The sequence below is a fragment of the Lethenteron reissneri genome, chromosome 33 (assembly GCF_015708825.2).
Source record: "Lethenteron reissneri isolate LAM-NWPU_2019-01 chromosome 33, ASM1570882v1, whole genome shotgun sequence".
NCBI classification, from domain to species: Eukaryota; Metazoa; Chordata; class Hyperoartia; order Petromyzontiformes; family Petromyzontidae; genus Lethenteron; species Lethenteron reissneri.
This window is the reverse complement of record NC_083811.1, coordinates 7,825,700-7,969,878: the sequence shown is the minus strand read 5'-3', so window position 1 is coordinate 7,969,878 and position 144,179 is coordinate 7,825,700. Positions and strand designations below refer to the sequence as shown.

The window sequence follows — 144,179 nt, the reverse complement described above, 5'->3', positions numbered from 1 at the left end:
GCTATCCAGGCTGCGTTTGTCCAAAGAACCTTGTGAGGAATCGCAATGGCACCTGTGTCCTACCTCGTTTTTGCCCGTGCCAGCACAACGGCATTACATATGCACCTGGGGATTCGATCCAAGTTGATTGCAACAATTGGTAAGATTATTCATGGCTTTGACAGTGGGACTAAAAGCCACGAGATGGTTTGCATGCTTGACATTCTTGGCAAAATGAGCTGTATTAAGGACAAATTCACCTCGGGTTTTAAAGTTGTTGAATGAGCATTTTGCCTTTGTTAGGTGTTGTGAATACCTCCCCCAATAGTGACCAAGTTTGGTTGCATAGTCTACAACAGGATAATTCTTTAGATTTGTAGTGGTGCACGCCTTATTTAAATGCACCAGTTTTTCCTTGGTGCACTTGGAAATTCCAACCCTTTTTAACCTTTACTCATAAACCCACAATGAATCTTGGAAAATGCCTGCCTAAATGGGCACCTGGCTATTGTGTAGATGCTAAGCCTGTTTTGTAATCTAATGGATGAATTCACTGAGGTTATTAACTCTGGCCGAGGGTAGATAATGGCAACTATCCTGTAGAATTCTTCAGTTCCCAAATACTAAACCTCCAATGAACAATGCAGGCTTCTCCCTTTCGACTTGGTTGGGCATTTGTGAGTAAATAATTGTTCATACTACATAATGCCTTGTGCCATTTGCATTTCAGCAACTGTTCCAATGGTTTCTGGAACTGCACCAAGAACTATTGTGCAGCTGTCTGCAAGACATTTGGAAATGGCCATTACACCACATTTGATGGAAAGAGTTTCTTGTTTAATGGATACTCCTGTGAATACGTAGTGGCGCAGGTATGTAACTTTAGTCTCCATTTATGATGAGACCCACACATCTTTTTATATTTATTTAACATGTTCACATCAACTTTTGTTTCTTAGGACTACTGTGGCACCAGTCCACAAAATGGAACGTTCCAGATCACCATGAAGAACGTACTATGTCGCAGTACCTTATCCACTTGCTCCAAATCCATAAGATTCTTCCTGCAGGCAAGACCTGTGCACTCGTAATTCAAATCGCATTAAAGTTGCCTAATTCTTGCTTCTGAAATTTATAATGTGGTTTTCTATTCCCAGGACCAAGAAATAAAATTGGCAGATGGGACCTATTCATTCTCTCCCAGGTCCAGTACCAGGAGTATTAGCAGCACACACAGATTTAGGGTGTATTCTGTTGGGCTGTACCTAATTGTCGATGCTTCAAATGGAATAAAACTAGTATGGGACCGCAAGACAACCCTGTTCATTAAGGTCACTCCAGACAGGAAGGTGAGCCATAAATATTTCTGTAATTACCAACTCTTTTCTCCATTTCTGTATATGCCTCTATTTTAGGAAGATGGTCTTCACGATGCCCTTTATCTTGCAATTGAGACATGCACTCATTCGTAACTTGGGCATACAAATACAGTAGTTACACATGCACCTCAGGCTTGTACGTCCGTACAAAAAGCTTAGTTTCTGTGCACATTGTGTCCAAAAATGTGCTAACATACACTGTCAAATGCTTGTCATGGGTCTGCTGGGATTTTTTTCACTGTAGTCTAATGCGACGACATTGATCTCCTCTTAGGATGAGCTGTGTGGCCTTTGTGGAAAGTACAACGGAGATGTGTCTGACGACTTCACCATGCGGGACCACTCGGTGTCAGCTAATGCGCTTCAGTTTGGGAACAGCTGGAAGGCTGACGAGACGTGCTCGAATATGGTCGAGGAAGTCCCTCCTTGTGTGCTGAACTTTAACCGTAAGGCGTCTGCTGAACAGCAGTGTAGCCTCCTCAGCAGTGGGGTATTTGCATCGTGCCACGGAGAGGTATGCTTTACTTACTGATTGCAGCGTGGTTGCTCGACTTGTGCAATTTCTGAGTTGAGGGTGAAGTCCATTATACCTAATACCAATTTATTCTTTGCAACATTGGTTGTATTCCTCTGCAGCCTTTGTCCCCAAAAATGCAATTGTGTGTGCCTAAAGTTGACTTGAAATTTTGCTAGTATAAACTACAGATGACCTTTTACACAAGCGCCTTGCAAAGTGAAATGTTTACCTCGTGTTAATGTCTGGCTTTCATGCCACCCTTGTGGTGGTGGGGAAGGTGGACTACATGCCATACTACGAGGCCTGTGTACGTGACTCGTGTGCATGCGACACTGGCTTGGAGTGCGAGCTCTTCTGCACGGTAGTGGCTGCCTATGCAGAGGCATGCAATGAGGTTGGCCTGTGCATCTATTGGAGGACCCCAGACTTGTGCCGTGAGTGCCTGAAAAATACACGCACGACCTAGAATCTCCATTTTGTCACTCAAATGTGCCTCTATGTGGTGCGTTTTTCCTGCTTGGACAAAGCTGCTAGACAACAAGCCAGAGTCCATAGACTGATCTTTCATAAATATTTGGGTTGACCCTGTATTCTAATGGCGAACCTCCCATGGATATTCAAGGGGTTGGCCACAAACCATGGCCAATGTCTACAATTCACCTTTGGCAAGCCTCCAGTAACTTCATGCAGGTTTACTGGAATACCTGAAACTGTGCACGGTCTTGGTGTATGCTCCCCAACACCCTTGGCTCATGCACTTCTGGGAAAGTGAAGTAACTTCTGACCTAACAATGCTGTTTTGAAACGCATTTCGCGTTAAAAGATTCATATGGGGTAGTCCAAATTTTTTAGAAATGGTTTACCCAACTTTAAGTCTATTCAGCTCCAACATGACACCCCGAATTTCTTCCCTTTGGTTTTTTTTTGCCAGCTATTTTCTGTGACTTCTATAATGACCCCAACACATGCACCTGGCACTACCATCCATGTGGGACTGTCAACACCAAAACTTGTGGCGATCCAGAAGGCATCAACCTGGGTGACTTCCCAAGGCTTGAAGGTACATGCACAGGCTTTTCAATTGACCGAACCAGTTTTGTTTGGTACCTCATCCAGGTCTAGACATTGCACCTCCATTATATGAAATAGATTCGACTTGAACATTCTTGATTTAATTATGCATTTAATATTTTAGCATGGTCTTGACTTTACCACCCACTTGCTGGCTTCAGGCCCGGACTAGTCCCTGGTCCAGAATAGCAAGTTGGTGTACAACCTTGGGTAAAAATCGGTTGCCTCCAATATGTTTGCATGGGAAAGGAAGTGTTTTTAAGCCGCATACTACAGATGTGATTGCCTCGTTCAAAACTGTCCTGTAACTTTCACACGACTACCACTGCTAAAATAAATACATGAAGTAGCACTCGTTTACGCGAGTGCTTGCCACAATACCTTTCTGATCTCGAGCATAAACAATCACGCCACCTCGGTCATCGGTTACTGCTTATAAACAGCGACTTTTGGCTAACTGCGTATCGTGAGTTTTCGGATACGTCAACAGCCGTCTAGGATTTCTTGATTGCGATTTTATTAGGAAGCTGTTAGCGCTCTACACTTATAGATAATGGGCAGGGAAAATGCTTTTTGGTTCTACCCCCCTCGTTTTTAATGGACGGCTGCGTGCAGTGCAAACTACAGTATTATGTAAAATTCGGTTTTGGCCATGGTATTGCAACTTGATGCTCTCGGCTGGTCTCTGCAGTTAATGGGCTAGTAGATTTTAATTACAAATAGTGCTAATGAAGAGCTTATTTTGCATCTGGTAATATGGTACATTTCACCAACGTATACAACCTTGATCAAATAACGTTGTCTTGCATTACAGGCTGCTACCCTAAATGTTCAAATGCTACATACCTGGATGAACGCACCTTGCACTGCGTGTCAAGGGAGAACTGCAGCTGTGAGCTAAATGACACGATAGTCCTTCCTGGTGATACTTTCGTGAGCAGGGACACGTGCCAGATATGGTAAGCATCCCTTCTTACCATGCTGTGTACAGTGCAACTCGACCTGAAGATAAGTCTGACCGCTTGTCATTTACATCTCTGATCTATATACTGCTGCATGACTTCCCAACAATGACCTCAAAGCTCTCGTGCCACACGTTTATTCCTTTGCGCCACCTGTCTTGACCTCATTCCCTCTTCCATTGGAACTGCCAGTCTTGTCCATCTACTTTCAGCACTGCTAGCGATGTCCTCCCAAAGATGCATTTCCTTTACTGACCAGTGCCTCCCAAACTGGTATCTTGCAACTGCTTTGCTCATTTATTTACAATAACTTTAACAATTTAATTTATTTCAGCAACTGTACCATGGGACAGCTTCACTGTGCTACAGCCGATGGTGAGTATATATTAGTGATAACGTTTATTAACAATGTGGTTTCCAGGGTATACAATCATTAAACTGCACGATGTAGTGATGGCAATACATTTGTACGACAAATGATCACGTGATTACAAATGCACATCGTTAAAAGCAACTCTTAATTACAACACCCTAACGTTACTTGATCATTTCGATTTTTAATTGTGAAGTTATAATACCATGGATTGTCCTGCATGTAGTCTGCTGTGTCTACAATGGGCACCAATACAAGCCAGGTGACATCGTCTATACCAACACCGATCTCGATTCGCTGTGCAACGTCACGGGCATATGTACCGACGCCGGCGTGATTGGCAGTTACACCAGGTGTCCGTCCACGACTCCCACCATCACAGGTAACAATTTAACTTCTGACATGGCCGTTCATTGCCCTAAAACCAGCCCAATGAGAAGATCCTTGATCACAGCTGCCTTGAACAGGAATATGTAATGAACTAATTTGAGGTTTTTAAATGTGTGGTGCTTTTACGTAACGTATAGCATCGAAAATTCGGTGTACTTGACAATGAAAATACATTGGCTATTCAAGTGGAGTTCAAAAATACTTGTCCCATGTGCAAGGTAGCTATGAACACATGCAGAACGTGTGGACTGGCCCAAATAATCCGGTGCTTTGCTCCATTTGAACAAGTGCAACGCCACACTTAACACGGTTGGCTATGTACATTGCGAGATGTTCTTTATACAATAGTTGTGATGGAATGCATTTTAATGCCATAATACATGTCAACTTAAATGGTGGTTATTTTCAGCGGTTCTGGTTTTTATCCAGGCACATTTCGTATCCTAAAAGTTTACCTTCAAGCATATGGTTTTCTTTCATATGCACGTAGCTGGGTATTTCCTTTTGGGTTTTGAAAATCATGCTTTGTATAAAATTAGCCTTGATGCAGTGCAAAGGGCCAAACATATCTGGCCAGTTGATGCAAATTTTATAAAATGACCCAAGCTGGCACTTAACCTGGCTTTCCTCCTGTCCTATGTTCAACGACAGCAACGTCCCCATCATCGACTGCGTTCACCACAGGGAGTGGGTGCTATTCCCTTGTCCCTCCACGGCAGGTAACTGGGATGGCTTAAATTAATGGGATTGCTCTTTATAAAACCATGCTTCTCTCTGCAGTTGCATTAAACACGTTCCTTCGGAGTGGGCAGGTAGGAACTTGGTTGGGCAGCACATTCGTTCACGACAGACGAATAATCCCTGGTGGGCAGTGTGGAACCTGTTCCTGCCTGTATACAAGAGAACTTTACTTCAGGTAGCCAGCCCCCTTAACTATCGGCCCCTCCGCTGCCCCCCCCCCTTTCCTTAAGCCCCTCCTCTGATCCTCCTCCCTCCATAGCCGGCAGTAGGTCTCCACCAATCAAAGCTGTTTATATTATATATATTTATGCACGACAGTCGGACAGACAAAAAATCCGTGGTGGGCAGTGTGGCACATTGTTCCTACCTGTATTAGCTGTGCGACGTCACGGGCTTTACCGAAAGAACCAAGAAGATGTATTAGGACACTTTAATGGTAGGTGCACTTTATACGGTAGATGCTTACTTTAATGGATGAACACTTAATTTCCCCACCCAGTTTATTTCCTGACTCCTTTAAAAGCCAGTTGGCCTCGATTATCAGTCTTGCACATCTGTACTGCCATTTGTATTATTTGCATGCAAATGTAAGCTGCCTTAAAATGATTGTAGCACTGCCATACAAAATAGACATGCTACTAGGTACGTGGCATGCGGGACCCATTTCTACAATATTTCCCGATGAGATACTATAGTATTAAAAACACTAACTTTCATCCATTCACGTGCCTTAGTCTGTGGCAGTGGGTTTTGAGCCTGACATTCAAAATGCACCATGCTTCTAACATTCAACTTGTACAATGCATACTTTAAAGCATCTTTTTGGAATGGTTCCCCCTCCCCACAACATGGCCTTTCATTACATAACCCTTTTTAATGCTGGTCCTAATTTATACATCACATATCCTTTCACCAGCATATGGAGACTTGGAAAGTGAGCAACTGTAAGAATGCCACTTGTATCGACAACAACGTCACCTACACTATGAAGACTTGCAGCGAGTCCACAAAGCCCAACTGTGTCTTTGTACGCAGTGTTTCTGACAGCGATGGTTGCTGCACATGGCAGTGCCAATGTGAGTATATGCTGCTTTATGCACACTGCTCTATTAGGTTGAACACCACCAGCAACCTGTTAGCTAGGTCTCCTGTTTTTGTTCAATCTGGCACGTCTTTGTCAACTGCAAAACTGCTTCCTGTTGCATCTTTTTTAGATGTAGTTACATTTCTAGAACCCCCACCTAAAATTACTTTAGTTTTTGGCCTTCTTATACATTTGCCAAATATGCATGCGATGACTCCCCCACACCCTGCTACTTTAACCTGTACCTTATTTATACTGAAGGTTAAGGAAAAGTGTGCTAACATTCCTCCAGCGTTGCACCTGTTTATAAGCGCTATAATCTAACATGACCAATGCTGTTGCGTAGCTGCCTTTTTCCAAAGTACATCTCTTTTCCACCGCCAAGTGAGGCAATCTTTTCACCACGCATGATAGTCCACAATGAGCATTTGTGCTAGTGGATCCATTCCAAATGGTAAAGAACCATGCTGACATGTAGTCTATTTGACATGACGTTTCTTTTTAATGGGCTTTTTTTCTGTCTGGAATTGCAAAAAGGCAAATGCCAGGGATGGGGAGACCCCCATTACATCACATTTGATGGTGTTCGGTACACCTTCCTGGAGGACTGCACTTACATCCTGGTGGAGGAGAGGGTTAAGCAACATAACCTTACAATCCTTCTCGACAACTATCAATTCAACCGTGGAAACCCAGCCTCTTTTGTCAGGGGCCTCGTTGTCAACTACAATGGGAACGCTGTCAACATGAGCATCCCAGCCACTCTGGGGAGAAGGCAGAACATCATCACGGTACAATTTCTTCTGATTACCAATTGACACTTGCATTTACTTTGACAACCAAGTGTGGGAGCATGAGGAATTGTGACCAAGGTCTGACCTGTTGACTTGCTTGCAAACAGCTTCATTTGGCGCTACACTAATACGCACCTGGCTCTAGAATTAACACTTGTACGAAGTCCATATGTAAAATTTAACGTATCCTTGTTTAATTGTATGTACAGTTGACGCTGCTAATAGCTGTTTGCTATAATGATTACGCAATTGCTCTGAAGGTATACTACAACAACGTACTTGTGACGCCACCCTTGTCATCGAATGGAATTGACATTACCTCCAGTGGAATTCTGGTGAAGGTGACCATCCCTGCCATAGATGCAACCATCTCATTCACTGGAGATATGTTCTCAATCTACTTGCCGTATGATTTATTCAAAAACAACACCCAAGGGCAATGTGGTAAGTTGTCATGCCAAGCCATGGATCTCCTAAATCTGTTACACACTTGCGGCCTTTAAGTGCCGTTTTCCACTGTCGATTGGTTTTTAATCTGCATCCAAAGTAGATGACAATGTAAACTTGCGCCCATCCTTAACTTGGTTTTAGATAATAGAATGCCAAACTTGAACAGGTGAAATAACATGCGTCATTAAATTTCTACAACCAGTTATTTACATTTACAGAAAGTATATGTAAAATAATGCTTTATATGGGTGCCTTAAAGCTCTGACTGATGCCTTCGCCTCCTTTTAATCAATTCAACTAATACTAGTAATATAAGTACATAACCATCCAGTCACTACAGACATTAACAATGCGTGTCCTGTTGTCAGCCGCAAATTAAGGAGGAGAATAGCATTATGCATGCACAATGTTTATGCCTTTTACATCCAGGCATTTGCAACAACATCCCCAACGATGATTGTGCCTGGCGGAATGGCACCGCAGAGCCTACATCGTGCTGCCCTAGCACTGCTTCGAGCTGGGTCATACCTGATGTTACCAAGCCTCACTGCCCCTCGATGTTCAACTCCAGCAAGAACCAGAGCTGCACACCCTCGACTACGCCGCCTCCGTGCAACATGAACATGTCGGTGTGCGGCGCCATCAACAGCACGTAATGGATCCAAGTCGTCTGAATTGCACTGCATGTCCTATATAGTTATGCTTTTCAATGACTTGTGCATATCTCCGCCCCCCCCCCCCCCCCCCCCACACACACAATTTGTCCATGAAATGTACCTTTTCCCAAACTTGCTTATTTTCCACTACGTCCATTTTGAAGTCTTCTCCAGAACCAAATCGTGGGTAACACGACGCTTGCAGCCCTCCTACAATTTAGCTGCATAATATTCAGATTAGTTGTAATGATGCATGTACACTTGTTTTCTTTACACAGCATGTGCTAAAAAATCAATTGTTACCAGTGGAACTTCTGAGGGGCCATTAATTATTCAAGCCATTGTTCACGCAACTCCTAATTAGGTCTTCCCAAACCTCTGCGCGCTATCCCTTGTACAAGCTTGCATTGGAATTGCTTTTTAGGAAATGGATTTTCAAGGCTGTTTTCACCTCCCTGTTTCTCTCTGCAGCATGTTTTCAAATTGTTCGAAGGTGGTGAGCCTGCAAGAGTTCCTGTTCACGTGCGAGTATGATCTGTGCCTAGTGAATTCCTCACAGGCTGGTTGTGCCAGTATTCAAGCAGCAGCAGAAAAGTGTGCCCAACTGGGCTACAACGTTGACTGGCGCAATGCCACCAATGGAACTTGTGGTAATATTCATTATTTCGATCATGAGTAGTAATTGATCATTAATCTTGAATGCAAAATATTGTCGGCTCAGTTTTAACATAATGCTAGTGTGCCATCTGCCTCTGGCCCAGCAATGTTTTAATATTTGTTTTGCAAAAGCATTGTTAATTGTATATTATGAACACCTTTTTAATACACCCTTTTTGCTTCACATTTGTGATCCTCTTGGTTTTTAGGCTACAACTGCACTAACGGACAGTATATGCCACAAGGTCCGAAAATTGTGAAGTCGTGCTCCAACGGGTAATTTATCCCCCCTCCCCCAAACTTGGAACACAAACCTTTCCAAATACCTGTCCTCATTACATTTTCGGTTTTCTGATTCTGCAGCAGTGTCGTTTCTACCATACAACATGAAGAAGGCTGCTATTGTCCTGAAGGAAACATACGTTGCAATGGTTCGTGCATTCCTGAAATCAGTAAGTGCATCCTTTTCATAGCAGAACTTTATGCTGCGCATTTATATCACCCAAGGGTTGATTTGTGTTCTTCAAGGTCTTGTTGGTTATGAACTTTGTAAACAAACCTCTTCCTTATCCAACTTGTTTTCACGGGGGGGGGTGGGCTATAAAATAATGTACATGCTATGGTCGGAGTTTTGCCGTGATGAACGCAACAAAACTGCCTTTGCACCTGGAAGTATTGTGGTGACGTTGGGGAAACATGATGTATTGTGCCTCTGTCAACCATAGGTACAACCACAATGCCTTCAACTTCATTGGCATCCACTGCCTCATCTACAGAGACGTCACCACCTACGTCTACCGTGACCCCACTGCCTACAACCGCTGCCACGTCTACAGTGACCCCACTGCCTACATCCACTGCCACATCTACTATGACTCCACCGCCTACATCCGCTGCCACGTCCACCGTGACCCCACCGCCTACATCCACTGCCACGTCCACCGTGACCCCACCGCCTACAACCGCTGCCACGTCCACCGTGACCCCACCGCCTACAACCGCTGCCACGTCCACCGTGACCCCACCGCCTACAACCGCTGCCACGTCCACTGTGACCCCACCGCCTACAACCGCTGCCACGTCTACAGTGACCCCACCGCCTACATCCACTGCCACGTCCACCGTGACCCCACCGCCTACAACCGCTGCCACGTCCACTGTGACCCCACCGCCTACAACCGCTGCCACGTCTACAGTGACCCCACCGCCTACATCCACTGCCACGTCCACCGTGACCCCACCGCCTACAACCGCTGCCACGTCTACAGTGACCCCACCGCCTACATCCACTGCCACGTCCACCGTGACCCCACCGCCTACAACCGCTGCCACGTCTACAGTGACCCCACCGCCTACATCCACTGCCACGTCCACCGTGACCCCACCGCCTACATCCACTGCCACGTCCACCGTGACCCCACCGCCTACAACCGCTGCCACGTCCACCGTGACCCCACCGCCTACATCCACTGCCACGTCCACCGTGACCCCACCGCCTACAACCGCTGCCACGTCTACAGTGACCCCACCGCCTACATCCACTGCCACGTCCACCGTGACCCCACCGCCTACAACCGCTGCCACGTCCACCGTGACCCCACCGCCTACATCTACTACCACGTCTACAGTGACCCCACCGCCTACAACTGCTGCCACGTCCACAGTGACCCCACCGCCTACATCCACTGCCACGTCTACAGTGACCCCACCGCCTACAACTGCTGCCACGTCCACAGTGACCCCACCACCTACATCCACTGCCACGTCTACAGTGACCCCACCGCCTACAACCGCTGCCACGTCCACTGTGACCCCACCGCCTACATCCACTGCCACGTCTACAGTGATCCCACCGCCTACATCCACTGCCACGTCCACCGTGACCCCACCGCCTACATCCACTGCCACGTCTACAGTGACCCCACCGCCTACAACCGCTGCCACGTCCACTGTGACCCCACCGCCTACGTCTACGCAGACCTCGCCACCTACGTCCACAGGCACGTCTACCATGGCAATGCTGCCACCTATGGCCACTCCCATAAACGAACACGAATGCTTTGCCAGGTTCTCCTTTTATCAATTGTGCTTGAATCTCCTTACGACATTAGCCTTCCGCCGCAAAGTTTTTGAAAGGGGTGGAGGGAACCCCTTGCAATGCTGTGATTAATTTTAATTGATCACCCCCTTGGCTTGGTTACTACATGCATAATTTATTCGCCAGGAATGTTACTTTATGAAATGTTTTAATATATTCCCTTGACTTTGTTTTCAACTAGTTGAATAGTGAGATGTAAGATGGCACCTTTAAGTACTAAATGTGTTTTTTACTTAACCAAGAGCCCAGTGAAAGGCACAACCCGTCTTGAAGGGGGATACAGAGTTTCCACACCAAAGCCCAAACTCTCCTGTTGGGTTCTGGAAGGAGGAGCAGATTGGACTCTGCCCCACTCGCATAAGGACTGAGCCAGAAATGTAGGCTTTTTATGGAGAAAGGGAAGCTGAGGAGAACTAAAGTGAATGGGTGGTAGGGAATTCTGTATTTTAAGTTCTATCCTGTGCATAAAACTTTGGCAATATTAGCTCGTTTACTCCTAACCTTGTTACTAAAAGGTGGCTGCCGTCTTTTTTTTCAGTTCCACGTTTGGATATCTGTGTGGCTGGAGGACGGGCCTATGCGGTAATTATGTCATTTTTATTTAACTCCTCCGTCCAACCTATTTGTAAAGCTTTTGTACATATGGTCTGCGTCTGTAATGGGCGTGATGAAAACCTAGTTCTGGTAAAAGCTGAACCAATCTCAAAAGCTTTAGCTTTTGTAAAGTTGTTTTTGAACGTGCCCTTTACAAAAGCCATTGACTTTACCCAAAACTTGAAGTTCAAACGGCACCAAAGATCCATAGCATCCTGGCCAGGGCCACCTGGTGTGGACACTAATGCTAACAAAGACATTTGTATTAGAAATTTGGTGTGCTTATGTACTGCAATTTTTTTATTCATTCAACCCTTTAAATTTGTTTCCATCCAGTACACTTTCAAAAATGATTTTCCAAGATGCATGGCCTAAGAAGTGTGTGTGCAATGGTGGGCAGGAAGACAGTCTCGCATCCTACTTATCCATTTACTTCAATGTTACTATCTTTGCTCCCCACATTTCAAAACCCACGAACCAGCATTGTGAAGTTGCATAACTCCCTCAAACCACATGGTGTGAGGGGGAGGCTCTTCCAGTAGTGCATTCACAAAGACTGCATGTTGTAAATCTAGAATGATACCTCCCCTGGATCCAAGCTAATAGACTGATCTTCCAGCTACAGGATGTTATATTCTAGAAGCTATAAATTGGTGTCAACACACTTTTTAAATCCTTTATATTAAGTTCACTTGCTTGTGTGATTGCGTGCTTGCTTGCTTAGGACCGTGCAAATCTTTCAGTCGTTTTTTAACCCACTTCCCGTGATCCAATCGCGCTGACATTTTGCACACAGACTCGTTGTGCTTGACAATGTTCGTGAATTTTTTTCCAAAATTTTACACTTTAGGGAATTTTTTAAAAATATTTAATTACCAATTGCTTAATTGTGCCAGACAATCATCTGACCCATAGGTGGCAGCCATCTCAAGCCAGAGGACGAGAGGACTCTAGCCGCCACGCATATAAAGGATTTATAGTGAAAAACTTTGTTTTTACGGGTTAATTTTTATATGGTGTTCTTTTTAGATTGGTGCCAATTGGACCAAGCCAGGTGACAACTGCACACTCTTCACGTGCAAGAGTACTTTGGGGCAAGCTTCTGTTGTCGAGACGAGGATCAGTTGTAGTGCAGCCTTTAATATCAACTCGTGTCAACCTGTAAGTAATATTTTATTCATATGGACGCTGCCTTTTTTCAGCAATGCATTCGTAAGTTTTTATTCGTATGCTCACGAAGCATGGAATGTTACATTGCAAATATGGACGATTAAAAATACCCAATGTTTCTGAACCTTTTTTTAGTCATGCATCTAATGGCGTTAGACCTTTTTAATCTTGCACTGGAAGGCAGTGTTTTGTAAAATGCACTGGCTTGGTGATGGGTAATGCTGTTACATTAGCAGTTATACACAAGCACATCTCTAATCAATACCGTCTATAAAAGTGTGTATAACTGACCATGTTGATCAATTACCCTTTCAAGCACAGGTAGACATGCAGGTCATGCCTGAGACGGAGGCTTGTTAATCCTTAAATGATGGCTCCTGGCTGCAACTAACTTGATGCACTTTAAACTGGTGTTCATGTTTTTCAGGGAACCGTGACGACGGATGAATATGGCTGCTGTTCAAGTTGTTGTAAGATATTCTCCTTTTTTGCTTTTCACTTGCACAGTATGCAGAACACTTTACCAACAATGTACTGAATTTATCTTTCTGACTTTTGTTCAGCTCTCCAAAATTCGTCTTGTCTGCCGTTTGAAGAAACCACTGTGAAATATGTGCCTGATTGTCAACCAAAAAACTTCTCTAGATCTTCCTGTGAGGGAACCTGTCAAACAACAACGATGTGAGTGATCAAAGGATTGGTTGGTTTACATTTCTTGGTTCATTTTAGCACGTGGCTTCTGGACAAATGCTATACAATTAAGTAAGCAAACTCTTTTCAGGTGTATCACTGACTTTCAAAAATGTGGGCAACAACACTCCATCACAAAAATGGTCCTCATTTTGGTACAACAGACAAAAAAGAACGCTTTGGAACTAGCACAACGCATCTGTTTCAGTAGGGGGGGACCTTTCAGTGCTTCAGAACCATACGTAGGTAGAATCAAATGCTGATGTCCAAATCGATGGGGGGGTACTTATAATTTAGAGGGTGGAAGAGGTAAACACCCTTTTTGGGGGGCGGGGGGCACTTTTTAAAATTCTTAATGATAAGTGTCGTGCTAAAAATAAACATGCCATTTTTTAAACGCAAAATCAGATCTTTCTGGAATACGAGACTATTACCAATCTGACCTTTACAAAAAAGTGTGAACCCATTCTCCACAGCCCTAAAATTTGTTCCAGTAAATTCTTTTCTTTTGGGGCCCAGCTAAACATGGCAAGCTAAAGCTTCCCCTATTTGTGCAATCAGCTCCTTTTTCCACAACCCAGCGGTAAATTCTGCATTCCTATAGTGGCGCAGGCATTTTTAGGATTACTGCCGACTTATCAAACATGGTCATTGACCCCTGGGCAACTTGCTCAATCTTTGATTAATCAATAAAAAATGTAATTTATAAACTAAGCAATTCCTGATGCTTTTATACTGGAAACACCGGTAGAATCATGTTTAAAGTTGCGAGGGCCCAATCACCAACTTTGTACACGATCCAATAACGCAATCTTATTTCAACAAGTGCAATATTTTGTCATGTCAAACAATTTAAACTTGTAAATAATAACGAATTTCATTTTTTATCTTAACAGAGTTGACATTCCATCTGGAGAACTGCAGGCCTCCTGCAGCTGCTGCCGTCCATTGATCACCGAACATGTGAAATTGGTTTTGAATTGCATTACAGAATCCAAAATTTACACGTACGTCAACATCATTGCTTGTCAATGCATGGACTGTTTTGAAATGTGGCAATAAAGGTTGTATACTGCAAATAACCCTTGCCTGTGTATTTGACGTTATACATTCAATAAATGCTGGAAATGGCTACCTAAAATGCTGTACGGACTAATAGCAACTCCTAGAACCCGGAAGCCTCGGGCTCTTCCCCCTCCACTGCTTGTGTTACCCTCGCGCGGCTTGGCTCTGCCCTAGCCGCGCCTCCCTTCTCGAACCCACCAGAGGGTTGCTGGGGCCTCTCCACGATGTCTACCGTGACCCTTGCCCAAGTTCCTCCGCCCTGCCGGCACACCCGTGCATGTGTGGCCAAGTGTCCACCGACTGCTGTACAGAAGTCGGTGCTGTCATTACACATGGAGAGATCTTAACTTGTACACGGTCAAATAATATATGGATCCTTTAACAAGTGTGCAACTTCTGTTGCACAAGGATGTACACCTGCCCCGACTCCCAGCTAGACCAAGGTAATAGAACGATGATGCAGGTGAGTTGAACGTGGTTGCAGATTCTCACCAAGGTTGAATTGGAGAGGAAGGTGCTACATGCTTGCCAATCCTGAGGGTAGTGTTTAGCTATGGCCTCCGACCTAAAAATGAAACAAAGGCCCAAACCTTTCAAAAAAAGGGGGGTTGGAAGCGGAATTTAAAATAAACCTGAGCACAAGTTAAACGACCAATACCTTGCTTGCCTTTTTGTCCTTTGCATCGCAGTCCTATCAAGGTAACCAGATTCAACGTACAAAGTGAAGATGAATACGGGTAACATGAGTTTGTAAACATGAGGTACCATGACATTATTCCCGAGGGTTTCTGGGCAATTGCACAATGCATATAACAAACAAGATCATTCAATCTTGACTTGAAGCTTTCGGGACTGCAGGAATTAATATTCTTGGATTTTTCGGTAGAGGCGCGTAGATGGGTTCAAAGAAAACAAAAGTAACAACTACGACATTTCAATCGTAACACAAGCAATCGTTTTCTCCCTGACGTTTGCTTGTGATGGAAACATTCGGTTTCTTAACCTGTCTACGTGACCTTTACCGACCAAAAGAATATAAGATCGTGAAAGGTAGAACTCGCGTGGTGTTAATCTTATTCTAACCTGACTCTTAATATCTAGTGCTTACGCTCCATACTTCTGCTCCATGAAAGTAGTCTGCCAAAGCTCAAGTCTCGGACACTGGCCATGACGGCTGCTAACGTTGCAAAGTCAGACTTGCAGGTCTTCTGACAAGCAGAGCAATGTGCGTAGGTTGCAACAACAAAACACCCACACAGGTTGCAGACAGGTTTAGCAGGACTGCAGAGGTCTCAAGACTTGCAGGTCTCGTCACAATCCGAGTAAGGTTGTACAGATCTCCTGGGCTTACACAGGTTGCAGAGGTGGAAAGGTTGTAAAGCTGAATTGCGTTGGGGGTAGTGTTGTATATGTTGGGTATGAAAATTTGTTATGTTGTATGCGTGCGTGGGTGAAATTATTATGTTGTATGTGTGGGTTATGAATATTCAGTGGAAATAATAATAATTAATGAAATTTGGCCAAATGTGTAATTATCCGGAAATATGTTAATTATGTAATTACGCACATTTTAATTATGCCAATTCGAGAGGTAATCGTATTAATTATGCGAGTGGGTGTAATTATGATAACGCAAGTCGTTATGATAACCAGACCCCGGTTCACCCCGTTATCGCTTTAACATTTACTGAGTATGTATTAGTGTGTTTATTAAGGTCACCAAGTTCAAATCTCAACGCAGAAGCAGATCTTATGCATAGATTTCAGGAAAGAATCACACAACCACTTCTGTATTGATCAATTTATTACTAATTCAACCTTAACTATGATATAGTATGCGAACTCTCAATCCCGGAACGTCAATACGGCATCAATACAGTATCATCAACGATTGTCTGATTTCACTTTGACAACTGCACATGGATCCCGCATAACGCGATGGTTGTTAGTGAGAGAGAGAGTCGTTAAAACATGCAAATACTATGCTAAGAAAACCTTAACGTTAATGAATGATTATACTCAATATTGTTCACGCAGTACCGCACTCCTTATTGATCATACGCAACCCTTATCACGTTGTTAACACCTTGGGTCACGGGACAGTTGAATATTCTGTAGAGGATGCGAGTACGTGCGGCGATTATGACTGAAAGATACTTGAAAGATTATACGGCGATAAAAAAAAAACACAATCAAAACAGTTACTATTCTTAAAGGCACCAATCTCAACAGATACATCGGCAGGTTATCTGACAGCAGAACGGCTCGGAGTAAGGGCCTGCGACGGTGCTCCTTTTCCGAAGATCGTTATCTTATACCAAGTTTACTAATTGGGGACCAGATCACCTGATAAGGATCCGGTGGCCACCACTCCCCACGTGAGCGTGGCTCGGCGGAAGGAGGTGCCAAGAATCAGTTCGTATTGATGGATCTGTTGGGAATTTATGCGATTAAGAGTACAGCCCACTAAATATTAAAGATAAAAATTAAGAATACTCTTATACGACGGAGGCCACCACTCGGTCTCGTTGTGATGCCTTCCCAGCCACGGATGACTTATGGGTTCGAGTGTGTTTGAGTGGTAAGAGTTGTCTTGAATAGTCAGTGTTCGGAGTCGATTCTTTATGTCAAACAGACGCCTGGTGGTCGTGTGGTGAGGGGGCGGTGCGCGTCATACGTATCAGGCGCTCTCCTGTCACCGTGGTGAATTGGCTCGGATGGCTGTTGATACGCTGTCGCAGTTCGGAACCCGGTCGGTAGGTGGCGCCCACAACTCGCTCGTAGCGTGCAGCGTTGGATCGTCGCCAAGTCGCGACGCTCACCACCGGCGGCAGCGGAGATCTCCGGCGGCAGCAGAGATTGACGAGCTGAAGATGAGTCGAGCCGACCCGCTGGTCGCAGCTCGCTCCTGAGTCGACCCTCCCGGTCGAGCTCGCTCCTGGGTCGACCCGCTGGTCGCCCTCGCTCCTGAGTCGACTCTCTGGTCGCACTCCTGAGTGGACCCGCTCTGGTCGCACTCGTTCCTGAGTCGACCCTCCCGGTCGAGCTTCTGAGTGGACCCTCCCGTCGCACTCGTTCCTGAGTCGACCCTCCCGGTCGAGCTTCTGAGTGGACCCTCCCGTCGCACTCGTTCCTGAGTCGACCCTCCCGGTCGAGCTTCTGAGTGGACCCTCCCGTCGCACTGGTTTCCAATGTTCAGGATCCGTTCCTTTATGCTGAAAAATCCCCCTGGATCCCGCCCACAAGGCGGGGCTTCCGATTTTTGCTGTGTCAGGATCTGTCCGTAGGCAGGTGTGTCCATGTGTGTGTCCGTATGTCCTTGTGTGCATCACTGACGGTATATTCCGTTGTCAACTCCCTCCATAAAACCCACGAGCAAACAACCAGATGTTACAAATTGTCTCGAAGTCGTCTCTCTGTCTGGGTGCAATTTATCTCTTGTCTGGCCTTCTTCATGAACCCAAAACACAGACGTTACAAATCGTCTCATAGGCGTCTTTGTTCGTGTTGCACAACCTGGAGGGGGGGCAACACTCTCTCCGACCCGGCGCACAAAGAAATGGTTAAAAGTTTTAAGTTAACATTTGTCCCTTACTATTTCACAGTTATGATTCTGTATGTAACCTAAGGTCTGTCGTTTCCCATCGTGGTTCCCGACCCAAGTGTAGGTGTTTCCCCGAGCGTACACACACTCCTATCCCGCGCTGCGGGGATACAAAGACGGCCGGGATCTCCCTTTCTCTCCGACCCTGGGTTTAACATTGTTTTTTTTTTATTATGTATTTATATTCGACCTGGTGGTGATTCATCTCGTTATCCTGGCTTTTCCATAAGTTTTACTTTTGTCTTTTCATGCATATACTTATTACTATTAATTTATTCCCGATATCTTAGGTTAAGGGGTAAGTTTCTTGATCCTATGAATTCGTATTCCTTGGTGCCTGGATGGTTATATAAGCGGAATATAGTTTACGGTGAATAGCGTTAACATTGATGTTATGTGCGATATTATGTATTGTGATGTCTTTAACTTAACTTGTTTGTCAGGGCTTTACTGACACGAAGTTGCATTCCATAGCCCGCAGTCTTTGCCCCACCCTATCTCTGCTCGCCGTTGTTGTTGCCTGCCGTTAATTCAAGGCCTCATTAATTTCCGTCACCCCTGAGTAGGTGAGGGCGGTTGAACCTTGGAGTCAGTTCTGGTTTTTGTCTGCCTGCTTCTTCTTGTGTCCCCTGACCCCGGGAGTTATTATTCTACTTTATGGCCTGTCGAAGCCCCACTCGCTGTTGCTGGGCTGGTGTTGTTCCCGGCTTTTTGCTTACGTTTGCAGTTCGCCGTGCTCTTGATTTCCTTCCCTCTTCAACCTTATATTGACTATTCGCTCCTGTCTGGGTGCGATTCAATTTTGACTTAGGAAGGTTCTGATTGTCATATGCTTCGGGTCGAATTGTATAGAAAGTATTGAAGTATGGAAATAACATTTCATATTGACTTAATAATGGTGATGGTTCAGTAGGCGTAACTTGTGGCCTGGTTTAATTGGAGTGGGTGTGAATATCGATAACTTTAGCCTACCCTGTTGTTAAATTCCGACTTTAACGTTACTTTAATAGCAATACAGAATAATTGAGCTTTTTGTCTTAACTAGGCGAATGCGAACTTCTGGTGACCCCCGCAGCCGTGTTGTTCAGCTGGGTCTTGTGCCTTGAGAGATATACAACCCTCTTTTAAATCACCTCTCCCCCTGTCCACCTTCTGCTCTGGGAGTGTTTATTCTTGATTCCAGGTCCAAGGCCCCCTCACATCCAGACGCGCAGGGTTGTTTACATCAGCTCCCCCCCTGTGCACGTGTTCTAACTAGCTCGGAATTCCTGAACACACAATCAGTGATGATTCCTGGCTTTCTGTGGTTGTGATTTAGACAAAGGCGCCTCTGTTTCTTCCATTGCCTTTGAGTCGACACTGCCCTATTATTTGCCCATGTGCTGAGGTCATAGAATTCGTTTTGACTTCAGTAATATTAACATTCAGTATTGGATTAGCAAATGGGCAATGGTTCATTGATGTAGCTCGCAGCCTGGTCTCCAATTTGAGCGAGCGCGAGGATCGATAATTTAGCCTACTCTGTTGTTGAATTTCGAATTTTGACGTTACTTTAAAACCATGCAGGATGATTGGGCTTTTGCCTTAACTATGTCTGGCTGACACTCCCACTGTCTCTGCCGCCTGCACGGGTGACATGTGCCCGTTCATCAGGCCTTATCTTCCCTTGAAGCAACGTTGTAAATTCTGCCATCCTAGCCCTCCTCTGGTTCATTACTTAACAACACCTGGTGTTTTGCAGTTTGCTGCGCTTGGTGTGTTTCACTCATTAAAAAAAACAAGTAAAAAGATAATATATAAAAATCATCAAATATTATTAATCTCAATTATGGAAGAAGGGTTAGTATACAACAGTAGGCTTCCAGGGGTTTGACCTACTGACCATGACACTACGGATATCTGCTGTTACTAACATTTTGTGGGTTTAACTAGAAGGTTCAAGGCAACCGTTTTCATTTAACAATTATCACTTAACATGGAGGTAACAACCCCCCACGGCCCGATACGCTATGGAGGTTACTCTCCAGACTACTATGCCTCTCACTGGATTCATCTACGAGTCCCCCGTGAGCGAAGCTTCAATCGTCACTGGTATATAAGCTGGAGCCGACCCTTGCCAGGGGTACGGCTCTGCCCTTGGGGCTCTTTGGGGCCGTCCATAAATGACATCACGCACGGGGGGGGGGGGGGGGGTGAAGACATTTGTGACGATGTGTGAGGGGGGGGGAGTTGAGAAATGTGACGTCACATCAAAATGCGCAACTTTAAATATAGACAACGTTCTACTTTAAATAGACTTTTGAAATTTTTCTACATCGGAGTGCAGCGCCACATTAAATACGCACTACAATGACAATAGTTTAAAGTGATTTGAAGCATTTTTTGGGGGGAGGGGGGGGGCAGAGCTTTGACGTCATATTTGAGGGGGTTCTGACTTTCTGTGATGGGGGGGGGTCAATCGTCCAAAATTGCGTGACGTCATCGATGGACGGCCCCTTCAGTCTTCAGGAGGCTTCTTGTCTTCAGCTGGACGACGACTGCCGGGACCGTCCATAGGGTCCGGCTGTTATACAGAGCCGTGGCTCGCTCCGCCCCGCCCACACCTTCTCGAACCACCTCGGGTGGTGACCACCCAGCTAACTACGCTATGGAGGGGTTACTGCTATGAAGGGTCGGACCCTCACTCGGGTCTCCGACCACGTGGTTGCCTCGTAAGACAAAGAACTTCCAGTAGAGCTTCCCGCTTGTAGGTGTTGAGCTTCCAGCTTGTAGAATGCAGCGAGCCCCGGTCCCTCTCAGGGACCCACCTTATATCCCCCTACGGTCGGGGCCGCTCCGCCCTCTGCCCCGCCCGCCTTCTCGAGCATTTTCGTTCCCTCTCGATCCTTCTCAAGAGCTCTCCCTGGACACGTGATCACCCACTAGGCCCCCCACCTGGGGCCCCCTGTGTAGACACTCCGGATCACGTGTCTACAGGGTCGAGCAGAGTGCCATGGCCCGGGGCAACCCTGCCCCTGGGCTGACACTCACCTACTGCCCCTCGTGGGAACCCGCACCACCAGAGGTCGCAAACGGGTTTTGATTCCTTACCCATACCCGGCCGCACCAGGGTCGCAAATGGGTACCCGTACCCGTTCCCTACCCGTACCCTACCCGAAATGAGTGACAAACGGTGACTCACCAGTGACTCACGGTCTACCCGTACCCGGCCGCACCAAGGTCGCAAACGGATACCCGGGTACGGGTAGCCAGGTATCGGGTAGGGTACGGTTATCGGGTACCTGGTTGCGACCTCTGCCCACCACACGCTGTGCATGGTGCCCGCACTATCCTAGTGCTCACCAAGCCCCGCTAGGGCTGGTGTTACACACAGCCATCCACACGGTGCTGTCCACGATGTAGGAACATCGAATGGCACGGCCCTTCTGGTCCAGCACCATACAGTGACATCTTCGATGTCACTACATACGTATAAATAACAGTTTAATGTTCAAAAAATGTAAATCTCTTCTTTCGTGTGGCTGATGTCGATGCAGAGCAACAATAACAATTTAAAATCAGGTGGTCAAGCCAGATAACCGCGTCAGGAGTAGCAAAGTGTATCGCTGTGATGACTCCTTCGTATTTGTGAATCAGGCATATGTTGTATGGTCTGTTCTGGATGGCCACAGTTGCACACTGGGGAGTTTTTAATTTTCCATTAAAAAGGTAAATAAGTGCAATTTTACGATTTGTATGGGGCATTGTTGGGAGGATAAGTGGTACCTATGGCAATGAACAGTTTGACTATTGTACCAAAGCAATATTAGCTATCGTGAACATGAAGGCACCTTTCAGCATGGTTCTGCTTAATTACAGTGACCTCAATGCAAACAGAAACGCATTGTAAGCTTCTGACCTTCAGCATATCTTAACAAAAACGATTTATCGTTCACTTGGGTTACAATTGCAAGAAAGGCATATTGACATAAATAAAACAACAGTGTTACAAATTCTAGCTAAATTCTCTATATTGCAACAGGTGGTTTTGTAAAAAAAACACAAGGGCGACGTGACCTTGAGTAAATCTATGGAATGTTTATGAAGTAGAATTTTTTTTATGAATCAGCCTTGAGTGGTGTTGCCTTGTCCATCTTAAACGTACATTCTTCATGCAACTTCAGGTTCACCAGACGCTCAAACATCTATTGGTCCAGTAAATTTAATTTAATTTGTACAACCTAATCGTCAAGCTCTTAAATGTTCACAAATGGGAAAAAAATACTATCCTGTGAAATTCAGAAAGTTTACACAACTTCATCGGCGATTAGGATTGCTTGTAACTCGTGTAGTCTTGGCTTTAAATACACGTTTATATAACTCACAAAGAGGTTCACAACGAGTGTGCAGAGACCTCACTGGGCGAAGACGGCCGAGCTGAGACATAGTCCGCAGTCTTCACTTTGCTTTGGCATTATTTTGTTGAACTTATTTCCCACCGTACGTAGCCAACCGTGCTAATCGGAGGTGCGGAGAAAGGACAACAAACTAAACACAAAAAGCGGCTTTGATTTGCTAAACAGTTGCATAAAACACCTTGGGAATATTTTGAACGTTTACCCGTATAGCCCTTTTGTCAATCCCACCTAGATGTGGGCCTCTCCACACGATGTGATTCATGGAGATTATTTGACTATACTTCACCACGTGGATCAGTATTGGTTGGTGAAAGCGGGGAGCATAGATGTTGGAGCACAATACAGGACAACTGGTTTTACTGTACTACCATCTTCTGCCCATCACGTAGCCCATCCTATACATCTCAACAATTACAATATTACATTCTGTATGATTTGATGAAAAACACAGCAGTCAGTGCTTAACGATTGTTACAAATCAAAAATTAATCTAGTACAGTGCTGTGACATTTCTGCAAATGTACCATAGTTTCAAAGTGTTAGAGCAGTTGTGCTGTACCTAATTATTTATTGGCAGATGATCCTATTAACCAAAAAAAATCTAAGCATAACCCATTGCCCCACAGCAGCCTGACACCTGTTTTATGCATGGTGGTCACCTATCGAAGCAACTTGCAGGCTCAAGCATGTATCGTTCATAGACATAATAGGCATGGCCTTTTGCAATGTCAGCTCCTTTTTATTATTACACGCTTTTATTTAACTCACTCTGTCTGTTGTTGTCGTTGTTGTTGTATCCTCAAATATTGTAACTCAATTTTAACCCACTTCCCAATGTGGTATCGACTACAAACTTGGTATACTTATGCCATACTGATGACAATGCCGTATTCTATCATAAAAAATAAAAAATAAACATTTTAAACTATCTTTTTACACGCTTTCTATGAACTCTGTCTGTTGTTGTCGTATCCTCAAATATTGTAACTCAATTTTTACCCACTTCCCAATCTGGTATCGACTGTAAACTTGGTATACTTACGTAATACTGATGACAATAGTATATTCTATCAAAAAAAGTATTAAAAAATCATTTATATTAAGTTCACTTGCTTGCTTGCTTGCGTGCTTGCGTGCTTGCTTGCTTGCTTACGACCGTGCAGATCTTTCGGTCGTTTTTTAACCCGCTTCCCGTGATCCAATCGAGCTGACATTTTGCACACAGACTCGTTGTGCGAGACAATTAATTTTCGTGAAATTTTTTTTCCAAAATTTTACACTGTTTAGGCAAATTTTTTAAAATATTTAATTACCAATTGCTTAATGGTGGCAGACAATCATCTGACCCATAGGTGGCAGCCATCTCAAGCCAGAGGACGAGAGGACTCTAGCCGCCCGTTTCATGATGACGCAAATGTTTACTAACCACATGGCATGAAATCCCTGCCCCCACGCTGTTCATTGGAGACTATTTATAGAGCAGTTAAATTGAAGCCGCCAGGTTCTTGAAAGTGGTAAAACGGGTCAACGCTAGTGCCCTCGGGAATATACTGGGCATGTAAAGAGGACATTCTTGAAGAGTTTTAGTGAGTTTTAGTGAGTTTTAGTTTCTCTTGCGTATTCATAGTGTAAACAAACTTCAATTTTCACTTTCGTCGTCGTATTTTTGGCCAGTATTATGTGAATTGTGGATCAAATGTGAATCGAAGGTGATATTACATCATAATGGTTTTCATTGATGAAATTTCATTAATTGTATTTAGTTCTGTTTTACTGCTTCAGCTAAAATAATAAATTTCACACACATCGTCCAAATTCCTGTACCAGACATTTTGAGAAAGAAGTGCCTGGTCAATCCAGATCTACGTCTTATTGCGCAACTTTTAACATTTCATGTTCACCAAACATCAATCATGATCCATATATATTGGTAACGGTAAGATTATATTTAATTACCAATTGCTTAATGGTGGCAGGCAATCATCTGACCCATAGGTGGCAGCCATCTCAAGCCAGAGGACGAGAGGACTCTAGCCGCCACGCATATAAAGGATTTACAGTGAAAAACTTAGTTTTTACGGGTTAATTTTTTAACATTCATTTTTATATATGTTTTGGTTTGGGTTTAATTGTCCACGCTCAACTGACGTTGGCTGTAAATCACCACGATCCCTTACGTTATGGCAAGCTTCGCGTCCACTTCATAGAGTCGTGGAGTTCTGCCATTAGGAGTAGGATATATTTAATTAAAGCGTGTTTAAAAAAAAGTTTATTTAAATATTACTTATTAGTCCATGAGCCCAGACCAGATATTTCACTTGTCGGTACCACCTGAGGTGGCATACCATGAGCGGTTCTAATTTCTTAATGTGGCCAACAACAATTAATTATGTGAAAACCATTTGAAATGAGTGGGTTATCAAATTCATGTAAAAAATTTTAATTTATTTCGTGGCCAACAGTGCTATTGATAATTCACTATTAGCCATAGACATAGTTTGGTACGGTACGTATGAAGTTTAGCTACTTTAGGTGGTACCAATTTCTGTTCTGGCCCATGGACTACTGGCGGGGAGGAGTTCATGAAGAAGGAGTGGCAACGGGCGGTCTGGTTTGTGGTAACCTCACACGTGTGATTATCCATGCTGCCTTCCCCATTCACTTGCCGTACCAACCCCCGTGTGTTGCAACTGGCACACACAGCAGCGACACTGCTGCCACACCTCTCAATCCGTTCTCGTGGTGCCCAGTTGTTGCTGGTTTGAGAAACCAACGACACTTACGGATTTATCTAAAAGCCCTCCCACCCCGGATTAAACAAAAAAAAGAGCTGCACGTTTTTTTTCCCCCTTTCCAATCTGGACAGTGGTATTTAAACAGCATGCATTAATAAAACATTACACATGGATCATGTGCCGTGGAGGCCCTCGTGATCACCGCTTCCTGCCTATCTGCAGTTAATGAAAGGAGACTTAATCAATTCAGCACTGCCAAAGGTAAGCTTTGTAAAAACTTATATGTTCTGTGATGTTTTGCTGTACATGAAATACACGGTGTTGTGTGTATTGTGATGGTTGTGGTTTTTTACATATACAAGTGGTGTTGTACACTTTATTTTTACACAAGAGTGCTTTTGTGCAACTGTGTTTTGATATTTCCGGTCCGAGATGAGAGCATGTGCTTACAGTTAAGATGGTTGTATATTTATAACCCGGTCGGACATTGACTTAATCGGTATGGATCTGGGGCTTTATAATTTAGGTACCACTTTTTTTGGGAAGTCTATATCGGTTATCCTTTGTGGGTAAGCACAAACCGAGCATAGGAATGTCTAGAATGTCCACCGATAACTGAGAGTTGTAAACAGGAAATTGGCATGACCCCCATTCTTGTTTGAATGGGAAACCGCATTGACTTTTTGATTTGTATCTTTCCTGCAAGCACATCGAACAACAAGGCGTATAGAAAGTTATTGTTACAGAGTACTTAAGCATGTGTTAAGTGTTAATTGTATTAAAAGTACACGAATTGTAACGCACTAATTGCGGTGTATTAAAATAGATTTGCAACGTGTAGTTAAAATGAAACTGATTCATGTGGACATGTTAGTGGGGTTTGGGACACCAAAAGGGTGTTAAATTCTGGCACTTGTTACGTTTACAGATTCATGGCAGAAACATTGAAAACATCTTGTTGTAATGTTGGGCAGCTTGTATATATCAAGAGCACGTTGAGACAACACTCAGATCATGTTTTGAAGGCTATTTTATAGAGTAAAAATCCAGCTTGTTGTTGTGGTTAATTTCATGCTTTGCAACATAAAGGCAATTTATGAGAAGCATACATTTTTTACATGTGTAAGAAGTGATCAATAATAAAAACATGTTACGATTCGTTTGTATTTTCATCATGGCATATGGAAACTAATGCACACACCACTTATGCATTTTCATTTTGATTGTAACGTAGTCGGTTACATAAAAATGAAACGGGATATGCCTGTTCAGCTGGTGCATTGAAACCTACCCCAAACCAAACACCGTATCTGTACTTTAATTGACACTTCTAATTAATTCAGTACTGGTAAATGTTTAAAAAATTCTTCCGTTGATGGCCTTTCTTTCCTTTGTGTTGTTTTTCCATGCGAGACTACTCCACACCAGGACTTCACACCCAGCCATCTCTGCCGCTCCGAAGTGTATGTATGGTGCGAAAGAAGCACAACACACGTACAGCAAAACCACGATTGCAAAGCAAGTTTATGTAAAACATCTTCAACTACTGTAACTTGAAAAATCATCCAACGACAAGCAACCATATTCCCAAATAGGACCATTGCAATTCCACCGTTTTATTAATACTTTTTTAAAAATCTAATTATATATTACCTGGACTAAAAACCAACAAGAACCACCACCGTTCGTGTAAAAATGTCACACGGAAAGCGAAGTTCTTCTCACAGAGGGCCAGCCCGGGCCATTCAGGAGGCCACCTCCGTGGAGAGACTGCAGGTGCCGGTGTCACCTGTGCGCCTGGAGATGTCCGAGACCGCCAAGACGCGAGTCGGCGAGGCATCTTGGGACGACATGCTGGGCCCGGGCCAGGGCCAGCATGTCGTCGAGACGACTCCGCAAGTGGCTCTACATGGCCTGCCCCATGACCCCCGCAGAGGTCGCCGCGTGTCTACGTACAGTCATCTGCTGATGTGCGGACGAACCTCCACCATCCAGTCCCGTGTGTATAACTTCCTGGAGCGGCCCACCGGCTGGAAATGCTTCCTCTACCACTTCTCTGTGTGAGTACTGAGAGATACATTCATGGGCACCCAGGGTCACGGAAGGGGGGGATGTGTTGTTGTGTGCATTAACACTCGTACATTTTCCATTGCGCCAAGTGGTTTCTCATGTCCGGTGCTTGTGCCAATCAACCTTCCGAACCTAGCCCGCAAGCCATCCGGCTTCCCATTGTTGCAAATCTGTGTCCATCCATGAAGAGGTTATTGCATTAAATTTACTTTTTGTGCGTTGAGTGGTTAACAATGCGAGACATTGTGCTGGTTGTGGGGTGGCATAATGACTGGGGAATGAGAAGTGCTATTTTTTATTATTTAAAAGTAAATTATAAAATAAACACGTGGACTTAGACAATGTTCAAAGCCGTCTATTGTGCCAAAATGTGTTTTTTATGCTTACATATCGTTTTGCAAGAATTACGATAGTTTTACCATTTGTAACCTTTTTCAACAAAAGCCGTCCTGTTGAATGCCTGTTTACGTGTGGGGGGGGGGGGGTGTGCAGGGGCAATGCATGGCCCGCCTCCTATCCATAAACATATTCCTGTGGTTTAATGATATTGAGTGTAATGTAATGATTATGAAGTAAATGACGTGCTAGTTCAGCCAATTTTCGCACACCTACTGCTGGATGAAGGGCTGGACATTTGACCATACTTCACCATGCTGGTCAATAGCAGAAACGTCGTGAGAATTATTTTATTATGTTTTATTTTTATTATTTTATTATTTCCCATCTACGTGACTTTACCGAAAGAACCAAGAAGATGAATCCCTGCAGTCACGAAAGCTTTAAATCGAAAAATAGCAGGTTAGTGAAGGCTGGGAGCATAGTCATGGGTCTTAACACGACTGTATTTTGTTGTACTGCCTTCTGCTGCCCATAATGTAGCCCCACAGCAACCTAAACAACCTACCGTTCATGGTGATCAACTATCCAAGCACTATTCAGGGGCAGAACCTTGTTCAGCTTTTGAGATCTGATTAAGTTGGACGCATTCCGAATTATTTGGTCATCGGGGAAACATTTTTTAGCTTATTAACTATACTGAGGAACACTTCAGCGCCACACATGTTTTAAATAAACAAACTCTGACACCTTAAAAACATGATTCTGTAAAATGGTAGAGTAGGTCATGTTCATACTGAAATGTTACACATAGCAGTGCCACGCAAATGCATTGTAAGTGTTAGTTAATGGAAATATTAACTTTATTTTGTCCTTGTATCTATACATGGTGCAGTTCTTTAATGGGAAGGCAACTGTGCCATGTGAGCGACGTTTCCATACTGTACTTTCACGAAATAATGTTGATAGGAGATGGCACGTGGGTGTAAATTTATAAGCTGATGTTTGCCAGAATACCATGATAAGGCATCTTCAAAAATGCAGCAATGTTAAGCACAACATTGACTTATTTTAAAGTCTCATTTTCAATAACCTGCATAAATGTGCTACACTTGCACATGAAATGTGTTTCACTTGATCAGCTAATGTAGATGCGGATTTCAAGTGAGGACTGATACCTCAGGTTTCTCTCCGAGGCCAGCTTGTATACTCGGTAACTGATTTGCTGGGTAGGTGCTTAAATCGGTATTAAATTAGCTATGTCAAATAATGCATAGCTTGTGTTATTATTTTGTAACGAATGGAAATATCTTGAAACCTTCAACGTCCGATTGTGTTGGTGGTAATCGTAAAGGGCAAGTAATAAGGTGACAATATTATTAGGGAGTGGTGTTCGGGAAAGCTGTTTAACTCGGAGGAAAAATGTAGTGGGACTGTCTCATTTCGAGAGGAGAAATCAGATTTGAGCCTAGGCTATTTTTGTGAATGTAACCATATGTCAGTCCGTGTAGACTGTAGACCAATATAATATCAATGTGTACATGTGGCGATAGTGTGAACGTGAACTGAGTGGACTAGAATTGAGTCAGTGCAGTGATTTCAGCATCACAATTAACGATGACGTAATAAAGTGGCGCGAATGATTGAAGGTTGTTATTAGCAACAACACTAATGATAATGCCCTATATTTGACCATAACAGCCACACTGAGTCTCAGCACTGTTCACGAGGGTCCTGCAAAAAAAAAAACACAATTAATACAAATAATGCCTGAGGATAAATAATGAACGTGCTCCCCATGAGCACGTTGCTGTTGTGAGTGCAGCCAATGTTACAGTGAAGTGCAATTCCAAGAGGGAGGTCTCCAGATCGTGAAGTGCTTTGGATCTTTTTATCTCCATTGTCCAAAACTCGAGGTTATTTGTGCTTTTGCACCACTGCCAGCGCAGTATATAATATCATATATTTTGTAGATTAGTGATTGCATTTGTTTTTGTACTCGGTCACATTCACAGGGTGGTGATACCTTAAATCTGCGCCATCTCATCTTTAAAATAAAGCGGTGTTAAAACAGTTGTGCCATGGTTAGGGCACCACGCCATGAACCCGGCAACCTGAGTGATTTCCAACCGTGGCTAACATTGGTGGCAAGTGATAACGAAACCAGACCTGGGTCGGCCACCCCCTATGCAAACCCACATTTACCAGTGAGAAGTATGGACAAACAACTGCCATGACAGACATCCCATGAAGAGGTCTTCGTACACCAGTAGATTCATACAAGGCTGTGAATTATTGAATCTTATTTTCTAAAGATAAATGACTAAATCATACTTTAATACTATAAAAGCACAGAGTGATTTGGAATATGTTCTCCTTTAAGACCTACTCAACCAAACAGATGTGAAAGACGTACATGAAACGAAGCATATACATGTCATAGTCTGAGTGCTCTTAACAAAGCAGACCCTTGACTTGTGTGTGCAACCAGTCGGGCTCCAAGTGGTGTTGCTGTGAACTGGCTAATATGGTAGTGCGACCTCACGTTGCTGAGATTGAATTCAAGCCTGAAAAGGTATTGTGACCATAAAGAATTGCATACTGCCTCTGGAAGAGTTTAAAGTCATTCTGAAGCAAATAAATACTTAGCAAAAAGTGAGTGCAGAAAAATTGTGATTTTTATTTTTACAATTTAGAGGCTGACCAACCATATTGGAAAGCCACATTTTGGAAAGACCTTGCTACCATAAACTACAATCGCATTGTGATATGGTAAAAAAGCTGATAATACTTGTTATAGACTATGAATTATTTTATTTCGTGCAACTTTGTCTTCCAGTCATCGCACTAACTACGTATGTATGTTGAACGTCTTTCGTACCGTACGAAAGACGTTTAGAAATGCTAAGTATGAACCAGCTACACTGACATTGGAGGACTACGAGGGTAGTCAGGCAAGGAGATAGGGTATCACCAAAGTTTGGAGAATTTAAAGAGATGAACATAAATGGAGAAATTATTGTCCTCATATTTGCTGATGACATGGTCATTTACAAACAATGGAAATTCATTACGGGGAATGTTTTAATAATGTAATAAAGAGGGCTGTGCCAAGAAGAGTTCAAGATAAATAGGAGCAGAACAGGTCATGTACAACAGGTTTGCTATACAAATGAATATATACCGAAGGGAATATATTGGAAAACACATGAGAGTATGATTGCCTACGACAATTATTGAAGGCAGACCAGGATCAAAATGATAAACGCAAGCGAGAGTAGTTTGATTTACTTTCATAGAAAACTGAATTGATCATGGAAAGTAGAATATCAATGTGCTTTGAGAGGAGCAGTACCTCGGAGCAGATAAAAATGTAATCACTACATACTACGTGCTATGACATTAATTACTTGTGTGGACACTTACAAATAAAATTAAACGAAGTTTAAATGCGTGCAAGAGAAGTCTGGAGCGGGGGGGGGTATTCTTGCAACTATGTTGAGAGACAGAGGAAACATGGATCAGAGAACACATGCAAAGTAGTGACACCATATTTATTGTTAAGCAAATGGACTTGGGGAAACTGACACATCACTAGAATAGATGGTGGCCGATGATCGACTCACAACAGAATGGCAAAGCAGAGAACACACCCAAGAAGGCGACTGCTACAGAGATTGAGAAATGAGTAAGCTCATGTGCAAGGAATTGCATGGACCGTTGTGAGACTTTAATGCAGCAGTAGATGGATCATGGCTAATGATCATATTGAAACGCGTTTGCAAATGTGAATAGTCATCTTGGTTCTTTCGGTAAAGTCACGTAGAAGGGAAATAATAAAATAATAAAAAATAAAACATAATAAAATAATTCTCACGACGTTTCGGCCACAACGCAAGCAGCCGTGCTCAGGTGAAGAACAAGTCTGTCGGGAAGACTTGTTCTTCACCTGACGTGTTCTTCACCTGAGCACGGCTGCTTGCGTTGTGGCCGAAACGTCGTGAGAATTCTTTTATTATGTTTTATTTGTATTATTTTATTATTTCCCTTCTACGTGACTTTACCGAAAGAACCAAGATGATGAATCCCTGCAGTCACGAAAGCTTTAAATCGAAATGTGAATAGCATACATGGTGCTCTGTTTCTATAAGCAAGACCTTGTATATGTTTAGGCATGCGGATGTTTAAGATAATTGCTGCCTTTGCCTGATAAGACACACTCCCCCACATAACTATAGCAATCCCCCACACCCCCAATAAATTTGGCCGACATTGCTATGCCAGATATGGTTGTGCATCTTTTTTATATTCGTGGAAATGATAGTGATGCAGTTTGGAACAAAAACTTTAAATATTTTAACTTGGAAAGAATTGCCTCAGAGATAGCCACGTGTTGTTTTTGTTACACACACGAGAGCGAGCAGAGGACAATTTAATATCAGTAACTCTGTTGGTGTAAAATGTGCTCGTTAAATAACAACGCATGCGCAAAACACACGGTGGATGTTGTGAAATATGCAATACTGTACTGTGCAAACACTTACAGTATTTTAAGCAAATACAAAAAATTCATAATCCATTGACATTTACCATGGCTCAAATCGATCTAATGGATAATTCTGTGCACTCAATAAATGCATCGTTCTACAGATAAACACGTTCAGTATATACTGTGTAATGCCCTGCCCCGCTACTCAACCCTCGCTTTGTTCCCTTTACTTTCTTTCCCTGACTTATCAATGCTTGGCTTGATAGGGTTCCGTGGCATTGGCTGTGCTGGTCAGCACATATCTCAGGACGCCAGGACATTTAAAACAAACTGCAATATCATCTTGTGAAAACCCAAAAGGTAGATAATGAAGCATATTCATATCTGCTTCTAAATTCTATTCATTTTCCCCCTTCTCGTTGTTGTACTCGCAGTACATCAAGTACCCTGTGCTATATAATGTGCCGTATATGATTCATATAGACAAGGGGGGGAGATGAGGGATAAACGGAAATATTGCGAGTTATTTGGCAGTGTTGTCAACAGCCCAGTGATCGTTGTGACAGGGGCAGTGTGAAGATCTGCAGAAGTACAGTGGTGGGGGATTGTAGCCAAGCTCATCGTCGAACTGAATTGGAGTACAGCACGGAATTCCTAGGACGTTGGGTACACAGTCTCTTGCCACACCAGCTTTGTCGTTCTGAACATATTGAGCTCAATAAGTATTAGCTGGCGTCAGAGCACAACATATCATGGGAACAAACTATGGCTTTGGATGATGCGGACATTTTTTGTTGCCAGAAGATTGACACTTTGCAAGCAGTTACTCTTGACACTAAATGTTTGATGTGGAGTTCAGGAATTGATAGATAACCTTTTTAAATATCTCAAATAAACAGGCTGTACGTTTTGCTTATATACGGTTGGTTATGTACGGTGAAAAAGAGGTTCAACATACATTACCAACAGGCTGAAAAGAAAACATTAAAAGCTATTCTAGACAGCTCATAGCTCTATTTATATGCCTCTTGTACATCTGTATTTTAATCATGACAGAAAATATCATTATGCGTGAATGCACTCTCACAAATAATATAATAATACATGTTGTACATTATGATTGTGTAGGTTATTGTGGGTGTTTCGGTTAGCTCTGCGATGTGTTTTCGGGTTATACCGTGTTGTCGTCCACTTTTGATATTTTGCCAGACACGTTGGAAGCTTCTTCCCAGTTCCAGAAGCTCCCAAGCACATTGAGTCAAAAGATCAGTCATCGTTCGGAACGGCAAGCGGTGCAACCCGAAAACAAATAGGAGATAAATGTATGTAACGGTTTAGAATGTTGAAGATTGTTTCGCTCACCATGATGCGTTTTCGTAAGCAAAACGAATGCGTTGGGCCAACAAGTAACCATGAAATAGACTTTGGGACGTACCCTTGCATTTTTATGTTATGTTAAGTATGGTGTGTGACATCTGGTCGGCTGCCTCGGACAAAGCAGTGAGATAATCCATGAAGATGCAGCTCTGAATTATACATGACGCTTACAAACTGCAATAAACCCTGTTATTTTAGCTCTTGTTTATTGTGCATTTATAACGTTAAATAATTAACGCATCAGGAGTACAGCAATTGGGTTTTGGAAACATTTTGTGATTACGTAATGACATAGCAATTAAATGCAAAGATAGGTCTAAAAGAACGTGTAAGTCTTGCTTTGCAATGGAAGGCCATCGATTTTAGTTTACATCATGTACGTTTTCCCTACATGCATATGGTAGACATAGATTGCTTATAACATAAAAAATAGTGCATTGCATGGGTTTTTGTGGAATTAGATGTTTCATTTTGGGAGAAATGCAGCCTTCTATCCGGGTGTTGGTTAACTTGCAAAATTAATTAATTAATTTAATATTGACGACTATTTAATGTTCAGCCATTTTAAAATCTGCTGCTGAAGGAAGGCCACAATATGCTACCATCAATTCTTGGAGATTGTTTGACCATATTTCACCACATGAGTCATTGCAGATGATGGAAAGCCAGAACTCACTGTTCACTGATAGTAGCTGTGGCTGGTAATGGGACACAGAAAAGTGGGTTCATAACACAGTGAGTTATAAACATTGTGCCAACACTGACCTCCATCCCCCTCGTGTCACCGAATAAAAACTATGCTTTTCTCCAAAACGCAACAATAGAGCATTAATATATAAACCAATACAACATTATTGCAAGCATTTATCATGAATACAATAAATGTCGAATGGGTCAGAGCATGCTACGTTTTATATATTTTAAAAGTGGTTGCATAACATTATTTGTTTGCGCTTGTTTACCCAGCAACGCCTCGCTGAGTTTCAAGATTCTTATTTTCAGGAGGGTCCGGCCAAGTTTTTGAAGTAGGGGAGCGGTGTTGCCGCTGCGTGTAAGCCAAATTGAGTTATTTGCAGGTAATCTTTTAGCATTGGGATGTTTGACCGATAGCAGTTTCAGTGTGTGTTCTTGAGGTGTGGGACGAAACTGGAAAATCCAAAGGAAACCCCCGCAGAATGGTCGGAGAACATACAAAATCCATGCACAAAGGAGTCGGGAGTCGAACCCAGGTCCTCATGCCGTGGGGCACACGTGTTACCGCTGCGCCACCCGGCAGCCCGTATTTGACAGATTATTATATTTGTATTTCTTATTTCACAAATTGCAATAAACCAATTAGAGATATGCAGCAGTTATAACTTGAAAGTATGTATTTGTAGTTATTTCTTTTTAATCCAGTCACGTAATGTGTATATAGTACTGTAGTGCTAAACCACATTGGGGATATGGATTGAATTACTTATTGGTGAAATGTAATACAAGATCAATAAACGCTGTTTCCCATGCCTGGTTTCTAACAACAAGCAATAATTTACAATGTTTGATTTGGTCATGTTTGCATGATTTAAACATGTTAACTGGTGTTATAATGTTTTGGGTTCCTTGTGTATAAAAATAGTATTTTGCATGCCGTACATGTTTTAGCTTTTGGTTTAGGTTATGAACTTAAGACTCGGAACAAAACGAAATGGAGATGTGCAATACAATTGTACATTGTGATTAAGTCAACCTCTTCTCAATGGGAGGGTAACTCCTCTGCTGTTGCCCCGAGAGCATCCAAAACACACCATGGCCGTCCAACGCCCTGCCCTTTTTCTTCAACTTCAGACTCAAAATCATTCACCCCTCATTTGCCTTGTACAAAACTCACTGTCTCTGCTCTATATAGTGTGTTAAATCAAACATTTGCCTGTCAATGCTGTTATGAATCAAAATTGTATCAACACAGTGTGCGCAATGAGATGCGATTGAACACTTATCTCGTGGATATTTGCTTGGCATGTGTCGACATGATGACCTCGGTCTTAACATTTTTCTTATGAACTAGAAAAATTGCACAACATGGTTCTCTATCTTGTGATGCAATTTTGCTATTTGTTAAATAAATGTATAATTACGTGTTTAAAATAGCTTGACTACTCAAACAAGTGTAGGGGCAGTGCTTATCTTCTGCTGATAGTGTTTATAGCTGGCGGTGCAAATGCCGCATTTCAGAGAAAGTATCCATCGGATCACGACTGTTCCATACAGTATTTGCTTCTGGGTGAGGCCACATCGTAGTTCTGTGCCCAAATGATTCCCATAGCCCTCCATCACCTGGCAATATTGTCCCATTTACAAAGGTGTTATTTATATAAGTACCAACGTACTGATCAAATTCTGAGAAATAAAGCTCCTCGGCCGGCGGGTTAAGACTTATTCATGACTGAATTTAATATCAACCTTCAACGTTCCATTCAAACTTCTTTGAGCTTCATCAGGTAGTCAACTTGGAAATAGAGGGCCACTACTACTGTTGACTTACCACAATTTGATACTCATTTGATCAATCCCAAGGGGGTGAAATGTTGGGCTTACATTGAATTGGGATGGAACTTGAAGCATTTTTGCATGCTCTAAACACGGCACCTCCAACAGATGAAACGTATGTATGGATACAAGTGCAGCTCTGCAACTACCTGCTCACACCATTGCTGATGGAATGACCAGCACTAGAGAGCACATTACAGTCCCACTATACTTAGAAAAATATGCAGTAAAAATGTACTCATGAAAACTTTCAGGAGTACGCAGAACATTTTTCCACCCTTCTATCTATGCCGAACATTGAACCGTAAGCTTCAAGGCACTTGAAACTCAGATGGTGGTCTTCTTCTTTCGTACGGCTGCTGATGTAGATGCAGAGCAACGATGACAATTTCACATTCAGGTGATCAAACCCAGACAACGGCGCCATGAGCAGCAGAGTGTGTGTATCGCTGTGATGTCTCCTTCGTTTTTGTGAATCGGGAATTCCGTCGTTGTATGTTGTGTGGTCCGTTCTGGATGACCACAGTCGCACATGGGAGAGTTTTTAATTTTCCGTTTGTGCATCGGGTATCCGCATCTGCCATTATTTGTGTGGATGCGATTTAGGGTGGACCATTAGCTTTGCAGAAGATCAAATCGAGGGATCTTTTGCATTGGGTCTTTCACAAGGTGTTTGTGAATTATTTTGAACTCCATTCAGCTCTCCAAGCTTCATCAATATTGATTTCGCATTGTTTAAGGTTAAGTTCTTGGGTCCAAAAGGGCTTGCGTGACTTGAAGCGATTACGAGGGACGTTTTTGAGATCCTGATGAATGGTGGTCATATAATCTTACAATTTGACAAGCCTGTACGTCGGATCATTGTGTTGTTATGGCTTTGTTGAAAACCATGACGATGTCGACCATACATCTATTTGAGCCTTTGCTTCTGCGTATGTAAGGACGGAGTTTTTTTTTTGTTCCCCCTTCTTCACTGGTGCACCTAACTTTTGCTCCGCTCTGGAAAACAAACAACACTTGAGGCACCTCGATGTCCTCGCCGCTGCTCCCGTTACGCGAAGGCACACGGTGGTCGTGCTAAACATTGCCATCATTAACATTTCCAGTACGCACTGTGTCGTCCAGCACATTTCACACTCTGTCGACTCTCTGGATTATTTGTTGACAGGTTGCCAATATTCAAGGGTGTGGGAAGGTGCATGCACCCTTGGAATAAGCTCCTTTAATGCCACAAGCGTTTGACATTTTGCAACAGTAAAAAAGTTGTCTTGATTTGAGCCACTGTCAAACTAGGATTATGTCTGTATGTTGAACTTGTTTCGCAACCTTGCTAATCAGAGGTCCGGAGGAAGGACAACAAACTAAACACAAAAATCAGTTATAAAGAAATGAGTTTTCAATCTATATTTAAAAAGGCATAGCTCCAGTGGCTCCCTAATATCGCAAGGAAGAGCGTTCCAGGTGGCCGCAGAAGCACATCTGAAAGCGCGTGATGCAGTGACCGTCTTTATTCGATGGCTAAGCCAAAAGCCGCTGCGAGGATGACCAGAGTTCGTGTGATGGTTTATACTCCTTTACGAGATCAGCAAAGTATTGTGGTTCATTTGTGGCAGGCACTTTGTGTGTAATGAGTACGACCTTGTAATGTATTCGTTCGAAAATCGGAAGCTACAACCATACATTTCTTCACTCCATCAGCTTTTGGTGAACATCCTCTCTGGAAGGCAGTTGAGATTGGTTATATTAGGTGGATTATAACATCGAAGGTGGAATGGATTGCCAATGACTGATGATAACGATAATTTTACAACACGTTTAAATAATGCCGAAGGTTGACCTAAAAGAGAGAATACAATTTAAATCATAGCTGGGCTATTTTGCTCTTGCTTTGTAAGATGAATATTTTTAAATGCCCGTAACAGTGTAGGCTAATATCGCCTTAGCTCCGACAGTGCAGCATATCGGTGTAAATGTAACTTGTATTCTTACGTGAAACATGGGAAGGTATGATTAATTTGCTTCATGGTGTTTGCTTTATACAGACATACGCTTTGCAGGTGCACAATGCACAAACGAGGTAACGCGTCACTTTGTTTGCGATGATTAACGAGAAAAGCAGCTGCTACAAGTAGCCAGTGCAGTATTACTATACGGATTATCGTGAAGGACTTGAACTAATACGCCAACCTAACAAGTAATGTAATTCAAATGTTGGCCTTGGATTAAAATAACAAATACAGTAGTCCACGCTCAAGACTGTGTTTGGTTTAGGTTTTACATACAAATGAAAGCCAAAACATTAAGTGTAGTCAAGGTGCAGCCCCGCAATAGCTTGCTTACATCACTGTTGGTAGTCGGGCCTCCACTAGGGAGATCTCTAGAGAGCCCCACTCGAGAAAATCTGGCCTACACTCCCACAGCGAGTCACACTGGGTTGAAGGTGAAAGTGCCTACGTGTTAACCCACCGCACACTTCCTGCCTACAGACGAACTTTGGTGCGCCCAGTGGTTAATACTAATGCTGGGTGGACAGATTCTGGGATTTAAGTAAGTTGCCCACTTATTTAACGAACCGGAAACCTAAATTTCGATTTAAAACTTTCGTGACTGCAGGGATTCATCTTCTTGGTTCTTTCGGTAAAGTCACGTAGAATGGAAATAATAAAATAATAAAAATAAAACATAATAAAATAATTCTCACGACGTTTCGGCCACAACGCAAGTAGCCGTCCACAGGTGGAGAACAGGTCTGTCGAGGAGACAGACGGAAACCTCTCGATTTGTAAGTCTGTTGTGCAACCATTGCACCATAACAGCATCCTTAGAGTGGAGTATCTTCATTTATTTCGTAGCATCACAATTGATTTGCAACCTTGTAACCTTTGCTACTTCATTTTGTTTAAAATAAAAGTGAATACTTTGTATTTAATTTATTTACATAATGGCATGGGCTGCAAAACTCTTCTTGGATAAATATAGCACTTTGTGTTGTTTTTTAGCCTTGGGTACTGATGCAACCTTTGACAAGTTGTTCGTTTCGCTGTTTGTGTTTAAGCGGGCTTCCTTTGTCAGACATCCACAAACGCCTCACCTGCCAGGGCAAGGACATCAGAACAGACCTCCCAGGCCACCCTTTTCTCGCCGAGCTCGACAATAAAGGGCACCCAACAGTTGCCGCTTCACGTCATGGCGTGTCCGGCTATTTAACGAACCAAAAAATTGTCACTGGCAAGGGAAAACTGGAAGTATTTTTTTTTTATATAAAATAATCATTCTTCGTGGAAAAGACATCTAAATATAAAGAGTCCCCTAGTGATTTCTGATTTCTTCCTTTTCCTCAATTGTGATGTTTTTTGATATCGCATCTCCAATTGTTATTTCGGTCAATGGTGACATTGGTGATGTATTTTTTTATCTGCTGCATTCAAATGGAAAACAGTGCACTTTGTTTAACTTTGTAGAATGACACGGCCCAAATTTCTTTCAGATGGTAACCTTCCATAAGTGTATCATGAACAAATGGTTCACTAAACAAGGAAAAGTAACACATGTATTGGCCCAGTAAACGTGTGACGTTGGATCAATGTTTGTCCAATAGTTCAAACCACATGCTGTTAGCCGAGTGTTGGCATGTTTACTGGGTGCTTCCTGGCGCTCGCGATGAGAATGTCGAATTTTCACGAATTGCTCAATGCTGTAGAAACCGTATTGGTTCGTCTTCACTGATGCTCACTGACAAGTGTGGTGAAGTATGGTAAGCCAACCCCCATCACTGACATTATGGGAAGGCCTTCAATCTAGCAGTGGATTAACAAAGTGTTGTAAATGATGATTAATTGTATTTATGATATAACTTAAATTGAAAAGTATTGTCTTTAATCACAGCAGAGTAATCAATTGAAAATGTTCAACACTGCAGTAGATACAATTGTACAACGCAAGCCTCCCTTGCTGTATGGAGCTATATTCTCTGTAGGAATTGTCCATGTCTTGTATCTGTTCAAGACTGAGGTTTGGACACAGTGTGTCCCCTAGATACCGGGCTCATTCAGTGGTGAGGCAGGAGACCCCCAGCATGATATCCGTGTATTTATTAAAACCACATTAATTCCACGAAGTGCAAATTTAGCCTAGTTCATGTTGGTAACGTTATTCTAGAGTGCTCAACAATTCATATGACTGTATAAAAATACAGTTAGCATAATATAAAGGTTAAAAAAGATAACGTAAAATATTATTCGAACTTACTTGGCCTGTAAAAATATCAGGCCAATTCTGGCATGCATAATCTCGTGTTACAGCACTCAACAAGGACTGCCTGGCATGCAATATTTCTGTGTAGCATGGAGATGCAGCATCTAACAGCACGTCAGCATTGCTGAGTACACTATTACAATTTTGAGCTTAAGAAGTGCAATTTCCATTTTTCCCAATTTCTAAGAGTCCCAAAAAAAACCACTCCATTATATGTGGGGCGCCTTTTTTTGAGACCTCTGCACATTGCATGGTAGGGGTAGCCAATTGGGGAACAGGGTGTAAGGCCTTTAACTGTTGGGGTCTGCCCATTGAGCCGTATGTATTCACTCACTCATGCATTAGCTCCTCACAATTGGCCAAAGCCACCGTTTTTCCAGTTACATTATTTATTAGCTCCCCTCCCTGCTACAGCTGCAAGCCCACCACTGCATTGACAATTCCATCCACGAATCGGACAAGAATAAATGAATTGCACATTTCGCACTAATTATTATTCATGCACGTTAATTTATGCGTAGATTAGTTTTTCTCAATGTGTCATATTTGTTTTTGTTCAATGCAGACGAGCAGATAATGCTGCAGTGACGTAGCAGTAAAGCGAGGCTCAGTTCTGCATTTATTGCAATTGGAGTGTGTTACTTATGGCAAGTGAATGTTGCTGTGAGAGACATGGGTATGCCGCTGTTACACAGAAGTAACATTAATATAATATGGCTTTATCTTGGAAGTGACACTGAAAATGCTTGACATTGTCAGGGGTCAAAATGTCAGAGAGCTTGTTTGCAGGGTGTAGAGTGGAGGACTAATATAATTATAGGCCTCTTTTTTAATCGAGAAAAACAGCACACTTTAAACACCCAAATATATAAACTTTGTTGTTTGGGGGCGCCTGCGTCGCCCCCCAACAACCTCGTATTCATCATTGAAAGATAAAGTTGTGCGCTTACCAACGCAATGGAACGTCTGTCCCTGCGACTTGTTGATTGTGATAGCATATGCGGGGAGAATGGGAAATTGTCGTCGTCGCAAAACAAATGGCAAAGTCGTGTCGGTGGGAACCAAGTCTATTCTGGGAATCAACACCGAATCGCCTCGTTCTCTCTCTCAAGCGTTCATCATAGACAGATAGAGAAAGTTTTTTTTTATAATATAAATATCATTTTACATCTGGAAGACTTAATTGAAAACGACATTTCGTGCGAATTTTCTCTCGTTAAGTAGATGTCCTTGCTGGGGGTTCGGTTCGATGCGGATTTTCACCTGTTTGGGTTTGTGGGATCGAGATAAGGCAACATGGAGCTGCTGGCCGTGCGAGAAGACCACCCTCTATAGATCGATTCCACCGTAATGGAACGTCTGTCCCTGCTCCTCCGTCGTTCATGCACGGGGCATGTAGGTTTGCAGCGCTCCCTGCATGAAAACGACGGGAAGTGCAGCGTTCATCATATTCATCACAGATAAAGTTGGGCGTTGATATTATTAATATACATATACACAAGGTTGTTCATTATCTTAGGCTAAAATGTCACTAATTGTATTAATAACAAATCACATTTGTGAAATGCATTTCAATATCAGCATCAGCCATGTTCTCTCCACTGCTGGGCCAAGGCCCTCCCCAAGCCATCGCCATCCCTCATGATGCAGAAATTTAGTCTAGCTCCTGCAATGAACTGATTGATCTCTTCGTTCAATCTCCGCAGTGGTCACCCTGTCAGATTGGGGGGGGGGGGTAAACTCTCCACCCCCCTTGGCTGCCACTTCATAGTCAGCCTCAACCATTGCCCACCATCCTTTCCAGCGATGTGTTCTGCACAAGCCCGCTTTGCTTTTCTTAAAGTAAATGAGCAGACATTAATGCCTTAGTCACATATTAATCTCTCAGTGGAAAAAAAACCACACGCATTTCTTACACAACCGTGTAGCTGATGGGTCGTGTAAAACATATTTTTCTATTTTTTACGTGGATAAATGGATTTGTGAAGGAGACATTATCTATGTCTTTATTTTTTCATTATATATGATCTTGACAACAACGCGAATGATTATTAGTATTTTAAGTAACTTTTCCTCAGTTAATGTCTCTCATTTTTGTATGCATGTATGTTGAACTTATTTCACACTGGACCGTACGTTTGTTCTCAGGTTAACATATTCCTCTTTCTGTATCTTGGTGTCAATTTAAACATGTTACCACTCTATGTACCACTCCATGCTATGTACACTTCTCAGCTTTTGTTATATTTTTTTTACCGCCGTCGTCCGCGTTTACGATCTACTGTCAAAACGTTCTTCTCTTTAGACACATTGTTCTCTTAAATGTTGTTACTCCCCAATAATGAATGACACACGCCTCGAATTCGCTCATATTCATTGTGCTCAACTGTTTGTGTATTGTCGTTGATTGCATCCCGTAGGTTCATGATGGTGCTCATCTGCCTTATATTCAGCGTGCTGTCCACCATCGAGCTGTACACAGACTTTGCCAACAGCACCCTCTATTGGATGGTAGGTACCACCGATTGTATCGCAAATAATTTCGTAATGCTTCGTTGGCAGTGATGCACAAGCGTGAATAACAAAGAACTCAAAATATTCGTCAACGTGCTATGCAGGAGGGTCATTGCCCAAAACTTAACCTTTGTTATGCTTTTCTTTGTCATGCAACAGTGTTCTTGAAAAATGTGTTGAGTTTTTGTTCATTTCTCACTCGGCCACGCATTGTGTCACGAGGAATAATCTCATTGCGTTTTAAGAATTGCCAGGCGACTTCACACAATAGCTGCCGCGGTGTAATGGTCAGCACACTGAATTTGCAAGCCAAAGGTCACCGGGTCAATCTTCCGTCTCGGCCTTTGAAACAATTTGGAAAGTTTCTTGAATCCCTCACTCACACCGTCTATGTCCACCGAACACGATAAATGGGTGCACCGTGCTTAGTCGATCGGCAGGTCGCGCGTTGATGGGATAGAATGTGGGTACGCCTACCTCTTCAAATACGTTTTGATCAACGTGGAAGATTGGCCACATATCCTCCAGAGCAGGGGGTCCCCAACCTGTTAGGAACCGGGCCGCACAGCAGGAGGTGAGCGGTGAGTCCGCGCGTGGCCCGCACATGATTTTATTTACCACTTCCGTCCGCGCCTCTTTCCCGCACTGTGCACTTGTTTCAGTCACAGTTTTGGTAAGCCCACAAGCTAACCCTAGCCAAAATGAGTAAAAAACAAACGTCGCTGGAGAACTTCTTTGGAAAGGGGGAAAGATCCAATGATGAACCCCCCCGGTCCGTGAAAAAATTGTCTTCAACGAAACCGGTCCCTGGTGCCAAAAAGGTTGGGGACTGCTGCTCTAGAGGGGGTCTCTCTATCAGAGGCGCTTCCACCAGCACCTTTTTACCTGCAATGACAAAGTAGCGTGCCATGCATGTTTGAAACGTTATGTGCAAGTTGTGATGGTGCCGATTAAATACATTACGTAATATGCAGTTTGTGTTATGCTAGCAGTGATGTGTAGATTAGAAAAAGTGTCACTGGCTGGCAGTGCAAATGATCAAACATTTAAATTGCATAACACATGCAAAGATGTGTACCTGCAACTGTAGCTACCTAGAAGAAAAACAAATAGATAAAAAAACAAGATCATGAGACATAACGTTTACTTAAAATAAAATTGTACAGAATACGTTACTTGAATGGATTTTGTTAAAAATACGGACAAAATTTTGCTGCCTCTGCACTTTTTAAAATCTCCTTTTTTTGCATTTGCTTTTTGGAATTCTTTCCCCTCTGATTTTCCTCACTCTTGATCCCCTTCCCCTCTTCAAGTCCAGACTTAATTCCTTCACTCCTCGCCCGTTAACTAATTACTTCCCTAAGAGCTCCGTCTCCAACTTCCCCATCTCTCTGCTTTGCCAGTCCATTATTATCGTCACCCCCTCCCCTCTTGCCCTAGTTTCCCCGCTTCAAAGTATGCATGCAAATCTACACGCTGAATACATATTCATCATTCGGGTGTTGCGATGTTTTGAGATGGGTTGTGCGTGGTGTGTCATGTCAACTCGCAATCTGTCCAGTGTGTTTTTTGTTGTTGTTTCATTATTTTAAATATCGTATATTGTAATATTTGTTTTATATTCTTGGTTTTGCGTGTGAGCAGTGTATATGTTTATATGGTTTCCTTGTGCAATCTTCCGAGGTGCACTTGTATTTAGCGACTTTATATACTCATTATTCCTCACATAGTAACCAAGAAGAAGAATGCGTTAATTGATTATTGATATGTCATGCCATGGATGATTACAGTTGTGCTGGATCCCAAGACAATGCTCCGTAATCATCATCAGCGATGACCAATCCACTGCTAGATAAAATACCCCCCCCCCCCGCCACCCCCCAAACCATTACCATCTCTCACGATCTTGTGATATGATGAACCATCTGGCACCTTGCACATAACGTTGAATTCGTCGTTCCATCTCCTCGGTGGTTTCCTGTCAGATGGGTCCATTCATTGCTGCCTATTAATGGCTGATGAGGGCATTGCATTTTCAAGGTTAATTGAGTGGAAGTAGATTTATGAAGAGGCGCATCTTGGTGAGAGAAGTCATGTGGCACAGTATATAGTATATACTGTGCCACATCCACCGCCCTGTATATACTATATCCACCGCCCTGTATATACTATATACAGTATCCACCGCCCTGTATATACTATATACAGGGCGGTGGATACTTATGTGTGGTCAAATGTTGGTTAAGTTTGCAGTGGAAGGGTGCATTCGGGTTCAGAGGTCAACACACCTCCGATTAGCATGGTTGGCTACGTATGGTGTGAAAGAAGTTCAATATACATACAGTCACATACATTGCTGTGCAACTTTATGAATTTGTGAACAATTAAATATTTTGGATCTGCTGATGCACCGTAGTTGGCAAAAGCTCCGTCCCTGCTGGAGTGAGGTTTAGGTGTAAAGTTCTGGTACCCCACTAGGGGTCAGAGCCGACTTGCTTTTAATGCTAACCAATACTCAGAACGTTGCTATGCATTAAGCAGACAATCAGCTATGACCTATGAAGCTATAGCAAGGATATTTCTTAACCGTTTTTGTTTAAGCAGGAAAAACACTGACTGTTGTCAACCTTCTTGGTCTCATAAGTTCATTTCAATTCATAACTAATTCATAATAACAACAATTCTGTTTGAAAAATCTATGGGTTTCTGGCCTGCATAATTATTCTGTGATTAAGTTTTTTTCGTGTAATTTACAAATTAAATGTTTTATGAATATTTGAAAGAGTTGAATGGTGCATTATGCCTAGAGCTATCGTAGCTGAGTGATACGTAGTTATATACCATTTAGTTTTTTAGCCATAGGCATGATTAATTCTTGACAATCTATATATATAAAATCGTGAATCTGTCTGTTTGTATGTGTGTCTGTGTGTCGCCGGACCATACGCACTTTCATTGGACGGCGGTTGCCCCTGGCAACGGGTAGCGACGCCTTCGCCGCTTTCATTGGACGGCGGTTGCCCCTGGCAACGAGTAGCGACGCCTTCGCCGCGGGGTGGACGCCATTTTTATTCCCGTTAAAAATAGGCGCACGCATTAACACAAAGTTTCACGTCCTCTTCACTCCCCCCCACCACAATGTGTGCAATTACTATTATAGGGTCGGTCGATTATTAAATTATAGCGATTCGACAGTATTATTGTAGCGCTACAACGGATCGGCGCGCCTCACTAAAACCCTACAGCGGATCGGCGCGCCTCACACAAACCCTACAACGGAAGCGTAACGCATTGTAGTGTCGTGGTTAGCGCGCCACGCTACGAACCCGGCGACCCGAGTTCCATTCCCGCTCACGGCCACCACCGGTGACGATTATTTGAACCGGTCCTGGGCCTCCCCTAGGTCGACTCAGCCTCAAAACGAATAACTGCTGTGGCGTATGAACATCGCCACTGGGGAGACAAAGACGGCCTAGCGTCGTGGATCCAAGACCTGGGCGAAGCCGGGTAGTACAGCTAGTTCTTTATAGAATCGGTCACGTAGCAGCATAGCGCTGGCTGCTGGCAGGGAAGGGGATCTGCAGCTTACAGCAGCCCTGACTGACAGCAGGCCACGTGATAGACCAGGGCGGGATCTAGGGGAAAGTTTACGGGAGGGGCACATCGAGTTTCCGCTAGTAGGTTCCAGAAGGGGGCGTGGCCGGGGGTGGAGCCAGGCCACGCTGGAAATATAAGAGGGGCCTCGGGAGGGGAGCTCGGGGCTGTCGTTTGGAGTGGGATCCCGTCGTGCTACTGGAGTCTTTGCCGTCTCTATCTTCACCATCTCGGTGTCGCCAGTCAGGCAGTCTACCAGCTGTCCTGACTGGTAGCCGTAGTTACCAAGTGTGAACTGTTAAGGCCGTGTTAATAAACAGAGTGCCTCCTACTCTTAGTGTCTCTGAGTCAGTCACTACATATGTTTAAAAAAAAATTAATTGCTGCACTACATATAGTAATTACATTTCAGTGGACGTCCATTATAAACGGCCCTCAACACTCACACAGCGGCAAGTGAAGGGTTTTCTTATTTCAAGATCCATTCTATTGCACTCCAGTCAAGTTAGAAGCAATAGTGTACCCACGTTTTACCCAAGCAATACACATACCCAATAATCAATGTGTCTATAAGTCCAGAATTATGGCATGATATTTGTTGCTTTTATTTATTTGGTATATTGTCAACAATTGAGGATATATTAAATGCGTTATTAAATATGTTGTTGAATTTTGAACATGTAAAAAGCATACCTGTCAACCCATATGGTTTACCCGTATTCTTGTACAGGGAAATTGAGTTTTCAGGTCCATACGGTGTACAGCCGTTTGAATACGAGCCCATTTTTTGTAAATTTGTGGTTCTCACTTGTGATGGGACTTTGTAGGATTAAGGTTGAGATTTATAATGGGCACGGTGTGACCAATAAGGTCTGAATTGGTCTGTAATTAAGTAGGCACTGATAAGGGGTTGACAGGTATGTTAAAGAATCAAACAAAACAAAATATCGTGCCATGCAGAATACTATCCTCGACGAGTAATCCTGATACTTACAAATACTTTATGGTGCTGATCCTGCCTTCATAATGACTTATAAACATAACAGTAATAATGATGCTGATTATCAAGTTGTATTTCAAAGTTAGTTGCTGATTTTTTTCAATGTGTAGTGGAGAAGGGTGGTCAACACATCTACGCCTCTATATAAGGAACGAAACAGAAAGATTTCTCCACAAATCTGTCTGTCGCCTGATAAAGCTAGTTGTAACTACTGGCGAAACGTCGTACTCTGTTTGTAAATGTTGTGGCTTGGCTCTCCAACAGACCAGTGTGCTGTACTAGTGACGAATTGGCATGTTCTGTTTACGTGACAACTCTTACTAGTTTTTTGGGTGTTTGAACATCCTAACACGTGTTAAGATGTTCAAACACCAAAATAGATACCTTTAGCAAAGCATCAAGTCTGCATTAACCACACGTACTTGTGTCAAAGGTATGTATTTTGTTCTTTTAATAATCTTAACACCGGTTTTATTGCCAGAAAGGGTACAAACCTATGCTTATTTTTCATCATTTTGATACTGGCAAAGAGGTCCCATAGCTCCTCTATAATATAGGTTTTTTTGGGTTACAACGCGTAAATGTGTAAATGTGTCGTTAAACTCACCACCACCTGACATAGCCAATTAGTAAGGTTTGTCACGTAAACAAAACATGCCAATTATTTTCTAGTACAGCACACCGGTGTGTTGGAGAGTAAACCCACAGCATTTAGAATTCGAGTACAACGTTGCGCCGGTAGTTACAACCAGCCTCATCAGGCGACAGCCAGAGTTGTGGAGAAATCCTTCTGTTTCGGTCTCATATTTATACGATCCAACCGAAAAAACCTCACTTATGGATAATATTAGCCGTGTAAGCCGACAGAGCTCCTCTACTTTTTCACTGTGGGCATATACCTTGGAAACAGATGGGAGTACCTACATTGTACACACGTGGCCTGCTCATAAAACCATGGTGTTACCCTTTTACACTGCTCTATGTAGGATATCCATTACTTCGGTACTAGTCGATTTATGTTTGTGCCTCCTCTTGTTGACCGATTTTTTGTGGGTCGTTTTGTTTTTGGTGATTCGGGCTGGAAACCAAATGAATTGGATATTTTAAAATAATATATGCTGGAAACACTGCCAAACAGCTCATTAATTCGGTGGATTTGGGGAGGGGCAGTTGTGGGGGGGCGGCAGGGTATAGAGAGGGGGGAAAAAACCCCTAAAAAATGCATCACTGAGTGGGATAGGGTTGTGAGCAGGCCTGCCTCCATTGTGGCTCAAAATAAACACAGGATGTTAAAGCTCCACTGTTATTAACTGCCTTAATCTGTCCCATGCTGAGTTACATTCATGCTGCTACCCACCCCTAACCCCGCATTGCACCCACCGGCCCTCTCTGGACGCACCACGGTTAGGACGTGGGCGACAGACAGAATAGGCACGTCTGCATGGGGCGGAAGTTATTTTAGATGCGTAACCTCGGCAACCCGTACAATGGGTTGCCGAGGTCATTAGGACAGAAAGGCCAAGGTTGTCGTTTTTTTCTGACTGGAGATAATCCTGCACTATATATGTATTCTTTTGAAAGCTTTGATAACTTCCTCAAGCTTAAACTTCAGCCGCATGAAGAATGATCATGTGTTTCATGCCTTGACAGTTTCGGATATTAAAAAAGCATCGTTGTGGATACATCTAAGCACTGTACGAAGTATGTTTAGCACAACTATACGAGGTTATTATAAATAACTCCATTGTCTGGGTTCACACTTTGAAATGCAATACTGCAAGACAAATGTTTCCTTATTTAACGATTTTTTTCTTCCTAATCAAATAAAACTGCTTCGTATGTTCAATACGTAATGTTTGATGAGCTATTAATGCTTCGGCCATTAGAGACCAGGTGTGTTCAGCAGAACTATATTAGAAAATAAAATACATTATTTGGTGGAAACTGTAGTGGTGCACAAATCACAAAAAACCCTCAAAACATTTCCCTTGTCTTCTGTATTGATCAAGGTTGTGTGCGAATGCTAATGGCTGCTACATGTGCGAACACTTGAACCACACACACACATCGATACAATGCGCACTGTCTATAGATGCTCTAAAGTAACCGCATTTCAAGACAGACTGCACAACAGTGGCATATGGACACCATGGTTGAAAAGGAGTCGTATTTACAATCGTTATTTTATTGTAATTTAGAGAAAGAGTGTCATTCATAGGCAGATGTGACGAGGAAGGTCATGAGCTTGGACTTGAACAGGGGCAAGAGTGAGTGCCACAGTTGCCCTCTTCACCCTTGCAGCTGCGCTCACTGATCATGGCTTTTAGAATTTCACAATGTTGGAACAAAAAAACCTTCACATAATATGTGGATTATTGTATTTTTCTAGTGCTGCTTTTTTCTCTCCCAGAAGTTCTCAGTGGGAACAGTCGCAGTCGAAATTCCAGTTGTGATTTGTACGTTGTTTACTGCGGCTATGCAGGCACATTTTGTGAAGCTGCTAAATTGCTGCCCACATTCAGTTACAACTGAATATCGTACATCTGTACTACTGAAGAAAACACAATTTGAGGGTGGAATTTGATACATTGTAAAGCTTATGAGAGGAGTGGAGGTGCAGTGGTTAGTGCAGTGCAATCTAAATCCAGTTATCGGAGTTTGATTTCAGGCCAAGTCTAACATCAGTGGTGAGTCATATCTGAACCACCCACACTGATAAGCCTCCACGAGTGCATTGACAAAGGGCTGACATTTAGTTTTTAGAGACATTGCATCCTATCGTGTATATTTGAAAACGTGGGTGGGGTTTGGTGGAGGGGTTGAGTACCTCGTCTTTGTGGTTTTAACTATGGGATGAAGTCAGTTGTGAATATGACACTTAAAGCATCTCACTAAATACTGTTCAGATACTGCAATGAGAAATAATGGTGAGTGATAGCACAGGTGTAAGTGCACTCGGTGAGCTGGGTGAGATTCCTCGCTAGACACAGCTGTGGTACGTAACACTCGATATGGACACTTGACTTTGGCCTCACGTACTTCCTCATAGCCTTAAATGCTCATCTCTTACATGTGTCAACATCACAATTGGTGTGCGGTTTATAAAGGTATGAAATACACGGTATCTGCATCAGGCATCTGTACTAGTCGTCTAACGATGGCTAACCATTGAACAAAGACGGCCACTGCATCGCACGTTTTCAGATGCGTTTCTGCGGCCGTCCAAAATGCTCTTCCTTGCGATATTAAGAAGCCACTGAAGCTATGCAATTTCAAATGTAGATCGAAAACTCATTTTCTTTACGACTGCTTTTTGTGTTTAGTTTGTTGTCCTTTCCCCTGCACTGCCGATTAGCATGGTTGGCTACGTACTGTGCGGAAGAAGTTTAACAAACATACAATGTCAGTTAAACTCGATTTGTATGCTGATGAAATGTGCATCAATATGTACATATGAAAATCTATTTATACAATTTTTTGCAAATGCTACATTTATACTAATGAAGTTAACAAAGCCATGAACAACAAAACAATATAAACAATACGGTGAATATGAGACAAGATGCAATCAATCCTTGCTGAATTGAAATGTGACTCGGAATTGTGAATTAATCCCAAATGTCGAATATGCAACATTCTTTCTTAACGCACTCTAATCAAATCAAACATAAACGTTATATATAATACTGTAATAATGTTAAAATATAAAGACAATGTGTTCATATTTTCAGAGTATGTGCGATAAATTGTGTATCGCGAAAACTTATGAAACAAGTGACTGATGCATTGTTGTTCACTCGGTCTTGTACTTATATTACTAAGCTTAATGTAGTAACTCTCAGCGTCAGTGTTACTATCATACCGTATATTTCGTATGGAAAATTGTGGTTTAATGCGAGCCAAACATTACGTTCCATCGCCTTATTCGTGATCTCATTTTTAAAGATTTGACAAATCCTTCTTATGCACTATTCATATACACATGCAGCATATACGTTTATGTATGCAGATATATATATATATATTTTTTACAATATTCCCACAGATTTTTTTCTCTTTTCTAAGAACTGATTTGATTATAACCATATGTGGAAAACATTGTCTATTTTTTTTTACTTGGGCCTGTGTCAAATTTAACAATGTTGAAAAAATAGGGCATCAATTTGAAGCATTGCAGACGAATTGACCATTCTCAAAACAGAGCTGGGTGTTTTTATAAAGGGCTTTTAAAAGTGCGTACTGATTGTGACGGATAGGAGAGACTGTGGCTGGATGTGCCAACCTCAGAACCTTGGCTCGAAATTCGCTGAGCTCTGCGCTTACCATAATCAGGCCAGACAACTCTCCTTCTCCCTTCTACCGTGCACGAAAAACCCAAACACATCGAGTGAAATGAGCCCACAGGATGGGCGGAGGACAAGGGGGGTAGGGATAAGGGCCCATGAGCGTGCGGTGCCAGACTCTTGGCTCCAAACACTGTTGTTTGGGCTTTTTTTTAGGCTTTCCAGGTCTTAACTCCAGAGGGACAGTCTTCTGCTGTGCCTGACTCTCTGAGCAGCCTCATTTTACTGGGGGTTGGGGAGGGGAAGGTTCTCTAAACTGGAAGTAAAGTAGTTGTTCTTTTTAAAAAGCAAAATCCACCAGTGAGCCATTTTGTAAAGCATACCATTCATATGGATTTATACAGTATTTATCACGAATATTTGAGTTATTGTGTTATTTGTGCTGATTGCATGAGGAAGTGTGGAAGAATGAATAATGCAATATTTTACTTGTATATGGTTCAGTGTAATGTGGGTTTATTATGGTAGAAATATGTGTATGTGAAAGTGTGTTCAAAGCAAGTTTTGCCATTTCGAGAGTCATAGGGCAGTTTAATTTTATACATAGACCTGATAGTCCAAGGAATTGGGCTTTGTAACAGACACGGTGTTGGAATCTATAGTGAATGAGTGCCACTTATTTGTTGAGAAAATATGTGCTGTCTTGAGACTTTTTTTATCAGGAGGGTCCTGCATTGGAATGCTTGGCCAATTCCAATAAAGGGGTGTGCTGTTTGTCGTGGGAGGGAAATTGGAGAAAACCCTCCCACACATATGAGGGGGATAACACTCAAAACTCTGCACAGATATAGTAAGTACACAGAAATGCTGATTCCAATTAGTGGAGAAAATCTCTCTGTGGACTGCAGCAATCTCTGTACTGCCATCTGCTGGGCCCATGATGCTGTTGTGTACTTGTGGCCACCCATCCAAGTAGGAAGCAGACACAACATCTGCTTAGTTTTCGAGATCCAACTAGATCGGTGTAACCGGAATTATTTGGTCATAGGCAACTTTAAGACAATATATTAATAACAACATATTGTCATTACAATTATTTTAGACATTTGCTGAATTTGCAGATATGGTTAACTGTATATTGTAAAGTTGAATCAGGGACAAACATTAGGATATACAATGTGACGCAACAAACAACTTGAATGCAGTTTGGACTGTATGAAGGGATCAAATGAAGTGAAACCACCAAATGATACTCCAGGGATTATGGAAGAATTGCTGTTCCTGTGTGTAACTCTGAATGTGAGACGGAGCTGGGAATTCGATATCAATGAGTCATGCCAATTGTTGGCGACGAAGCCCATGTACGAGGCATACGCTTCACTTGTTGAAAATACATTGGCGCAATTAAACAACTTTCCAGCACAAATAAATCATGTTCCATAACGAATCCGCTCAATTGCTTGACATTTAATAGTTTTCCAGTTTTAATTGTGCTCTTTGCCCCTGCACATTTTTGTCAGGATTCCTTGCTTACAAATAGATACACTTTTCTCATTAAATTGTTAGCTGAATCATGTAACCATATGTTCATGCGTATGAAAATTTCTGTCCGCATATATAATGCGAATATAATGGAAGGATTTAACATTGAATCGTGCAAGTTTCGTAAAGTCTTCCCTCCCCCGCTCCAGGATCGGTTCATCTAGAAGTGTAAACGGTACACCACGAGATATTCAATTGGTAGGTCGTGTGTGGTGAGGTAAAGTGTGGGTGCTCCCACCTCTTCCAATATGTTTGGCCAGTGTGGAAGAGTTCCCATCTAGTGGAGGCTCTGCTGCTGGCAACTGGTGTGTGCAAGACATTGCAGCGCTGCACGTTTACCACCATGACTATACATTGCACGGTGAAGATATAAAATGTCGATGTGCATTACAAATATATATGTGTGTAGCTACAATACATTATATATCTTCTTTCAGATGTAGTAATTACATAAAAAAAACTACATCACCCTTCCTGTCTGTTATAATGAAATGTGGGTGCAGTACATAATGGTGCATGTTCTTTGCGTGACTGGAACCAATATGCTCAGATTGTTTTTGTTCTCTGCCAGGGAAGATACCACGCTCTACGTCTTGTTATACAATCACCATTCCGAATGGAAGAAACGCTGTAAGATTTACAACGTCTAAGGTTCTTCCCCTTGACCTTTAAAAGTCAAAACATTCTCTGGGCACGGTTGCACGCAGTCTTGTGTGTCTGGCAATTCGGATGAGTGATAATATATTTGGCCGACTGCTCGGTGATGCCGTTTGTTATGATGGCAGTTCCAACAAATCTCATGGTTTACACGTGCCTGGCTTGCGTGCTTCCAGAATCCTTCCATTGCCAAACTGTCAAGAGTTACCTTACTTTGACAGCAACGTCGTGTCAAATGTGGAGACGTGTAGCATTGGTTCTTTGTGGTAGCACGACTAAAGAGGCTGTGTAGAATGCAGTGTACACACACACACACACTTAGGTGCCGCATAGACTGAGGTTTGTTTAAAGTACGAATCTTCATAGTCAGTAATCGTGGAGCTGGTGTATATTAACCTTTACTTTTTTGCATTTAAACATATAGCAGTTTGTGCAATATATGTTTCATATGAGACTTAGAGTACACTTTTAATATCCTATTTGGAATGTTGTAACTCATTATATATATACACCACAGAATGGAAAAATAAGGTTAAAATGTTTTCCGACTAAACTTTTAATGCATCGGTAACTAAATGGAATGTGTATTTTTTTTGGAAAATATATCTGGATTTTTCCATTGCAAAGTGTATCGTCTTGTCCGTTTGTCTTCCCTCTGGGCAATGTTTTTCATTTTGACGACTGTAATTTCCCCCTCCTATAAGCCATGCCATGGCATGGCATTTAGACTCCCCCCTCTGCAATCAGTTAGTACCAGGTTTCAATCCCTCTGGCATGGACTCGCAGCTTGACCAAACCGAATTGGCGAAATGCCGGCCAGCTTTGAATGGATTTCATATCCCGTGGTCCAGCACAGCCAGAACTTGAAAATTGGCTATCGGGACTTGCACATTTAGTCAGCCGGGAGAGAGAGGGGAAAAACAAACTTAGTTAAAGTTTTAAGTTTGAATTGTTACTGTCACTTTTGATTTTGCTTTCTGCTGCTGCTGTTGTTAATGCAGTTGTTTTTTCTCGTAAAGTTGTCATACTTCATAATCATTCTTATAACGGGTTATACATCTAATAATAATAATGAAAAATATTAATTTACAGTCTTCTGCTCTAAGAAGGTATTTTTAATGCCACGTCAGTTTGTGGTTTGCTTGACGATGTATGACCATAATGGTCTGTGCGAGTTGGTGAACGAGTGGGAAGGCTAAGGACCGGTTCGGGTATCACTCGCCCACTGGTGTGAGCTGCTGCTAGGAATCAAACTAGGTCACCAACTTCATGTCGCAGTGTGATAACCACTTATTACACTTATTAACTCTTACATTGAACACGATTGAACAATTTGTCTCTCTTTTTTAAGTTTTGGTTACATTCGTTAAGTATCGTTATTATGTTGTTTACCCCAGGAAGCCTCACTGAGTCTAAATACTCTTTTTCAGGAGGGTCCTGCCACGTTTTTGCTGTAGGGAGTGATTTTACTGTTTTGTGTAATCCCAATTAAGTAATTTGCAGGTAATTTTCCAGCATTTTTTGTTTGTTTATTTTCCCAAATGTGAATGCTTACTTTTGAATCAAAACTCAACATAGCTCTCCGTTGCATTTTTGGGCTGTTCGGCATGATGTCCCACATTCCGCCCCGTATGCTGGGAGCATCTTCAGGACCTGAATTCTTGGGAAACAGAACGCCTGGCACGTGGAGTGAAACTTTGGACATCATGGTGAATAACGCGTGGCGCAACCAAAAATCACGAAGAGCTGTACAGCGCAACTACGAACACCTAGATAGAAGTTGTCGTCGTACAAACCCTTGAAGGAAATTGTGGTCAGTCATGGAGAGGAATGGCTGATAAAGCAGTCGACAAGAATCTATCTCTCTAACAAAAAAGCTAGTCTTCTACAGCCTATGCTTATATATTTATTTATAATAATTTTTCTGTACTGGTTTAAACTTGTTTAGCTTCCCCAGCACTCTTATTACCCACGATGCCCCATGGCTGCACATGCGTTTTTGTACGCATTTGTCCTGTTTCGTTGCTTGGTTTTTGTTTCTAACATCTGACAATTTAGCAGGGCCTGACTGAAACCAGTTGAGGATTTGCCTTCTTAAACAAACGCTGATGGAAAACCGATGTATTATACCCACAGGCTGATGGACTATAAAAAAGATAATGGTGGAGCTATGGACTCTTCTCCGTTTATTGTTGAATAACTTTGACATGCGTGAATCAAGAGGCTAGATCATGGCAAATGATGACGATTAAGTTTGAAGGTTGTTCCAGTGCCAGTGGTCGATCAAAAATGTAGTTGAAAAACTGCAATGATAATTGTTGATAACATCGAGCAGTGTTCTTCATTGCAATGCCCGGGGGCCACTGGTGGCCCCTGATGGCCTTTAGTGCGGACCCCAACAATACACAAACGTGAAAACACCCCTTGCATGCGGTTTGGCGGCACTCACACTGATGTTTTATCCGCGAAAGTGCCCCCCCGCCGCCCCACCCCTCTGAAAATGAGTAAAGAGCACTGAAGTGGTTGATTGTCAGAATAAGACAACAAATGTGGCTATTACAATGGCAGTCGTTGCCAAACGATCATGACCTTCACATGGATAAATTCCATTGACTCTTGAGCATGGTGTTCACCTTTCAGGAAATAGCACTGGTGGTCTTCTTTGGGGTGGAGTACCTGGTGCGTCTGTGGTCAGCCGGCTGCAGGAGCAAGTACGTGGGTGTGATGGGACGCGTCCGCTTTGCTCACAAGCCCATCTCCATCATCGGTGAGTGTCAGCACTGCCCTGGCTCTTTCTGCCGTGCGACTTGCCCAAACACTCCGTCACTTTCTGGCAGTGTTTCATGAATCCTTGTGTGTACTCGCAGAGGTCATGTTTTCAAGAAGTGTGAAGTCCACAGTATTATTGAAAATAATTGTTATCTCTTTGGTCGAAGTAATTCACTGATAGGCTGAGATCAAATCATCTGACAAAACATATCTCCTTCATTGATCTGTCCCTCCACATGAGAAAAAAAAATACACTTCCTGTCAATACAAAGCATCCTGGGAGTGCATAATTTCAGCAGTGTTGGCAGAGGACAAGCATAGTGGATAAAAGAAATCTTGTCAACAGAATTGTATATATTTTTTTTATTTTTGACTGAGCAATGACGCAGTAATTGGAGTGCTGCGCTCCGAACCTTACAACCTGAGTGTGATTCATGGTCATGGCTATATCGGTGGTGAGTGATATCTGAACTTGTATTCATATTGTTAAACAGCTTCCATGACCGACAGAGCATGAGGAGGCCTTTATTCAACGGTGGAATGACAAAAGGGCTAAATTATTATTGAGTCTCTCTCTCTCTAAATTGCAAGAGGAATGTGAATCCTTTGTTTCTTACAGATCTCGTGGTAGTGGTGGCTTCCATCATTGTCTTGTGTGTGGGCTCCAACGGGCAGGTATTTGCAACCTCTGCCATAAGGTGATCACAACCCCTTTATTGTATTTGATTTTACAATTAAGATTGAATTGCTGTAAGATTACGGTACAGATATCTGAAGATTGAAAAAGAAACTAAATTGTTGCTATGTATCCATAGATTCACTTCCTGTATGATGTGTACATAATTAAAGTTCACAACTCTGTCAAATTAGTATTTGTCTCCTTTGCACTGTCTTATTTGTATTTGCCGTCTTGCATGTTCATTTCATTGGCCCAAAATAAATATTTTTTTCACGTGAATTACCAATTCTCTTAAGCACAATTCAGCACATGTATCCTGAATGTAAGAATCGATTTGAATCAACGAATTATTGTGTCTCATGAACATGTATTACTTCCATTACTCTCATGCATTACAGCCTTCATAAAACAGTGAGCAAAAAGGGCATGTGTTATTAACATTATACGGTATAGGGTGATCCATGTATAGATGTGTCCGACCAATGTCAATACACGTATAAGTCAACGCACTTATTCATTCTTCGCGCTTTAATATGTTCATTCACCCGTCGAGAAGAAAGTGAGAGGGTCATTAGGAATGAGTGGGACATCTATAAATACATCACCCTACGTCACACTACTGTACTGGTACAAAAACCTACTCCTATCGACAGTGTTTCACAATCACATTGAAAGTTTAGATTTCCCAGGCGACCACAATGTTATTTCCCGAAGCGATCGTGGATTTCAGCTCGCCTTGAGCCGGGTTGAGGAGCCCACTCAGGGGCAGGACAAAGTTTATTTTGCGGCGAAGGCAACTAAAATGACGTCTGTCTTCGCATGGTCTTGCAGGGGCATTCGCTTCCTCCAGATCCTGCGCATGTTGCACGTGGACCGGCAAGGAGGTACCTGGAGGCTCCTGGGCTCCGTCGTCTTTATCCACCGGCAGGTGAGGGCACCTAGGGACTGAGAACTCGCTGCCCGCCCCCTTCACGGCTTGGTTTTTTGTCATCGGTGGAAGAGCCGGCATTCCTCTCTCGAAGCGTGTGTTCTCTGTGACATAATCTGTACGTGTGCATACGTAATCCCTTCAGTCAATGCGCTACTGGATGAAGGCCTCACCGTGGCTTGCGAGTCTTTGGGGGCGGGGTTAATTGACCAAACTTCACCAAGTTGGTCAGTGAGGATTGGTGAAGGTGGGGAACGTAGAAAATAAACAGCCCCCGTGATTGACACAGCATGTGGAGGCCTTCATCCAACAGTGTATTGATAAAGGGCTGTGAAATATATATATAATAATAGGGTTATTCCCTTTTTTTTCTGGCAACAAAACTGGAACCTTTTTACAAGGAATCATGTGTGCATTAACCACAATACTTGTGGTCAAAATGCAAACAAAAAACACACTGATAATATATGCATTGTCCTTGAAATTGATTGGTCCACACCAGAGATGGCTTTCTTTTGAGCCTCGTCTCAATTGGTGCTCGACCAGAGGACGCCAAAAGGCGTACAGCTCAAAGACAATGCACTATAAGGGCTCAGGGTAAGCATTTACATCATTAGACCTCCTTTGCCAGTACCAAAATATAATAATAGGGTTTTCCCCCTTTTTTTGGCAACAAAACTGAAACCTTTTTACAAGGAATCATGTGTGCATGGAGGTCTAATGATGTAGATGATATATCTAATTTAATATATATAGGCTAATTCAACTTTGGGTGAAGGGAGGTTTACGTTATTTTATAATGCAAAAAGTTTGCACATTTATATTTAGCAGCTGCAAGAGAATCATTATGATCTGATGTCATTATTACATGTGTTGTGGGTTTAATGTCATGAAGCTATGGGAATTAGAATATGCATGATGGTACCGGGTTTCATTGCACACAAATGTGGCTAAGTGAGGTTTGCTTATGTTTTTTCTCTATTTTCTTCTTTCACCCAGGAGCTGATAACGACTCTGTACATTGGCTTCCTGGGTCTCATATTCTCATCGTACTTTGTGTACCTGGCCGAGAAGGATGAAGCCAGGGAGAAGAATGAATTTGCCAGCTATGCTGACGCACTTTGGTGGGGGGTGGTGAGTCACAATTTTGCATTAATGAAAGACTGCCCTTATTTGAAATCTGAGAGATCATTACACGAACATTGTCTGTCCATGTATGTCTGTCTGTGTAAGGCTTGCTCTGTTTATGTGTCTGTGTCTTTCTTTCTGTCTATTTATCTGTCAATTTGTCTGTCTGTGTGTCTTTGTTTGTCCATCTGTCTTTGTTTAGCTGACTGAGTTTGTTTTTCCCTGAAGTCCACTCCGCCTAAATATCAGTCTTCTTTAAACACAACAGAAATTTGTTTTTTTCACTCCTTATCAGTCAATTCAAAAGAAGAAGAAGAATTTTTTAATATTTAGATACTTTTTACTCGTGACTTGCTCATAACGTGTGGCGAGTGTGTTAATTTCCTAGTGTTAATTAGACTGAGCAATAAAGCCTAATAGTATTTCTGGCCCCCTGCAAACCTAGGCATGTCCTTGCCAAAACCTAAAACTATAAACTAAACTATTTTTTATTGTACCAGGTAAGGCCCACTGAGCTATATATATCTCTTTTACAGAAGCGACCTGGCCACAAATGATGGCTCAACGAAGTGGCTTATGTGGGAATTTATAGCAGCCAAATACTCGAAACGCATGTTTCTAAATGTGGTGGGGAAAAAAACCTGAGGACCTGGAGGAAAAATCCACGTGACCACAGGGAAAACATGCAAACTCCAAATATATAGGCATCGGGGTTGGGATCGAATCCATGACCTCCTATGTATTTGGCGAGATAGTTAACATCTCGCCACTGTGGCGCCCCTACATAGCTGTCCAAGGAAATAATAGCCCTGGGGATAGTAACGGTGGGGTGGCAGCTGGAAATAGTTGTGGGATCTCTACCCTCTTCCAGAGTCTAGTATCATCCTGCCTAATTCAGCACACCTGATCCATGCACGTTTCTTTCACCAGATGCCATCGGGTAATAATAGGATGTAAACATTAGGTGGCAGTTTGTCGGTCTTGACAACAGTGTTTTACACAGAGTTTAAACACGTTGTGGACATTTCTATTAGGGTGCTTATTTTTGTAATGGGAAGTTCGGTTTTGCCTTACACGTGGCAAGGTTTTGTTTTGTTTTGGTTTTCTGAGCAAAAAATGTTTGTACTACTGATTATAACTGATTGAATATATGTCACGTCGATGAATGAAATAGATGTGTAAGAATAATTTAGTAGCAAAATATGTATTGTATTAGTTACCTTATAAACCAAAAATGGTGCATTTTTGTCGTGGAAAATTTTTCATGTTTTTTTTCCCCCCACAGTACTAGTCCGCCCAAAGTTTGTATGTACAATCCATAATCACGTTTGCGGCAGTAAAACATGGCATACGTGCGACTTACCCTCAGAGACACGGATCGGCAGGTGTTTATGGTCTCCAAATACTGCAGCCTCGGCAAGAATAACAGTGCCGCCAATGCTGACTCTTTGAAAGTATTACTCCAGTTCTGATAAATAAATAAATGTGAAAGATTTCACTCCACGCACAGACAGGCCGAGTGAGAGAGAGAGAGAGAGGAGCACGTTGAATTACATTGAATATTACGTTTATTTTCACGGGCCACGACACGCAGACATGTCTGGCCTTTGGGCTGATCCCCGTGGCCTTCCGGTTGAGCCAGTGTCAATCTCCACGCCAGGTCGCTGACGCAACAAAGGGCTCCATTGTGGCCGTAGCGGTAGGAGTAATATAACTGCCAGCAGGGTTGAACGTAAAACAGGACACTGTAAAAGTCCATTTCTCAGCGTGAAGCAGGCAGCAGGCAGGCAGTCAGAGTCTCCACAGGGCAGCCGGACTCTGTGGGAAGTCGAATGAAATGGCGCTTCATTAAAAGCTTTGAACTCTTTGCCCGTTTGTAGTTTGGCTTAAAAAATACGAATAATAAAAAAATGAAGGATTCATCCCTTTGAGACTTACATTTTCCACGTTATAAAGCTCAGTTATATTTACCCGACATTGTTCGTGCCGCGATTTACCGGGAAATTGTTTTGTGTAGCGACCTGCAGGAGACTGCACGTATTAGCTCGCCTTTAGAAACTATTCTTTTTATTCACTGAAAAAAAAATCAGTGATTTGCCCAAAAATCTAAGTTAGATTTACGCAAAAAGATACTTCTTTTGACATATCATAAAAAGACAATGTTTTGCTTCAGTTCCGTTTTTTCCTACTACACATTTTGTTTTGCTTAATTTGAGTTACGCCGAAAGCAGAGACGTTTCCCTAGACGTGTGTGTACCATCGCTGTGGACATTACAAAATGTACCGAAGTAAATACATTCGCTACAGCACCCGTCTGGCAGACTCGGGCTCTTTGTTATCAGGACAGTGGCGAGAGCCGCCTTCCAAAACCCTCGACCGCAAACCTCACTTGCTTAGCCAGCAGTTTCTTTTAAGCCCTGGTGGGTTTGGTGGTGTACAGTATGGACCTTTATTCAATGTGTTGACGCCCGTTTGCAAGTAAAGCCCCCTTTTTTGCCTCTGGGCCCCCCCCCCCCATTCCCACACTCAGGTGACAGTGACGACGATAGGATATGGCGACAAGGTGCCACAGACCTGGATCGGCAAAACCATCGCATCTTGCTTCTCAGTGTTTGCCATCTCGTTTTTCGCCCTGCCTGCGGTGAGGACTCTCTCGCGATAATTCCACCGCGCAAGTGACACTTTCCAGTGTTGAGGAGGACACCTGCCTTTTGTGGCCCGAGCTTCACACCACGAGTTGGGTTACTCGTGTGATGGGCAGTGTGGAGATATTTGAGAGTTTTCAAAAGCGCGATTCAAAGTTTTGTTTAGCGTAACTGTCAGTGATTTTCTCTCTGTCTATACCCTCCCCACCCCTTATTCATATAGCTGAGTCAAACAAATGCTTAAACATAGCACCTTATTCACAATACAAGTGATATCACACGAGCCGTGTTCATACGACCAGTATGGATTTTTATTGTAATATTTAATTTATTTTGTGAAAAGCAACCCCACGAGGTTCTATTTAAGCATGTGGGCTTTTAGCGGCCTTTCCGTGAGGCCTTCATGGACGGTCTTGTAAAGTATTCGGCACAAACACACACCAAAAACCCCAGCTACGTGATCACGAGCTTGCCTCGATCGCTGCATGACGATAACGTGAGAGTACACTTTTTTTTTCTTCCAACAAATGACCCTTGGCGTGCATAAACACAACGCCCCAGGGGGGGGCTGTCGTTCAGTGGGTACAGTTGACAGGTCCCCTGCGCCGCCAATTAAGCTACTTCCAACATGTTCACATTTTCCGACCGTTCCATCACGGTTGTCTCCTCTCGCAGGGTATACTTGGCTCGGGATTTGCCCTAAAAGTACAACAAAAGCAGAGGCAGAAGCACTTCAACCGGCAAATCCCAGCGGCAGCAACCCTGATCCAGGTGCCCGCTTTAACTGTGTGATCGCGCGCAAGAGAAGTCTTCATTGAGTTTGTGCTATGAACAAGGGCCATTGCTCAAAATGTTGACGACTATGTGTTTGGTTTTTTAAGGCAGTGGCTATTGACGAATGTGTGAAGTTTTTCTAGACCTATTTGCGCCACTGCCAATGCCGCATCGCCAAATAATATGCATTGAATTGTGTTTTGTGACGGCTTGGAGGATTTTAATCTAGTTGTCTTAATTTAAATTGCATTTAAACTCATCTGTCTTGACTACAGATACAACTTATAACTGTACCAGAATATTTTCAGAGTGCTACATACAAGGCAATTCTCCCCCACCACCAAAATCTAGTGGTTGGTTTGCCACACCTGTGTGTTTTTTTTAACATCCTATTCATAACTGCTGACAGCCCTGCTTCCAAATCAATTCATAATGAAAATATAGCACTGCAATATACCTCTGGTCCATTCCAACTTGACTTGTGTGAGGCAGGTGAGACCCCAGCAGAACCGAACACGGTATTTATGACTTGAACCATTGCATTGGATTCATACCATACACACTAAACTTGCAACCCAGAGGTTACAGTCCGGCCTCCTGGTGTTGCCGTCCACCCAGAAGTATAAATGAATTCACCACAGTTAGTTGTTCGGCAGTCGGGGTGTGGTGGGGTAAAGTGTGGGCACTGTCACTTCTTCCAAGATGTCTGGCGACTGGATACATGAGCTTTCTAGAGCTCCCTCTAGTGGAGGCCCTTCCACCAGCAGTGTCATGAGCAATATCACATGCTATGCGTGTGTTGGCATTCCACGCAAGTGTTCTGCACATGTGAACATTCCCATAGAGCCTGTGGAGATGTCACTTGGCCGAGAGTGAGCACCACTCCACAGCCACGTGGATGATGTACGTGAACGCGCATGCACAGCCGGGCGGCCCTTTCCGAGACAGCACGTGGATTAGAAAGCAGGTATGGGTAAGACTCGCAGGCAAGAGCGTGCTAATCCACATCATCATCATCAACAATATGAATGTTGTCATCGCTATTATCATCGCTGTTGTAGGCCTGTCCGTTTGTGCTGTGTAGCTCTCAGATGGGTTTTTAGGTTGTACCATGTGTTTTTCGTCACAATGTCTGACGTTTCACTCCACATGCAGGGAGCTTCTTCAGGTACTGAATTGAGATGCTCATTTTGTCAATCTCCACATATATAAAAGGCAAAGTTGTGAATGCTGTCTGTTCAAAATGTTTAGCGTACTTCCCGACATGCAACAAACTGGAAATTTGCCATGTGGGTACGTTCCAGACTGTACACCATGCAAAAATGATAAAAATACAAGTGAGCTGTGACGTCAAATCTGTCACGTGACCCGCGCACGTGGAAGCGTAACGCATTGTAGTGTAGTGGTTAGCGCGCTACGAAGCCGGCGAACCCAGTTCGATTCCCGCTCACGGCCACCACCAGTGACGATTATTTTAACCGGTCCTGGGCCTCCCCTAGGTCGACTCAGCCTCAAACGAGTAAGTGGTGTGGTGTGTGAACATCGCCACTGGGGAGACAAAGGCGGACCGGGCGTCGGGTAGTAAAGCTAGTCGATTATATAGTGACACTGAGAACCAGTCACACCAGCATCTCAGAAGAATCCAGGGAGAAAGTGAGCTACTCAGTTGGTCCTGTTATTTTGGGTAAGGCCCATTGAGCTAAGAAACACTTTTTTAATGGCATCTCGGCCAAAACGGCTGAGCGTGTTACATGGGGTTCACAGGGGATACATAGAACAAAAGTATGGAATTGTTGAATCTTGACTTAAAGCTTTCGTGACTGCAGGAATTCATATTCTTTGGGTCTTACTTGACTTTACCGAAAGACCCAAAGAACAGGGAATTGTTGTCAACATGTCTAATCAATAATAATTAACAATCTGAACTAAGTTCAACGCAAATTTAGTAGGCAGTCCAACATTACAGTATACATGCCACTGAGGGAAGGACCTCACATATGCAATTTAAAATGGCATTTTTAACGCAATTCAACTCCCGAAGAAGCTTTACGGAAGCACGTGGATGGAAAACATGAGACATCCTGCGAGACAACACGCAGGACAAGGTGACACACACCCGGAGGGCATCGTCCAAGCTTGACGAAAGGCTGCCCATGCTGACGTCACCAGTTCTATGATTCAAAATTAAAAGTCATCTAAAATTACACAATGCATGCATCTTGTATGTATGTGGGCACGTGATTTTAAACAGTAACAAATGCATATCGTAGCCCGTGCTATTCTACTTCTCTAAATAACAAGAGGGGAAGGTATACCTGTTGCGGTTGCTTCAATAGATCATTCCATTTTCAAAGGTATTGTTCGTATCTTTTTGTTACACGTACATGAACAATCTTATCGGTGTATAACTGCAGCGCGTGTTTGAGGAGAGCGCGTGGCTTTGTTGTTCGTTGTAGTTTGTGTGGCCTCGAACGCAAAAGAAAAATAGCCACTGTTTGAAGCCCACGCACTGTTGCAGCGTCATGGCGGCCTTGTGCCTCTGGGCACTCTCGAGGCATTTTCTCAAAAGTCTTTGTGCCTCGCAGCTTTTATATTCTTGGTTCTTTCGGTAAAGTCATGTATCTACGTGAATATGAATTCCTGCAGTCACGAAAGTTTTAAGTCAAAATTTGCCTCGCAGCTGTTTGTTTATTGTTGGGATTTCATTGCTTGTACGAAACGAATAAATAAAACAATAAAATGCTCTTACTGTAGTGTCCAAAAAAAGGGGCCATTGTAATTATTTAGGAAAAAAGTGTAAAACAAAGTAGCATTGTACGGACGAATGTCAGAGTGACTTAGAAACCACCATATTTATGTTCAAGTCATAGAATAAAATAAGTACGTGAGTTTCGGTGACATTAAGAGAATAACACAATGAGCATGAGTCTGTTCAATCATATTACTGTAGTATCGCATGATAAAAGATCATTCTCGGGGTCCATTTCTGTACAAATAATAAGGGTCGCCAGGGTACAGTAAACATGCATGTGAGTTTAGATTAGTATGGTGAGGTTTGATTTATCGTGCTAAGAAGTGACATCTTGATGAAACGGTCAAATCACATTATCATGGTGATTTGACTCACTGTTTGTAATTGAGACATTGGTATATTTCTGCCAAAATGGGAAAGAACAGGAAGATTTGGCACCATGAAAATCCGATCGTCAGTCCCTGCTGTGTCAGCTTATGAACGATGATGGTGCTGAACAAATCTCCGCCACTGTTCCCTTTGCATGGTATTACCACTCCGTTCAATCCCAGCCCGATCTCTTTTAGACCCACCGCATCTATCCACCTCGCTTTTCCGTGACGGTAACACCGCAGTATAAACGAGCCGACATCCTCCCGTAAAACGGTGCTCACATCACCGTAGACCAAGATGGGGTGGGGTGGGGGGGGGCCTCTCTAAGCCCCGTGTTGAGCACAGCCTGACGTGTCGATGTCCCCCTTTCCACTGGCGAAGGAAAAAGAGGACAAGAAGAGGAAAAAGCAGCTGATCAAGCAGGCGAAGGGCGAAGGGCTTGTGAGCCCGGGGGCACGGCAGAGGTCCAGCACGTCCGAGGGCAACCACGCCAACACTCCTGACAACGGCACCAACTCGGCCACAGGTTGGCAGCCAGACACCCCGCTCCCTCTATCCATACCTCGACACCACACAGCCCACCGCTATTGTGCGACCGGCCGACGCCACCGACCCCTCCCGATCTCCACCTTCATTGTTACTACCAGAGACCCCCTTTAGTGTGGGTGAAACACAAAGGCAAAATAAGTTTCATTTGTTTTGGTATATATTTACATTTTATACGTTCATTCAGTATTGTTTGCACATTCAGTGTTTACAGAGGGCAGAAAACATCGTCACCATTGTTGGCCTTCTACCATTGGTAAACACTCCACATTCTTATGATGGGGCCAGCCTTTCCATTCGAGATGTGAACAAAGTGGTACCTATTATATTGACCCTGTAAGGATGATGGGTTGATTCAACGTTCAGCTGGGACTTGCCACTGCTTCACCTGACTGGATGATTTTCTTCAGTTGACTTAAAACCATTCAAAGGCAGGGTGGAATTTATGGTAAACCAGCAGAGAGCCTCTTGCACCACTCCAGTCTCATTGTTCGCCTTTAGTTGAGCAGGACTTCATTATTTTACTGACCACCGAATTCTTACATATTTTCCCATTCAGAGCTAAAGTCCAGAGCGCTTTCTCAAAGCTAATTCCTGTTTCATGCAGGTCGTTTGTATAAAATCGAACCTCCCAAACGTGGGTCTACTGCCACTCCTCTTCATTTGTCCCTGCGAAACATTCCTAACCTTATTGGATCCATACTAGCCAGCGGAATGTGGTATTATTCCTCTAAATAGCACAGCAAAATTTCTTATTTTATGTTTTTTTATATTTTATAAAGCTATTATATTGTTCCTCATTAATTTATAACAAAATACAGTGTATACAAAACTGTGCTTTAAATAGGGGCTCATTTATTTTCACTAAATTCAAACGTTCAAAAGTGAACTTGGCTCGAGCATTTGTAACGGTCACCTCGGTATTTTGCGGTATCTCGCTCAGACTGGAAAACCATTTCCGTTATGTTACGCTAGCCGCCTGCCCTCCTCCTCGTCCTCCTGCTCCTGCTCCTTTGTCCACTGAATCGTGTTTGTGGCGGGGGGGAGAGGGTCGCAAGCCCTCTGCCTGGGTGGTCCCGTGTGTCGGGCTCTCTTTAAATAATCTCACTGCCAGATTATGTTACGGGTTTCCCTCTCGGAGAGCTTCATTAGACCCAACTGCTCGTGACCCCCCCCCCCCTTCACGACGTGGCCAGGCCCTCGCTTGAAAAAGCCATTTATCATTTTCTTGATTACCATCGAGATGAATTGCCCAGCTGAGCTTTTGTTTTACAACGCAACTCTGTGTTCCAAAGTTGTGTACAGTCGATTGTCTTCATGTGCACGCTCTCACAATATTTCCACTTATGCTCTGCAACTGTTGTTGTGCCTGACTATACGTGTATTTATCAATATTCGAGAACAAATAAATAAAAAATTGCCAAAATTGACATTGTGTAGGTAATGTGGTTCACATGGGGTCAAATCTCGATCAGTCTTAATACTATGTTAGTTATTTAATACGTGAAAATAAATGCAACTTTGCATTTCGCCAATGGCTACTGTAACTGAGGTAAAATTATAGCAAATATTGCTCGAGTTTTATGACTCTCTGCTTATTGTCTCAATAAAAGTGACGCCTTGGCAAAACGTTTAACGCAGATGAATGTCCGCCCCACTTATTTTCATCCTTTTTTGTTTATTTTGTTTGCCCAGGTGAGAACTCAAGAGACCAGGTGTACAAGTGACCTGGGGCCTTAGTCTGCCAGTGGGGGGGGGGGGGGGGCAATGATTTCTTTGTATAATCCCAATTGAGTAATTAGTGGGTCATTTTCGAATAAGGAAAAAAAATGTGGACCCTGACACGGAAACACACTGGCCTACTCTTGTGGATGACGTCAGGGGGATCTTTAACGTCCACTGTGTAGCAGGCGGCACCAAGTACAGGATTCCCTCGTTATCCGTGAGGGATACGTTCCAGATAAGCTTGTGAATAGCAATTTCGTGGATAATGTTATTGTCCTACGAAAACCTATCTTTTTAATGAATCACCTTAAATAAATACACGAATAAGCCATTAAATACATGACAATGTATCATAACGCACCAAAATGTAATTCGTTATTATAAAGTAAAAACATTTTCAAGTATTAAATAATCGTTTATAAACGTATCTCATTACATTATCTCATCACTGTTTCGCATCACATTCTGTCTCTCATCACTTCTGTTCGTTCTCTCTCTCTCTCGATGCAGTCGTGTAGAGTTTCAGATGAGATTCGCGGATAGCCAAAATCGTGTACAGCAAGTTCATGAATAACGAGGGAACACTGTATTGCTATGGTTATTATGTCCTTGGCAGCTACTTTTGAGTGATGGGAGTCCCTGCCCACGTCACGTGCATCAAAGTGGAACAAACATTGGCCTCCTCTCTTCTTCACTTACCATGACCAAGGACGGATTAACACAGGGGCTTTAGAAGCTGAAGCCCCATACCTCGGATTTTGCGGACCCCAAAAATAGATACTGCTTCATAATGGTTAAATCGCAAAACTGTAGCAATATGATAAACCCCATAGGTAGCTTGGCAATTAAAGCCAAAAAACGCTATGTATTACTAACAAGCGAAATTGAGTTTGTTCTAACATTTTTCTCGTAATACAATTTGCGAATCACAATTAAAATATATGACTGAAATAGCTCTGATTAGCACGGTTGGCAACGTACAGTGGTGAAAGAAGTTCAACATACATACAATTAAAGTGAGCTACAATTATGTGTTTGGCATTGGACATGGCTGGTGATTAACTGAATCAAGGGAGGGGCCCCAAAACTATGACAGCTCCAGGCTCCCATGGAAGCTAAATGTGGTCCTGACCATGGCGTGCCCCGCACTGTGATGCAGGGACAGATCGAGGCGTGGAAGCTCCGAGTGGACGTCCCCACCCTCAATAGCACGGCGAGCTTTGACGACGGCGAGGCCTCGGAGGACATCTCTCTGCCGGCCGTGATGCACATCTCACAGTAAGGCCCTCCGCTCGGTGGTGCTGGACGCGTTGTGAGCAACGGCTCTCTCTCTCTCTCTCGCTCGTGCAGTGGGGAGCAGAGGGCGGGGGGGGGGGCAGCTGTCGACAAGAAATAGTCACTCGGTCGTTTTCTCGATTCCGTGATTCTTGCATGGCTACCGATTGAACGACGACGGTTATCGCATCGCGCGCTTTCAGGTGCGCTTCTGTGGCCGTCTGGAACGCTCTTCTCCTTCCGATATTAGGAAGCCACTGGAGCTATGCACTTTTTAATCTAGATTTAAAATTAATTTTAAAGCTGCTTTTTGTGTTTTGGTTTCTTGTCGTTCCCCACACCGCCGATTAGCACGGTTGGCTATATACGGTGCGAAATAAGTTCACCATGCATACATACTACATACATACTACATACATACAAAATGTAATTTGGGGAGGATATGTCAGTGCCAGGGCTTCATAGTTTTTGTCATGGGATATTTTCCATTGTGTCCCTTCCCTCTCCCTGAGAAACAACCCCCCTTAACGATGAGAGGTAGGGGGCAAGCGAGAATTATTTTCCGGAGCTCAGGCCTTGACAGATCCTGCTGAAATGAAGCCCTGCGTAGGGGTTTGTACGATTATTAAAATTGCGATGGTCGATGCAACAAACCTAACTGAGTATTGCAACACTACAGCTCACGCGTTTATTCAGTGCGCGGGAGATGGGTAATTGAGTAGCAGGTTAGGAGGAAAAATTCGGAAAACATGTGGGTCCTGCATGGAAGCACAAGCCCATGCCTCTTTGTATAAATGGCTATTTTCAACAAGAGCATTATCTTAGAAAATAATCCCAATGACAATCCATTTATTTTTTTTCTTCAGAGAAACTGTCTTTAAAACCTACGCTCTTTTTTTTGCATTCCTAAAGATGATTGTTGCATTCCTTGAGATGATGAATCCTAAAGTTTGTTGTTCCAAGTCTGCAGCCACGAACACACACACACATTGACCATGCTCGATTGATGGGACAATGACAAAATGTGACGCATTACTTTGCCAAACCACAAGTACTCTGCCTTTTAATTTTACATGTTTTTTTTATTTAAAAACTATGTAAAAAAGTGTATAATGTTCTTGTTTACTTATTCACAGTTCGTGTTCACTCGTATAGTTTGTGCAATTTGGAACATTCATTGTACTGCTACCAAACGCATTTTCCGAGAATCAGATGAGTTCAAAAATTAGCGATTCTATATTTTTATAACAATGTAAAATGTCAAGACAATTGTAAATGGATATTCACGTACAAGATGAAATGGTTGTAAAGTTGTCTCTCCCTTGAAATGCCATACACACCACTTTAATATAAAGAATACATCTGAGAACAAGTAATCCTCAAAAAATGTAATCCTATCCTTAATACCATTTAACATATGTATAACTATTAAACTGCCACATTCGAATAAAACTGCCTTAAAAGGCCAAAAATATATCATAGGCGATGGTTTGGCTGATGGCCTTTCCTTACAGCTGGTGAAGAAGAGCCATTGCCTTAAACGTGAGCTATTATATACTTTCCTTTTACTGCATTGTTTTATTGATAAAAAAAATTACTATCAAAACTTTAATATTTTTCTTTACCAGGTAAGGCCGACTGAACTATTCCGCTCTTTTTCAGAAGCAACCTGTCCAAAAATGACAGCCCAAGGAAGTGACTTATCACGTGTAGATTTATAGCAGCCAAATATTCTAAGCGCATGTTGATTCTCAATGTGGGAGGGAAAACTGGAGAACCCGGAGAAAAATCCAGGCAAGCACGGAAATAACATGCAGACTCAATATACAGGCGTCAGGGTCGGGATCGAGCCCACGAACTCCTGCATACCAGGCGCGGGGGATAACATTTATCTACCTTGGTACCCCATCTGCACTACAATGGTCATTGATTGGTTCTTTTGCCCAGTGCTGCAGTTGAGGCAATGGGCAAGTTTCTTATATTTCCCTGCCTCTGTCCACCCAACAGGATAATAGGGGCACCACAGTTGATCGACGGTCGCTGGTTTGTGGGGTTAAACGTGGGTATTCCCACCTCTTCCAAGACATCTGGCCAGTGTTGAAGTGCTCTCCAGAGGAGTTCTCTAGAGCTCCTTCGACTGGAGGCCCTTCAGCCAGCATTGGCATAAGCAAGCAATTGCAGGGCTGCACCTTTACCTTGAGAAGAATAATTGTAATAATGACATGTCATTTATTTATTCAGGAAAACCTCACCGAATTTGAAGACTTTTTTTCAGGAAGGCCATGCATAGTTTTTTTTTTTTCAGCCAATCCGTTTAAATACAAATTTGTGCCTCGAACAAACCCACGCCATTTCTTAACTTGCTGATTCATTTTTAATTTAGATTGGTAGTAGGGTTTTCATTTTGTTGGTATGTATGCGTGTGTGTCTTGGGCTTCGTTCACGCCGTACGTAGCCAACTGCGTATATTGGATTTGGTCCTCAAATATAACATTTACGTACAGCGTTGTGGGATGATGTTGGCATGAATGACGCTATATAAAGTATTATTTACCCTCAAAGGTCTGTACAGATGGGTTCACAAACCCACTTATTATACTGCCATCTCCTGCCTCTTTGGGGTGCAAGCCACTAATCCTTTGTCTCCAAAGTGCTGGATCCACAGGTGTGGGTGCTCCATGCCGTAGTCGTGCCTGGCTAGATCTACTGCAGGAATTCGGTATGGAAAAAAACTCAATATTTCAAGAGCCGCAATGCATGCGGTGAATACGAGACGGTCCTCAATAAATAACGTCCCAAAGCAGTCCTTCAAGAGCAGCGTGAGGCTCCGGAGCCGCAAGGCTGGTGCAAACGCAACGTCAATACGCACCGCTCGAAGTGCAGTGACTTCGTTACGTCAGAAGGTGTCAGAATGGAGCTGCGTTTCACCGTTTCATCGACCTCATTCAGCGCACGTGTGGTACCCGTTCTTGTGTAAAAGAAAAACACAACTTAACAATGGCACCCATACAACAGATTACAAAATGCACCTCCTCTAAAGAAAATATGAACAAATACAATGTACACCATATACTCTCGTTTATTGACGCGAAGTACATCACCGTTTTAATGCCACCACGTAACTGTGTTTCTGAAGACGCGAAATTATAAACACGCCATCGACTTGAGCGCATAAGCAAATCTTGACTTAAAGCTTTCGTGACTACAGGAATTAATATTCTTGGGTCTTTCGGTAAAGTCACGTCGATAGGTTTAAAGAAAATAACAAAAAACTACGACGTTTCGACCGCAACGCAAGCTGTCGTCTTTTATTTTCTTCCTGAAGACGATCGCTTGCGTTGCGATCGAAACGTCGCAGTTATTTTTGTTAAATTATTTTCTTTGAACCTATCTACGTGACTTTACCGAAAGACCCAAGACTACGCATAAGCAAAGAAATGCCATACATTGTGCTCAAACACCATACAAAAAATGCTGCACCATAAATATGCCCGATCCAGGTTTTTTTGCGTGTTCTGCGGGGCTACACATCCTTCTTGGGTGCTGAAAGCTCAGCGTGCACGGTGTGGCATTCGTCGGCAGGGCATGGTTTGGGGCGCCTGTAATTGCTTCCAAGGAATAGGCTACAACTAGTCGGGAGAATGAATGGGCTAATTGTAGCTGCACGCCACTCTGAAATAAGTCACCCTCCTCACCTTGTACTTTTGCGCTTAGGAGCTCGAAAACAAAACTCGAGAGGCAGATTACGCTTTTTTTTCTAAAGTATAGCGCATGAATAACAAAACCGTAGCATGAGGGGAAACGAAAAAAAAAGTTAATATTTTTTGGCAGGCTCACCCAGAGATATCAGTGTGAGACGGAGACACGGTGAAGGTTGCCTCTGGATGAGTCTCTGGCTGTATGGCAAATACGTTTATTATGATGATTTTTTTAGATCCAGTAATTTCAGTACTCAACCACAGTCTTACACTACTCTTATTGCTTTCATTCGACAAACACTGTCGGGAGCTTTATACGTATATTTAATTTCCACTTTCGGTAGGTGTTTGCACATGATTGAAAATGTATTCCCATTAACTTAGCTAACTGTAATACTAAAACACTATACTTTGTATTAACATTATAATACTGACATTTAAAAACCTGTTTATAGGCAATAAACATTTGTTTAGGTGGGTGGTTTTAATGTTACTAATTGTATGGTAATTTTGAAATTTACACCTAAATGCACCATTTCACCCTCCTAATGACTTATTTTTTATACTAGCTACATTTTTAATAGATCTGATCTATGAAGTAATTAGTTAACCAGTGTGAAAATCACAAGTTACACAAACATATAGACTATTGCATTGTCACTGCGAGGGTGGAATTCATTATTCCTAAAAATATAACCCCCTGACTTTTGTGAAATACTTATTCCTGTAACTCATTGAATAGTTTATTTTGGGGGTTTTCGTAACCAGAAACTGTTTACGATAAACATCAGCAGTAATTTCTTGGAATATGTCTGTACGTACGTAAGATTTTTGGTGGACTAAAAAAGCTGAAATGTAAAAATGTATTCACACCGTGTATTGTATATTGATACTGAACACGCAATATTGAAACTCCATACCCCATTTAAAGGGACATGGAAAATGATACCTGTATTATTCCTTGTTATTCTGCACGTGATGACACGTGTAACATTACAAACAAAGCTTTTCATTTTCAGCAAAGTGATTGCTAGCTGAACAATTACAATCTCTGATAAGTGTTGATAGGTATTATAATTGCTCGTAAATCTTGTTTCTATTGTGTTCTTTAACAAACAAAAATCATGACAATTAAACTCATGGTACTGTGTGCCATATCCTAATTACAACATTGTTTATTGTGTTTGTAAACTCTGGCTTCTCCGGACTGTTCAAAGTACCGTAATATTCAGCAAGTAGCCCCTTATTAAAACAAAGATTCTGTACAAATTATGAGTAGGAGTTGTGAGATCTATTTAATGATTTGTTCAGGACATATAACCATGTGCACTTGTTGGGTTAGGCTTGTAAACGAAATTATGCCTTGCTGAGGCAACATGTAAGCATTATTTATTAAGCTGATGATTAAAGTAGTTGAAGGCTTAAACATTACTTTGGCCCATCGACCAGGATTAATTGCATGGTAATGATGGAAGGGTTATTAAAATGTTGTTTTTTTTACAGTTTAGTCAGCATGTTCATGTCTATCTTTAATAGACTTTTCTTGGATTTATTATGCACCAAAAATTTGGGCATTATTATTCATACAATTAATCGGACAATTCGTGTTGAAAGTTACAATTCCACTTTTTTTTTTAATCCCTCGTATTAAAATGTTTGGATTTTTTTTAAAATTCTGGTTTATAATTATTAGTTTACATAAACGTTTGTTGTACTTGTTTGTCAAACATTTTTAGTAGTAACACAACAAATAAAAACCAGAAAAACCTAATCGTGTACTGTAACTACATTTATAATATTCTCATTACATACGTGGTGGATTTGGAAGGCCACCATCCAGCCATGATGGTGATTATTACATATTTGCAGCAGATCTATTATACGTGTTTTTTTTTCTTAAAAAATCCCATGTTTCACCGAGATGATGTTTATTGTTTCATATGAGATCTATTGTTACTTAGATTTGTAATTGCCACGATATAACAGCGGCTTATTGGTAAAATCGATGGATGTTTATGTTATGTGGAACTGAATTTATAGGGTGTACTTTTTAAGTTAGTGTCCCAGCAGTGAACCTGACTTGTTTTTTTCTTTTGGACGTAAAAACATCAGGCTTATCGTGATGAATGCAGACAGATAAGACCATCCCAGGCCATTGGCCAAATTCAATGTCAGCATCCCACAATCTGATATCTCTAAAGACAAACAACACTGCAGGCAATTAGGTGAAGAAAATGGCCCTTGTATAGTTCAGTGCAATCATAAACAATTATGAGCAAAATGAAAATAAAGAATACAAAAAAATCTGAAAATGTATCTCAAGCCTAATCTCTCTTTATTGGCCGATGTCTACATTTTTATATTTGTGTTGTAATTTTCTGCAGCAGCAGTCCAAGCAAAAAAAATGTATTTGTTTTGGAATTTATTTCCAAGTAATTTTTTTTTTAACTGCCTTAAGTTAAGCTTGTACTCCTACTGCTAAAGACCATACAATGAAAACAGTCTCCTTTAGGGTTAAACGCTGCCTCTGTGGTGCCACACAATGGCATTTAGTGAGTGTTTTTTGGGGTTTACGACGTCGTCGTGAGCAATCGAGGCTGAACTGGAGAGAGCAAGTCGGGCATGGGTCATTAAAAAAAATACCCTTAGGTGTGGTCAGTCTGGATCAGTTGCCTTTTATAAACTGCTGTTTGGGTGTATCAGACGATGGTTTGTTTGTGTAGCTTGGGCGGGTGTGTGGGGTGGCCTTAAGTTACCCAGGTGTGTGCTGGAAAGAAAAGCAGAATAACACGTTTGTTTGGTAGCATTTTTCACTTACAAAACAACCGTTATTTGGTAAAGAGTTCAACCGACGGGGGGCAGGTGGGGGGGGAGCCTTGTGGCATTTAAAAATTTGCTTGAATTTTCCAATTTTCAACTTTATTGTTAATTTTAAAAGTTAATACACAAAGAAATGTTTTGTTGACATCCGACATTTGCAGTGACTATACGGGACGTGTGCATTCGGGGTTTTATCGGGGAGCGGTGCCACAGTGATCAGATAATGCGCTGCTGTCGTGGTTGCTCAAGTTAATTTCCTGCCAATGGCATTTGGAATCTAAAACTGGCCTGGGCCTCCGCCAGGTCAAATCAGCATAAAATACATAACTTTTATGGTGTGTAGACACCAACACTGGGGAGACAAAGTTGGCTGAGCTGGGGCATTGAGGTTATGACCATACCACCTCCCTGTGTGCTTGTGCTGGTCTATATAATAGATGCCCTTCTAGGAAGACTTGGAAAAGTATTTTTTTGTGTCCACAATATGAGGGTTTTTGGGTTAGATCGCGTAAATATAAAAGCGTCGTTAAACCCACCACTACACGACACAGCCAATTCGTAAAGTTTGTCACGTAAACAAAATATGCCAATTCGTGACTAGTACAGCACACTGGTGGTTTAGAGAATAAACCCACAGAATTTATAATTCAAGTACGACGTTTCGCCAGTAATTACAATTAGCATTGGCAAACGTGACATTTATATTTACGCGATCTAACCTAAAAAACGCTATTATGGATATTGGTCGCGAAAGCCTATGTGTTAAACTTGTTTTTGTCTTTGCTAATACGCTACACCTTTTTGTGACATTGTACTAGTCCGTTGACGAAATATAGCGCTGCATTTATTGTACCCATGTTAAAATAAACCAATTATCCCTGCTACATTTTGCAATTGTCAGACCACTGTGGGCAAGAAAAGGGTAAGTGAAGTGGAACAGCTGACTGTGTGGGTGACTTGGCATTGAGGAGATTTTGTCCTACTGTGGGTAACTTGGCAGAGAAAGCCATTCACTCGGGACGATTTGGCTGGTTATGCTTTGACGTGCCTCAAGACAAAAGGAAATTCTTATATCAGACATGGATTCGGTGGACAGGAGAGGCTGCTGCACTCCGTGCAAACCCGTCAACAATGTGACCTTCAATACATTGTTTGTGAATATACTTTGTTACTTTATTCCATAGCAGGGCTGTACCACAGGAATGTGTTGTTTACAACATACAACTGTATGTGGGTTTATGCGAGATTACTTTTTATTCGATGTCGATCTCTTCATATACATTTTATTTTCTGAGAAAATAAGGGGATTTCTGCACGTGATTTTGACTTGTGATAAGCTTTCTGAGAAAATGCCCACGAAAAACCTGAGTTGCATTGCGTAGTAAGTGTTAATACTTTTATGAAGAACTTTCATTGCACAGAGTGACGGGAAGCTGCAAAGATTTGCAATGATTTTGTTATAGCTGCACGATGTTTGTTGTAATGTACTGCACACACTGAAGGTGTAATTAACACCTACATCGAATTATGTAATTGAACACTTTATTAAGCCGTCTTCATCGTTTATACACTTGCGTTACTGAAGTAAAATAAATGACTACATCTTTATATTTCGGTGGTGAGCAAATATACAATCGGTGTCTTTGTATTAGCGATATGAACTGCACTGTGGTGTAACTAAGTTGTCCAGATAATCCCTTATCACATAAGATGTGTTAACCTCCTCCGTTTCATATCAGCAACCAGCAATGAGCACCACATCCCATTTGGCCCAATGGATATTTCTGAAGGCCCGTGTCTCAGTTTACATTTCTTGTATGTTTGTATCACAACAATTGTAGTTATTGAACAGCTCTGTGTCATTCCACAGTGATCAGTGCAAATCGGTGTGAAGATGGAGACAGAACCAGTTCAGATATCAATAACTGATGTTGACTTTGGCCAGGGATCAAACTCACATTGCTAGGTTCATAGCGCAGTGTGCAAACTCCTGCACCACCATTCTACCCAGTTTATGTGTAATTCGTACAGTTGCGTATTTTGGATCTTTAACAAATATGTTATATGATAAGCGAATAACATATTCCTTAAAAGTGTGTCTTCGTGTTGAAACAGGAAAGCAATGCAGTAAACATGTACTCTTTCCGCCTGAGCGTCTCATAGCAAGCGAGTCACCCCGTGTTAAAGAGACGCCTGATGCAGATTAAGATTAGACCCTATGTCAGAAGAAAGAAAGCTAAAAACGTTGGGTATATGTCAGCGAGCCGCTTTTGCCTTTGATTACAGCATCGCTTAAGACAGGAGCTGTTTTCAAAGGGGGGGGGGACCCTGATGTGCTTTGTCTGGAATCCAAGCCGTTGCTCTCAGCCGCCAGAACCCACCGTTTTGCGTCTGATCCTTCCCGTGCCACAGCGCGGGACACGAGACAGAGCCGTGCGCTGCTCGGGGGGCTGCTTGTGCCGTAGCGTGCGTCTGGTTTTGCGACGGGTTGCGAGCAGAGGGGTTTCGCTTGAAAGACAACGACCGCTGGGAATCTCTCCCTCTCTCTCTCCGTGAGCTCATCTCGTCGCGTTGACGCGGACTCCTCTCGTGCTCGCGAGCATCCTGCGCTCGTCTGGGACGAGATTCAGCGACGCTTGTGATTCATTGCGCGGTTTTAATCTATAACTTCATTTTTATCCATTACCACATTCTCACTGTAAGACACAGGAATGCATTCAAATATGTTTTAAATAAAGAAACACCGTTAGCTTTATGAAAGGCAATATGCATCGTAGACATATTATTGTTATTTACTGTCATCTTTTTGCTTTTTAAAAACTTTTCAACTCTTTGAGGGTAGAGTGGTCGCGATAAAAAAAATATAATAAATCCTCCAAAGTTGCAGAGCAAACCATTCCACTCCCAACATCAGCCTCCAATGCACCCCCACCCCCTCAGGGTTTAAGCTGTGGCTGGGTATGAGTTACGAAGAGATACATAGCCAGAGATGGGTATCAGGCGGCAGACTGATAAGCTGTAAGTGAAATTGCTGAGTGAATAGACCTGGTGGCGACAAAGTAATTGGAAATGTCGACAGAGGTTGGGCAAAACGTATTGCTCTCCTTTGTTGCCGTCCGATTTTGGACAGCAAAAATAACCTTTCTATGCACTGAAGCTCTTTTATTGCTGCATCTCGAGACTTGCAATTACTATCCAGTATGTGGACCAGAGGTGTATAGTAACAACAAATCCCTGCATAAAACATTGAAGATAAAGGTCATTGCTTTTTTTGGTTACAGCCTGACGACATCATTGGATGAAGCGGTGGTGCAGTAAATAACACCTACGTGACTTTACCGAAAAAACTACTTTACCGAAAAAACCTAAGAATATGCCTTGCAGTCACAAAAGCTTCAAATCTAGAATTAATACCCTCTACGGGGAGGAATTTCACCTATAATTAATTTTTTACCTACGTGACTTTACCGAAAAAACCTGAGAAGATAACACACTGTTATAAACCCAGGAATCCTGAACGTGATTCCCGTCCATGACTAACATCGGTAGCGAGTGATATCCTACACCATCCTGTGGAGACCAGCATAGTTGAAGTGTGGTCGAAATAGCCGCCATAACCGTTAAAGCTTGGGGATGCGTTGATCCAACCTGGGATTGACAAAGAACTGTAAATCTCGATTTAAAGCTTTCGTGACTGCAGGGATTCATCTTCTTGGTTCTTTCGGTAAAGTCACGTAGAATGGAAATAATAAAATAATAAAAATACAAATAAAACATAATAAAATAATATAATAAAATAATATAAGAATAAAATATTTAATGTTTTATTTTTATTATTTTATTATTTCCATTCTACGTGAATTTATAGAAAGAACCAAGAAGATGAACTGTAAATCATTTGGATAGTTTTTTACTATACTGCATCGAACAAAAATCTTTTTTTAAAAAATGCAGTGTGTTTTTGTTTTGCACCATTAGTTTGCTGGCACATGTACATGTATAGCAGTTTTCAATACACTGCTGGATGATGGCCTCCCCACGCTGTACGGTCGTGGAGATTATTTGAACACCCTGGTCCAGTGGCAGTCAGCGACGGCGGAAAGCATAGACTTGGTTGCATAGAAGTACAGCACAACAAAAGATTTTGCTGCAGCACTGCCTTCTGATGCGCACCACATAACTTAGCCTATAATACCTGTTATGCATGGCGGTCGCCCATCCAAGCACTAACCGGGCCCAGTCACCTTTTGAAATTTGATGAGAGTGGGCATATTCGATGCGTTTTGGTGAGAGGGAACATTAGTACATTTAGAGTTGAGTGTGTTTGGATGTTTTCTGGTTAGTCAAACACTCTTGGTATCTTTCGATTTAAAGCTTTCGTGACTGCAGGGAAATAATAAAATAATAAAAATTAAACATAATAAAATAATTCTCACGACGTTTCGGCCACAACGCAAGCAGCCGTCCTCAGGTGAAGAACAGGTCTGTCGGGAAGACAGCGTCTGAATGAAAAGAACAGGTCTGTCGGGAAGACAGCGTCTGAATGGTTTTTCATTCAGACGCTGTCTTCCCGACAGACCTGTTCTTCACCTGAGGACGGCTGCTTGCGTTGTGGCCGAAACGTCGTGAGAATTATTTTATTATGTTTTATTTTTATTATTTTATTATTTCCCTTCTACGTGACTTTACCGAAAGAACCAAGAAGACTCTTGGTATCGTTTGATATGTGCAAATGGGTACTCCCTGGGTCCCACTGCCGTAGCCGTCTGCTGTGCGGTAAGTTGGTATACACAGTACAACTTTTGTCTACCCTGATTACGTTTCCCTTCCGTTGAGTGAGTTTTAACATTCGTACAGCTGATGGTGTCTGTAGACAATGTAAGGAATAGAGCCTTATGCTTTCTATTTATATTCCACATTGTCTTATTGGTTTCCAGGTTTACGTGAAGGACTTCAGGTGGCAGTCCTTTGTTTATTCGTGAGTGTTTAAAACTCCGTTTATTTTTCTTTGGGTTATTGTTTTCTAACAATACGCATTGTTTTTTTGTAGGTTGACAGAATCCCACAAGATTGCCATAAGGGTTATTCGAAGAATGCAGTATTTTGTAGCAAGGAGTAAATTTCAGGTGAGTTAAGCACAAAAAACACATACACATTTTAAAACAAATCCAATGTGTATCTGTGATTCCCCAATTGCCAATGATGAAATAATCGTTATGCTGCCTTCTCTGGATTATAAGATGCTCTGGAAAGTAAGATGCAACCCAACATTCGTACAAATCTGGTCACACACAAACACAGCTACCGGATTGTAAGACGCTTCTCCCAACTTTTGCAATCAAACACAGGGGGGGGGGGGGCGGGGTGTCGTTATCTGGAGAATAGGGTTACACATTTAGAACATAAAATAATTAGATAGTGTAAAACTTCTGGCTTTTTATACGGACTTGGATGGGTTTTAACCAAGTAAACCTTAAACAAACAAAAATTATCCCACACAAATCCAGATGGTCCGATTGCGATTTCTCTCTTGTTGTGCAAAGAGTCTCCACCCCTGCGTCTCGCTACGAACCTACACATATCATCCACACCATCACCGCTCTACTCATCGCCAGCATCTCACTAGAGTCGCTACGCTCGCATATATACCGAATATTGATTACGTGCATTGAATGATTGTATTTGTACATGTTTGTACATGTTTGTACATGTTGTACATGTTTGTTATGGTTTCACATAATCTCTGCAGCCACTAGAGGTGCTAATATTCGCCCAATAAAATATTTTTTTATATCTCAAATCAAATCGCGATCCCGATTTATGACAGCTATCAAGAAAGGGGTGAATTCTTCCACGAAAAATGTATAGCTTGTATTAATAGTATTACATACTTAAAACAACGTATGATTAATGTGCATAACGCTCACATTTTTATTAAAATTTTGATAGGAAAGCATTCTTTTTTTTATTTCAAACTGAAAAAAACTGTTTGCGCACGTGTGTGTTAGCGTGTGCACACACATCAGGGTCGTGAGCATTGTGGCTGTATAAATAAGATAAAACATGAATTCTGTAAGAGCATGTAATGGAAATAACTCTGTGGGGTCAATTCTAGGAACGTACACAAGTGCTTGTATTCCCACTGTGCTGGGCATATTAAAATGCATCCATGTAATGCATAGGAAATGCATTGTCTCACTGCTCGGCGTGCATGTGTTACGTATTATAAACGTTTGCATTTTTGTAAATCCACTGCTGGATGACGGCCTGCACACCACGTACCTCTTGGGAGACATTTTTCCATGCTTCACCGCGCTGATCGGTGTGGGTTGTTGAATACTAGAAGCACAGAAGTACAGTACAACATATTATTGGGTCTTTCGGTAAAGTCACGCAGATAGGTTCAAAGAAAATAATAGAAAGTAACAGAAAACTACGACGTTTTATTTTCCTGAAGACGACCACTTGCGTTGCGATCGAAACGTCGTAATTTTTTGTTATTTTTTATTATTTTCTTTGAACCTATCTACGTGACTTTACCGAAAGACCCAAAAATATGAATTCCTGCAGTCACGAAAGCTTTAAGTACAGTACAACAATGTTGTGCACTGCCCTCTGCTGCCCACCATATAGTCTTTGCAGCCTATTTAAAGTTGTTGTGCATAATGGTCACACATCCAAGCACTATAAAGACTCAAATCTGCTTAGGTTCTGATATGTGCTGTGATCAGGAACATGTATTGGTGATGTTCTCATTGGTACCCAATGAGCAAAATCTGTAATGCTCATTGAAAAGTGAGTCAAGCCAATACACTAATGACAAATTCTGGTTTCAGGCCTTTAAATTCACCTTCACTTTGCATATGGGCTATACCCTCCAGCAACCAAGCGACTATAATGTAGAATATCTCAGCATTGAGTACTAAAACATGACTGGTTAATGTGTTTATCATTGGAATGCTGCCAGATTTGCACACTTGACACGCATTCTAGAGGTTCACAGGTCTGATCTCCCGGCACGGCAGTTAAAACAATGGGCAGGTTTCTTAAATTCTAGATTTGAAGTTTTCGTGATTGCAAGGATCCGTACTCTTTGTTGCTTTCAGTAAAGTCACGTAGGTAAAAAATAAAATAAAAGTAGACAAATCAATAAAAGTATATTAAATCACGACGTTTCGATTGCAACACAAGCAATCATCAGATGATTGCTTGTGTTGCAATTTTTATTTCAATTTTTATCTCTTATTTTTATTTTATTGTATTTTTTACCTACGTGACTTTATCGAAAGAACCAAAGAGTATGGTTTTCTTGAACCCACCTATCTCACTTTGCTTATGGCAGCAATATAAATAAGTGCATTACCGTTAGTCGATAGACGGATCAACGTGGAACAGTAGGCCAAGGTTCACTCTCTCTCACTCTGTCTCTTAGAGGATCCCTCGAGTGGGGAGACGTACTATGAGCGGAATGGACAAGCACTTTCAGGGCTGCACCTTTACCGGTGTTTCTCGTTGAGCAGGGCTTGTGTGTTTTGTCGTGGTGATTGGGGAGTGTTGTGTTTTGGGGCTGTTGATACTGTTCTTTCCATTGTGCCTGTGGCTATCGAATGTGCAATTTTATTGAGCGACTGTGTTCACTTGGTGTGGTCTGGGACCGTTTTTGTTTTTATGCCTTTCCCAAGCTTGCAGTTAGTGTCGAAAAATCGGCATGCATTTATGTACTTTTGCAATTTGGCCTTGTATACTTTATGTTTATTAATTTACTTATTTTTCGTTACTTGCCTACCTTTTCTCTATTATGTACTCCTATCGTTGTTTGTTGTTGTAACTTGCTGACCCGCCCCCACTGGGCATCTGTGACACAGAGCTTCATAGCTCATCAGATTCCTCCTCCAGTGTTAAACAGAGATACCGATTCTGATATTGCAGCAAGCCAAGAAACCCTACGACGTGAGGGACGTGATAGAGCAGTACTCGCAAGGACATGTCAATATGATGGTGCGAATCAAAGAGCTGCAGCGCAGGTTAAGCTCAACTCCCCCCACACACACACTCCTCACTCCCCTCCCCGCCCCCCTGTTTATTAAACGTTCAAGTAAGTACCTGTTCACTTTCAGGTTTAACTAAGCTTTGATTTGGATTGCTGAGTTTCAGTTCCCATTAACTTTTCGATGACCCAGCCTCCAAATAGTATTTTTTTTCAATGTCTGAGGTTTTTTTTCTCTTTTATTGCCATTTGAGCTTTGATTAAAGGCCTTGTTTTCTTCTTTATTTTGTTTAAGCTACGTATCCACAATTTCAGTTCAATTATTTGTACGCACCATTTACAATTGTAACGAGGTTTTCGTTTTCCATGGTTGTTTCCCAGTGATACTTCTCGTGTGACTCCCTTGTGCCTCTCGCTTGTCACAGCGATGACTAATGTTGGATGCCTAGCCCTTTAATCAAATCTTTCATCTGAGCAGTCACATTCGGCATAAAATAATCCTATTTAACTATTTTTTTTTGCTTTCAACTCATACTATTTTACACATCCATTCCTGTGTATTAAATAAAATGGCAACACAAAAGTTTACGGCAAATAATTATTTATCGTAACCTAAAAGGTTTTGGTTTGAGTTAACATTGAACTGCCTGCACAAGTAGCCAACATTAATGAATTATTATTCGGCATTTAATAACGAATCAATTAATGGATTGAAATGAATACACGGATCTAACTGTGCGTGTGCAAATTGGTTATTTTAGATTGGTGTATTTCGTATGTAATCAGGTTATGTGACCCCTGCAGCTACTAGAGGCATTACAATAACCACAAATTGTGTTGCCTCCGAAACGTCGTGATTTTTATTTTATTTTACTTTTTAATGTTTTTACCTACGTGACTTTACCGAAAAAACCTAAGAATATGAATCATTGCAGTCACGAAAGCTTCAAATCTAGAATTAATGCCCTAAAACATAAAAAGTCACTTCTTCAATAGATTCTCAATCCCGAATTGTGTAAATGCATTGCATCACGAGGGTGCAGGTGAGGTGAATCGATTCAGGCCGAGTAATTATGTTGCATGGGGCCTTGCACAAACAAATGGACATGTTTTTTGTCTAATTTAACTGCATTCTACTCCATCGCTGCTTTTCGTCCATGCAGTGACATATACGTGCCTTTGTGGTATCACACTAAAAAGTCCTAACCGAACTGAGGTGAATGCTAAAAGGAAAACAGCATTGTTACCTAAAATTCAACAAACGTGTTGTGTATTTTCAATTAAATCTTACACTTTGTCTGTATTAGTATGTGATAATATGTAAAATGTAAATGTTTTTTTTTATATTTTTTGCTAAACCACCCTTCCGGCCTTCCCCCACAGGCTGGATCACTCACTGGGTAAACCCAACATGTTTCTGTCAGGCAAGTCAATATTTTATTACCGACAAAGGCTATTAACAAAACAGACGTGTGAATATACAGACAGTTTTGGTATAACGTTGCTTTTTTTCTTGAAAGAAAAATGTTTTTTTACAACTGCATAATTCCAATGCCAAAAAGGACTTGGTTAACGATGCATGCTTAAAAAGGCCTCTTGGCCAAGTGACGGGATTTTTTTGTTCTATATGTTTATAAACAGAGAAGGGGAAAGATCGAAGCAAGTATACCATTGGAGCAAGACTGGACAGAGTGGAAGAGAAGGTATATTATTTTACAATTGTGCCTTCATGGAATGATCTCTTCATAAAATCGTTGACATTTAAGAAGCCGCGCACACATGTTTTTCAAAAAGATGTTTTTAAAATGCATGCGCCTTTTTTGAAATGCTGCGTGTTGTGCAGTGGACTTTTCGAGAGAGAAAAAATGTAATTGAGATGGATGTTGAAATGTTTTGAAAACGTACTTAGAAACGTACGTGGTTAAATATGCTGATGTGAGTACTACGTATGAAAAAACGTGACCTGTTTGACCTCATGGACAACAGTACAGTATGTATGTTCTTGGTGAGTAACCGTAAAATACTCAACACATTTGTCAACAACCCTGTGTATGGCCTTAAAATTAAAAGTAAATAATAGGCGACGTTTTGGGCAATTTGGTCACGAATCATAACACACAGATGGCACGTTTATCGATGGCTGTGTTGAGTTTTCTGTTTTTGTGTTTGTTATTTTTGTTATTAGTGTTTGTGCGCCACTTCAAACGCAGTATCACTACATAATTTATATAAAGACCAGCACAGCGAATATAAGGGTGGTGTGGCCATAGCATGCCCAGTCGCAATAATACACAAGGACACATACATGGAAGTATATACCTACATATGCAGGTACAAAATGGTCACAGACTTGCCCACATACTGTAAAAGTGACAGCTTCCATGTAGACATTGAAAGTGAACTTTCATCAACGATTAGCACGGTTGCCTATGTACGGTGCGAAAGAAGTTCAGCATACATACAACTATGCATCTGTGGAATGTGTGTTTTGCACACGAATGAAACTAATGGTCCGATGTGTTATCGCGATATTTACACCTCATATTTGATGTATTAAAGAGTACGTGTGGCAAACAGATGTGTGTTTAAATAAGCGGGTAAGTTTAACCTATAATACCAACCAGTAAACATCACTTGACATCTAATATCACCAGGGCACCTGCTGAGGTGTTAAATTAATTAACACGTGACTTTGAAGCGTTTGTGATATGGCCCAGAGGTCAAAGCAGTCAGCCGGTAATGCTAAGACCTGGGTTCTAATCCAGGCAACTATCTGTGATTGAGCAAGTATCTCTGGGGACAGCTGTGTGGCGCAGAGGTGACACAGAAAAGAAGAGCCTGGGTCAGGTTCCCAACATGAGCACTGTGTGGAGTTTATACGCTCTTCCCTTGTTCTGCGTGATTTTCTTTCAGGTTCTCTGGTTTCTTCCCATAGTTAAAAAAAATACAGTGGAACTGGTATTGGCCTGAACATCTGAATACTAAAATAGTACTTGACAATTACTCAATTGGGATTGCACACAGCACCATCACCGCTTTGTCTGAAAACATGGCAGGATCTTTCTGAAACAGTCTTGAGACTCGGTGAACTTTTCCTGGGTAAACACACGGTACAATCTCAAGCGTAGTGAGTTGATGTTCTCGTCTCAATAATGATTGACTGCATACAAAAAACATCTTGTTAAACTTGGTTTTTAAATCGATTTGGCTAAATTCCAGCTCTGAGAATTAAAGAAAATATATGTTTCATCACTATGCAACAAACATTTTGCGATAGCAGGGTATATGATAAAGTATGGGTTAAAGAGGCCTGCTTAAACGGCTCTCAGAAGTTCTCTGATATCTACTTCCAAAGGCCGTTCTCTACCAAGGCAGATGCACTGCTCTGCAAGAGTTTCCAATGGACCTTTATCTCACGGCATGACGCTTATGACAAAGTGAGGATAAAATTGTGCAAAACAGTCTCGTAGACATGTTTAAAGACAAATCTTTATGCTTGCAGAATAACGACAAGAGATTAATTAAAAACAAAACATGGAAATGTATGTTTTATATAAAACCTCGTGTATCCTCTTACACGGTCGAACATGACATTTGGAAAGAGCTTCCCCTTTTTATATTTTGCTTCGAAATATCAGCAAACGCTTTCCTATTGTAGAGGTGTAATTGCGCATGGCTACGAATGTTGAGGTGTGATTATGCATGGCCACGGATGGCCAACAAACACAATGGGCGGGGTTACGGCCGTACACAAGGGTGGCGCTAGCACCGACGTCCGCATGTGTATCCCCCACGGGCCCCCCCCTCGGGGGCGAGTCCTATAAAAGGTGATGAGCTCGAGGGCTCGAGGTCGGGACTCAGCTTTAACCAGAGAAGACGGAAGACCAGCTAGTGTAGGCCCCAGAGCTCCCCTGGCTCGCTGTCCTTATAAGGGCCGACCAGGGCAAGCCGGTGGCGTGGCCCCGAGAGCCCAGACGAAGCTGGTCTGGTGACTCAGGGAGCCGGGATCCCAGCTTAACCAAGCTGGGACAGATAGCCTCCCCTAGTCCCGTAGTGGAGGAATTGGTATAGGTTAGAGGGGTTAGCTGTCGAGAATCCCTGTAGCCAAGTGACCTGTACAACTGTGTTGGTGTAATAAATAAGTGTGCCTCCGATCCTGTCGTCAAGCCTCCATATATACTTACTACATCTGGTGTCAGAAGTAAACGTCCAACGATGGACACACGAGGGACGACACGTACCAGGGAGTCGGAGATGGAAGACGCCGCGGCCGAATCTCCACCAGTGATGGCCGGGGTCGAATCGGAGCAGCCGGGGCCGAGTACGCCCGCGCCGCTACGACAGGAGGAGGGGGATGCGTCGGCCGAAGGACTCCGGCTGGCCCACTCCCGCCTGGCGGACCTGCTCTACGCCGCGGCCGCCGCGTTGGAGGAGATCACGCGGCTGGGGGCTGGAGGAGCAGCGCGGGTCGACGACGGCAGCCGGCGCGGGGCGACGTTTCCCGCCACCCCGACGCGGCTCGCGGTCAAATTTCCCGCCATCTCTACAGTACGAGCGGAGGGCGGGGCCGGCCCGCGTCACGTGTCTGCTGAGCGCCAAGCACAAGCCGTGACATCATCAACGCCGGCCGGCGCGTCAACATCAGAGCGACCGGCGATGCCATGTGCACGGCCCGCCCACACTGTATCATCGGCGGGGAGCGACGGAGAGCGTTCTGCGGCCACGGACGCCGCCTTACAACAGCGTCTGCCGCCTCTTAAAGAATTTGTCGGCGCTGACGGAGACTGGGGCGGCTTCAAGAGGCGGTTCATCGCTCATCAAGAGATGGCGAACTGGTCGGACGCCGAGGCTCTACGCGCGCTGCCAGCGATGCTGGACAACGACGCCCTGGCTACCCTCACCTCGGCGCCGAGGGAAAAGCGCGCCACTCTACACCTGGCGTTGCAGCTGCTGTCAGCCGTCTATGGGCCGCCTTCGGACTGCAGGCAGCTGTTCCACGATCGGAGTCGGGGCGCCAACGAGTCACCCCTGGCCTTCCGGACGGCTCTCCTGGCTCTGGCAAAGGCTGCTTTCCCAAGGATGGACGAGGAAGGAGTGGATGCCATGGTGGCTGAGAAGCTGCTGCTACTCGCTGACGAGCTGGACGTCAACGTCTTGGCTCAGGACGACGCGGAGATGTCGTCCCTGCTGGTCGCGCGCCACATCCACGGGGGCTTGCGGTCCCTGCGTCGGAAGGCGGCAAAGGGGGCGGCCGGCCATGCCATGGCGACCACCGCCCTCCCATCGGAGGAGGTCTGCGGGGTGGAGCGGCGAGGGGAATGGAGATCGGCGGCACCGCAGGCTCGGAATGGACCGAGCCGCCAGGAGCAGCCCAGGTCATCTGGGGCGCTCACACGCTGCTACAACTGTGGCCTGCAAGGCCACGTTGCGTCTGGATGCCGGGCTCCCCGTCAGCGCGGGGCGACACCTCGTCAGGACGCCACGCCGTCTCCTCCCAAGCTCCAGCAGAGAAATACGGCGAGTCGCGGCACCTCACACGTTTGGCCCACGCACACATCCGACACACACTCACGCGCTCAACTAAACAGGGCTCCAAATTCCCCGTCCGTCGCGCGCGATTGTTCGGTAATGCGGCGAGCGCTCCAACCGGGTCAGTGGTCGGAGCTCGCCCATCGTGTCGTTGCTGCGTCGGCGGGATCATCGGTCGTGGTCGGTCACATTGATGGGGTAGAGGTGCGGATTTTAATTGACACAGGGGCATCGGCGACCATTATATCTGATTTAATTTATAACATCCTTCCCGTTCAAAGTCGTCCCTTGCTCCCTGTTGACGTGCCGTGCTATGCCGCTAACGGGGGCTCTCTGGGCATTATTGGCCAAATCCGCGCCACTATCTGCATTGGGGACATTAAATTATCCGGCCCTGTTTTGGTTTCCTCCTCACTCGCGGTTCCGTGCCTGTTGGGGACGGATTTTCTGGCCAAAATGCCCATCCGTATCCTTATTGACCAAGGGTGCATTGAGCTCCCATCGGGCCGACGCGTTACATTTCTGTCTTCCCCCACCACGGAGCGTCGGGCGTTTGCCACCGTGCAGGCGCTCGTCACAAAAACTGTGCGCGTGCCTCCGGGGGCTCAGATGCTCGTCCCTCTTAGGTTGCGTCGGCCGTTTGATGCAGGGGTTGCGGATCGGGGGGTCTTGTTGGGTCCATCTCGGGCCGGGGTCAATGGACCCGATTTGCTCGCGGCTCAGACTATGGTGAGAGGGGATGGGGACCCCTTCATTGCAGTCCTTAATGTGGGATCGCGAACGGCCGTGGTTCCTCAAGGGACCGTGCTTGCACACGCAACGCCGGTGCCCTGTGAGGAACCACTCGTGGGTCAGGTATCCACCGATCCTCCGTCGCGACCGCGTTCGGACTCTGATGACGGATGGCTGGATGCGCTTTGCGCGGGTTCAGTGGACCTGTCTGACTCGCAGCGCGCGCAGCTGCGAGTTCTCCTGAGCGAATTTGCTGACGTTTTTAGTCAACACAAATTTGATATTGGTTGTACAAAATTGCTGCGACACCATATTGACACGGGTGACAGCGCGCCAATCCGCCAAAATCCCTTTCGGTTGAGTCCCGCCGAAAAGGATCATGTCAAATCGGCTGTTGATGACATGCTAGCCGCCGATATCATTTCCCCTTCCACCAGCCCGTGGGGCGCGCCGATCGTTTTGGTGAAGAAACACGACGGCTCACTGAGATTTTGTGTTGACTTTCGGCGTCTCAACAAAATCTCTGTGGCAGATGCGTACCCGCTTCCTCGGATGGATGAGTCGCTCGACGCCTTGGCCGGTGCACGATTCTTTTCCACCCTTGATTTGCTATCTGGATTCTGGCAGCTTCCTCTGGATGACGAATCGAAACCTAAGACTGCTTTTCGTACACCGCAGGGCCTCTTCCAATTTAACCGTTTGCCGATGGGTTTACATTCTGCGCCGGCAACTTTTCAGCGGTTAATGGAATTGGTCTTGGCAGGTTTGCAATGGGATTCGTGTTTGATTTACTTAGACGATGTCATCGTCTTTAGCAAATCCTTCGAGGAACACCTCCAGAGGTTGCGTGCTGTTTTTCTCAAAATGCGGGCTGCCAATTTGAAATTTAAACCACAGAAGTGTCATTTACTCCGCGAATCGGTGCGATATTTGGGTCACATTGTTGGGCGCTCGGGGATATCCACTGATCCCGCCAAAACGGAATGCGTCAGCTCCTGGCCGACTCCCACCTCTGTGGGAGAGGTCAGGAGTTTCATTGGGTTCGCGTCGTATTATCGGCGATTTGTGGCTGACTTCGCTACGATTGCGAAACCATTGCATGCCTTGACGTCCAAGGGAGTCAGGTTTCATTGGGGGCCGGAGGAGGAGGCTGCTTTTCGCGCCCTCAGAAATGCTTTGGTGGGAGCTCCGCCGTTGAATTACCCGGATTTTTCACAACCCTTCTTGCTCGATACTGACGCAAGTAACACGGGCATCGGGGGTGTGCTGTCCCAGCTCATCGGGGGCGTAGAGCATGTGGTGGCTTACGGTAGTCGGGTACTGTCTCCAGCCGAACAGCGGTACTGCGTTACCCGTCGGGAATTATTGGCCATTGTTTATTTCATTCAGCAGTACCGCCCGTATCTGTACGGTCGGCGGTTCACCGTCCGTACAGATCATGCGGCCCTACAGTACGCCCTGCGGGTTCAACAACCATCGGGCCAGTTGTCTCGATGGTTGGAGATCCTCCAAGACTATGACTTTGTCACCACATATCGTAAGGGTGTCCGCCACACGAACGCTGACGCCCTGTCACGATTGCCACCCACTTCGGAGTGCGCGTGCCTGTTGGGTTCGGGGCGTTGTAGGCCCCCGAACGTCACCACCGATTCGGTCCTCGTGGCCGCTACCGATGCACCTTCGGCTTCGGGTCCTATCGAGCAAGAAGGGAGGGATTCGTTGCTGGGGTTGCCGGTCGCGGAATGGGGACGCCTCCAAATGGAGGACACCTCCCTCCTCGCTTTGCGCCGTCGCGTCGGGGGGGCTGGTCAGGGGGTGGAAAACGTTGACTCGTGGGGGTTGTTCCAGGGTCTTTTGATGCACTGGGATGGAAAAACCCGGCGCCAGCGGCTTGTGGTGCCTGCTGCTTTAAGGGGTAAGGTGGTATGGGCTGTTCATGAGCGGCTTCTGCACTTGGGGGTTCACAAGACCTTTGCCACGCTCCAGCTGGATTTCTTCTGGCCGGGCATGGAAAAGGACGTGGGGGATCTCTTGGGGTCATGCACGCAATGCGCGCAGAGGAAGCCGCCTGCGAGGGGGTCCAACCCTCCGCTGCAGTCCATAAAAGTTTCCCGGGTTAACGAGCTCGTCGCTCTGGACATACTTGGGCCATTTCCCGCTACGCCCAGGGGCAATAGGTATTTACTAACGGGGGTTGAATACTTCACGAGATGGCCTATGGCCTGGCCCCTGGCGAACCAGTCGGCAGCAGCCATCGCGGAGGCCTTTGTCCAGGGCTATGTCCTCGACAAAGGTGCTCCGGAACGGCTGCTTACTGACCAGGGTAGGAATTTTTCTGGTAAACTCCTACGTGAGGTGTGCGACCTCTTGGGTACGGAGAAGGTTCGGACCTCTCCGTATCACCCACAAACTGACGGGATGGTGGAACGGCTGCATCGGACCATCACGTCCATGCTGTCCCAGCAGGTGTCGGTATCCCAGACGGATTGGGACCTCCGCATAGCCGGTGTGTTGCAGGCCTACAGAATGGCTCCTCATGCGGCCACCGGATTTTCCCCTTTCTTTTTAATGTATGGGCGCGAAGTTAACCCCCCTGTGGCGACCCAGCTGAAGCTCTCGGCGCTCCCGGCGAAGTCTAATTTGTCCGAACACATTAAATTTAACATCGCTAAATTGTCTGAGGCGCGGGAAGCGGCCGTGCAAAATTCTGAACTCCGCCAGAAGGCGAACGAGAGGCTTCGGTTGGGGCGGGTGCAGGTGGTCAAATGGGAACCAGGGGACAGGGCGTGGTTGCACTGTCCTCAGGTGCCGCTGGCAACCTCGTCGAAATTGGTACGGCCGTGGCGGGGGCCAGTGGAGGTCGTGCAGGTTTTGCGGCCGCAATGTGTTCGCGTCAAATGGGGGAGGCGCCGGTGGTATGTGCACCCCTCAAGGTTAAAACCATTTGTCGCGCCGCCCCGTGGTTCACACACACACACGCATGGCCAAACGTGTGAGGGTGTCGCCGACTCCCCGTCGTCGCTGCACTCGCCTAACCTGACGCCAACTGTTCCGTCCCCAGGTGAAACAGGAGTGACGGGTCCACACCCACCAACCCCTCCCGGAGGGGTCGGGGGTCACTCGGCAGCGACGCCTGACTCTCTTGCACCCGGACCGTCAACAACCGTCACTGAGCGTGCCAGGACGGGCCCTTGTGATGGGCCCGCCGCGCGGACGCGCGCCAAAATGCGCAGACTATTGTGAGGTCGGCCGTTGGGGGGCCTTGCGGACAATGGGAGGGGTGGCGTCCGGAGTGTGTGTATATATGTTGGTTTTGGGGTATTTATTCGGGGGGGGTGCGTCGGGTTATTTTTTTTTCCTCTCTCTCTCTCTCTCTTCCTGTTGTTGTTCTTGTTAAGGTTCTCTTGTTCTTGTTAAAAATTACGCGAGGCACACACACGGGGTTTTTGTGAGGGATGCACCTTTATTCTGATTTTTTTTTTTGCAGCCAGGGACGGCTGCGAGCTGTACAGGGGGGGGTGATGTAGAGGTGTAATTGCGCATGGCTACGAATGTTGAGGTGTGATTATGCATGGCCACGGATGGCCAACAAACACAATGGGCGGGGTTACGGCCGTACACAAGGGTGGCGCTAGCACCGACGTCCGCATGTGTATCCCCCACGGGCCCCCCCCTCGGGGGCGAGTCCTATAAAAGGTGATGAGCTCGAGGGCTCGAGGTCGGGACTCAGCTTTAACCAGAGAAGACGGAAGACCAGCTAGTGTAGGCCCCAGAGCTCCCCTGGCTCGCTGTCCTTATAAGGGCCGACCAGGGCAAGCCGGTGGCGTGGCCCCGAGAGCCCAGACGAAGCTGGTCTGGTGACTCAGGGAGCCGGGATCCCAGCTTAACCAAGCTGGGACAGATAGCCTCCCCTAGTCCCGTAGTGGAGGAATTGGTATAGGTTAGAGGGGTTAGCTGTCGAGAATCCCTGTAGCCAAGTGACCTGTACAACTGTGTTGGTGTAATAAATAAGTGTGCCTCCGATCCTGTCGTCAAGCCTCCATATATACTTACTACACTATTAAAAGTGTGAAATGAAAAAAGTCGCCAGTGGAGATGATTTTCCTTTTCAGCATTTTGTGAAAAAGTGTTCGCGGCCAGGAAAACGTGGTCTCTGTGGAGAGGTCAGCTTGCGCCATTAACTCTGCCAGCCCTGGAGAGATGTTATTTATTTTATTTGTAAGCAAGATTGAACAAGTAGAACGAACGTGCTGATAGTGTGAAGGGGTAGCGGGAGCGAGGGGGTGAGTGACTGGGGGTGCAGTATCTGTCAGTCAGGCCGGCCTCAGTTGGCATTGTGCGGCAGGCAAACAGCCGGTCGTGACAAATGTGGAGTCTCAAAAGGCGAGTGCTGAAGAGTTGAAATCAGACACCGTGGTTCTGCATGCGAGTCTCCTTGCGAGTGCACGCGCCCTTTAATTCCCCCGGTTGCCCCCTTAAGGGCCACCGCCGCCACAAGGCAGCGTGTGCTACAGCAGCTGACCACATCCAAGCACAAGCGGTGCTGCCACAACACGTATGCCTGTAATAATTGCACGATCATCATTCAAATTCATATTCACCTTGCGGTAAGCAGCTGACGATAAATTTTGCTTCTTTTTTTATAGTGTATATTATCCAACCCGCTTTGTTCTGAGGAATATTTTGCTTCACGTTCGTGATAATATAATGGGAGTAGGTCGTGAGAAATTGGCCAATGTTGTCAGTTAAAAAACAGTAATGCTTAATAATTTATTTATTTCGTGCCAAATCAAGGGACATTCAAAATAGAAGTCATCTGTAGAGGCCTTCTCGCACAGCTCCGTCAACATGTCTTTCCCTCCCCACATTTAACTATTCTAATCCAATCAGTGCTGTACAGGCAGACCTTTACATTTTTTCTTCTTCTGAAAACATATGTTCCTTGCCAAATTTCCCTTGTTTTATTTTTAGGGCAAATAAAATAAAAAAAATGACGGTCAAACACTTAAATATGTGGAAACACTGCTCACACCAACTTTGCAGATTGGCTGTATTTGTTTGGCAGGGTGCAGCGGAGCAGTGGTTATGCGCAACTGCAAGCTATGAACCCAGTGACTTAAGTTCGATTCCCAGCCATGGCTTACATCAATGGCAAGTGATATCTGAAGGAGTCCTAAGCACCCCCCCCCCCCCTTCACCAATCCACAATGATTAATGTGATGGAGCATGGTCAAACAACCCTAACGTCTAACAAAGTGGGGACGCCTTCATCCAGCAGTGGATTGACAAAGCAACTTAAAAATTATAATGTTCACATACGTTCTCTTTATATTTCATTTTACCCAGGGAGGTTGATTAAAAAAAAGTCTAAATCTTCACTCTTCTGAAACCCCCATTCAGTTTTTGCACACTACTGTGTTTTTTGTAAATTAGTTTTTATTCTTGGCAGCACATTGTATCACGAGTGAAGAGGGCATGCAGCGTGCTCTGCAGTAGAACCACCTGAACAAGCCCACCACGGCCACGCGCCATACGTTGGCTTGTGTCATAGTACAACCGTTCGTGTGTTGAGGGATAACCCGGCACGGGAGTGAGAAGCTGCAAAGCAAACGGGGCCTCCCTTAAAGAGAGGGCAGCAGCCACTAGCGGACCTTGTCCTGTGACAAAGGACAGAGACTTGAAGCTTTCGTGACTGCAAGGATTCATATTCTTAGGTTTTTTCGGTAAAGTCACGTAGGTAAAAAATTAAAATTAATGAAAGTAAAAATAAAATAAAAAATAAAAATCACGACGTTTTGGAGGCAACACAAGCTTCCGTCTTCAGGTGGGGTTGTCGGAAAAAACCTAAGAATAAAAAAGGACAGAGACACGATTGAGATTGTACGCTGCACTTCCCTAGATTTTTGTGTTCTTCCATGCACGTCTTTGTCAGCCTTATGGATTGTTTTTGAAGGCCTTGCAGGTGGCATGCTTTCACCAGTTGTGGGCATTTTCGGAATTTGCAGCTGTTATTTGGGTGTGTTGGTCGTGGCACGTGTAATTGAAACAAGCAGCTGTCCATGTGTCGCTGCTTCATGCATAGCAAGCTCTAAATTCTTGTAACGAGATGAGTCCAATCTCAGTTAAGCTAATGTAGGCAGTCACTGTTGAACCAGGTCTTACCAATGTTTATCTTTAGCAATTGCCGCATTTTAATGAAACTGACATGGCTGTGAAGATTATAATGTTCATATATTTAATGACAAAATTTTCATGACGCAATGTGTTGTGCTTGAAATATCAACAATATAAAAATGGCATGAAAAATATATTTTTTTAAATGGCATAACCACCTCAACATATTTGAACACTGCGGTTAAATTTGACGAACATTGCACCATTTTAATACGGGATTTAGGGAACATGATGAGATAGTCAATGACACTATCTCATCATGATATAGTTTATTTTATCAGATTACAAATGTAGGCCTTGGCTGCAATGCGCTTGTATGGAACCACGCGCAGTTGTGTTGGCACATGCAGAGGTAAATTGAAAAGGGCAAATTATATTGGTGAGCATGATGATGGTGATGATTATTATGGGCAGGGTGTGTCTTCTCCATCAAACTGGCAGCCAGGCTCTGAACGTCACATTTTCTTTCTCACTCCGCAATCACTAATCGCCCACTAGAATTGTTGATACAAATGTGGCTAGGTGCCTCGGGCGTCAAGGCAATGAGATGCTGGGTTGGAATCTGAATAGTCTCCCTTGATTAAACGACGTTTACAGTTTCGTGAGTTTATGGTCTCAGGATGGTCAGAAATGACCGTGTAAAAAAAAAACAATAAATTAAATAATAATTTCCTGCTAAAACTGGAGAAATTCCAGTTCTGATAATTAAATAAATATCACTTTCCTATCATGTGACAAACATTTCTCTGTGGTAAGGTATGTGAAAGTGAATCCACTACTTTGTGAATGTAAAAAGTCACTTGAAGGGATCTCAGTAATATTTTTTTCGTGACAGCTCTTGCGGCATGCCATTATAAAACACACGGGATGATGCACTTTCCTGTGAGGTTTCCAAACAGATACTTCGCCTCATGATATGTCAACGATGGCACATTTGGGATTAAACTAGAAAAAGTAATAATAAAAAAGAATGAATAAAGAATTGGCAAAGGCAAATCTTAACTTTTTTTTTGGAAGGCTGCCTTGCATGGCCATGCGGATGGATGACGGATGGGTTTGCTGGCACCGGCTCCTACAGGAGTGAAATTCCACACCAGGCTCTGTAGAAATACGCTCCTTGGCTACAGACATCGCTCCTCTGCAGCCTTACCTCAAACTTTGTGATTTCGGCACTGCGATTTTTCAATCCGTGAATTCGGTCCTATTATACCAATGCACAAAATATGATCACATTTGCATAACAATATTGGTCATTCACATATCACGTATACTGTTTCTGTTATCCCATTTCACCATGCATTTGTTTCGGTGGTTAGCGGAGTTGGCGGTTTTCGTGTCAAGGAGTTGGCTGTTAGTGTTGAATGGGGGGGGGGCAGGCACGTGTGGATGGATGGAAAATAAATAAATGTATAATTTTGATTGAAGAGGCATGAATTTCGAGCCAATGTTTAACTTTGGCACAATAGCATGAAAACCAAATCCTGCCGTTGAAACAGTGCTCACGCAATCGTTCAAACTCCGATTCGTTAATGTGGACTATGGCACTGAATTCCCGCTAAAGTGGATGTTGAGTAAGTAACCTAAAAAAAACAGTTTCTTTGTTTTGAGTCTATGCCATCATCGCTCTGCCGAAGATTGAAAAGGAAAATCGCGTGCACCACTTCTCCTTATGATGGAAATGTTCCCGAGTTGGATTAATACTTCATCAGATTTCACACTTTGCACAGTGGAGTACATACATTTCCACAAATACACGTGGGATGCAAACAAAATCAATTCCCTCAAAGCTCTTTTTGATATGTAACAAAAACACATTTGAATTATGTTAGTTTAATCATACTCTGTTAACCAAATTGAGATAACTATATTTAGTTTGCTGGCTGTTTATACATGACTTTAAGTATAACATATAGTGAAATATTTACCATTCCATTTCTTTTTACGATTAATAATGATTCGTTTTTGGTAGAGTGCCCTTCATGCCAGGACATCTGAGAATTCCTTGCATGTGATTAAATATTTAATTAAAGAACGTGATTAAAGACAAGAGGTTAAACACCAAAAATACCCTATCTTCTTTTTTGAGAGAGTATTGTTTTGTATTGGGTAATTAATAATACAAATGTACTCGGACTGTAACAATACAAACTGGGATGCAGCCTCAATTTCTAAAGCAGGAACTCTTGGTCATAGAGATTTGAGTTAAATTCCTGCCAGGGTCTACTCATTCCGTTATTTTCACAGAAGTTGGAAAACATGCACGTAATGTTAAATACAGTATTTCCTCTATGCATAATTGTTTTCGTATGAAATATGAGTATATGTGCAAACCTCAGTGTTATTGATGTTGTTGCATTTGCTCCTTTTTATTACACGCTTTCTATTAACTCGATCTGTCTGTTGTCGTTGTATCCTCAAATCTTGTAACTCAATTTTAACCCACTTTCCAATGTGATATCGACTGCAAACTTGGTATACTTATGTCATACTGATGACAATACTATATTCTATCATAACAAAAAAAATGTAAACAATCTTTTTTATATGTTATGTTTCGGCTTGGGTCTAATTGTCCACAGTAAGCTCACGTTGGCTGTAAATGACCACGGTCCCTTACGTTATGGCAAGCTTCAGGGCCACTTCTTGGAGTCGTGGAGTTCTTCCATTACCAGTAGGGTACATTTCATTAAAGCGTGTTTTTTAAATGTACACATGTAGCGATGAAACGACCAGCGAGCAAATAACAATGTTGCATATTCATGTAAATTCAAAGTGATCTCAAATTATTTATACGGAGTAAAAAAAAAAGAAATACACATTTTATTCTTGACTTTCAACGAAGTGTTGAGCAGGGGTCTCCTAGAAATGGGCTAGCAAAGCAAGAAAAGGCTTAATGCAAAGGGAGTGCTCCCTTTCATCGCTGGCATCTGCTCCAGCTCCCAGCCAACTGATAAAAGCTTCAGTTTTACGGGATGGAGAGGAGATGAAAAAAGAGTGGCCCGGCTCGCGAGCTCCGCCGGTGGCTTTACCCGCTTGAGCTTACTTTGTCCGCGGTTGCCGCCCCCCCCCCCCCCTCGCTGCAGGTCGTACGCATGGATCAGAAGCTGGACACCATCCTGGCATTGCTGAGAGGGCTGAGCGACGAGGGAGGCCCACAGCTGCGGCCGGTCCACGTGCAAGTGTCGCCCGAGCCACTGGCACTTGCGCCGTCCCCCTCAAGCGCCCACATACCTTTCAGCCAACAGCACAGCTGTTAAGAAGCCACCCCACCCCACCACCCTCAAAGTTCCTTTCCTACCACAGGGACCAACTGGCCACATTTTTTCCTCCTGTTGTGTGATCCTCTCTTCATACTCTTTGGTTTTTTCGGTAAAGTCACGTAGGTAAAAAAATAAAAAAATAATTAATCAAAGTAAAATAAAAATCACGACGTTTCGGAGGCAACACAAGCTTCCGTCTTCAGGTGGAACCGTCACAGCACGCTTGCTGTATCAAGTAAATGATTTACTTGATACAGCAAGTGTGCTGTGACGGAAGCTTGTGTTGCCTCCGAAACATCGTGATTTTTATTTTACTTTTATTAATTAAAAAAAAATTACCTACGCGACTTTACCGAAAAAACTTAAGAGTATGAATCCTTGCAGTCACGAAAGCTTCAAATCTAGAATTGATCCTCTTTTCGTCTTTGTTTCCTAAACGAATTTACATGCTGTGTTGTGGCGCAGCAACGTAGAAGGAGTTCGAGTCGCGGCGCAAGGTCATGACATTAGACAGTGACAAAAAAATCGATGATTCCACTCGTGATTGTCCCCCCATCCTTGTCGTGTTACGTGTGGTAAGAGTAGCTCCGAGTATGTACATGTGTGTGAATGTTCATATGTATGAATGTCTACGAGTCTGTTCATGTGTGTGTGAATGTTCATATGTATGAATGTCTACGAGTCTGTTCGTGTGTGTGTGAATGTTCATATGTATGAATGTCTACGAGTCTGTTCGTGTGTGTGTGAATGTTCATATGTATGAATGTATACGAGTCTGTTCGTGTGTGTGTGAATGTTCATATGTATGAATGTATACGAGTCTGTTCATGTGTGTGTGAATGTTCATATGTATGAATGTCTACGAGTCTGTTCGTGTGTGTGTGAATGTTCTACGAGCGTGACTCTGCATAGACGAGTGTGAGCAATATTGTACAAAGCATTCTGCGTGGGGAAAAAAACAAAACACGTTTCGCTATTTCATGAATGAATGTCACAAGTAGCTATGCAACTATGAATAGCGTTGAAATCTGGTTGTCTTGTTACGCAGTAAATTGTACTTCATAGTGACAGTCATTAAAATACAATTTGCATGATTATTATTACCCTAGGCCAAAATGCGTGCTTCTGTATGACCTTGCCCACCTGCCAAACGTGTAGTCATTGATATAGCGATTAGCACTGTGCCTTAAATATGATGTAAAATAAAATATCCTGGCAGACATAATAATTCTTGTTTTTTTGCCAGAGTACAGTGCATGGCCCCCAATTTGCATGCAGAAATGATTCCATGCTGTTGACTAAATGCACTACAGTATTTTGCATCCTCACCACTATTTATTTGTCAATGACTGCTACCAGGAATGCTAACCCTTTTTCTAAGTGTTTCTGGTCATAAAGACTGAATGGCGAGATGATGAATTACTTGTTATGAGCAGATGGCCAGGATTTGTACAAATCAATGCTACATTTTTAAAGAGTGCACTGGCTTAATTGACTTGTTTTAAGAGCTTTATGTAACTCTGAACTGCCTTGTAAAAATGAGTGCCTTGTAAATAACACTGGTCAACAAAAAAAAACATTTTTTTTTGGCCTGGACTTTTGCAGCTGTTTTAGACTAATTTCAGGGTGCCGATTCCAAATCTGATCTCAGATTTGCTCTATCACATCTCATTTTATGCTATCGGCATACCCCATTTTCATTGATTTTACCCGAAATTAACTTTTTCACTTATGATTGCAAGTTGTTGCGAGTCAGTGACTGCTTTAGTGTTAAAATATGGTGCTGTATTTTTAGGATAGTGTGTTTATAATATAATTTTATGTAGATATCCACATTTATTTAATATTTTTCTTCTGCAGTTTTTATTGAAAATGCAATATTTGATATCTCAAAAACCTGATGTGGTAGACAAAAACTGATGCCAGATTTGGAATCAGTACCCCAAAATTACCTTAAAACCGTTGGAATACCTTATGCCAGAAAAAGTGTGTTGACCAGTGTAATGAGTGAATTCTGCTTTGGAATGAGCTTGTGTTTCTTGACGGTTAATGCGAAGTTCAATGCAAAACACTATTTACTATTCGCGTAAGTTAAGGTACTGAATGGCAGTGACATAAAGTCAAGGCGGGGCATTTGTTGGATACAAGGTTTAACAACCAACATTTAAATATTACCATCATACTTATACAGCACATATACACTATATAGTAATGATAGTGTTCATTTAAAGAACAAACTGAATTTTATCGACCCTGATGCAAGATATCATAACTGTTATTGTATTCTCTGGATTATAAGGTGGCGGGGGTCGTGCGTTTTATTATCTGGTAGGAGTTTGTGACGATTTTTTTTTACTTTATTTAAAATTTTCCACATTTGTTTTGTGTCTTACTTTCCGGAGCATCTTATAAGTTGGAGAATATGGTTATTGCCCATTGCGTTGTTGATAGAAATATATAATTTTACTCGTAATTAATTATCCAACGATATAACAAATGCAAAAGTTTATTTTAAATGTCAGTGGTTTAAAGGGCTTGTTTTAGTTTTTGTTTAATGTCATTTACGATTAAGTGTTAAAAGTGCCTTATATGATCGGGAAAAAACGAAGTTGTTTTGTTATGTCATGTGCACCTAAGCAACGTTGTGGCATTATCTGTCAGCAAAAACTTGCAATATGATTGTTGGGTGATTATTTGGATCACATCATTTCACAGTTGGAGAAATATGCATTCAAATATACGTATTGTTTCGGATCATTGTGTCCACAATCAGTGTCCTCAACGCAGAATCAAATCAGCAACCAAAAAAATCACCCGATGTTATCGTTTAACTCCCAAGATGTGTTTCCCGGTCGTACGGCATGTTGTTCAGCATGTTTGTCCGATGTGGAGCGACACTGAATATTCAGTTCTTGAAAAAGCTGCCAGCACGTGGTGGAGTGAAACGTCAGGAATCATGCCAATAGTGTGGTACAACTCGAAAACACATCATAGATCTGTGCAGCACAACTGAAAACGTACGCACCAATGCTAACGTTAACAAGTGTCCTAATGTTTTGTGTTTGTAAGTATAGGGTAGTTTGGAGCAGACGTTTGTAAGTATATGGTAGTTTTTGAGAAAATGTGTTTTTATTTGAACCATTCTAGTATTGCATGCTGACGTTCTTCAAAATACATGACTAATGGAATAACAGACCGATACATTTTTAAATACAATACCTTTGCCTCTGATCCATCATCTTGACTGCTGTTAAATTATTAAAGTTATTGAAACGTATTGCACCATTGTAATGTTTGTTATTGTTGTATTTTTTGAGTTAATGTAATTATCACATATATCGTTTAAATTGCAGTGCAATGATGAGTTAAATATCTCAACGGAGTGAGGATTTTCCTGAAAAAGTATTGAGAATCGTGACATTTTCCTGGGTAAAGAAAGTGTATTTATCATAGAAACTAATGGGGAATAAGCTGTACGAATTTCACATTGTTGTCTGGACACATTCAATGGTCTAATGCCCATTGATAATTATTCTGCACCAGGGTTTAATAGGCCACATCCAACCTGCCGGCTTTACAGATGGCTAACGAGTATTTTTAAGATAATTGAACTGTTTATTCCTGGACTTAAAGCTTTCGTGACTGCAGGACTCCATATTCTTGGGTCTTTCGGGAAAGTCACGTAGATAAGTTTAAATAAAATAACAAAAAACTACGACGTTTCGATCGCAACACAAGCATTCGTCATCAGGAGACAAAAATAGCTCCTGATGACGATCGCTTGTGTCGCGATCGAAACTTCGTAGTTTTTTGTTATTTTCTTTGAACCTATCTACGTGACTTTACCGAAAGACCCAAGAATATGATCTGTTTATTATTTAATTTATCAATTAAATGGACCATAATTGCCGATCTGAGAAATAAGCATTTACAATACAGAATGTAGTAGGAATTAAATTGTTGCTTCCAAAAAAAAATGCCGAACAGTTTGTTTCTTAACACGGCTCCATCAGCCAACATATTACTTAACTTGTTTTTTTCTTTCTCAGCATCATTTAAATGCCCTTTTTATAGCAGCAAATTAAAAAAAATATCATGTTTCAACAAAGAATAATGGTTGAGTAGCCCCTTTGGATGACAAAGGACAGTGCAAAAGGGAACACAATCGCAAGTGTGTCTTTTCAGCCAAACAGGGGAGCTGGTCTCGTACACAATCGGCAGCATTCATCCAGTCAGCCAGGATTTAACAGGGACGGCTTTATCTCAGGCTATCTGCACAGACGCTAGAAATCTGCGGAAGTGCCCCGATGCCTAGCTTTCAATTGTACGAACGTAGACTCTACTCCATAAAGCAATAACATGATTGATCATTCATAATCAACGATTTTTGGGTTTAGATCGCGTTTATTTATAAATGTGTCGTAACCCTCCACCACCCGACACGGCCAATCAGTAAAAATGTGTCACGTTGACAAAGACAAATAGTTCACTGCTTTAGCCCACCGGTGTGTTGAAACAATTTGAGTATCAACAACATTTACAATTTGAGTACTCAAATTGTAAATGTTGTTGCTTCAACACACCGGTGGGCTAAAGCAGTGAACTATTTGTCTTTGTCAACGTGACACATTTTTACTGATTGGCCGTGTCGGGTGGTGGAGGGTTACGACACATTTATAAATAAACGCGATCTAAACCCAAAAATCGTTGATTATGAATAACATTGGTCGCGAAAGCCTACGTGTTAAAATGATTGATCATCTTGGTTCTTTCGGTAATGTCACGTAGAAGGGAAATAATAAAATAATAATAAAACAATAAAATAATTCTCACGACGTTTCGGCCACAACGCAAGCAGCCGTCCTCAGGTAAAGAACAGGTCTGTCGGAAAGACAGCGTCTGAATGACAGACCTGTTCTTCACCTGAGGACGGCTGCTTGCGTTGTGGCCGAAACGTCGTGAGAATTATTTTATTATGTTTTATTATTTTATTATTTCCCTTCTATGTGACTTTACCGAAATAACCAAGAAGATGAATCCCTGCAGTCACGAAAGCTTTAAATCGAAATTTAACATGATTGATTTTATGGAGTAAGTTCAGAAATTTAAAGTCAAAGTGACTTCCTGCTCAAACGAGCGTTAATGGCAGTGCTTATCTGTCGTTTACAGCCCTGAGCCAGTCGTGAACATGTCACGCTCTTATGGCGCAGGCGAGTCTCTCCATCGAGAGTCTCGCGTTTCCCCGCAAAGTGGTGACCTACCTTTATCGACCACGGAAGGATGATGGGCTCTGTCAACTTCGAACCAACCAAAAAATGAGCCACCAGGCCAAATCGATTCAGAAACGGTGCAAAATTGAATCACACAAAACACGGAATCGTTGCGTTACTATTATATTGAACGAAATTATTGTAGTTTGTGTCTATAACCAAATCACTTGGAATGCAACTGATGTCAGAAACGAAGCTAGGATGGATGAGCACGATGCAGGCTGTTCGAGGCTGCAACGAACTCTACAACTACATGATTATGGATAATGCAAATCTGTACAAAATACCAGTATAAAACCAAAGAGATTTTTTGTTGTAGTAAGATAATTATGTTGCAGTCATGTATTTATTCTACGCGGTACTGAGATAGGAGTATGACTTGAGGGGTGGCAGGTGGAGGTGGCGGGTAGGGGTTTCGTATGTTGGTGGACTTATTTCTTTCCGTACGTAGCCAACCGTGCTTGCTAATCAGGGTTCATTAAAGGGTTGTAAGAGGCCTGGCCATACAGGACTGCAATTCCTATAACAAGAGTCATCTTTGCGCAAGATCCCGGCTACGCGAGGAAGCGTAATTCCCCGGTGTAGAAATACCATCATAATTCTGTGGTAATAGTACGGATGCTCCCGTGTTGTAACACTTGGCACACTGGACTTGCAATACAGAGGTCACCGGTTTCATCTCCCAGTGCACCAGCTGGGACGATGGTGCGTGCATGCCACATACACCTCCTGTGCACCCCGCCTCCCCCACCACGCCTCTCCAACAGTACAAATAGGTAACCAGCACAGTCGGTGTGTGTCGTGGGGTAAAGTGTGTGGGTAACTCCCACTTGCAAAATACCTGGCCAGCGTGGAAGAGTAGGCCAATGTCATCTAGAGGAGCTCTCTGGAGCTCCCTTGAGTGGAGGAGGAGGTCTTTCCGCTAACAGTGGCGTTTTCAGTAAGCTGCTGGTCTGCGCCCTATCGCTAGGCTGCAATATTTACTTATCAATTGTTATACTCGGCAGTTTCCGCCGCATTCCCGTCTGTTTGGGAAGACGAGGACGTGTGTCTTATCTGCCTCTCCTCTTCAGCATTGAAACGAGCAAACAACAACCTGCATGCAACCACAACATGGTGCTTTTGTTTCTCTCTCTCTCTCTCCTTGTTCTTCTTCACAAAGCTGGATGTGAACGTGCGGGGACGTGTTTGTGTGTGTGTGAATAAAGCGCTCTGGGGTTCTTTAAAAGGTGCGCGCGTTCACGGCAGATCAAAAACAAGCTGACGCGGACGCGATTTATTCGAGCAGAACTTGGCATTTCCATGAGGACCCTCCCCGTTCGCTTCTTCTCACTGCGCGCACTCTTCCCGAAATGATTGAGCAAGTGAGCGCGCGTGTAGTGTGCGATGAACCTGGAGACCCGGGTTCGATTCCCGCTCACGGCCAACACCGGTGACCATAATCTGAACCGGTCAATGGGCCTCCCCTAGGTCGACTCGGCCTCAAATGAGTACCTGGTGCGGATGTGTAAACGTCGCCACTGGAGAGACAAAGGCGGCCGGGCGTGGTGTTGGCCACCCGCCCCCCTCGTGTGCCGTGCCGGCCTTTATAGGTGCTCGTTAACAGCACTTGCCCCGACAGTCTGTTACAGGCTACACGGGGGATCTTTGCCTTTGGTATGCACACGCACCGGTGGGGAGCGGTGGCGTCGGGGTTAGCGCGCTGCGCAACGAACCCGGTCACCCGAGTTCGATTCTTGTTCACGGCCACCAACAGTGACGATTATTGAACCGATTATGGGCCTCCCCTAGGTCGACTCAGCCTCAAATGAGTACCTGGTGCGGATGTGTAAACATCGCCACTGGGGAGACAAAGGCGGCCGGGCGTGGTGTTGGCCACCCACCCCCTCGTGTGCCGTGCCGGCCTTTATAGGTGCTCGCTAAAAGCACTTGCCCCTACAGTCTGTTAAGGCTATACGGGGTTGGGGGGGGGTGCTTTGTCTTTGTATGTGCACAGTGCTCGTGAACACGTTTCCTTTACGTTGTGTTCACTCGGGAACGCGTATCCCCTTTGGGTGACTTTCATCTCGGTTGCTAGAACCTGTTGGGGTCGGTTTTTCAAAATACTTTTTTTCAATTTCCCTGACTGGAAATGCTGGTTGGATGCGTTTGTTGATTGTCGCAACATTTCGTATTTTGATTCCAACAACAGGATAACCAGACAAGAAACCGGGGCGTACTTGCTGTAGATAACACGTGATTCTTTCTAACAAACTTGATGTTGTCTTCTTCTTGGTTTTTTCGGTAAAGTCACGTAGAAGGGAAGTAATAAAATAATAAAAATAAAACATAATAAAATTATTCTCACGACGTTTCGGCTACAACGCAAGCAGCCGTCTTCAGGTGAAGAATGAGAGAGAATTATTTTATTATGTTTTATTTTTATTATTTTATTATTTCCCTTCTACGTGACTTTACCGAAAAAACCAAGAAGATGAACTCCTGCAGTCACGAAAGCTTTAAATCGAAATTTGATGTTGTCTTTGATGAAGTGAATAGGTTTCTCTCAGCCAGAAACTGTTTCTTAGTAACACAAGTACATTCGTGCAAGAAACGAGAATGACCCGGCAAACGAAGTTGCCGAGATATTATTTGTACACACATCTGATGTGTGTATCATACGCGCACATTTCCATTGAAGGTATGTATTGCATATGTAACCCTAGAATGGACGTGTAGATGACTCATCTAATTTCTAATGATTTCCTTGAGGGGCAAGAAAGCTTACATTTTGTTATATATTTGAAAATCCACAAAAAAACATTTCAGAATTGTATTGGTTTAATTCGTAGGGTAGAGCCATGCTAAAGTTCCAAGTTGTTTGACGTCTCGTTTTAACACTTAAACGTATAAAACCCTCAATATACGTGGGGACCGTATATTTTTGGAGTGTGACACGAGGGCCGATAAAGAGCCGGTGAGAATATGACCAAAAAAATGCAATTTGGGTATAATCAGGATAAATAAGTATAACCCGTAAAAACAAAGTTTTTCACTATAAATCCTTTATATGCGTGGCGGCTAGAGTCCTCTCGTCCTCTGGCTTGAGATGGCTGCCACCTATGGGTCAGATGATTGTCTGCCAGTATTAAGCAATTGGTAATTAAATATTTAATTTGTTTTCCCTAAACAGTGTAAAATTTTGGAAAAAAATTTTCACGAACATTAATTGTCTCGCACAACGAGTCTGTGTGCAAAATGTCAGCTCGATTGGATCACGGGAAGTGGGTTAAAAAACGACCGAAAGATTTGCACGGTCGTAAGCAAGCAAGCAAGTACGCAAGCACGCAAGCAAGCAAGCGAACTTAATATAAAGGATTAAAAAAAAGATAGAGATTGCAATGGATGGCTTATGTGTGCGCCGTGGAGGAGGGCCAGTTGCCAATACATACATTGGAGTGTCACTCAGGTTGGTGACCGAGAGAAAACCCTAAACCTCGATGGTTGTAGTGATGAAACTGTAAGAGCAGACATTGGAGGCATCAGGAAGCAATGGCGAGGTGTGGTGACTGTGATGGATGACCTGTTGACCTTGATGAATTCGGCAAAGTCGTTGACAATTGGTAATTCAGAGGCATCCAGTTTTGCATCACCTTCATAAATGTTTTTAAAGTCCGTGCATCAATGTATTATTGAACCCTCCGATGTTTTTCTGTATTGTTTGTTTGGTGTAATTTGCTGGCCCGCCCCTACTGGACATCTTACCCCATCGGATTCCTCCTCTAGGATAATTACAGATTCTGAGTCTGGAAGGCTTGTGTACTCGCTACAAATAATAATAATAATTTACAGTCACTGATCAGCCTACTGCTGGATGAAGCCCTCCCCCCATTGTGTCACGCTAGACAGTACGGATTGGTAAATGGGATGCCGAGGCTAGATTCAGATATCACTTAACACGGGCTTGAGCCGTGACCGGGTTTTGAACGCAGGCCACCAGGTTTAAAGCGCAGTCCACTAACCGCTGTTCGCCTGCAACAAATATCCACTTTAGTGCGATTTACTTATTGCAGTCACGTGTGGTGGTGGCTCGCGGAGAACAATGGATGTGTGAAGGGTCTTCTTGTGAAAAAGAGCTGCATAGCTCATCGGATTTCTCCGGCATAAATAAAGATTCTGATTCTGATCGTGGATGGTGCACAGGTGTCTGTGAGATCATTGACTGATCAACACTCTGCAGTCCCTGCAACCTCCGGAACTGCATACGGCTCTTTAAGGACTGCTTCTTAACGTTATTTATTTCGGACCCACCGTTTCGTACTCACGTTTCGTATTCACATTTTTTTTTCAGAATTCGAAAAAAATGGCTCTTTTTGTTGTTTTGGTTGCCGGCCCCTGCCCTATGCTATCACCATGGAGACACTGTTACCCAGCAGTGGATTGAGAATGTTATGATTGTTATTGTCCAATGGCTGTAACTCGAAACCGTTGTCTGAAGGCAATTCTTTGAAGTGGCTGCACATGACCATTTGTGTTGTGTGCTCGTTGCGTTTTGAACAGGGTTGCCGTGATTTGACAACACCCTGATGTGTTGTATGACATAAGATCTACGATAATTTTATCGTCCGTTTTGCAAAGCATCGCTGTGTCTATGATTATTTGTTCTTTTTAACATTTAAAATTCCGGAAAAAATATTTACGAAGTCTAAAAAAAGATAACTGAAGTTGTAAAGAAAAAGCTACTGTGTGAATGTTTTGAAAATTGTTCCTGTAAAAAATTGTTGGAATGACGATGATATGTCATCACTTTTTTAGAAGTCAGCTGTATTGTTTAATTATTTTAGGATAACTGTGCCATAAGAGGCATATATTGCAATGATTAGAAACAGGAACTACAGCATCGCGTGGAACCAATACATTGAAGTTTGATGTATAACTACAAACTTTTGGGAAACTCATATCACGATAATCGTCATATAAAGAATGATTTAACTTTATATCATGAATTGTGTCGGTAAAAAATGTATTGCGGCAACCGTTAGGTTATGTGACATCACAGCCAATTCTGGGTTATATGACATCACACATATGTGCTCTGTGCTCGGTGACATCACAGCATGCCCTGTACTTTGTGAGATCAAAGACTGCCTTGTAACGTCACAGAGTACTTTGTGGTATGTAACGTCACAACTTAAAATGTGCACCATGACTTCACGGCATGCGTTGTGGTCAGTGATAACAGAGCATGTGCGATCTAAGCATTGCAGATTGCAATGGTCATATATACTTACGGCAGGCTTAGTGTGAGTGATCTGCGGTCGAATAACTATTAAGCGATCTTCATTTGTAGTGGGAGTACGGAAAAGAGCAAAAATAATCCAATAAAATAGTGAAGTACAATAGCAAAATTATAGGAAACTCACATTATGAAAATAGTCGTGTCGTGAAATAATCATATTTTATTGTGAATACATGATATCGCAGCAACCCGAGTTTTAATTTAAGTTTCAGGCAATACCAAAGGCATATGTGTGACGATTCGCCTCCTGTAATCTGGTTTGACTGCAGTCACGAGCTCCCTGCGCTTTGAATCCACTGACTTCAGTTCGATTTCCGGCCATGGTCAACATCAGTGGCGAGTAATTCCTGTATCGTTCCCGAACTCACCACCTTTCATCAACCAGCACTGATGAACATGGCGAATTGTGATCAAACAACACGGTGTGGGGAAGCCTTCAGCCAGCAGTGGATTGACCAAGGACTGTGTTTTTCACTCTAACATACTGTAATGTGCCGGGTTTTTTTCATCCCGAGAGTATTTCATTCCTTGTTTTTATTCAGAACGGAATGCAATACTTGACCACAACATTTAAAATGTTGCTGGCTGTATAAGTTGCCAAGGACGAGGCATATTTCAATGCAGAAGCTAATACGAGGACCGGTGTGTGTTTCATTTTGGCATTAAAGCATGTTTGACTTTAAAAAAAAATCTCTTGGTGAGGTTTAGTGAGTGCTTTTGGAAAAGCATGCATTGTACTCTCTACTATTCTCTTCACTTCGGTTGCGTCTATTTCATACCATTTCTACACACCGTTTCCCTCTCGGTTTTTAACGCTCAAGTTCGAAACATTCTTGTGCTTTCCTTACGTGGCGTGCAAGGTTTATTTCCATGTTTGTGAAGTTTTGTAATGAGGCTTGCAAGCAGATGCGAGTTTCCTTTTTTTGTTTATTGCTAAAGTTCCTGTTCATGATTTGTGTATGAGAATTTGTACTTCAAATTTGCATGTGTTGCTGTGCCAGTGTTATGAAGAGTTTTTGAGTGCGTGTTTTTGCTCGAGCACTGGCAACCGCTAAAATGTTCAATTGCGATGAGGCAAATCGTAGTTTAGTGTTTTGCGTTCACGAGTGCTGCTCTGTAGTCGAATACAACCAGTACATAAACTCACGTTTATGGCAATTGGAATCATTCAGAACATCGAGCTCAGAAGGGCGGAACATTGGGACCCATAATTGGGTAAAAATTTTAAAAAGTGGTGCACACTTTTCGCGTACCAACTTTTAAGTAAAATTTTGTTTATGAGGCACTACATTCCAAAAAGTTGTCATTGGAATATGCCTTAATCAGTGAAAAGCTTAAGAAAGCGGGCTGAGTGAGTGAGTGAGCCGAGGTGATGTATGCGACCTCGGCCTGTCGGGTTGCAAGAAGTGGATTGCACCCTCGTTTCAGAGCACAGAGGGCATTAACACTGGCTCATGAGCAATTGTGGCCAAATGGCATTTCAAAACACCCCATTAATTTTTCGGCGTGCAGGGTAAATGGATCTTGATTAAATTCACTGGTGGATTCTTTCTGGAGTGAGGTTATACATTTTCATAATGGAAAAAAGACCCTTGGGTTTGCTGTGTTTTTTGTGTCTACAGAACGGGGGATGGATAGCAGTTTAGGGTATCCACACTTAATTGGCAATGAAGTCCTTTGCCTGTTTGCTATGAAAAACATATATCCCAGATATTATTGTTTAATTCAACTTCAAATAAGTACATCATTGTTTTCTAGTCAACTGAAAACTTGTTGTGTCTTGTCAACTTCGTTTGCGAAACAAGTCTCAAACTAATATTGCACAATGTACCATTATACAGTACTATATTATTGTACTGAACTGTAATTTTAATCTTTGTGCCATTCCAACTACGGATTAAAATCTTCCTGTTGTCAGTGTACTTTGTATTACGGTATGTATAGAATGGTACCATTGTAAATACAAATAGTTGTTTTACTGATACTGTATTTCACCACCCAGGACAATGATGATACTGCATACTGTAGTTCCATGTGAACTCAACATCACCTCAGCAAAGATTGTGACTACTGGCAAGTTGCTTATGCGTTACGAAAATAATAATTAAATGACGTTTTACAATTCGATATTCTCCAGATTATAAGGTGCACCTTTATCCCCTGTATTTTAAGAAATATGTTGGGGGCGCATCCTGTCATCCGGTAGGTGTGTTTGTCTCTGGCCAAACTTGTAAACATTTATTGGCACCAGGCAAAGTCTGGGGTGCGTCTGACTTTCAGCAGCATCCTATAATTTGGAGTTTGTGGTTCTCAAAAAATGTATTGTGGCACTTTTTCTGCTTTCGTGTGTGATTTGAACAAGAGAGGTAACTTAAATGTGAGAGCATCCCCTTTTTTGCTGCAGACGTGTAGTCAGAGCATGCAATTATCAGTCCGTATATATGTATGTTGAAATTCGTTCGCACTGTGCGTAACCAACCGCGATAATTAGCACACGCGCCTCGGTGGCCGGACGCGCGGGTTACATCGAGGCAGCTCACCAATGATCTCGTGGTGACTGTCACGGTGGCGTCAATTTCGACGGTCAACACGCGGTCGGCGCACGGTGGCGGCTGCACATCTGGGGGACCGCTTCGCTTCACAAAGGCGATTTTCAAAACGGAGCGCAGACGGAAACGGTGCCTGCGAGACTGTTGGGACGTGGTCACAGGACGGTCAATTGAGCGACACGTGCTAGAACGGGCAAAGTCATCACGCGGGTCGTCCCCCCGAAAGCGCACCAAGCCCTCGTCAGCGAAAGGATATACATCAGCATTTGGCTGCTGCACCACCACTTTAACCTTGAGGCACCGGGCCAATGTTGTTGTACTGATTATTCACCAATAATTCCATTGGCGCTGCTCAAGTGTACAACACGTTATTTGTACGCGTGACAAACTCGGAGGAAGCAAAGCAGTGCTGAGAAATAAAACATTTCATGGTAAGCTACATATGCGAGCACCTTGGCTGTGAGCCACCGTTTAAAGACCACTCCGCTGAAGCGCTCCATTTCACGTTCGGACGTGCGCCTTCGAGTGAACGCTGCAAAGTCAATTTCCTCGTACCCCTTTGCCCACAGAACCGGGCAACAGCATTCGTTGGGCGGTGGCACAGGCGGCGTCGTGGGCAAATCAGTGCTCTCTTTGTAAAACCGTACCCGTCGCGCGCAGTGGCTTTTAAACGAGGCACGTGGGAGGGCTGTCACAGTACCAATGTGCAGACGAGACAGAGAGCAGTCCGCCAAGACACCCACTCTGTGATGGTGGGGTATGTGTGTGTGTGGTGGGGAGGGGGGTGGTTTTGACCGAGCGGAGTTCTTGTGCTGCCAGCAACGTTGCAACGGCGCTCAAGCTGCCTTGGCAAAACAAAACATAAAAGCACGCACGTCAACAGCAACCTATCTCACGCGTGACGGCCACTCCGTTGAGCTGGACAGCGATGAGTCCACCGCCTTCCCATGGCACAACTGCAGTTTTCGTGAATTCGTGCACGGTTGTGCCCTCGATGGGTTTGGCAAGTAAGTGGTAGGACGATGCGATTCACGCCCAACATTGTCGCGGTCTCTCAAAGGGCGGCGGCAAGTGGCAACGTTGCGATTTCAGTGCCAGCGTGGTGGCACGCTGCTGATGTTTACGCCGTACGCAATCTCGCAGCACATTTTACTGCCCAAGACGTGGATGGCATCATCATATTTTAGCAGCAGCAGCAGCGGCGGCGGCACAAACAAGAAGAGCCGCGGTGTAATGGTCAGTTCACGGCATTGGACATTCAGAGGTCGCCGAATTGACTCGATCTCCCGGCGCGGACGTTGAAATAATGTACTCTTAGGTTTTTTCGGTAAAGTCACGTAGGTAAAAAATTAAATTGAAATTAATAAAATTAATAATGACTATTATTACTTTTATTAATTTTATATTTCTATTATTACTTTTATTAATTTTAATCTCATTTTTTACCTACGTGACTTTACCGAAAAAACCTAAGAGTATGAATCCTTGCAGTCACGAAAGCTTCAAATCTAGACTTGAAATAATGGACACGATTCTTAAATCCCCCTCAGCCCTGTCCACCCAGCAGGAGGAACAGGTACATCACAGCCGATCCACAGGTTCCGTGTGCTTGGGTAAAGTGCGGGTATTCCCTCATTTGTCTAAGATGTCTGGCTAATGTGGAAGAGTAGGCTAAAGTACCCTCTAGAGGGGCATTTGCGCTCCTTAGAGCGGAGGCCCTTCTGCCAGCAGCAGTGGGTTGAGCAAAACATTTCAGGGCTGCACCTTTGCCTTAACTCAATGTTGAGGCAATCTGAGAAGCTGCATCTACGTGTAGATTAAAATAAACAACAAAGTCGTGTTCAACAGGTCAGGTTCTATTCGAGAAATGTTTTAAATGCCAGGTGAACGTATTGTTTTTTTTTATGCAGACAATGTATACGTGTTCACGCATCTGTAAAACGCATCTGTAAAACGGCATTGCTGATGGTTGGCAGGATGCGGAATGATTTCTTATGTACCGTGTGGACCGTTGAATTGTGTATTTTATTGTGTTTCCCTTTGTGGCATCTTTTTAATTTTATACATTTTTCCCTGAGCTGGTGGTCATCGTTGAAAAAGACGTTTCTTGGCAAGCTCATAGATTGTAGCCAACTCTGAGTCATGGCTAGATTATTTCCTGAACAATTCTTTAACATAAGCAACTTTTATGGATAAAAAAGGTGTCAGTGTGCTCTACTGTAAGATGGTAGATATGGTAAAGCGCCTTAAAAAATAATACACAAACTGACACTTTTCTGTTCTGGTTGTTAAAGTCCCAAAAAAAATGTAACTAAAATCCACTTTTAACAAAATAAAAAAAAACATTTTATCACGCTTAGTATGTTGTGGTGTTATTGTAAAATAAATCATCTGAAATGGCACTCCCTTTAAAAATATACACTTTACCGGGTTATTTTTTATAGTCTGTGTATTTCTTACATTTTTATATCTCATATAAATAGACATTTATGCTCATTGTGCCCAGTTGCAGGGCAAAACCAAAAAAAAATATCCCTAACAAATCCCAAACTGCCAGCATGGATAATAATTACTGTAACTTACAGATCATTAAAACGCCAGCAGCATGGGCTAATTGTTCCCAAGTGGCGTGCAACCAATTCTGTGGGTGAAAGCAACACACGCTTTTTTGCTGACGTCTCGAACTTGGTTTATCGTTAATTAATCCCCACAGCTCTTGGCGCTGTTCCGTTTTGTTGGCGTGCGCTGCCGGCGAAGAATTTCCAAGTTTGGCAACACGAGCACTGCGTGGTGGGACCAATTTCAAGACATCTGCGTGGTGGTGTTGGTGTTGGTGGTGGGGGGGGCGGCAGGGAGAGGCGTTTCCAACAACAACAACAACAAAATATTGCACGTCGATTTGTTTATTTCTTTTCCGTAATCATCTCCATTGCCGATGACATCGCCTGCCAGAGCACAACCTCATCGCAATGGAGAGCAAAGTAGAGGAAGGCGGGTGACGGCTTAGAGCTGCAGTAAGATTGCAGTAAAATATCGCGAGCCGACGCTGTGTAAAAAAATAAAAAGTTAAAGGTACAGCTCTGCAATTGCTTGCTGATGCCACTGCTGGTGGAAGGGGCCTCCACTGGAGCATTTTTGGCCTATTCTTCCACGCTCAACTCTACGTGACCTGCCAATGAACTAACTCTGGTATATCCCTTTATAACGCTGGGTGGAAGAAGAGGGAGATTTAAGGTAATGGGCCCGTTGTTTCATCTGCCGTGACAGGAGATCGAATTGAAGGCTGGGTCTTCTGATTCAAAGCGAAAGCGAGCTGAAGTTAAAATTGTATGTATTTTTTCGTGCTTTTTTTTCTACTGGATGAGCCAAACAGCATCAAGCGCCTGCTGCAACACGTGCGTCGCCTCTTTGCAGCATTTGAAACTAAGTGAGCTGCAGCAGTGCTTCCAGAGGTACATGCTATCGGCCCCACTGCACCGTCAGCGGCCGGATAAAATATAATCGGAACACTGTGAGCTGCTCCAAACAACGGGTACACTTGTACCCACTCGCCTACTGTTGCTCCTGGGTAAGAATGATAACAACAAAACTCTACAAGCACTTTGTCATTTTACTTATGGATGAGGGTCTCCCTCCACACTCCTTTCTTTCGGTCTTGGGGGGCTGTTTAACCATACTTCGCCATGCTGGTCAGTGCGGGTTGGTGAAGGACCGTTTCAGATATCTCTCATCACTGATGTTAGCTGCAGTCGGGATTAAATCCCCAATCTCAGTTCACTCGCCGCTGTGTTACTTCCCCCATTATAAATAAAGAATAAAAGCATTAATGAAACTGTACATTGATGATATATCTGTCCCGATGCAGTATTCATACTTGTTTTGTGTGCAATAACCGTAATGTCTCAAATCCAGACTGGTGATGTGTCGCTGTGGGTCAATATAAAGGTCATGATTGCCATTGAATATGTATTCAGAAGATTCGTATTGCATAGAAGACCTGTACTGGACGTGTATATCAACTCAGGAAACTAGAGTAGTGAAATGTATTTTTCCTGTGGGATATAGTGATGCCTTTGTAGTGCCCTCAAGAATATTTGTGAATTTGTCCCAGTGTCTGACCCCATCTCTCACCTGATACCCAGAGCTATGCCCTCTATTGTGTAGCAAGGTTGTGGCTTCTGTTTCCTACTTGATAGTGGCTGACATGGTGCTTCTCTGTGCTTGCCAAGTAGAAGTTTTGTTTGTTTACCACATCTGCTCCTGCTGATAAGAACTTTGCCCTGACGCGGTATTGAAGTGTGACACTAAAATAATACACAGCTGCAGAAGTGTTAAACTACCCATGACCTTTGCAATGGGTGTTGCTCAAGAGTGATGTACGAACACAGACTCATTTACAGATGCATTTATTCGCTTCTAATTTTCTTTGACCTTATGTGCTTGATTTAAATCCCTTTATTGGTATCCTGACCTCAGGAGATTGCAGTACGAAAATGGATTGTCGAATCTATATGTGTGGAGCTACCCGTCACATGCATGGGTTTTCTCCGGGTGCTCATTTTTACTTCCTCATGCCAAACACTAATTAAGGGGAATGCTCAAACATCCCATAACAGGACACTCCTGAAAGAGTTGTGTGACTCAGTGGGGTTCCTCTGGATAGGGGGAATGATCATAAAGGGGTTTACATTAAATTCTTAAACAGCTATACAAATCAGTCCATTGATAAAGCAATCTCAATTAACCCTAATTCGGTTATTGTTAATATCACACGGTTGTTATTATTATCATCGCAGAAAAAAAGGTTTCAGTTAAAAGTTGGAGCACTGCTATGTATCACCCATGCCACCGCTGGCAGAAGGCCCTCCGTGAGAGGGAGCTCTGGAAGTTATTTTTTCATTGCTGTTCCACGCTCTCCAGATTTCTTGGAAAAAGTGGATGTACCCACATTTTACCCCGCCACAGGAAACCTGTCACCCCATTTATTATGTTACTAACTTCGTAGACAGAGGCGGGGGACATTTAAGAAGCGTGCCCACTGCCATACCGGGGAGATCGACCTCTGGTTAGTATGTCCAGTGTACCAACCGATACAACACAGCAGCAGAATGATGGGGTCATTCATCAGAAATATTAGAATGACAACATCGAGTCTTGTCCGAAACACTGTAGAGTGAGGGGTCCCTCTGGATACATTAGCATACAAATAAAACACTAAAACAACAGGCCGTTCATTATCAAATCTTCCAAAGACTGCGTCAAAAAACAATAATGGCAATGAACAAAACAAATGTTGTTGTGTTTCCAGCGTTGGCCTCCATGAGCCTGTCACATTCCCTCGATTTATTATTATCATTATTAATATAATTATTCACGGTCAAGTTTACGTTAGAGAAGTGGGTTGGCTCACGCTGAAGTGGAGCACTGAAATACTCCACGGGATGGATTCTCACTTCCTTGGCTATGCACCTTTAGTTTCCATTATTGCGGTTTTTTTTGGGTCTCTTCAACTGCACCGTTGTTCTATTTGCTTAGCCCCGGTGTTGTGATGACAAACTTGGGACAGAAAGGAAACAAATCGAAAGAGCACACCACGGGTGAATTGTTGAGTGTCACGTGCAGGTGTCACTGACGTCGTCTTAGGTGTGGCACAGACGGGGCGGTAAGGTTGGCACGTGGTGTGGGTGGAGGGTAGGGGGCAACGGATTGCAGGAGGGAGGGGCGGGGTTCGGGAGGGGGGAGGGGGTGTGATGATTACCGTAAAACGGCAGAAGTTGAAGCCCCTCCTCGGTTTCCGGTAACACGATAGAGCTGGCTGCAAGAGTGGGGAATGGGAAGCTCTTTCTTGGAACGCTTAGGTCTTGTGAGAACCACAGGGACCCGTGGTTTTAATGCTTGCGACAGCACTCAGAGGGAAACTCGTCAGAGCTTGGCACTGAAATTAAACATCTACATATGTGCGTATGTACATATATATAATGGTTGTAATAAGCAGTGTGTTGACATGTTTAGTGCATCAAAAACATGTTCTATTCGTTTCGGTATTGCTTTTTTTTTTAAAACAGGATATCCTGTCTGTCTCAGAAACGTGTTGACAATAGCCTTTAGTCCAAAGTGACAAGTCAAATGAACTGCCTACATTGGTATATCCCTAAAGTAATTCTAGGAATGCGCAAACACGTTGGCAGAGGAAAACATGATTCATTGCAACATGGCTAGCGGACAATGCAAGGGTCAGACCATTCGCTCCTGGCAGGTGGCCTCATTGTGCTGGTGAAATGCGCTGTTTGTCAATGCATCTGAAAATTGGCCACTGATTGTATGTTAGTGGCAGTTGTGTGCTTAATGGCACCGTCGTAGGCTTGAATAGTAACAAGGAACACAATAGATCCATTTAGAATTGAAATAGAGGTAGGGGAAGACAAATATTTTCAAATGTGAACACTATTCCCAGGATTCTTTGGGTTCTGACTTCTCAGTATTTGGTTAAATCGCACCTGGGTGTGCAGGGTTAAATAAAGCTCGCTAATGAGACCGTTTGCGATTGAAAAAAAACTCAGCAATCAGCCTATACAACACACGGTAATAGCACTTGCTTTGTATTCTATAAGCAAGTATGTTCATAATCATTATTAGGTTTTTTTAGAACTGTGTATTAGATATTTTATAGCGAACGTATATATTATTGCAAAGGCCGTATAAATTAGATTTTGTTGTTTCATAAAGTGGGAAGGATTAAACAATGCTTGGTTGACGTGCACTTTCCATGAACTTTCATTCCATGGTAATGTGTGCCCATGGGAATTAGTGGAGAGTTTTATTCATGAACTAAGCTCCTGGAGTATTGCTGTGCACAATTACGCGTGCATGGTATGTAAAACGTTATTTTTGTTTAACCTGAAATGTGTGCTTAACGTTTCATTTTCTCTATGCAGTCTAATCAAACCATTATTTTTTTCCTGGTGCAGTAGAACCGTGTCCTAATTTTTGACCCTACTTGTTTGTTCAGTGCCCCGTGAGGAAATTCCTTAATAATAGTGCTTTCTTACGCGACTGCATGTGTGTTCACGTGCTGCTGATGTGCAAAACGCGTGTTCAGTAGTCGCAAGTCCTTCCACATTCAGTGTCTCGTACAATTTCAAATATAATTTGATCTTCAAACAAAACTTGTCATAACTGATTGACTGAACGTAGTTTATCATTCAGACAGGTATGCAGCCATCAAGACTAGAAGATACATATTTTAAAGGGGTTCATGGCTGATTATCGTCAGTTTAACATGGAGGCTTTCGCGACCAATGTTTTCCACAAGAGATGGTTTTAGGGGTTAGATCGCTAAATATAAATGTGTCGTTGAACCCGACACCACCCAACACAGCCAGTTAGTAAGCTTTGTAAACAAAACATGCCTCTATTTAAGACCGAAACATGCAGATCTCTCCACAATTCTGGCTGTCGCCTGATGATGCTGGTTGTAATTACGGGTGAAACGTCATACTCGAATTGTAAATCTTGTGGGCTTACTCTCCTACACACTGGTGTGCTGTACTAGTAATTGGAATGTTTTGTTTACATGACCAACCTTACTAATTGGCTGTGTCGGGTGGTGGCGGCTTTAACGACGCATTTATATCCACGCGCTCTAACCCAAAAACCTCTATTATGGAATATACTGATGATCGTCATCAGCCATGGTCAATCAACTGCTGGATCAAATCCTCCCCAAGCCATCATCGCCATCGTTTTGTGATACATTATCGTAGATAGAACCTGCACAGTCACTTCATCCCTGCAGTAGACATCCTCTCGGGCATGTCCCCTCATTTGTTTGTCACTCCACTAGTTAGCCTTGACCACTGGGCCAACCTGGAAAATAACAAGAAAACATTTACACCACAACCCTTAAGTCGATCTACTGCTGTTTGAAGGTCTTCTCACATCATGGGGGTTGTTGAACCTTACATCACGATAGTTGGTCAGTTGTGGTTGGGAGAAAGGGCGGCCCAGAACTGGTTCCGATAACACCGTTCATGTTAGCATAAAATATGATCATTTAATTCAATAACTTAAACGAGACTCCAAAAGCAAACAACGTTGCATTATAGGCTCTGTTAAGTGTGTTTCAACGAACGTGGCAGAGTCATTATGTTGACCTGCCTTTCCTTTTTCATATCCATGTGAATTTGCTTTAAACTGATATGAGCGCATGGTACAGGTCTGCTGTAAGAAAATTAGTTATACGTGCAACGATCCATGGATTAATATCCCTTCTCACTTTTACAATGCGTACATCTAATCATGCTCGTGAGAATATATCGTTTTTCAATTTATGTAAGTATGAAATTATACACTAATTATGTTCGGCTATTGGAGCTAAAATATATAAAAAGATGTCAAATGAGACAGAAAAAATATATAAATTATATTAACGAAACAGTAGAGACAAGGCAAAACAGATTTTCAATTCGAACCGTGATCCTGAATCACGGCCTTGAATTGTGACTCCTGAATCATTGCAGTTCATCAAAGGGAGGGTACGTGCCTACAGGTAAGACCTAAAATGAATACTATGCCGAAAACGGTTCAAAGTTTGCTTGTACTTAATCAATGCCGGTGAAATTATGCACTCTCAGAAGGCATTTCGGCCGAGCGGGTTGTGTGAAAAATACTTTGCATTTAATGTGGAGAGACAGATATATGATGGAGCCAAATTGTCTGTTTATCTATTTAGCTAGTATCTTGCTTCAGCTGTTGCTGTGAACACATGCACTTTGACAGGACAGCATCTGGTCGGCCAGCGTTCTGTGCGAGTTCAACCGAAACGCCAGGTCGTGTCAAGAACCAGATGTTGCTGGCTCCACATTCTCCACCATGAACTTGGAAGGGACTCGGGAGTGATGTGGGGGGGGGGGGGGCTCCAATGATTTTAGCCGCGCTGCTCGCTGTTGAAATGTTACGCAATTGCATTGTGCTCGGCTTAACTATGTCATGCTGACAAAGGGTGTCATTTTTTTAGCGTGTGTGACGACTGCTTAACTGCGATTGTGGAGCCGAACAGGTAAAGAGAAATTAAACTGTTCTCTATTAAGATGGGGTTTTTTTATTTAAAGAGCACTTGTGTTCCCACATCTGCACGTGTTTTATATTTTTTTACCTGAGAATCTCCATTCCATAATAACGTTTTTTGGGTTAGGTTCGTGCAAATATAAACGTGTCGTTAAACCCGCCACCACCCGCCACAGCCAATTGGTGAGGTTTGTTACGTAAACCAAACGTGCCAATTCGTTGCTAGTTCAGCACACCGGTGTGTTGGAGACCCAAAAACCTTTTTTATGGGTAATATTGGTCGCGAAAGACAAACGTGTTAAATCTCCATTCCGACCCGCTCCACTCAAGCCAAAGGAGGAGGCAAATGACACGGACGACGGAGGCGCAAGGGGGAAATATTGGAATCGTGCTTTTTAAGTGGGATTGCTCGTCTCAGCGGATCCCTTCAAACAATGCCCACCCCACTTGAGACGCTACACGTATCATATTAACAACTGACAATGTTGTTAAACGTTGTGACGTGAGAGCACTGTTGGCCAGACTGCCATCACTGCCCCCATCTAGTTCTATCCGACCACATTTTCTCAGTGTTCTCACCCCACTTGACAGCACCCCAATACAACAGCCACCTCTCCCCATAACGTCTCTCCAGTTTCCTGTCCTATTCCCACAGAGCTCACCAGGTGATATATATACTCCCAGGTCTTCTCAAACGTAATCTTTTGTTCATAAAACTCCCCCACGCCACCACACTTTTTTAATGTGCACAGACATGCAGTGTAACGTTTTACTTTTTTACTAGAATGATCTAATTCACTCTGGTTTTCCCATTGTATATGTATGAAAATAAACATACTAACATTATACATAGTTTACATAGCTTATTAATTAAATCATGCAAGAGCTTTAGGATATGGTATCTCAAGAAATGGTTAATGGTGCATTGTGGGCTTTATTCCCTCCATGTAAACTTACCAGAGCCAATCACCCTAAACGTTTCTTCTAATCTTGTCCAATCTTAGAAGATAATCAGAGTTGTGCCTGGTTATTTCATGGATGGGTGACCACCAGGGCTTGCCAGGTGTTGTAGGTGTGTGGCCAAGAGATGGCAGTGCTGAGTATTATCCTCATCCCCGTATGTGTGGGCTTCTTCGAGTACTGGTTTCCTCTCACGAGCCAAACATTCATCCATGGAATTGTCCAAATATCCCAATGCAAGGGCCGTACTAAAACAGTGTTGAGACACGCTTTCATGTGTAAATAATGAGTCTTATCATGTTTTACCATTGTATATACTTGCAAGATGGCACAGAACTGGAGCTTTGCATGTTGCACATGATTGGAGATTTGTATCTACTCTTCATACAGTGTGTAGAATTGTACGTTGTTCATCTGTCTCTCTGCCAATATGCCCATCAGTCAGCTCCATTGCTGGCTGAATAATTACTGATGACGTGTATATGTGAATGGATTTAGTTTTAAGCAGTTGAGAGGGTGTGGGATTTTGTCAAACTAAAGAGCAAGATATATATTAATTTATGATACTGATGATAACGATGGCTTGTTCGTTTTGTTAGGGGCTGATCAGGCAAATGAGAGGGGCAAGTTGAGTATCGTGGAGAACTGAACCGTGACATTTTACAAACCAGCTTTTGTGTACTCCTATGTATGTTTTGGCAATTCTGTACAGCACTCTGATATTTTCTGGTCATGCATTTGGATGTTTGATGGTGCGGAACAATGCACAGTACGACTAAAAACACATCAGAGGGTCCAGTTTAGTGCTTTTAAATCTTGTGCTTGTTGTATACCTGCTACCAGACCTATCAACTTGTCTGCATACCCTGACCAGAATTTACATAAAATACTTAAACAATTGACTATTTGCATTTTGATTACATACTCTTTGGTTCTTTCGGTAAAGTCACGTAGGTGGAAATAAAATATGTACACATAATTAACATGTCCGGAGATGTAGTTACCACCTCGTAATAATGAACAAAGCATTTACAATTTAACTAACCAATTGCTTAGTGACCTCACGTGACCATACCCTAGATCTAGTTTACACGGCTAAAACTGGACATAGTTTTTTTCTTTGTTTTTTTCGGTAAAGTCACGTATAAAAATAAAATAATAAATTAAATAATAGCATACGACGTTTCGATTGCAACACAAGCAATCATCATCAGGTATAATAATTCCTGCAGTCACGAAAGCTCCAAAATTAAGATTGGACATAGTTTATGCAGCTAAAACTGGATCTAGTTAACATGGATAAAACTGGATCTAGTTAACGTGGATAAAACTGGATCTAGTTTACACGGCTAAAACTGTATATAGTTTACGCAGCTAAAACTGGATCTAGATTGCGTGACTAGAATTTGATGTCGTTTACGCAAGATAAAACTGGACATAGTTTACACAGATAAAACTGGATCTAGTTTATGCGACTAAAACTGGATCTAGTTTATGCAACTAAAACTGGATTTAGTTTACGCAACTAAAACTGGATCTAGTGAACGTGGATAAAACTGAATCTAGTTTACACGGCCTAAACTGGATTTAGTTTACCCAACTAAAATTGGATCTAGTGAACGTGGATAAAACTGGATCTAGTTTACACGGCTTAAACTGGATTCAGTTTACACAGCTAAAACTGAGCGTGAGCCTTTGTGCGCGGCCGAGAGCTGGAGAGCCAGCTCCTTGCTCGACGACAGATGGGACGTGGGGGGGATCCTTCCCTACCACAGCCACCATCGCCACGACCGCAAACACAACCGCCGCCGGCGATGATGATGGCGGTGGTGGTGGCAGCGTGAAGGAGGTGGGGGGGAGACGGCGTTGTGTCTGCCGGGTGGGGCGGCGAGGGAGGCCGTTCTTTGTGGGCGGGACAAAAGGGAGCGGGCGGCAATGAACTTTCACATGCGGCACACTCGGCCACAGTTCCCCGGCACAATGAGCCGAGTCAGCTGGGCCCTCGGCCAGCGAGGTGTCCATTTCCCCGCGGACGGCCGATAACCCAAAAAGCGCCACTGTTCCCCCTGCCGCAGATGCGTTCATTCTCACGCGGGGGTCGCGTTTCAGGCGGCCCCGCGGGCTGCGGTGGCAATACTGGTGTCTGGCTGTTGTGTTTATAATGAAGAATTTGCTTCGTGCTTTCAATAAATCCTACTTCACATGAATTACCATGAATGTAATAATATTCTGCGCCACTAAATGTTTTACTGGACCTTTTTTTGTTCAAGTCCAGTGTATGTGCTAGCTCATAAATCATTTGTGAAGGTAGCAAAGTGGTTTAACAAATCTCTGGTGAAGGAATGATCTCTCCCAGATGCGTGAAAGTGAGAAAATGGTTTCCTAAGATTGCACTAGTTTAATGTTCATATGACTCGTTTTCTTTATGAAGCTGAAGGTAAATCAGTTATAACTAATTGATAAAAATTACATTTACATTCCCAAAAATGATGTTGTAGATAAGTAAATAAAAACATCTCCCATTTCTGGTATATTTTGTGTCACAATGATTAGCATGCTGTTTGCCCTGCACATAATGAAAATTAAATATTTACTCTAATAATATTAATCTTATTCTAGCAATGTAAAGGAAACATAATATCAGATCATACTTTAATTTTTGGAAAGTGGCATTGAATAATTTAATATTTTTGCTATTGTTGCAGATTTTACAACCTCATTTCAAACTTGCACACTCCTCGTTTAAGTATTGTTTTGTGATCTTGGTAACTAAGCTGGTTCACCCTTTGAAATTCACAACGTGATTTAAGTACTACTCAGTTCAACAAATCTAAAAAAAAGACATCAACTTAATTCCTGGGGCCAGATGCATTTACTTAAAGAAAGCTGTCTTGCTCACAATGGATGACTTTTAATATACCTTGAACACATGCTATTAGCAAGTCCAACAAATGTTTTGTAAAATATTATGTTTGGCCCGACTCGTTTGTATCATGCAAGCCAGCCATTAAATGATTATACAAATGCCTCCTATGTGGCTCTTTTTTGGCATGCAAAAGCAATATGTGAAACTAAGTCTCCCTCAGATTTATGGAGTGTCACTAACATGAAAAATTTAAAATGTATAGAAATAAATCTTGTGGAGTGTATTGGCAAATCAAAGAGTGTCACGTTACCAGTGTGAAGAGTGCCAAAGAGAGACGTACTGAAGAGCGCCTTATAACACTAGAACCCGTGTTACTAGTTCAGAGTACTAACGTGCACTTGCTGTGTCAGAATTTCCAACTTGTTTATTTTTTGTTTAAGAAAAACATTAGCAATAGCATGATCCTGGAACAATGCGATGGGCATAGATGTACAAAATGTCCTGTGCTCGTGACATTAGCCGGTGGCATTTTTTTTGTCCGATTAATGATCCAGATTGGCTCCACCAAGTTCAGTTCATTGTGTTCTGGTATGCATACGAGCCGAAATTAACTACCCGTTGTAATGTGTGCTTCCTGAAACAAAGCAGAGCCCCTCCTTGTAAACGATCTCTGCATGCCTCCTTACAGATCTGCATGTAAAGAGCTATTTAATGATTTAAAAACAAAGGGCAGAGTTAACATACCATTTGAATAGTCTGTAAAAAAACATCTAATTGGGACTAAAATATGTTTTATTTTTTATTTACAAACCGCTTGCTGCACAATGTTAATGAAGCTGCCCACATTATTTATAATGTCCGCAAAGTCGCATGTTATTAAGCATTTAGCACATTTGTTTGGTGCAAACCATTACTCTTGTAATTATTCACATTTTTATGATATGGACAGCAAATGTATATGTTTTTAAGATGTGTGATTACATTTTTGCAGAAGAGTTTTTTTTTTTCAATTAAACTGTATTAATGACAAAACATCTAAGGAAGTACCCTCCCGAAAAAAGGGATCTGACATTCACGGAGGCTTTCCTGGCCACTTAAATGCGAGCTATTGAATACATGTTTAAATGTTACAAGTACAACCTGAAGCTAAACAATCGAAGTAGTATATAACTATTTGCAACACCTAAATCCACTGCTGGAAGAAGGCCTCCCCTCGCCATAACCATACTTCACCATAATACTGCTGGTCAGTGTGGGTTGGTGAAGAGGGGGAGCCTGGAATGAGTTCAGAAATCACCCTACACCTATTTTAACCGTGGCCGGGTTCATGGTACAGTGTGAATACAATTATTAATACAGTATATCAATACATATGTGTGTGTATATACAGGAGTATATATCAACGTGAAAATCGGTGTCAGTTTTTAATTCAACAATGTATATTTCACCACGTCCCAAGAGTGATTTGCTCGGTAAAGTCACGTAGGTAAAAAAAAATTAATTAAGGTAAAATAAAAATAAAATAAAAATCACGACGTTTCGGAGGCAACACAAGCTTCCGTCTTCAGGTGGAACCGTCACAGCACGATAGCTGTATCAAGTGAGAGAAGTTCCAAGAAAACAGTACATTTACAAGGTAATAGACTTAAATTTTTTACCTACGTGACTTTACCGAAAAAAACCTAAGAATATGAATCCTTGCAGTCACGAAAGCTTCAAATCTAGAAGTGATTCGCTCCACAATTATTTTTGTTCATACAACCGTTGGTGAACGAGGAGTGTGCCGCCGAGCGTTTCTAAGGGCCCTGGTAATGGGCACGTGCTTTAAAGGTTACGAGACAGGTGGCCAGCGAGGCTGTCTCCAATCTGCCGTCTGCCGTGGGAACCCATCCACACACCCTCTGGACATGCGGCCCCGATTCCCATGCACGGGATATCCACTCGTATATGCTGCGCCTAGCCCATCTGCAAATATCCCCATCCCCCTCTCCCCCCTTTTCTGATATTCACTTCTCTAAAAATAATTATTATCGATGTTACATTGGAAGTTGCGTCTTCTCTACCGCAGAGTTGTGCCACGTGGGTGATCGCTACTTTGTTTGGTAGGACGTGTGGAAAATTACTGGTGATAATTTTTATTGAACAAAAAAAAAACCCACCATTGATATTTAATGTGTAAAGATGACCAAACGTTTGTGCAAAATGCGATAAATGTGCAGCCTGCTGAGGCCACTGCTGGTGGAAGAGCCTCCACAACAGTGAGCTCTAGAGAGCCCCTCTACTGTACATAGTGTTTTGGCCTACTCTATCATGCTAAACAGTTTTATACCACTGTGCCCTGTTACACTAGGTATAAAAATAAATATTGTTCGGCCCGGGTTATATTCATTAGAATGCCAAATATAACAAATTAGATGAAAAAAAAAACACTACCAAAAAATTAAGCTCACTGTTAATGTTGAGTAATTTAAACATAAAACTTGTGAACACAGGACAGTACAATATTTGCCACTGCTCTGCAAGTTTCGAAATTTTCATGTTGTAAGTTTGCGGTATGACCCAAAGTACCCAGAGTATTGCGTATTCTTATTCCAGGAAACTGTTAATTGTAAAAAACAATTATTATGCAAGACACCACTGGACATGCTGCATTATTTGTAGACATGCTTACAAGGAAATGTGAAATATATAGCTGAGAATGATTGTGTATAGACATTAAATGCCTCTTTTAAATTGTAAGACAAATATAAATTATTTCATTATCTCCAGAAACTGATAAAGCATTCATAAATGTCAGATACAATAATTGCTTTCTTAGTCGTCCAAAGTTCACTTACCATGAAACAGTTTCAATCACTGTGTTGCAGAGGTGGGACAAAGTCATTGTTATGCAAGTCCAAGTCGAGTTGCAAGTCTTTGTACATTTTGCCGAGTCGAGTCTGAAGTCATCAAATTCATGACTCGAGTCTGACTCGAGTCCAAGTCACATGACTCGAGTCCACACCTCAGAGGTGGGACAAAGTCATTGTTATGCAAGTCCAAGTCGAGTTGCAAGTCTTTGTACATTTTGCCGAGTCGAGTCTGAAGTCATCAAATTCATGACTCGAGTCTGACTCGAGTCCAAGTCACATGACTCGAGTCCACACCTCTGCTGTGTTGTGCCTAATGACTGCTGTGCTGTTTGTTTGTGGATATTAAATATTCCACAGCATTCCCCATAAAAGAGAATGACACCGTCGTGCACTGCGGCATAATTAAATCACAAGCTGTGTAGGTCATGTGATGTCTATAATAAAAACAAATGTGGGGATCTTCGTAAACAAGCTGTGTTCAGCCTCATTAAGCCACACGACACACCGAAGATGCTGCCACGGAATAATATTGATCACAAGGTATTTGGGTTCGACCTCCTTGCGCGGCAGTTGTGTCATGTGGGAACATTTTCTAAATCCCCCACTCCGTCTCTTGTCCATCCCAGCAGTACGAATGTTCATAATGCAGGCTTTGTTTGGGTGAGATCGCGTAAATATATAAAGTGTCGTTAAACACGCCACCCCACGACACAGCCAATTAGTAAGGTTTGTCACGTAAACAGAACATGCCAATTCGTTACTAGTACAGCACACCGGTGTGTTGGAGAGCAAAGCCACAACATTTACAATATGAGCACGACGTTTTGCCAGTAATTACAACTAGCTTCATCAGGCGACAGCCAGATTTGTACGAATGTTAGTTAATCGGCAAGCCGTGTGTGGTGGAGTCAAGTGTGGGTGCTCAGATGCATTCCCAGACGTCTGGTCAGTGTGCAAGGGGAGGCTGAAATATGCTGGAGAGGAGCTGTCTGGAGCTCCTGCTCATGGAGGCCCATCCAGAAGTGAGATGTGGAAGAAATTGCACCAGCTACGACACCTTTACAGACATTCAAAAAGCAATTATCCAATTTTATACGTACATTTGCCTTTGGGAAGGCTCTCTAACATATTTTTTTTCACAAGGCACAAATGCATTTTCATAATTTCCCTTATAGGAATATGTCTTAATGTTCAGGGGTCTTGCTTAGTTTTCCACAAAACCTTGTGAATGTGCTTCAGCTAACACAGCTCCATCTCACCCCCCCCTCCTCCCCACTTATCCGTTTCCTCTTGTCCCAGCCACACAAAAGATGTTTTTGCACCATCTGGCCAATGGCGAAGATTTCCCATAGGAGTCGTTCTTCCCTGTCGCGTTTCCTGCACACGGTAATTGGCTGCATGCACACACATTTGCACATTTTGCGTGCATTTGCCTGCACGCCTACTCGCGAGAGTGACATTTGCATGCGTGCAGTGTCCGCGTGTGCGTGCGCACAGCGTGTGTGTCTGGGGGAGCGGTGGTGTAGCGGTTAACGCGCTGCGCTATTGAGGACGGTGTCACGAGTTAGATTCCCTGCTCGTGGTCATCAACAGCCTTAATCGACTACCTGGTGCAATCTGTAAACGTCATAATTGTGGAGACAAAGGTGGCCAGGATTGATACTGGCCACAGCATCTCCTTGATCGGTGTGCCGGCATTAATAGGTGCTTGAGTTTCTGTGTGTGTACTCATTTGTGCTCGTGTTCGTGCCGAGTTTTACATGTGGGTTCTTGCAAGAAGGTGCTTGGTGTGTGTGTGTGTGTTTTAATAGCTTGGGAAACGAGCAGGCTTGAGATTCTGGGAACAGCGTCCCTTGACGGCAGATCTTGGAGGGGGACAAAGCCGGTGGGCAAAGGTTATCTGGTGTGCCGTGTAACAATGAACCTGGCTTGGGGAGTTACTGCTGACCTCTGATCCGTGTTAATGCGTAAAAAAAAGGCCTATCGCCAGTTGACCAGTGTCTCGGGAGAGTTTGAGCGCTTTCTTTTCAGCTGGAGTGGTTGTTGGCGGGACTGTACTAACAAGCCTTGTCGACTGGGCATACGGCCAGGGAACTTGTTTATGCCAAAATTCGCCCAAAAAGGAAGATCTGTTTAAAATGTTGTACATGTATAACTATTGACATAAAAGTAGAAGAATACCGAATGGGCAGTGCTGAAATTGGCGGTGCAGTAGTCAGGGCACTGCACCATAAAGCTGGCAAATTGAATTCGATTCCGAGTCATGGTGAACGTCAGTGACTCGTGACGTCTGAATCAGTCTTTGGCCAACTATTCGCCAACCCGCACACATCAGTCTAGTGAAGTATGGTCAAACAAACCCCATGACTGATTCGGCACGGGGAGGCCTTTATCCAGTTGGATTGACAATGGGCTGTACGTCATTATTATTATTATTATTAACCTTGTGTGCTCATATTTCACGTGTGTTTTCTGTATTAGGGATGCTGCCATGGTTTAATAGTTGGCACAATGGACTTGCTATCGAAAGGTCGCTAGTCCGACTCCATCCCCTGGTGTGGCAATTGAAACAATGGTGAAGCCGATGAAATCCACCCGCCTCTGTCCAACCAGCAGCGTCGATGGGTACACCGCAAGATAATCGATTAGCAGGTTGCTACGTACGGTGTGAAAGAAGTTCAACAAACATGCGTACTTCCACCCCTTCCAAGACATCTGTCCAGTGTGGAAGAAAAGGTCAAAATTCCCTGTGGAGGGGATCTCCGGAGGCCCTTTCACCAGTCAGTGGCGCGATCAATTAATCGCAGAGCTGAACCTTTAAATATTCTGTGTTAATGTGTAATGTGACCTGGTCATTCACGGAGGGGAGATCGTGCCGGTTTTGTTTGTAACCTCCCACCTCACATTGGGGTACAGTGCATTAACCACATTACGCTACCTACAATGTTATTTTTTTTTGCCATAGCTTGAAATGTTATTGCACCGCGACCCACCTTCACCGTGGGAATTCGCTTTCCTCGGAACAATACGCAGACACATCAGGGGGGCGGTCTGGAGGGGGTTCCGATAATATCAGAATGGCGACATTCCCAGAAACGCATTTAATTTCTCCCCGCCAACTTGGCTCCTGGACAGCTTGGTCTGCGGCAGCGAGGGGTGGGCGGCGAGATTTAGGGGCCGCACATTTTTTTTTTTTAAACACGAAGGCAACTTGAGATATGGTGATGGCCAAGTGGGGTGGGGGGGTGTTAAGAGAGAGGCGAGTTTGGAAGATGTGCCATCTGTTGCGTAGGGTTTGGCAGTTGTGCTGCATAGTTCTCCCAAGGAGTTTTCGGGTCGCGCTGCGTGTGTTTTGACTAACTGTTGACTATCTTTATATTTTAATTTACCAGGTAAAACCCACAGCTATGTAGCTCTTTTTGCAGAAGCGACATGGCCACAAATGATAGCTCAACAAAGTGGCTTATCGTGTGAAAATTTATAGCAGCCAAATACTCTAAACGTGGAGGAAAAAACCGGAGGACCCGGAGACAAATCCATGCGACCACAGGGAGAGCATGCAAACTCCAAATATACAGGCGCAAGGATTGAGATTGATCCCATGACCTCTTGCATACCAGGCGAGGGAGTTAACATTTCGCCACTGCTTCTACAACATGCTGTCTGACGTTTCAAGCCCATATGCTGGGAGCTTCTTCAGGAACTGACGTTTTTTTTGTTCCAAAGCCTAACAACAACACGTGGTCCAACGCGAAAACGCCATCGGAGAACTAGAGGTGCCATTTGCCTCGAGGGAATAGCTGAGCCTGCATACGGACCAGCAGTGCACAGCATCTCATCGCGAAACGCTGCAGCACGTGCTGCCCACAGAAGAGCAATTTGTCTGGGACTAATGTAAACAATAAAGCCGCTCGGTCCATGGTGAGTTGACGAGAGAGACTGAGCACGTATTTATAATTTGTATTCACGGAGAGGTGACCTCTGGGGGGGTGGGGGTTCCTTCTTCAGATTAAACAATGAAGCCATTGTGCGACTTTCTTAAATCGATGATTTGTAACTTCTTGATTTGCTGCTATGTGCTAAACCAGAACATTTTTTTTTTGCACCACCGCTGTAACGTAAATATGATTTGCATTTATGCCTTAAATACTGCCCCCTCTTTTATTTGCAGTACACTTAAATGCATTTTCAAACTGGATAATGAAGTTGTAAATAAGGCCTAAATAACATTTATATGGTATAAACAGAAACATTTTAGGTGGTAAAACATATTTATATAATGGGACCATTTATTTTGCAAGCCTCAAATGTCGTATCTCAATAGTGTACGCTGTAACATAATAAAATTTTAAGATGTAAAATGGAACTTTAAAATGTTACCATGAGGTCAGTGCAACAATTTGATACGGCATTTATATTTAAATATTTTATCAATAATATTAATGTACAGCCTGTTGTCAATCCATTGCGAGGTGAAGGTCTCTGTGTATCTCAAACAATCTTGCTACGATGTTGAATGTTATAGTGCTAACGATAATGCTGGCTTCCTATTATAGTCAATGAAACTTGTTTCTGTCGTATGGACACCCCCTTAGAAGCCTTGACTGTTTGTGACAATGTGCGCCATCAATGGGATACGCATTTAATACAACGTTCAATCGCTGTAATTTTCACTCCCTCCGTTTGGCCAATAACACATCATTAATAAAAGCACTATCTACAAATCCCTTTGCCTGTCCACTCTGTTCCTTTATTGTGCCCACAAGCCCCTCCCCTCGCGAAGGAGGATAGTATGTTCGCCTGGCTGGCTCCAAAATCAACCATCAGCCAGCCTCCCTGTCTGGCACTCTGACCTCACCCATGCTTGCACTCACTCACCCACCCACCAAATCCCTCCCTCGCTCACTCTCTCACTTACCAAATCACTTACTTACTCATGCACTCAATCATCAAATAACTCACTCGCTCGTGCGCTCGCTCACAAATAAAATCCCTCGCTCACCGTCTCACTCACCATGTTACTCTTTGGTACACTCGCTCACCGTCTCACAATATCACTCGCTCGTTGCACGCACTCAAATCACTTACTCATTCGCTCACTCGCCCAGACACTCAACAATGCACTTATTCCGTCTCCAGCGTACGTTGTTTATTTCAATCAATCAGTAACTCGATAGCGACCTACACAAACAAATGTGCACCTTGAGTCACAGAAAAGTGAGCGTGCACGTACGTTCATTCGTAACTCATGCATCAACTCACGACTGGAGCCATCATAAACTACTAACCACCTCATTGGTATGCTAACTTGTCTCCCTAACACGTTCACTTATGGAATAAATGACACGTCAGTTTAGCACTTAGTAGGCTTTTGCGACCAATATCATCCATAATACAGTTTTTTTGGGTTAGATCGCGTAAATATAAATGTGTCGTTAAACCCGCCACCACCCGGCACAGCGACTTAGTAAAGGTTTGTCACGTAAACAGAACGTGCCAATTCGTCACTAGCACAGCACGCCGGTGTGTGGCTTGGCTCTCCAACACACCATGAACATGTTCTGTTTACGTGACAAAACTTACTAATTGCCTGTGTCAGGTGGTGGCGGGTTTAACGGCACATTTATATATTTACGCGATCTAACCCCAAGAACCTATATTATGGATAAATGACACGTCCCTTCGTTCTTTCTTAGCGTACTAATACAATCACGAACGTTAACGCAGTTAAATAAACACGCTACATTTTTCCTCTAGTTTTTGTTGATGCCTTTCCTTTTTGAGGGGTGGTGTTGATTTATCAGAACAAATGATATGGGTTAAGGCAAAGACAAAATATTTATGGGGAAACTCTTTTTTTAAAAGCCCACAAGGATGTAGAATTTAGGAAACGTTAAACATTATTGTTGATTGAAAAAATATGCTTAAAATTTGTGAAATGCCATAGCAGTGTGATGCATGTTAACAGCCCAATACCTCTGCGCATACAGCTGAGTATAAACGTCCTTTATTTAAAGCAAAGGTCTGCTCGAGCGAACGGTTCACACCGCTTTGCATTTGAATAAATTGCACGTCCAAATGTATCACATTTCACATCTAATTCTGCACGTCTGTTCGTGCTGTCACTGACCCCTGCTCCCAGGGTTCAAACCACTTGGCTGCAAACCGCCAATGGAGGTTGTCAACTCGAAACTCTCCACACTTGAACCTTTCTCTTCTCCCTTATTCCCATCTGAGCGCTGAATATGTGGACCGCGGACGACACCGAGCTGAAACATTTCACCAGTGGAATTTGTTTTTTTTACTCTTAACTAAATGCAAATAACTAGTCTAATGCGATGTAGTGACCCATTTTTTTATAGGGGTTGTGATTTTAGTTTCGTGTAAGTTAAGGGTGTCGCATTAATGCTACCCGGCTTATGCCCCATCGGCTTTATGCCAGCAAATTGGGAGTGAACGACAACGCTGTAACCACAATTAGCCGATTTGACGAGAGCCATCATGATGGTAACGCTGACAAAGCACGGGTATCTACCCATGGAAAGCTAAACTGTCATTCAGCGCCAATGGCAGGGCTCAAGAGGTTTGCAGCAATAAAGCCGTCAGTCTTGATGCGGAGCTTGACCCCTGACCCCTGTTCCACAGTGATGAGGTCATCAGGCATGACACAAAGGTGTTTGAGGCAGCCCAGGGCTCTATGGAGCTGAAATGCTCTTAAAATGAGTCCTTTTTTTGTTGTTGTTCTGCGCGTGGCCCCTGTGGCCGCGCTATCACGCTCGCATTTTGTTTTAATGAAGTTCCCGTCCGCCCTGTCATTCACCGAGTTTGAGCCAAGGGTCCGACCGAGGCCTCGCTCAGAAGAGACTCTCACAACGAGAATTCTCTCTTCTCTAAATTGCGTTGCATTCGGCCGTTCGTCTTTCTTATTCATTTTGCCACGCAACTGTGCCCATTGCTCGAGCGTACGACAAAAACAATGAATGATGCTACGTTAGTACGCCTTTTGGCGTCATCTGGTCCAACACCAATGGAGGCTGGGCTCTAAGAAAAGCTGTCTCGGGTGTGGACCAATCAACTTCAAGGACAGTGCATATCATTATCATCATCAGAGTTGTTTCTTTTTGTTTGCATTTTAACTGCTTGTGTTGTGGTTATTGCAAACATAATGCCTTGTATAAAGGTGTCCGTTTTTTTTGTACCAGTTGAAAGGGTAAAAACCTATTACAATGCTACGTTGCTCCAGCAATGCTGAAACAATAACAACAACACGTCTATCGCTTCGTCGTGTTTACAGACGGGCACAAAAGCCACCACCCCGCTCGCTGCCCTCCGCTGCTGCCGCTAACCTGGCCCTGTCGTGGGCAGCCCTTTGTGGGAGGAGGCGGGGGGGTGGTGGTGGTTCCGTGGCAAAAGCGACCTGGTGAACCCTGGCACCCCCTCCCAAAGACAAAGATCTCTCCCCCCCGTGTGTAGCCTTCACAGACTGTTGAGGCAAGTGCTGTGAGCGAGCAGCTATGAAGGCCGGCACGGCACACGATGTGGTGGGTGGACCGCACCACGCCCGGCCGCCTTTGTCTCCCCATACCCCCCCCCCCCGTGCCGATTTTTTGTTTTGTTTTTATACATCGCCCGCAGCAAGTTCTCGTTTGAGGCTGAGTCGACCCAGGGGTGGCACGGCACCGATTTTGAGATGATCGTCACCAGTGCCGCATTAAGCTCGTGCGGGACCTGTAGCATATGTTATAAAGGGGCCCTAAATAAAATAAACAAAAACACATAAATATTAAACACAATTTATTACTTGCACAGTAAAGTAATTGTATTTTTTTTATTTGCCATACAGCCGGATAATACGACAAATCGCTAACCTTAAACACCCAGTCGTTAAAAAAAGTTGAAGGCGGTATAGTACTATAGTAATAGAGCAAGTGCAGAATCACTGAACCGGAATCGATATCTCGAAAGCATTTAGCGCAGGGCCCTTGAAAGTGCGGGGCCCGTAGCTACTACAAATGTAGCTACTGCATGTTTAGCTACTACATGTTTAGCTACTTGTGCTACTGATCGTCATTGATGTTGATGGGCCCGTGAGCGGGAATCGAACACGGGTATCGCCTGGGTTGGTTAGCGCAGCGCTCCACTGCAGCCTCCCTTCCCCCCATCCCTCCCCCATCCCTTCCTCCCATCCCTCCCCCATCCCTCCCCCATCCCTTCCTCCCATCCCTTCCTCCCATCTCTCCCCCGCTGGTTGCCCACTCCGCATTCCTACCGTCCTGGCGCGTGCCCTTGGCGAGCGACGGACGAGCATGGAGAGAGAGAGAGAGCGAGGCGTGCGAGCTAATGCAATTTTCAAAAAAAAAATCCAATCTTCCTCTGACGCCACGTAACCAATTTTTACCCGTCTGCCGGCTTGGGTGGGGGTTTTTGTTGTTGTTGTTGTGAAAGTGCAGCCCAATCTATGCGGGATTAACTGCCCCGCTCATGGGCAGTGAATGTTGGTGCCCTCTCTCCCGAGCCGCACGCCCCCGGTTCGCTTGCCGGGGTGGTGGTTACACGATGGCATTCATTTGCCACGCACGCGAGGCCTCTGCGTGTGTCTGTGTTCAATATGCCACGAAGTGTCCGCTGACTTTGTGTCGATTCCAAACAGAAATGGTTGCCGCTGGCGACGACGTGGAATTACATCAACCCGTTTCGATGAATTGTTTTCAAAATTACCTATACGTCTTTGATGTACGTAAAGATGTGCAATGTTTTTTTTCTTCAGAAACGGTTTCTTTCGTCTGGTTTTACGTAAACTGTTTAGCCAGTCCGTTACACAAGACTACATGTTTTCCGTCTTGTCGACATGCCTACTGTCAGTTTTTTTTACTTTGTTTGATGTAGTAAGCATTATTACATCGCCTATTTTAATATGATCAACTCTCAGTAAATGTTAATATTTGTTTACAGAATAAATCATATTTTTTTACCAGTTATATTTGAATAGTATAGCAATCATTGTACAGTAATTAAAAATGCCATTAAATATTGGAACGAATCACCACCGTCTCCAACAATTTGATGGATTATCGCAAATCCGGTATGCGATTCAATGCAATAAAAATGTTCTTATTTAACTCTGTGGTGAATGTAGTGGCTATAGGTGTCTCATGAACACAATTCATCCAACGTATAAATAAAAAATTCTTCTTGAACACATGATTCGCATCGATACTAATTTAGTAATCAATGCATTTGGCACCATGATTGAATGTTTGCTGTTATCGTAGTTTGCCCGCGTTTGTTATTCTTGCGATGTTGCTTTCATGTACTCTCTCATCTGTACCCACAGTGCTGCCCTGTAGTGTGGCTCTGATGCTCGGCGTCCTCTTTCGATTCAGAGGGTCTTTGTAAAAAACAGAAAAAGACCGTGATCAAAGCATCGAACACTTCCGCAAAAGAATATATTATTTTTTTTGGTTGCTTTCATATTTCAGAGTACACAATGCCCCTTTCGTTGTTTTGCTCACAACAGGTAAGTGTGCTCTTTACAGGGGAGGAGATGGCTTTAGGATGGGAACACGTGTTAACATTCAGGGCGTAGAAATGTCACGGAAGAAGTCGTTCTTTGAAGACGGGATCATAGTGCGAACGTGATCAAAAAATAAATGCTGTGATCTGAAGTGTCTTTTATTTTGGGGCCAAGTTTTATATATATACAGTTTTTTTTAAAGCAATTGTAATTTTAAAAGCTGATCGTAAATTCGTTTTGGCCGCATACAGAAACCACCTGAATGTCAATCTGTTTTTAATATAATAAACACGTGCACAATGTGAGTGAGGTGCTATGCGTGTAATCAATGGGTTAGACAGTCATTGGGACAGCAAGCGGGTGCATTTATATATGTTCTCAACATATTATACCATTTATATATTGTTTTTAATGACGTGCCCACTGTTGTATATTCTGCTTCACTCCAATATATTACGTGTTTGGCCTGAAGCCTAAAGTGTTCAGCTTTTAATTTATCGTTTTATTTTTTATTGTATTTACGTGCTACCTGCGAGTGTTGCTTGAATGGTGCTTGAATCTGAATGTTGTTTTCCTCCAATGTATTTGCTGTTCAGTGTCAGCAACATGATTTATTCGCTGCTGTAACTTCCTTTTTGTCACCAAGGGCCTGCGTGGGTCATTCTTGTAAAACAGCTTATGGCTGAATGTTTCTTAGCAGCATAAAAAATGAAATCACTCAATGTATTTAGTTGAAATGAATGCTTATTCTAAAATTATTCATTACCTTTTTGTATTCCTAATGGTTTCAAAATATGGTATCACATTTGCTTAAATAATGCAATATTCATCATATAGAGAATCTAGTTTTGCAATGTTTTAGACATTTAGGCTTAATAATATTTTCTGCCGTTTGTCGATTCACTGCTGGATAAAGGGCTCCCTAAACCGTGGAGGTTTGGCTATACTTCACAATACTGTTCAGTAGAGGTTGGAGATAACAGTTATTGCTATTTGCTAACATGCTCACTTGAGTGACATTGATTGCAAAGTGCGACCATCATTGAAACTTTACAATATTAACGGTCGTTGCGATTGTTATTGCTTAAAGGACGGGGTGTAAATGCGGGGCTAATTATTGACGAATAATAGTACACTTCGGATTGTATTTCAGCTCATATAACAGTAAAAATTTGAATAAATAAATTAACACCGTGTCAAGGAGAAGAGTCATTGACTGATGCACTCTGACCTGTCAACCTTTAACCCTAGCCTCCTTGAACAGCTGCTGTGGTTGGTGCCTTTGCAGTAGCCAGTCTCCCCAAGGCCTCCTTTTGTATCGACACATTCTGTTCTTTCCAGGAAATCCTGCAATGAATAAGTATCACATTATTTTATTTATTTTAATTTATATTTTACCAGGGTATATATATATTTTTTAATTTCAGTAATGAAGCCAAGCATCACGATATGTGTATAGAAACATGCGTTTAGAATATATGGCTGCTATAAATTTGCATGCGATAAGCCACTTTGTTGAGCTATCATTTGTGGCCAGGTTGCTTCTGAAAAATAGCTACATAGCTCGGTGGTCTTTAACCGGTAAAATAAAAACAAATAGTTTAGTTTAGTAGTTAGTTTAGTATACATTTAATTAGTTTAGTATACATTTGGAGCTGGTTTGGCCAAAATGCAGGACCAGTGGCATGGGCCAGAGGAGCTCAGGTGCCAGACTGTGGAGAGGAGCGAAGATTGGACAGAGGGAGGCCCATTCCATTCCCTACACCAGGGCCCCATGCCAACAATGGCATGCTACGATGCAGAACACACATTGTATATTGTGTTTTTTTTGCATGATGGTTACTGCACTAACACCACAAACTCATGATACATGAATGACTTGGTTAGTTGACCTAGGATATAAGCAAATACATCTGCATTGGGTTATATCGAGAATACTGTGATTCTTGTATTGTTAACATGACGCAGTTCGACAGCTGTGTGTGAAGCTGCGTTGTGTCATAAAACTGAGGTGGCACGGCACAGTGTTAGTCTTGACCGCCAGGCCAATAAATAATACTTAAGAGTGGCCTTTGTTGTTGTTTTTCTGAATTCTACGACTATTAGCAGAGTGTGTGTGCTAACCAAAGCTTAATTTATCATATAATATTTTCCAACACCCCTCCGTCCACTCCGCTGTCGGCAGTCTGGGATAGAGGAAGGGGGGTTGGTGAGAGGGGTATATTTTCCAGAGCTCAGCCCCGGACAGCTCCAGCTCAAATTAAGCCCTGGCGCTCGCACGCACTCGTTGCGTTCAAGCTGCATTGCCCGGCACTCGTGGGTCGCTTCACGAATGAGAAAACCCTATCGGCCATGGCGAGCATTAGACGTTCTCGCAGTAGGTGTCAGTGTTTGCCCATGGCGGGTAAAAGGAGCTTTTGTATTTTTTCGTGACGTTTAATTTATAGGAGGCTTAAGTGGAAGCTCCGGTGGTGCGAAGTGTTCAGGCGAACCCCTGGCGCTTTTCTATTAGGACCAGAACGCTGATACTGGGGAAGGGGCATGGCGTACATGTGGCGTGTGCGTGCGTTGTGCTCAATCCCTCTGAACAAGTGAGATATTGCACTGCAATAATGGTTTCCACCAATGGTTCTCAATCTCGTTGGTATGGTGCCCAAACACTCCCCCCTGTCCCCAAATCTCAGTGTAAGCCCTCCCCCACCCCCAGGCCGATCAGGCCATACAGAGAGATCACTTGTCCACGCCGCTGGCAAGGCATTTGTTTCATGCTGTGTATTCGTGAGTTTTTTCGCCACACGGTATCCATGCCGCAGCCTGTGCCCCTCCACCAACCCCCCAGCCTTTGCCCCACCACCTAGCAAGGAGAAGGGGAAGAGAGGGCAACTCGTGATTTGAGACCTGCTAGTTTATACCGAGGCCTGCTGTTTTCAGGCATTCTATACTACTGTTGCCCCCTGGCCAACATTTTCTCGCTTTGAGTTTTGATTTGTGGGGCCATCCACGTGCAGAGCTCGCAGTGCATTGTTAATGATTACAACAGAACGTGCGTAAAGTTTTTCATTTGTGCAGTACTGAAAGTGACAGATGTTTCCTTCAGCAGATTGGCCCTGTGAATTACAGCATTTATACGGTGGCTCTCCGGCCCCCCGCCCTCACCACCCATTTCCAGCCTTTTATTTTCTTTCTTCTTTTTGGAACTTTGATGTGGAAATGGCCTCTTTGAAACAGAGAGAATCAATACAATGATTCCCCCTGCCACTTAGCGTTGTGTAAGGTCACAGAGGGGGAGGACCAGCAGAGGAAACATGGGCTTGGGAGAAGTATTCTGTGAAATGATCCGCCTTGTTGGCTTACTTTTAAAGCAAAATAATTGCAGGTGTTTCGGAAGCTCTGTTCATTAAGGGCATTTAGAGTTGAATTGTTATGTTTGCTGTTGTTATATTTGAACCAAAACGTGTACTGATTCACACAAAATATATTCCGCATTTTATATGAAGAAAAATCTCATTTTAAAATGTTGCTTTTTAATGCATTTTCTATGTGTACTTCGCATGGGGTGAAGCGGTGGTGGTTGGTGTACGAGTTCGATTCCTGGTCACGCCTGGTATCAGTGGCACGTGATTCCTAAACCGGTCCTGAGACCCCCCCCCCCCCCCCACCACTTCCCTTCACCAACCGGCATTGACGAACATGGTGAAGTATTGTAAAAAAAAAACGCGTGAAAAAACTGACAAGTAGATTTGAATTAGTATACTGCATCTCAATTTCTATTTTCTAAATGTGCACATGAATAGATTTACAGTACCAATGACGTCATTATCGAGTTGTTATGCACAGCGCCACGTCGCGTACCCGAATCACTCGGGACTGAGATATTTGCGGATATGTGAACAGGTCACATTCGTGAACATCTAGGGGGAAATGCCAGTGAGTGCACGAAATCAGCGTTAAAGAGGAAACTGCTGAGAACATTGCAAAATGCTTTAATGTACTTTAAAAGATAGTGGGTGCACGTGAGATGAAGAGTTCATCACTCTATGTGTAAAGGTCAAAATTGTGGACAAAAAAACGACGGTCATATTACGTGCAAATACTGCACTGGGTGTGGAGTTTGATTGGTGGTGGTCGGTATGACAGCCGTTGTCCCGAATATTATTTTTGAAGCGCTGTGATTTCTTCTATGGCTATCGGAAAGTGTATGCACAAGAAATGCTAATTTGTGATTGTCGTTGTTAGAAGGTGGCGACTTGTCTGTTCACTCTTGCATCCCATCTGTCAGCGTCAACAAATCTCCACAATAATGGGGACAGCCGAAACGATCGGCCACTGTCTGCTTTAGATGCCCCCCCCCCCCCCCGGGCACTGTTTTTGTGAAAATCTGCTACAGGAAGTGGCAGAAGGAAACCCCTTTCATGTCGGCAAAGAAAAAAAAATCAATTTACTTTTGACCTGGAAGATTTATGTCGAAAAAAACGAATTAGTAACACCAGAGCATACAGTCAGCCATCGATAAACATGTACGTACAGTAGAGCTCATGTACACACATTGTCCATATGGCACAAGTGTTATTTCTGGCATCACAAAGTTACTGTAGTGAAATTCGACAACAACAACAACACCACATCAACACGTGTGTCAATAACACTGCCCTAAAAAAGAAAGAAGACAATCATAGAAGGCATATTGCCTGAAACATCCCCTACTACAGATATATTTTGCATTTTAAGGTGGCAGTGTTAATGACAAATGTGTTGACTGGTTTTATTTTTTTAATATGTAAATGTGTTTGTGCACCACTGTCAGTGCAGCAGTGTCATCAAATAATTTGTTGAGTAGTGAAATTAAATTAACTTTGGAAAACATTCAGCTGCCGTTTAGTTTATATTTTAGAGAAACGTGCATCTTTTCAAGTGTGTTTTGTACTGTTCTGCAAGGGTATGTTAAGCCATAAAACAAATGAAAATACTTTCTAAGTGCTCAATACAGTCCTAGCCTTTCTTGTGGGCCTGTGGTGGGCTCAGTTAGGTGCCTCTGTGCATCTTTACAAATAATGGTTATTCTGTATTTATCAAGTGTATTGCTTCATGTGAAATTATTTGCGAAGAGTGCCTTACGTAAATATAAATACAAATATTAATCATTGTGTATACATAATCAGATGTGTTTCAAGGAGGTAATGTGAGTTTATTATTTAAGAAAACTCGTTGTTCTTTTTTAGTCATCACCTTTTGGGGTCAATTGAGACCTCATTGTAATTATGGCATGAGGTTCCCTTTCATCGTTCAACCAAATGCAGAAAGCACACATTATTCCTACAAATGAAGACATCACAGTTACCAGAGCATGTTAACACAGTGGGGCCGTTAATATCACTTTGTATTGAATTACGCTCCGATTATAACAAATGCAACAACAACAAAAAACCCGTGGCATTATGGTATGCACAAAAGTTGGCTTAAGGCCCATTAACATGAGCTTCTACTTATTATCAAGCCTGGCCTGTGCCTTGGGGCAGTGTGGCGCTATGAAACACAAGATACTCCCCACCCACTGGAACAGGAGCGTCGCTGAATGGGTCATGCCCCTTTGTTCCAAGGTGTGTAAACCACGTAAGGTGTCTGACACACATTTCCCGTCGGGCCTTTGTGATGATGGTTTTAGCGGCAGGAAGAGAGAGGATGGAGGGAGGGAGGTAGGGTTGCTCATGCCACTTGCGACTTATAAGTTCAAGTGCAGTAACATCGGACGGAGGTTGGGCGTTGATGTGTCACCAAGCCGTTTTGTGACAGAGACCAGAAAAGGGTTGACATCGCTCGTTCACACGGCAATGGTAGTACTAAGAGAACGGTATAGCGTACTCTTTGGTTCTTTCGGTAAAGTCACGTAGGTAGAACACACAATCAAGAAAGATAGAGCGTAAATATTTATAATTATCATCATATCTTTTTGCCTACATGCTGTATTTTTCATGTGCAGTCA

The 144,179-nt window shown here is 43.1% G+C and overlaps 4 protein-coding genes across 4 annotated transcripts in view; all 4 read left to right on the top strand.

Annotated features, from left to right (window-relative positions):
• The window catches only part of LOC133350429 (mucin-2-like), a 13,830-nt gene extending 9,921 nt beyond the window's left edge, over nt 1–3,909 (top strand). The window contains exons 10-17 of the mRNA XM_061564770.1: nt 84–139; nt 710–851; nt 939–1,049; nt 1,137–1,328; nt 1,633–1,872; nt 2,153–2,309; nt 2,807–2,935; nt 3,761–3,909. Of these exons, the coding sequence (XP_061420754.1) occupies nt 84–139; nt 710–851; nt 939–1,049; nt 1,137–1,328; nt 1,633–1,872; nt 2,153–2,309; nt 2,807–2,935; nt 3,761–3,909 (1,176 nt within the window). The remainder of the gene's footprint in view (nt 1–83; nt 140–709; nt 852–938; nt 1,050–1,136; nt 1,329–1,632; nt 1,873–2,152; nt 2,310–2,806; nt 2,936–3,760) is intronic.
• Nucleotides 3,910–5,378: 1,469 nt separating this feature from the next.
• Nucleotides 5,379–7,314, top strand: LOC133350428 (mucin-5B-like). Its single transcript, XM_061564768.1, has 3 exons — nt 5,379–5,390; nt 6,329–6,488; nt 7,034–7,314. Exons 2-3 carry the CDS (start codon nt 6,332–6,334, stop codon nt 7,312–7,314), a joined length of 438 nt encoding a protein of 145 aa, XP_061420752.1. The 5' UTR covers nt 5,379–5,390; nt 6,329–6,331.
• Nucleotides 7,315–25,694: 18,380 nt separating this feature from the next.
• On the top strand, nt 25,695–99,958 carry LOC133350277 (potassium voltage-gated channel subfamily KQT member 1-like). Its single transcript, XM_061564454.1, is given in 17 exon segments — nt 25,695–27,466; nt 42,882–42,972; nt 56,692–56,818; nt 57,440–57,518; nt 58,331–58,427; nt 59,427–59,561; nt 62,086–62,196; nt 62,876–62,971; nt 63,819–63,941; nt 66,480–66,624; nt 69,529–69,563; nt 69,565–69,647; nt 81,213–81,288; nt 84,092–84,186; nt 85,533–85,573; nt 85,791–85,852; nt 99,668–99,958. Coding segments are annotated over 17 exon segments (1,935 nt in total). The 5' UTR covers nt 25,695–27,101; the 3' UTR covers nt 99,842–99,958.
• On the top strand, nt 87,816–93,619 carry LOC133350284 (uncharacterized). The gene is made up of 2 exons (XM_061564467.1): nt 87,816–89,666; nt 93,472–93,619. The coding sequence occupies exons 1-2, from the start codon at nt 88,365–88,367 to the stop codon at nt 93,484–93,486; spliced, it is 1,317 nt and encodes a 438-aa protein (XP_061420451.1). The 5' UTR covers nt 87,816–88,364; the 3' UTR covers nt 93,487–93,619.
• Nucleotides 99,959–144,179: the final 44,221 nt, after the last annotated feature.

Excerpts from the sequence above, each read along its gene's own strand:
- LOC133350428 (XM_061564768.1), top strand. The coding sequence starts at position 6,332 with ATGGAGACTTGGAAAGTGAGCAACTGTAAGAATGCCACTTGTATCGAC. Across the intron at positions 6,489-7,033 it reads CTGCACATGGCAGTGCCAAT|GCAAATGCCAGGGATGGGGA; the intron begins GTGAGTATATGC and ends AATTGCAAAAAG.
- LOC133350284 (XM_061564467.1), top strand. The coding sequence starts at position 88,365 with ATGGACACACGAGGGACGACACGTACCAGGGAGTCGGAGATGGAAGAC.